This window comes from Ctenocephalides felis, unplaced genomic scaffold, assembly GCF_003426905.1.
Source record: "Ctenocephalides felis isolate EL2017-DRISC unplaced genomic scaffold, ASM342690v1 CF-g0.4_SCAFFOLD_03572, whole genome shotgun sequence".
Lineage (NCBI taxonomy): Eukaryota > Metazoa > Arthropoda > Insecta > Siphonaptera > Pulicidae > Ctenocephalides > Ctenocephalides felis.
This window is the reverse complement of record NW_020539726.1, coordinates 8,414,621-8,558,799: the sequence shown is the minus strand read 5'-3', so window position 1 is coordinate 8,558,799 and position 144,179 is coordinate 8,414,621. Positions and strand designations below refer to the sequence as shown.

General features: G+C 29.0%; 1 long non-coding RNA gene across 1 annotated transcript; it reads left to right on the top strand.

Moving 5' to 3' along the window:
* The first annotated feature begins 59,681 nt into the window (after positions 1–59,681).
* On the top strand, positions 59,682–134,610 carry LOC113388009. The gene is made up of 3 exons (XR_003368184.1): positions 59,682–59,702; positions 81,980–82,004; positions 134,502–134,610. It is a non-coding gene; the product is annotated as an uncharacterized LOC113388009 (long non-coding RNA).
* The last annotated feature ends 9,569 nt before the right edge of the window (positions 134,611–144,179 follow it).

Here is a 144,179-nt window from a genome sequence, read left to right as displayed (position 1 = left end):
TAAGAAAACGGTTGATTTCCTAAAATAACAAGTTTTTTTAAAATAACCATGTTAAATATTTTAAGTAATTATGCATTTTGCAACTAAAGTTTCGGCCTTTTTCATTTAGATTCGTCATAATTGGTAGTGATAGATTTTGATAAAAATTAGGTAAGTTTATCAAATTCAAAATATTGAAACTTCTATTTGCATGTTCATATATATTTGCACGCGTATAAATACGTCTTCTTGTATGCAGTTTAATCAGGATATAATCCGTAATATTTTTATCTGAAATTTTATCGATTTTTTTTCATATATTCAATGTAATTACTATTCTTCATTTTTTATTGTATTATTATCGTAATTATCTAATGAAGCTTTATGTTTTACTAATAGTTGCATAAAAATTGGAGATAAAAAAAAACATAATGTATATTTTTAATATTCGTAGAATTAGATAAAATGCTAATTTAGTTAGGTGAACCAAAAGATCATGTATTGAAAATATTTTTTTAATGAAATGTGTGATATGGTATATAAATATATATTTTTTCAAACATATGTATTAAAACTTGACGCATATGCAATATGTACAAAATGCATCCACAGACCACCATCAGCTTTCAATGATTTCCGAGAGCATTTTAAATTATAACTATTTCGTGACATTGCTGGCATATTCCAATTTAAATCTGCCAAAATTGTTTAAAACGAAATATAATTTCAATTATGAAATTTGCATATTTGAATGCATGATTCACGATGCTAGGATATGCAGTTTTGGTTTCGGATATCAAGCGGGTGATATTGCATATTCGTTGCATTTATGTCAAACCCTCGAAACTTTGTCTATTGACAGATTTAGAATGCAATTTAAAATAACTACATTGTATATTACATTTAATTGTTTGAAATATTTCAATAGTTTTGTTATATTACAATATCTAGGATAAACGCGTAGATATTTTGATTTTTGTTCATAATTAATATTCACATTAATATATGAATTAAAAAAATTCTAATATTACTATAAGAATTTACTTAATTAGTGATAGTAACATTTAAAATATAATTTATTACAAATACTTTTTTGTGGTAGATTTAACTACAATATGATATGATTTATTATTAAGTGGAATATACTTTTTATTTAAAATAAATTAAATGAAGTTGACTTTATTTTCATTTGTCAATTGATAAGCATCTTTTTGTATGCGATGCATATTATACACTCCCCTTTATTCTATTTTTCAAATGATTCATTACGTGTTGTTTTTTTCTTAGTGATTTTTTTTTTAAATATTATCCGTGTTCTGAGTTTTTGTTTTTGTCCAGACTTGGTGTGCTGAATAATGACACATATCAAGTGTCAAAACGTATAATAAATAATGTTTTTCTTTTAACATTTTTTTCAAATAAAGTAAAATCTAACTTACAAAGATTTCACCGAGAATTTATTGTTAACTTAGTCTAAAAAAATTGTTTTGTTATATATTACTATATTATATTCATAAGTTAAGTTTTTAATATTATGTTTTGTTTTGTTACTCATAATTGTGATAAATACTGTTTCAAACCATTTTGGTGATTATACCGTTTGTTTTTTTACCTATTTTTTAGCTTGTCACAACTGCCCTGGGTGTGTGATACTCATCATATTGGTAATTGCCTTTTGTTTTTTAACCTATTTTTCAACTTGTCACAACCGCCCTGGGTGTGTGACACTTGTTATTCTTTTGTATAATTTGATTTTATGACTAATCGTATTTAAAAACAGCATTTTTCTATTTCCACGTATACAAATGTTCAAATTACCATTTTATTGACTTCTCTCCCAAGTAACTGGTAAATTAACAAAATTATGGCTGATGAAAAAAGGCACGTACCCAGACTCCCCTATATCTTAGTTGCAAACAATTTCAAAAAGTGATATATCTCCTTTTGAATAATTCTAAACTAAATTGAAACAACATTAATCTTCACTTTGATTTTTTTGGTAATACTTATATATGAAAAAAAATTATAAGGATATGATAAAATATTATTATTATTATTTTTTTTTTTATTATTATTTATTTATTTATAGCAATCAAGATACAATTTATCTTATAAGCTATTGTGACACAAAGGAGAAAGAGAAAAAAAATATAATAAAAATAACAACAATAATAATAATGAATAAAATAAAATAAAAAATAATATTTATAAATATATTAAAGAAAAAATAATAATATTAATAAATAAATAAATAAATAAATAATAATAATAATAATTAACTAGAGTTCACTCCAATGAGTGAAGCCTAGTGTTTCATTTAAGGTCGCTTGGCCAACATCTTTTCAATCTTCTTAGTGATGAAGAGCCGATTAAAGAGGCAATGAGCTGGTTGTAGTGACACTCAATTTTTGAGAGGTAGATCGAGCTTCTGTCCTTGATGACATCTGTGACGTATGGAATATCTAAATCTTTATGAATAGCATGGTTAGTTATGTACCACGGTGCGTTGACTATATTTCTTAGTATTTTGTTTTGACATCTTTGCATCATTACTATATTGGATTTGCTTGCGCATCCCCATAACTCGATGCCGTAAGTCCAAACGGGTTTTATAATGCATTTGTATAGTAGTACTTTATTATACAGCGAGAGCTTCGAGTTTCTTCCTATAAGCCAGTTGATTTCTTGGGCTTTGAACTTGATTTGTTGAATTTTGGCTTTGATGTGTTGCTTCCAGGTTAGTCTGGAATCCAAGTGCATGCCCAGGTATTTGACTACATCGGTTTGTGGTATTGTACATTGGTTAAAGGAAACATGAGGGCAGGTATCTCTTCTCAGCGAAAAGGTAATATGCTTCGATTTGGCCTCGTTGATTTTTATTTTCTATTTTTTGGACCAGGTCACGATTTTGTTAAGATGACATTGCAGTTTCTGCGAGGCTTCTTTGGGATCAAGATCAGTGGTTAATATTGCGATATCATCGGCAAAAGTACAACAAGTAGAATCACCGTATTCTGGAAAATCACTTGTGTATAATAGATAAAGAAATGGACCTAAGACACTGCCTTGAGGAACACCTGCATTTACCAGTTTGGGCTCAGTTGTTTCTTGGCCGATTTTTACTTGAAACTTTCTTGAGCATAAGTAAGATTCGAAGAATTTTGTGTATGATGGTAAAAGATTTCTGATTTTATGTAGAAGACCAAAGTGCCAGACCATGTCAAACGCCTGGCTTACATCAAGGAACACGGCGGAACAGTACTTCTTGGCTTCGAAAGCTTTGTTGACAGTATCAACTATACGATGACACTGCTGTATAGTGGAGTGATAAAATATTGAATTTCAAAAGGCAATCACGGATATACCTTAAGAAACAAAATCATTGGTAGACATGGTTCCAAATATGAACCATAATATAATTTTAAATACTCATATTTAATTTAGTAAATTAATTAGGTATTTTATTTGTTACTATTTGAAACAAATTAAAATTTATTCGGACGGATTTGTTCAATTTATGAAGCAATATAAAATAATTTGTAAATAATATCTATAACCACAAGAAATTAATTTAATCTGAAAAGCAATTATAATAATACACCAATCGATATCAATTTCATGTTTTTCATTATAATATTTAATTTCATTACTACCATTATTTATGTTGCATTAAATATTAATGATAACTAAATACTATTATTGTGTATTTGTTTTCAACAAAATTGTTCGACGAATTGTTAGTGTAATTTGTAGAACAATTTTACTAAAGGCGCTTTATAAAAATGTATACATTTTTAATCTTCTTTAATAAAATTTTAGTTAGTTATTGAAATTTAATTCGACGTTAAATATGAATATGTGTCATATTTTGTTGAGTGTGTTACTAAAGTTGTGAAAGTTCAAATTTTATTCACGTTTAGTTACTGAAACTTTATAGACAAATATTGTAGTAGCCATATACTACTAATTTTTCAGATGCAATTTTAAACCTACCATTTTCTTTTTCAAAAATTTTAAATGCGTTTTATAGCGGTTAACTATTATTTTTCTATCGATTCATAAATTTTAACGAATTGTCAAAAGCATTTTTAAATTGTTTACTATCTTTCTTCTATCGAATTTTTAGCCTTTGATATTTTCAGTTGTATTTTTAAACAATGTACAATCTTAGATTTTTGTTTTAATTTTCTATATAAATTACAATCTGTTATAGTCAGACGTTGATTAATTAGTTTATTATTATTAATTAGTTATAGTCGATATAAAAGGAAACCCAAAAGTTTTTTTATTTGTTTACTATAAATGGATTTTTTTTGTTAGTACAAAAATTACAATTCTAACATTATACACATACTATACATATAAAAACACACACTAAAATATATTATCAAATTGATAAATTAAATGCTTCTTTTAGTCGTCAATCATGCGTGGTGTTTAACAAATTTCAAACCGAGGAAATATTTTTAGATACACTTTTTACACCCATATAGTTGTAGCTAATATTTTAATCGGTTAAATTGATAAATAGTGGATAAACTGTATACTGAAACTAAGAACATCTAAATTTAATTTTCCAATGTTCTAGTTTTATTAATCCAATAAATCCTTTTATACGATTTTGATATTTAAATGAATATTTTAGCACAGTTTCACACAATATTACTTCTATGCTTCACGTCATAATCATGCTTCAGTTCTTCTTATAGTAATTAATATAAAATACAAATTACTTGAATTATAGCAAATAATGTTTCATTTATTTGAAATTTATGTATTATCATCTGATGGAATATGTACCATATTTCAAATTGTCTACTTGAAATAATAATAATTAGGATAAGATATTAGGATTAGGAATAACTGAAATTATTAGGTACTGAATCTTGATATTAATAGTTTAAAATAAAAAATTGCACAGTTCTTGTTTTTACAATGCATAATTGTTTCGTATTTATATTTGTAGAATTTTCAAGCTTGGAAATATTCAGATGCATTTATAAATGCTTTACCATAATTTACCAATGCTACTCCTATAAAATTTTTACCTGATAAATTTTAAGATGCACTTATAAATAATTTATTGTCATTTTCCTATCGAATTTTCAAACTAGAAAATTGTCAAACGTATTTTCTGAGAGATTCAATTTGTTACAATTCATCAAGTATAGTTAAATTTATTTATGACATGAGTCAGTATTGCCACTTTAAAAAAAATTTAATGGTTACTACCATAATCATTATTCAACAGATTAGACACAAAATATTCAAAAATAAATATCCAAATTTTAAATTTAACTTATATCTATATTTTTTGTTTTTTGTTGAACAAGTAGTTTTTGTTTTTAGAAGATTTATGTTCTCTACTAATTGTTGAGAGAAGTGAAAACATTCGAATCTACATATATAAAATTTATTTATTTACTAATTAATATCTATCTATATTGTTATGAATTGCACAAAATGATGTGAAACATGATAATATCACGGTTATTTTGATGTTAGACTTTTTTATAAATGTTTAATTTTTATTTGTGAACTTCAATATTTCCACCAAATTTGCATATTTTTTCTGAAGATAATTATATATTGCATATATGATTGCTGAAAGATAAAGTATGTTTATTTGAACAAGTTTCCATTATTGCTTTCAATCACTGCTCTACATTAATATGATCCGTAGACGGAAATATTTTTAAAAAGCCAAAAGTTATTTTTTTGTTCGATTTCATTTAATAATAACTGTAACTTGTAAACAGATGTAAAATAAAAAATAAATGGTAAAACTTTGTTTGTTATTTTGCTGTTAAATGAACATCAGTAGTTAATTACCAGCAATTAGCTTAGTTTATATATATATATATATATATATATATATATATATATATATATGTTGTGACATGTGTCTTTTGTCTTCTTTGGGTGAAATTTAAACATATAAAGAAAAATCTAAATTAACTAAGACAAAATATGAGAAAAGGAAAGGAAAATTCAATACAAGAAAACAAACAATTTCATAACGATTTTTTTTAAATTCTATGTTATGGTATTAAATTAAGCTTTTATTTTATATAATAATTATTATTATACATGCGTTGAAATGATTATGTTGTGTTGTGTTACATGCTTTTGACAATAAAGGTCGTTATGAACCAATTTTATGTTTCTATCTATTATTTTTAACTTCCCGTAGTGCAAGTTATAGTAATCGCAAAAAAATCGAAAATGAAAATTTTTATATAAATTTACGTTTCAAAGGCTTCTGAACATTTTGGCATACCTTAGGAAAAATGGATGTATGTGTGTGTGTGTGTATGTATGTACGTGTTTGTATGTATGTGCGGATACATTCGGGAACACGGATCAACCGATTTGAATAATTCAAAAAACATTCGATTCGTATTGATAAGGAGACGTGCTGATTAGTTTTTGGCGAAGGCAGGTCTGGCCGTTCCGAAGATACGGGAAAAAAAGTGCCGAAAACGGTAACTCAGTTTTTAAGAGAACGGAGCGTCCGATTTAAATATTTCAAAAAACATTTCACTTGTGTTCACAAGATGAAGAATCGATAGAATTTTCATAAAGGTAGGTCTAGCGGTTTCGGAGATATGGAGGAAAAAGAAAAAAAATTAGCCATTTGGCGGTCAAAAATGATCATTAGACATATTATGCACATCAAATTATCAGATGTTTTATAAAGATTTTAACATTCCTATGGGTTCCGTACCAATGCTTATGCGTTAGACAGCGATGCGGCGCTTACGCGCTTTATATTTTGTCCCTATGCGGTTAAATCAGTACGATTGCTTTGGAAAAAAAGTTCAGATCTTCCACAATATGTCAAAATAAAAAAAAAAAAAAATTTTTTTAAAAAACTTTTTAGTTTCTCAAAAATCTTATTTTTTCAAAGTACATTTTTTTCAAAAATGTTAATCGTTTTTAAAAAATTAATAATTTTTTGTACAGGAAGTTCCAGCAATTTGCCTTAAGGCACGATGCCTTAATTGCCTTAAGACAGAATTCCACTTACAGCTAGTTCAATCTATTTTTATGTGTGTCACAAAAGTTTCTCGGGAGTCGCCAGTTGTGACTCTCGCCATTTTTTGTATAATTTGATTCTATGACTAGTCTATTGCATTTAAGAACAGTATTTTTATACAAATGTTCAAATTGCCATTTAATTAACTTCTCTCCCAGCTAACTTGTAAATTAACAAAATCATGGCTGATAAAAATGTGGCACAACAGTACACAGTATCCTCTACTATATAGCAGCCAGCTTCATATATTAGGTTGTCAAATATCTCCCTTCCGCTTTTTTGCTCTTGGTTTATAATACAAAAAGGCGGAAGGGAGATATTTGACAACCGCATAGTAATATTATAATTGAGGTAAGAACAAACATTGATAAGTATATTTTCACTGTTAGTTATTACGACTCGCCAGTCTAAATTCATTTACATAAACTGCAATATTTCCATTTTGCATACATAATTTTTGTGAATTACGCCATCTTTGCACATGCTCGAATTGAAATGCTCGGTTGACGTAGGTAACTGTTGGGTACATATCTAGAAACTCGGAGATATTGTTTCAATTTAATTTTCATATAAGGAAACGCTGGAAGTATATTTGAGTAGTGTAATGTGTAAGTTTTGTCTGTGCCTGTATATCTACTGTAACTTCATCAGGGGCGGCTGGTTTCCAACAAGAATGGTTCAAGACGGCTGCTTTGCACCACTTTATGAACAATGTTGAGAAACTAACATAACTACATGCGCATACTGTAAATGAATTATTTGCTGCAAAGGAGTTTAACAACTCGTTATTTTACAAGGAGCTATGTTTCACTTACCCTTTAATTAAGGGATGAATACTAGTACGACGCTTAAACTGCAAAATGCAAGATGGAGAGTTTTAAAAGCTATTATTTTTGCATCTGCAAGTACATTTTTTGGATAACTATGTTGACGCTGTTAAGCATCCTTACCCATCTCAGGTCAAATTTTTTTTTAATTTGAAAATTTGCTTTATTTGACTTAAATATATACATTGATTTTTACATAAAGATACAAATTGTATACACCTATTCTGGGAATATCATTATACTATCATAAAATAATATTGTTTACATATATATATTTGTTTCAGTTAACTTATATATAAGTATGGAAAGAGCTATTAAAAACATACTTCCATAAAAACATACTGCCATAATCTCAGGTCAAAAAAGGCGCTAGTTGTAATAGCTTTTGTTTTTAAACTAATATATCTTGGGATTCAATGATTACATTTTTACGAAATAAAGATGAATAGTTGCAGTAACTATTTCTCTACCGTAGTAAAAATAATTCTACAACTGTTATTCATTATTTTAAAATTTATTTTTATCTAGTTATAGTTTCTAGTTATACCTTCTACCAAGGCAAGTAATAAGGATAAAAGACTACAATAATAACTCTAATATTTTAATCCTTACTGATTTTTGAAAAAAAAAGTCTTATTACTTAGTAATTCTTTGCATAAATCAGCCCAAACTATAATTAACCCAAATAAAATATATTGCCTCCTTTAATATATTTTTATCATAAAGGGAACGTGAATTGCGATTAATATCATAATCCAAATAAAAGATATAGTGTCTTCTGTAACACACATTTTACATTTAATCACATCATATAAACTAAACATTTCATTCAATCTGCCTCATTCGAATCTGTATATTAGTTTGTATGTTTCAAGGTTTTGTTTCAACTAACCACAGATGTGATTACATTAACCAAGAAGTATAATTTAGCAATCGCAAACATTATTACACATTATCAACGATTGACAAATTTGAAATACCATAAAATATATAATATTTAAATTTACTCAATAATTATATGGCGAACCTAAATTTTATCATAGGTCAAGAATGACGGTCCTGCACAGTTCTGTTTATTTCATCGGCCTAGGGGAATAGTAGCTATGACAATATTACGAAGGATGGCCTACTTGTCTAATCAAGACAAAAAATATTTTAATATCATTAATGATTATTGAGAAACGCTTGTTTCTAGTTACCACTAGCCCCCTATTTTTCTAGCGCATAAAAAAATATTAATATACTTTGCTGTTTAGAATCTATAGAAAATATAGGAAAAGTGCAAATAATAAAAGTTTTTGGAAGAATGGAGCATCCTCCGATTTGAATGATTTAGAAAACATTCAGTTCGTACTGATGACAACATATCAAAAGAGTGAAAATTCTAAAGTTTCCTAATTGAGTTAAAATAAATAATTCCAACTTTCTTGTCATTTTTTAATTCAGTTTCAAAATGTTTATTTAATGAAAATAAGAAATATGTAAGCCAACTATTTATAAAATTTAGCAATTCCAAAAATTGATAAATTTGAAACGAAATAGGATCTATATAATTCAAAATTTGTCGATAACAACGCAAACCTAAATTTTATATTCGATCAATTTTCTAATACCTGTGAAAAATGACGCACCTGCACAATTATGTTTAATACGTCGGCCGGCGTACAGTATCTAAGACAATATTGTGGAGGACACTCTACATGGCCAATCTAAACAAAAAAATATTTTAATATCGTTACAGATGCTATTGAAAAATGCATTACTAGTAAAACGCATGTTCTAGACAAAGTGACAAAGTCATCAGATATACCTTTTTAATCCAGATTGTTAGAATTCCATGCATTCCATATATGTGTGAATACTTTTTTACATTAAAATTTTGCGCGGTTTTATTTCACGCTCGTTTCATATGTTAATTAGAGCGGAAGGAATGCTTAAAACGTGAATAATTCGAAAAGATAATTTTACTAAATTCGCATACCTCCACATTGTCCACGTTATAATTTTGCCTGAATCTGGCATTGATTATAATTTATTCTATTTAGAAAAGTCAAAATGAGATTCTTCTCTAATTGAGTAATATATTTATATAATATATACCAGTAAATAACATACTTCTTTTGTAAGAATTTTTTTTTTTTTATGTAATTAAAATTTTGCGTAATATGATTTGAATCAGTTTCAGTACTTATAATTTAGTGTAGTAGAACAACTTATACTGGTATGAACAATTATAACTTGACATGTTGTTTGGTACCAGATTATAATCAATTTATATACTAATCAAGAGCTATTAAAATTCTTTAATGTTTGTGAAATTAATATTAGATTTTTTAAAACTTAATATTTTAGGCCCTTTGATTTATTACTAGTTCAAAATCATTCTTTTAGTGAAAGTGATCTAAAAGAACTTTAAATTTTTGTGAAAAATAATAATTTTTATTATTTTAATAATGAACTAAAATTGTAATAAACTAGTTAGTTTTGAAATAAGATTTTTTCGTGAAATTGCTTTTTGTAAACATTTAATGTTGATGAATTCAGATTTTTATGATAGAATTTATTTGACCAGATTGATGATTTAAATTGTAATAAATAATAAATAAAATCATTTTGTTAATGTTAATTTTATTGAAAAAACAAAATGCATATTAGATTTTTATTTATTTTTGTTATATTCGAAGTGATTTCTACTAGTCTAAATTATAATTTTTAGTGAATGTGATCTTCACGTTGTTTAACATTGATAAAAAATGATTATGGTGAGAAATGTTTATTTGAAAATTGTTCGTAAGCAGTTAATTATAAACTAATATTGTTGTAATAAATTAATTTAAACATTTTGTCGGCGTTTGTTTTAAAGAAAGCATATGAATAACTCATTGAAACTCATTAAATGTTAAACATTAATGAAAACTTTAGAATTTTATTAACAAAATTTTCGTATTGTAATGAATCTGCCCTGTAGGTAATAACTAATAATGACATTATGTCAATGTTCTTTCAGTAAAAATATATTCAATATAGTTCGAATTTGTAAATAATGTGATATTTGAAGTAATTCGATTTTACTCTCTAGTCTAAATAATATTTTTTTCATGAAATAGTTATTTAAGAAACGTTTCATGAAACGAAAATTTTTAATTTTTATAAAAAATTAACTTTTTAATTCAATTATTTATATATAAAAGTAACAAGATAAAGTTCCTAAGATATTTCAAACAGTTTTTCCGTATTTCAAACGATAGGCTTTGCCTATCTATTTCATAATATATAAATAAAATGTGTTTTACTCAAATGATTGAAATGCAGCCTACGACATATAAATTGTCATGTAAGTGGGATCATTTATTTTGCTATTTATATCAAATATTCAATTCAATAACCATTTTTTTTAAATTACAATCAGTCACACTTAGGACATTCAGTAGTTGTTTTGATTTTCAATACCCAAAATAGCAATAATAAGCTCCTTGGCCAGGAGAAAAACAAACATCTAACAAAGCATAACATAGAGCTGCGCAAATTTTTGGTGAGATCCAAAACTTTAACATTTTTAATAATATCTTCTTATAAATGATCTAGTTATTTTTATAATAGCCTGGAATTTCAATTTAGTGAACGCTTTACCAAGTTGTTTCAAGAAAATTTTCATTGCATTTCATTGCGGAACCATAAATCATGTCTTAAGTAACGTGATAAATTGTATGGTCCTTAATAGTAGCACCTCTTTATGTTTGCACGATAGAACTCGTACTTACATATTGAATGGCATTGTCTGGTCTAGGTTTCTTCAACAATGACAATCCATCTGATATTTCTTACAATGTCATTAATTTTACTATTTGTCTTTCATCTATTCAGTATAATTTCTGCAGATTGCTGCGTTGATAGCATATGTTTCAACGACGACACTTACAAATTAATCAAATAAGAATTATCTTCTATTCTTAAATAAATTTTGTTCTATACAACCTGTAAAATCTTCATTTAAAAGTCAAGAATTATTTTTTTAACAGTCGGAAGTTTAGACAACATACCATGCTTTATTACATCTTTTTGATATATGATAGAGCCCGGCACAAAGGCCCAATTTTCTTTTGTCCAAACTGTCTCAACCAAACGGACTATATCACACCAGAGATGTATAAAAAAAAACAACTAAAGACCTGTGTTCAGTAAAACTCCTAATTAACTCCTATTTATAAAAATGTGTATTTTTTTTTATTTGTCTTTTATCCCTTTTTGTCTCATTGATGGGGTAAAAGGGACAGTTAGGGAAAAAACAGTTCTAATGACTTACTTATTCTTAGGTACATTTTTTGTAAAGATAACACTTTATATAACCTTGATCTGGTATTGTATCAGAAATACTCATCAGAAGAGTTAGAATAACTTTTCAGAATAACACATTTGATTTATCTCCTGCAAACTTGTTTTCATTTACTATTTCCATTGGTTAGACATTTGCCAGAATAAAAGTTTGGTTGTTTTTTTTTTACACCCGCATGTATGCTTTTATAGAGGTTATATATAAAACAAAAACTGTTAAATCTAACGTTAAATTAACAAAACACTCATAAAACAATTAAATAACGTATATATTTCCGTTTATTTCCCTATAGCGATGTCGTTAGAATCAAGGTTTGATGGCTGGTTATACTTTTTTTTTCTTCTGATTTCAAAAATTGTTGTTAATAAAATTACTAACATAACTTATATCTGAGATATCGATGGTGAAGCTTTATTCCCGCGGACCTTTAAACCCCGCCTTATAATCATAAATATTTCTACCAAAATTTTATTTTTGTAATTGATTTTGCATATAAATCATATGCTATCATACTAATATATACTATGTAAACTTATTTATAACAATTTTTAATCGCAACGGTTATTTAACGGAAATTACAAATTTAATAAAACTACCTAGTTTTATTTTATATTATCTAATTAAATTAAATTGGTTCGTCCAAATAAAAGTAACTGATAGTATATTCCTCCTTAAATTTTATCATTACAACATGGAGATATTCATTCTGTAATTTCATCATTTTACAGTTTATTTAATTAGACCTTTGGAAAAAAATTATGTTTGAATTTGTTAACTAGCCTTTAACAATAGTCCTTTACTCCCTCATAGAGGGTTTATACAAAAACCGACATTTTAGGAAACCGGTTTTTGAATAGTATGTTTTTTCCTTCAAACCGGATTTAATCGGTTTCGATTTTTTATAAATAAACTTTTCACTCAAATAATTCATTAATTTATTGGCTTCAGAAAGCTACATTTACTAAAAAAATTCGAATAAAAAAAATGTTAACATACCAGCGGACGAATTATCGCATCAAATTTAATTCACAATTTGATATAAACTTTGCGCATGTTATTTGAATCTGTCAGACTGTCTATAACTAGGCTTTTAAAGCTTTTAGGCAATGAAAAATGCGCAGATTCAGGGTTTACGCCTAAAATATATATTGCCAGTGACCTCGAAACTTGCTAAAAGCAGATAAAGGTACGTTTGTAGACTACTTTATTTTATGGGTCTATTTTCAAGAGGCTGCTTTTCAAGGTCACAACACAATTTATTAGATTAATAACAAATCATTGTAATAAAATATATGCATGAAATGCTTGCCTCAATTATAATAATGATATGATTTCATAACGATAATTATAAAGTTTAAGGAAAACTGGGTAAGGTTGTGCCATTTTTTTGTTACGATTTTGCCACACTTCAACCATAATTTGCTTAATTTATCTAGGAGAAAAGTAAGTTGAATGATAATTTGAACATTTGTCCACGTGGCAATGCTGAAATACTGTCTATAAATATGATGGATTTGTTATAAAATCAAATCATACGAGAAAATGCCAAGTACCATCACCATCCATCCCAGACAACACAAGACATCCTGGAAAACGTCCACAGGATATCCACGCGCGGACATTCATTGTCCCTGCGATAGCCTTACGGATATCCTGCTTATCCTGATCTTATCCGAAACATGTTAATATGTCGCACCTATGGGACGTTCTGTAGGATATCCCGCGCGGGATATTCCGGACATAAACCGGACATGAATAGGATATAATTATGGAATTGTTTTTTACTTTTTAGATGAAAAATAAATTTGGATTAAAAATAAAATAAAAGAACACAATTTCACAAAGTAAACTTTTATTACAAAATAACAAAATCCTGAGATAATTTTATAACAAAATTTAATATATACAACTTTAATTCAAAATAACTTATTTTACAATATTAGAAATATAATTAATTCGGCATTCAATCCTAGTTTATGGTTGATTTTCTCTCCTGAAATAGAAAACAAATGAATAAATGCATATATACGATATGTATATATATAAGTAAGTTATTTAAGAGCGATACATCAATCAAAATAGACAGAGATTTATAAAATAATCTCTAATTCCAAATATATCGACACAATTTGATGTCATTACGAGTGAATATTAAACTTGGTTTTTTACATCTAAAAATGTGTACACAGCACAAATTTTGCACTAACATTGATACAACTAACCAGTCAATAATCATGATTTTTTTGTAAATAGGAAAAACATATAATACACATCTCACAAAAATACCTTGTATAATATTTATTGGCACGTCGCAGCCAGCTTTTTGCAGCCTCTGAAACAGTGAACTATGTCTCATGCCGCAAATTTTTCAAAGCAATTCCTGGAATTAATTATATATTAGTTTAATTCATAATTTACAACACATCAAAAGTATAAGATATATAAATTACCTGTGACGACATCGCAAGGCACTAGATCACAAAATTTATTTTTGCTCTTTCCTCGTCCCTAGCAAAATTCTTTGGCCAAACCATGATCAAAAATGTATTTTCATAGCTGGACTCTGATGGCTAAATACAGAATCTAAAGAGAAAGTTTGTTTAGTATATGATAAAGTTAACAAATAAAAATAAATCTATATAAACTTTTGATTACCAATTGTGTTTTGATATCTTTGCTCAGAAATGTAGCCTCCACAAGTTGAAGCTTTTCCAACAAACATAGTGGAGAGCATTTCTTCTTTGTCAATCCTCTTTCAAACACAGCATTTGATACAAAATTAGGCATGGTTGCTGGATAAGCTGGCAGGGTAGAAATGTCAACATTAAATTAAAAATTCTATTTGTACTAGTAACATAGTATTTCAAATAACAGTATACAGAAAGCTTTAATTACCATCGTTTATATCTTTTATTACCATCAATATGTTGGCTGCAATATTTATAACACACGCGCACATATAATTATATAGAACACATAAAATTTCCACTATTATTACTCAATTTTAGAGTATTTTGATAAATAATATTAATTATTTATAACACACGCTCATATAATTATATAAAACAAATAAAATTTTCACTATTATTACTCAATTACTAAAAAACTATGATAATTCGACATATATTATAGCGTCTGTTTGATGACGCTTAACCTTAGGACGAAGGACGCTAAACCGACACGACGAAAGAGAAAGGGACAAACATATACGTTTAGAGGATTAGAGGTCTCAAGCCGTGCGCTTATGAGAGCGACATGTTCGTGAACCGTTCGTTATACCTGCTCGAGTCCTTTGGTTTTGAGACGTCCCGTTGCATATTCATAGGATATTCATAGGATATCGCGATATTAGGAGATTGTGAGGACAAGAGGGACATTCCCTGGCATGTCTTGTGCTGTCTGGGATACCTCAAGATCGATTGTGACAGGCATAAAAATTAGTTAAAAACAATAAGTATAAACACCAAAATGGTTTATAACGACTTTTATTGTCAGAAATATTGAATATAACACAACATAGCCATTTAAGGGGGTATTCTAGTGTAGAAATTCAAAAGAATCGATTTTTTTTTGTTTCATATTTTCAAAGTTTAACTATTTAAAAATATGGCTACGAGAAGGTTTTTGAAAATTTGAATTATTTTCGGAGATATAAGCATTTTATTGACCCGGTCCCCAAACTGGTTCGGCAGGGTCTAATCGGATAAAAGGCATTAGGAAGTTATTAGACCAATTCATGACAGTTTATCGTCAGATAAATTATTAATTCGATGTATAGGTTCAGAAACTCAGAACAATAATGAATCTCTAAACTCATTGATTTGGATTTTCGCGCCGAAACATATTCATTCCCGATCTCGGGTAATTGAAATAGCAACATTTATTGCTGTTTGCATATTCAATGAAGGTTTCTTTCCAATTTTAAAAATGATGACCCTTATGGTAATGCAAATTGGGCCCGGATTGAACGATTTGAAATACGTACATCCAACGCTTCGGAGGAGGCTAGAACTGCTTCATTCGAAGAGAAAAATGCAGAAAATGTTTTTTTTGAAGTAGAAGAAGGTCCGATGCATGCATGAAACAGGAATGGCAGATTAAATTAAAGAAGCATAACTTATCATTTTATGACTTTGACAGCAAAAAACTTCACGCAAAACTTTAAATGCATTTTTCTCAAAACAGACTTTTTCAGTACTGTTTACACGATTTCTCGAGTTCTGCTCGACCTGTTCACTTGAAATGTTCAGATAGTCTTATTTATAGACCTATCTGTAGCCCGAACTAGCATCATCTCCAAATTCCAATTACTATATTTAACTCAGAAAAAACAGTAAAAAAGACACTTATTTTCAAACAGTCGCCAATTTGTAAAAAAGAAAATTTTTCACTCATCGCTAGTTCGGGCGATTGCGACATCATTGTAGATTAATAATCTTTTTATTACTTTTATTTCGGATGGCGAGTAGAGCTGAAATCATGTCACGACTCAGGTGCCAATTTGAATTTTTCACTTTTTTTTATTGGATCTCTAAACCCGCTGGACTTGCTTGCCTAAATATTTAATCAGTTTTTCATTACAATACAATCACAAGTATTTATCAATGCAAGTAAAATATTTTTCGAATAATTCTAATCGGACGCTTCGTTCTCTCAAAAACTTAATTGCCATTTTTTAAACTTTTTGTCTCTTATTACAAAATCGCTCGACCTGCCGATGCCAGCTAACCATCACGTCTTCTCATATATAGGAATCGAATGCATTCTAAATCATTCAAATCGGTTGATCCGTGTTAACGAAATCGTAGACGAAAATTTGTATCCGCACATACATACATTCAAAATACATATACTACACACGCACACATATAAACTTATACACCCATTTTTCTGTAGGATACCATAATGTTCAGAAGGCTTTGAAACGTAAAGATTTGCAAACGCTTTGATTTTCGATTTTTTGCGCTTACTACTTACTCCATGGGAAGTTAAAAAAAGTAAAGGTAGAACAAAATTTGTTAAATAAAAATAGTAGACAGCATTTAGTATTTTGAATCCATGTTAAACAAAATGCTCCTGTAGAACAAAAAATATTTTTATATTTACTAAATGGAGATTTTTATATCGGCTATTTATTATTATTCCATAGACACTTAAATTGAAGATACTCATGCAAAGTTTTAAGTGTGTAGCACAAGCTTTCAGCTTCAGAATGCCCATAAAAGTACTTACTTTATGTGTGTATACAAAGTTTCAAGAACAAAAAGAATTTATAAGCAATGTACAAGATATAAATACTGTTTAACAAAATTATGTTTGTGAGTGAATATTGAAAAAATAACATTGTTAATATTGTAACAAAAGCAATGTAAATTGATTTAGTCATCTTTTTTTAGAAAATGTTGCAAATATTATTTTGGTTTTTCTTTCCAATATTTTGTCATAAAATACTTAAAATTTTTGTAGTAGGTTATGAGAAAGATTTGATCGTAATTAGTTACTTAAAATTATATGTTAAACTAAGCTCTTACAAATAATCTTTTGCCGACGAAGTCCATATGGAATTTTTGAATTTCATAATAAAGATATTCTTGTAAAGTTTGAATAGTGTAGCACACGCTTTTAAAAAAGTTTCAAGAACAAACAAAATTTATTTAATAAAAAATAATTAGTTTAATAATCATTGTGTCTTAATAAAAATCGTTGAAATTTGAAATTAAAATCGTATTTTAAACCATTAAAAAAAGGATTTTTTATTATTTTGAAAAGTTTGTTCTCTCATAAACCGAGCATCTTGTATAACATTCTCTAATTTTTGTTCCATATCTTCAAAATGGCTTGATTGGCCTTGCACAAAAATCTCACATCTCGCCGTTAGTGCGAACTGAATGTTTATTAAATCATCCTAAACGGATGGTCCGATCTCTCAAAAATTTCTATCCTTTATATTTTTTACTCTGTATCTCCGAAACGGTCTCTCCATTCAATAAGAATTGAATGGATTTCGAATCATTCAAGCCGGTGAACCGTGCTCTCGAAATTAGGAACGAAAAATTGTATCCGAACATATATATGCATACACACACAATTGCATTAATTTTTCTAAGGTATGTCAAAAATTTTGGTTTTGAAATAAAAAGCTATGCAAAGATTTTCTTCGAATTTTTGCTATTATTATTAGTTGCCAAAGTGGATAAATAATAAAAAATACTAGTTCCTTAGGCATTATGCCTAACACCCAATTTCTGAAACATCTCGTACACTCATAAACATTTGAAACTTAAAAATAATTCATCAATAATTAAAATTTATCAATGAGTAATAAAAAATGTTTCTATATTTTAAAATAATAATTATGAATACAGTAAATTTAAACCTTGTATTTTATAAAAATAAACTAAGTGACCATATTTGGGCAACGACTTTTAAATATGCACATTTAGCTACAAGAATGAAAACATAAACAGAGTTTTTTATGATTTTTTTGAAGGACCAGTTGTGCTTGCATAAACAAACACCGTCGATAAAATCAATAAACTTTTTGAATCACTCTAATCGGATGCGCCCTCCTTTCAAAAAATCTTTTGCATTTTTTGTTCCATATTTTCGAAGCACATAGACCTGCATTTGCCAAAAAATCAGCATAATTTCTCGTCAATACATATTATGCGAGATCCGTGCTCTCGAAAACGCGGACAAAATATTGTATCCAAACATACATACACGCACACACACATGTATCCATTTATTTTTCAAAATGTTCGGAAGGCTTTAAAGCGTGAAGATACATACACATTTTCATTTTCGATGTTTTTGTGATTACTATATCTTTCCCTATGTGAAGTTTATAACAAATATTATTATTGTAATAAAAACCACATTTGAATTGATTTCGTCATTTTCTTCCGCAAAAATCCTCGCGCGCAATAAGGCAATTACAGAATTTGCGATTTAAGGGCGAAGGGCAATAACTATGTCAGATGATAAACATCGCTAATATTACAGAATGATTTACGCATTTGTTCTCAGTTGACATATCTGTCATTTCCTACCACTGAATTTCATTTCACGCCATATATGTATGTTTACTACCCATGAAAAAACAACACTGATGTGAATATATGTACCCATATTGTCATAGAATTGCCTTATTACAGCGCTCGCTTTGGCTGGAAGGCATGCGTGTATATTCGGCGATGATGGGATGCTGAATAAGTTGTGATTTTCTAAGAGGCTTTATGTAAGAATACCTGACAATGTGTTTTTATCTTAAATGTTGTTTATGGTCTTATATTTTGTATATGCTCAACCGTGTATAATATATATAATGGGAATAAAGCATCGCGATGCGCTTTCTACCCATAAAGATATAGAAACAGGGTGATATTGAAAATTTTCAATCAATTGAAAATCGATTATACTTGAGTAGATGTTTTACCTTAAGGCAAGTTACTCAAACTTCCCGATATGTAAATAGTTGACTTATTCAATGAGAAGAGAGGAAAAATCTAATGATATATTTTAAGATAAAATCACTATTAAATTGTTACTGAACATCATAGGTAAAGTCTCTGAATAAGCCAAACTACTGAAATTTTTAAACTAATTTTATTAATGTTTTTTCGAAATTTATTTAATGCGATACTTAAATTCGGTGCATGCTGCACTTAGATTTTATATTAGTTTCAAACTTACTGAGCTTTAAACTCAAGTCTCTACATTGTGTTACTTCAAGACTATTTTATTTATTTATTTATTAACTTCTCGTAGGGTAGTTATAGTAATGGGCAAAAAAGCGAATATGAAAATTTTTGCATTTCTCGAAGTTTTGAAGGTTTCTAAACATTTCGGCATACCTCAGAAAAAATGGATATGTGTGTGTGTGTTTTGTATGTCCGCAAATTTTCGTCCACGTTTTCGGGCGCACGGATTGAACGATTTGAATGGTTCAAAAAATATTCAATTCCTATTAATAGGTAGATATGCTGATTAGTTTTTGGTCCAGCCGTTACGTTGTGATCGCAGTATACGGTTTGAATGATATAAAAAACATTCAATTCGTAATAATTGGAAGAAGAGGTGATTCGTTTTTAGCAAAGCCATTTCAAAGATATAGAGCTAAATGCGCAAAAATGGCAGTTTTTGAGAGAACTAAGCGTCCAATTTGAATGATTCGAAGAACTTTCTGCTTGTTTTAACAAAATAATTGCTTTTGGAAAAAAAAAATTTGTTTCAAATTTTTTTTTCCAATTTTTTTTTGTACTCGTATATTGAAAATAATTCTGACTTTAATTTTAATTCTGACTAAAGTTTTAATATACTTTAAACAAATAACTTCAACTTTGCAATTCAGTTTATATAATTCTTATAAATATTAGACAATATTACAGTATTTATAATAATCTATTTGAAAATATTTAATAGTCCTCGAACATTTTGTTACGGTGCGGAAAGTTCCAGCAATTTGCCTTGAGGCACGATTTGCCCACTAGTTTATTTATTTCTTTCAGCCTAACGGCCTAGAAACACAACAATATCTTATGCCACAATAATACCTTAAATCTACTTTAACTTAAACCAACCCCGCGGATTATATATATAAATAAAAACCTGATCAAGGATCTAATAACTTTATTGTTCTAGACTGCCCAAGTGACTTTTTCTTTATGCAGTCGATTGTCTTCAACTAGCCTAGACTTTTCTTGTCCTTCTTGCCCTTGAGAATGTCCTCTACAGAAATGCTTGTTCTCTCTAACTATTTTTTTTCTTATCTCTATCTATTTCTTTTTCATTAATAAATGATATTCTGTAGTTATCAAGTTGGCTTCCAAGTGCGCATTAGAGCGCACTTAGATCAGAGCAGCGTTGACTGAAAAAACACCAGAATGACATTTTCCAAACCAATTTTGATATAGCTTCGTTTATCCCTTTGCAGAAATAAAAATGTAGACAAAAATGGTTGTTTTAATTTTTCATCTTTCAGCGAACGAGTATAAAACTTACGTCATATTTTTTGAAAACTTCAAAACTTTGAGATATACAAACAATTTCTATTTCGATTTTGATTTTTGCATGATTGCAATAACTTACCTTATGGGACGTTAATAAAATTCGTTGAAAAAGTTTTTATTTTAAAAAATTGTAAAATGTGTACCGTGTAAAACGTATATCTTATATATAAAAATGGAGCTCTCTTTCAAATGTCCGAATAAAACTCGAAAACGGCTGAATCGATTTGGCCAGTCTAAGTCTTGAAAAATTCGTGCCAATCCAGAGAAAGTCCAAAAGGTGAGAAATTATTTCAAATCCGCGTAGAAACTTTACATTTTTAATTTGAAAATTTTTGTTGAAGTTTTTGACAGATGATGTTCAATTACGTTTAATAAGATGTTTTACGCGAATATTATTTAATTATGATAAATTTGTAGTAAGTAGTTTTGTTTGTAGTTTTATTTATATACAAAAATGTTAGTAAACGGGCAGCAAGTGTTACTAGAGACTCAAAATATTAACTTTTTTGAAATGTTAATATGAAAATGCACTATTTGGCATATTTTTCTCAAACACGGTGCTCTGAAAGATCTCATTTATATAATTATATACTCATTGGTATTTATAAAACATTTTCTAGGTTATATTATTTTTTATTTATCTTATTTAAATTCAGAACCTAAGTTTGGTATCGATCAAATGGACATTTTGTCGAATAACATTTTTCCAGTTATAATTTCCCAGAATTTATCGCAGAATAGATAGTAATATATGAAGGTCCGGGATTAAAAAGGTCCACCACCGATGTACCAAAAATCAGTAAAGTTAAGCATTGTTTAACAACAATATTTGAAAGTAGAGGAAAAAAGATGTATAACCAGCTATAACCTTGATTCTTATGACTCTGCTATCTGGAGATAAATTGTTATCTTTGAAAAGCATTACTTAAAAGTGTAATTATTCTGTAAAAGACCTTTAAAATTAAAATAAGGCATTAAACCTCTTTGACACCTGGCTGTTCCAAGTTACCCTGTCTATGTGGTAAAAAGGTCTAGATAACAATTTTTTGAAAGACAGCAAAAAATCACATTTCTACAATGATGAAGTAGCTGGCAGTTTTACTGAACGTAGTCAGATAATTATTCGTTTGAAATGTGTTATTTGTTTTGACATAATTGGTTTTTTTTTCATAATATAGTTTATATTTGCTCAAAGTCAAATTGGACCTTTGTGCCTCGCCCTGCTCTACATATATACTTTTTATTAAATTTACTTCAATTCTTGGAATGTTACTTGAAACTTTTCAAAACGCAGGTCAAAGAAGAAATACTTAATTCATTTTCTATCTCTCCTCTCTCCTCGCAGAAATTTGAAAATTTTGTATAAGCTCAGTAGTATTATTTGCCATTATACATAAAATCCTGAATCAAAAAAGAATCTGAAAAACTTGAAACGTAATCAATAAGTCGAAAGGCCAAAAATGACTTGGATTGGATTATACCATGTTTTCTATAGAAAGTGTATAAAACTTCCAGTTTGGTTGTATTGATAAAATATAGACAAACTAATGGTGTTTAAAGCATTCAAACAACTCATCCTTTACACTTAAAGTATTAATATTTTTGATTCTCTAGAAATTGTTTAGAATTAGCAAAACAACGTTTGCCGGGTCAGCTTATATATATATATATATATATATATATATATATATATATATAACAAAATATTTTATATCGATTTCATGCTAAAAAAATGGAAGGTAAACCACTGTTTGCACTTGCTCTCTAGAAACTTTGAGCCTGACTAAGTTTATACGTTCCTGTAGTTTTATCTCACGGATGAAATACATCGTTTGTTATTATATTTGCCGTGATTCGTGCGGAGTATATATGCAATTCAAACATCTCATACTATTGGTTCTTGGTGTATATACCTCGTATATTTTCAAAAGTTCTACCTGAATGATGGTTAGTGAAGTAAATCAGTTTCGTGATTTCAAAGACAAGAATCTTAATTGCAGGAGCGCTTTTTTGACTTATTTGCTATTTTGCTTGTATTGCGTAAATAAAATGTATAAATATATTGAAAACTAGAGAGGCGCATGGCATCGTGCCTTAAGGCAAATTGCTGGAACTTCCAGTACCAATTTTTTTTTTTAAGATTTATATTTTTGGAAAAAAATTACTCTAAAAAAAATAGATTTTTGAGAAACTATAAATTATTGACAAAAATTTACTTTTTTTAAAAAAAAACTTCTTGAAGAAAAAATTATTTTGAAATATTTTGGAATTTCTGAACTTTTTTTTCAAAGTAATCGTACTGCTTTAACTGCATAGAGACGAAATATCGAAGCGCAAAAGCGCCACGTCGAACAGATAAATATTGGTAAGGTACTTACGGAAAGGTAAAGAAAATCTGTGCTTATTAATAAAACCTTTACGAAGTATCTGTTAACTTAATGTGCATACGTTTCATGATCATTTTTGACTGCCAAATGGCATTTTTAACTTCCCGTAGGGTAAGTTATAGTAATCGCAAAAAAATCGAAAATGAAAATTTTTATATATCTTTACGTTTCAGAGGTTTCTGAATATTTTGGCATACCTTAGAAAAAATGGATGTATGTGTGTGTGTGTGTGTGTGTGTGTGTGTGTGTGTGCGTGTGTGTATGTATGTGCGGATACAAATTTTCGTCGACGATTTCGGGAACACGGATCAACCGATTTGAATAATTCAAAAAACATTCGATTCGTATTGATAAGGAGACGTGCTGATTAGTTTTTGGCAAAGGCAGGTCTAGCCGTTCCGGAGATACGGGGCAAAAAGTGCCGAAAACGGTAACTCAGTTTTTAAGAGAACGGAGCGTCCGATTTTAATAATTCAAAAAACATTTTACTTGTATTGACAAGATAAAGAATTGATCATATTTCATAAAGTCAGGTCTAGCGGTTTCGGAGATATATCGAAAAAAGTAAAAAAAAATGCCATTTGGCGGTCAAAAATGATCATTAGACATATGCACATCAAATTTTCAGATATTTTATAGAGATTTTAACAATAAGTATAAATTTTGTTTATTTTCCTATGGGTTCCGTATCAATGGTTACCCGTTAGACAGCGACGCCGCGCTTACGCGCTTTATATTTTGTCTCTATGCAGTTAAAGCAGTACGATTGCTCTGAAAAACTAGCTGTAAGTGGAATTCTGTCTTAAGGCAATTAGGGCATCGTGCCTTAAGGCAAATTGCTGGAACTTCCCGTACCAAAAATTATTATTTTTTTTAAAAACGATTAAAATTGAAAAATTGAAAAAAATTTACTTCGAAAAAATGAGATTTTTGAGAAACTATAAATTGGACAAAAAATTACTTTTTTTTGAAAAAAAAATTTTTTTTTAAAAAAATTTTTTTAAAAAATTTTTTTTTTTAATTTTTATTTTTTTTTTAAGAAAAATGTTTTCTTTATTTTGACATATTTCGGAAGATGTGAACTTGTTTTTCAGAGCAATCGTACTGCTTTAACTGCATAGAGACAAAATATAAAGCGCGTAAGCGCGGCGTCGCTGTCTAACGGGTAACCATTGATACGGAACCCATAGGAAAATAAACAAAATTTATACTTATTGTTAAAATCTCTATAAAATATCTGAAAATTTGATGTGCATATGTCTAATGATCATTTTTGACCGCCAAATGGCATTTTTTTTTACTTTTTTCGATATATCTCCGAAACCGCTAGACCTGACTTTATGAAAATATGATCAATTCTTTATCTTGTCAATACAAGTAAAATGTTTTTTGAATTATTAAAATCGGACGCTCCGTTCTCTTAAAAACTGAGTTACCGTTTTCGGCACTTTTTGCCCCGTATCTCCGGAACGGCTAGACCTGCCTTTGCCAAAAACTAATCAGCACGTCTCCTTATCAATACGAATCGAATGTTTTTTGAATTATTCAAATCGGTTGATCCGTGTTCCCGAAATCGTCGACGAAAATTTGTATCCGCACATACATACACACGCACACACACACACACACACACACACACACACACACACACACATACATCCATTTTTTCTAAGGTATGCCAAAATATTCAGAAACCTCTGAAACGTAAAGATATATAAAAATTTTCATTTTCGATTTTTTTGCGATTACTATAACTTACCCTACGGGAAGTTAACAAGTTCACATCTTCCGAAATATGTCAAAATAAAGAAAACATTTTTCTTAAAAAAAAAATAAAAATTAAAAAAAAAATTTTTTTAAAAAAATTTTTTTAAAAAAAAATTTTTTTTTTCAAAAAAAAGTAATTTTTTGTCCAATTTATAGTTTCTCAAAAATCTCATTTTTTCGAAGTAAATTTTTTTCAATTTTTCAATTTTAATCGTTTTTAAAAAAAATAATAATTTTTGGTACGGGAAGTTCCAGCAATTTGCCTTAAGGCACGATGCCCTAATTGCCTTAAGACAGAATTCCACTTACAGCTAGTTTTCTTTTTTTATTGGATCTCTGAAACCGATAAACCTGCCTTCCCGAAAATTTTATCAGTTCTTCACCTCGTTAATATAAATAAAATGTTTTTTGATACATTCAAATCGGACATCCCGTTACCTCAACAACTAAAAAACCCTTTTTGGCACTTTTTGTCCCGTATCTTCCCGTACCAGGTCGGACCTGCTTTTGCCAGAAACTAATCACCATGCACATCACCACATCAATACATCCATTATTTTTTTGAATTATTCAAATCGGTTGATACGTGTTCACGAAATCGTCGACGAAAATTTATATCCGAACACACACACACACACACCCATACATTCACTTTTTGAACTTTGAACTTTTGAATCTTTAGATAAGTCATCATATCGTGTACATTTTTTGCCGCTCAAATTGCCCTTTTTGCAACTGTATTTTGGGTATTAAAGTTTTTATTTTTGTTCACTTAAAAAAAAACACATTTGTTAAAAAAACACACACATATATCTTATCTATATAAATCTTCTGTACGTTCGTATGTCACTCTAACTGTTCCTAAACTGCTATTCGAATCTTTATTAATCACTTTAGACTTTATCGAGGGAATTAAATAATGGTATTGAACTAAAAAACTATAGTAATAATGTGGGAATAATTAAAAAAATCATTTATCTCTACATTGCGAATTATTCACCAGTTGGATCGTACATTGCATCTTAAAACTAAATGATTTTTTTCAATAATCGATGGTGTGTGTATTACAAGTATGACACTATGGCACATATACGAGTTTTTATTTCTACAATAATATTTTTCATGTCATTTTCTTTCCCAAAAAGTTAAAATAGTTGTTCAATACATTCAAATAAAAACTTGTTACAACGGTAATTCGAAGCTAACTATTATATATTATATATTATATATCGCAAAAAATAGAAAAGTCATAAATTTCCAATTTTTTCAAAAAATTATAAATCAATTTTTTTTCTAAGTATTCAAAAAATAATAATCTTTTTCCAAAAATTAAATAACTGTGCGGGAAATTTTATCAACTTGCCTTAAGGCATGATGCGATGCATCGTTGTTATTGTAGTTGTTAGTTTTTTTTATTTTATTAAATAATTCTCAAATTTTGTTTACAAAAATTTTATACTTACATTCACTAGAAAGTTATTCATAGAAATCTGGCTTTGTACATACCATATCTTTCTACTTAAATTAAATATTAAACTCTTTATAATTAAATTTAATACAAAAACTACCAATGTATATTCACATAAATGCTATTCAATCGGTGACACAGTTTTTGACTTCTGCGCAAGTTTCTAGTTTTTTTTTTTATAAAATGCTAATACAGAAATCTCAGAGCAACAAAAGTAAGGAAAATCAAAACAAAGTTTTTGTTTAAGTTTGGCTGGAATTCCATTTTATTTTACATAAACACGAACAGCGTTGTGTATCAACGATGTATGTACACATGCGCATACAGCAGGCGAGTGGTTTGCATACGCGTTTTTCTGTTTGGATAATCTGGCTTTATTTGCTTTCTCTTGATATTTTCGATTATTCTTATTTGTCTGATTTATTTCCTGTGAGATTTTGCATTTTGCTTAACAATAAAACAGAAAAAAATTATTTAATCTTTATAAAAGGGTTATATTCTATCCTAAAAATACGCATTATTGAATGTTTAATAGTAGTCACACAATTCAGAAATTTAATTGTAGTATTGAAATATAAGATGATTGTTATATAATTTTGCATATTAATATGTATATAGCAAAAGGTATACATTTAAGAATATGCATGTACAAACTAATAAATCATTTTATGAAGTCGATTCTTAAATTGTTATTCCAACTTCGCTGATGAATATTTTTTACAAAATACCAGATCTAAATTGAAAACAGTATTATTATTAGCAATTATTAGCAATTATTTTGTAACATCTCTTTAGAATCAAAAGTAAGTCATTGGATTTTCTTGCCCCTTGGCCGACTTATTTTACTTTCCCTACAGGATAAAAAGGTACAGGTGAAAAATTTGTGCTATTTTTTGTTATAATTATTTTGGATTTTGCAATGTAATTATACACTTTAATAATGTCAAATTAATTCATATAACTTTATATAAAATTCTTTAATCAATGTGCAATTAAAATTTTTTGACAAAACATGAAAATATAATTGTATCTTCATAATCCTCATTGTAATTTTAGTACTAGATACTTTATTAGTGTACGTTACATTTTCTATAAATATTTTAAATATTTTGCTAAACAAGCAACATATCAGTAGAATATATTAAAAATGAGTTTAGGGATTAATTTTTGTTTCGTTAATTCTTTTTTTGCATTCCGAATACGCGTTATTCCATTGTATGTCGAGTGCTAAAGGTTAAAATAATAATTTTTCTGAGATAATGATGTATTATTGCTTTTAATTCCTGTAATAATAAAAAAATGTTAATATGCAGAAACAATTTGAAAAATAAATATGATTGTCGTTGTTATACTTGATATTAATTTTAATCCTGTTTAGATTTTGATTAATACCGATTTTGTTACTGAATGATCATCAGGAATAAAGCAATGTTTGAAGTCGAATGAATAAATTTTGCAGTCTCTATTGCGTTTTTAAAATTTTATGTTTCTGTCAAAGCAGTTATAATATTTTTTTAAATAAAATGATTTTAAGCTTTATTTACACTTGGCTGTCTCGTGAAAATCAACATTTTAAACAACGATGGGTAATATGGCAATATGCCTTGGTGTGACCTTATTGTTGACAACGATCGCATTGTACATCATTTAATTCAAATCATTTTAGATTAGACTCTAATTTGCAGAACAAATATCTTTAGAACTGAAATAATCGATTAGGCATTATATATCGCTTTTTCAAATCATTTTTATCTTTCTTTAAAAATTAAACATACTATTTCTTTAAAATATAAAATATTTTAACAGAACGAGAAGGTAAGACTGGCTGTACTACCTTTTTATCAGCAAAAATAGTATTAAATTACCACTTACCCTGGAGAAAATTGAATTAAATCGTAACTTGAACATTTGTCTACGTGGAAATACTGAAATACTGTCCTTAAATACGACGCATTAGTCTTGAAATCAAATCATATAAGAAAAAAGCGGGTGTCACAACCGTCCACACACTGAGGACAGTTGTAATAGGTATAAAAAATGCTAAAAACAATAGCTACAATACCAAAATGGTTTGTAGCGACTTTTATTGTCAGAACTATGTAACACAACTCACCATAATCATTTAAACAAAGCTTATGAATATAATTGAACAACATATAAAAAAAAACAAATTACGCGGTTTACAGATAATGTTAATATAGGGCGCTGACTCAATAAGATACACAATAATATAAACTTGTTCGAAACAATATACTTCATCTTTCTCTCTTCGGACCCTATTACAAAATCAGTAAAGTTTAGCTGTTTGGACGACTGTCATCACCGTAATATAGCACAAATGTAACCAGTTGTCCTTCCTAAGATATTTCAAAAATAGATCGTTAATCAATGAAAATAATAATCAAATAAAAATGTTATCGAGGGATGCTTTTAATCAAATCTGGTCGATTCGTTATGAATAAAAGCACTATTATAATTACCAACTAATTTTCTAGAATTTATTCATTATCTTTTATTAGTTAATAATAAATAAATAGAAATCTTTGCTAGTTTCTCATTTATCTATTAGACATGAAAATTTGGTTGACCGCCGCGCCGATTCGCAGGAAGTTGCCGTGACCGCTGGCTGGTTAACGGACATGTGCGACGACCGCATCGCTGAAATTTTCGTCCTTTGTCAATTTTCTCCGGAACCAAAGCCTAAAGCTGTAGTTAGAGCATGATAAATATATTGATAGTCCCATAACTCCCATATGCAAAATAACCTCATACGACGTGGAAAGGGTAAATTTATGTACATTTAATTATTGAGAGATATGAGATTTTTTGATTTAAAAACACATGCGTAACTTGTTGAAAACAGCATTTTTTCTTAAAGAAAGTTTCAAAAACTTTCCGATTAATATAATAATTGACTTAATTATCCGAAATTGGGATTTAAAATCGTCAACTGGTCATTTCGGTAATAAACTTTTAGCTTTGCACCTGCTATAAGTAAATACTGGAATTATTACATACATCGTCATGTACGTAGTCCTTGATATTATTTAATCATTTAAAATTTATCCGAAATTGGGATTTAAAATCGTCAACTGGTCATTTCGGTAATAAACTTTTAGCTTTGCACCTGCTATAAGTAAATACTGGAATTATTACATACATCGTCATGTACGTAGTCCTTGATATTATTTAATCATTTAAAATAATGGTAAAAAGTTTTACACAACTAAAGAACTTTTGTAGACCGCTTATTCACTTTTTTGCTAATTTCAAAGCCATTTCTGATGGCTTGGTTGATGTTCTTGCGGCTGCCCGTCGACGAAAATTTGTATACGCACACACAGACACACACACACACACATACATCCATTTTTTCTAAGGTATGCCAAAATGTTCAGAAACCTCTGAAACGTAAAGATATATAAAAATTTTTATTTTCGATTTTTTCATAAATCAATGGGTTCATAAAAAACGAATTAAATATATTTTTATACTCGTATGTTATAGATTTCATTTTATAGTCATTTAATAGTGAGTCATGTTTTTCCGAAGTTTTCAATAGTCCACCAAGTAGAGGGGAAAAAATTTAACAAGCTATTGCTTAGAATCAGGCGACATCTTTAACAAAAATAGTTTTTATTTATTTTGGGCACTGTTGTTCACCGGATACCTGAATATATATTTTAGTATGTTATTTAATAATTTTGTAGGGTATATTGCATATGCGGTCAGGAAAAAAGAACCATCTAAACCTATACTTGAACAAGATGTAAATAATAAAAAATATGTAATAAAAAAATTAAAATACCTAAAAAAAACATGTCTGATCATAATAAGTAATATAGATATCCACAGAAACAAGATTCATAGTAGAAAAAGTTGATTAATACTCTTGTTTATTATGTATAACAATATATATATATATATATATATATATATATATATATATATATATATATATATATAATGATATATAAATACAATGGATTAGAAATCCATTTGTCACTGAGAAATATGATGATTTCCTGAAAAACAAGCTCAACCGTCGCATTAAATTCTATGATTTGTTTTCATTAAATTTAAAATTATTTTTTCTTATAATCAATAGTTATGTTTGTATGTACATTTTTCAAAATATCGTGTATTATTTGGCATAATTTCAGTTAAGTATATTTAAATTAAATTGTTAGAAAAATTAGGGGGGAGCAATATTTTTCTCTTTCGAAAGGGGGGCGCAAGGAAGAAAAGGTTGAAAAACACCGTGTTAAAGGCTCATTTAAGACTGATGTTACATAGTTTTATAATTTAATTAGATTTTTCTGATTGGTTACTTTTGAATCCAATCACTGGCTATTACATGGAATTGAACCGGGTGCAGAAGATCAGCGCAGAGAAAACTCTATGAATCGCTTGAATTCTATAAGTAAGGAAAGATATTACAAAGAATTAACATGTAAAAAATGTCACGGCCAGAGTTTTAGTATAGTATATTATTTTTTAATGGCGATATTAAAAAAAATATTACTTAATAACAAAGTATCTACAACACAATAATTTCCAACAAGAAGGATAGAAGCTGTTCTCACTTAATTCCTATATGATCCGATTCGAAGAATGCGGTTTTAGAACTGCAGGGAATTTCTTTTTCTAAAAGATAGATGTTACTATTAAGTTTTCTTGTAGCCGAGAATACCAACAATTAAGCAAATCTCTCGAAAGAAGATAACACCCGTTATCTACGCACCTTCTACAAGTTCCGCCGTCTTAGCAGCGGGAACTAAAAGTAAATTTCAATGCCGCGCTCAAATGTAATTACATCCGCGAATTCCTCCGAGAGATTTTCTATTAAAACCTTTATCCGTTTAAAGTTAGAGAAATTAAACTGTATAATACCGATGTTTAAAAGAATACATTGCGCGTGCCGGCTGGCTGCCCCGGGTAAGGCGCTATTTGAAAAATGGCGCCAGCAGAGAAAACTATATTTAAATATACTTTATGCTAGGAAAAATATTCAGTAAAACGCTCCTTTGATATAATATATCGCTATCCTGTGAAGAAGAACATTCTCTAACAAGGATGCGCTATGGAGGGCTCTTACTTTGTCGTACTGACTTCTTGTTTAAAGAACTTAGAAATTGCTTATTAGTTTGTGACATTCTCTTTTTTGTTACAAACTTATATTAAATATAATACTATTTATATATAAGTATTCGATATTAAAAGAATATGAAAATAAATTTTTAAGTATGAAATAATGCTGTATAGCAGAAGTTGAGACATTGCTCAAATGTGATATCGAAAGTTGACACAAGTTGACTTATGATATGGCGATTAGTGACTACAACGGAAAACATATGAGGACTTACAGGCCTAATTGTGTAATGTCTATGATACTATACTATCATTGATAACCTATTGGACAACATATTTACTCGATTAACAGCCCCTTCCTGTTTAGTGATCAGTTTAGAGGGACACATTAATTCAATTATCTATTGAAATATAAATTACAATAATATGCTGCTATTTCGGATCGGGAATTACTTATGGTTGGTAGTGTGTGAATAAGGTATCATATATAAATAGTTAATGCGGTAAGTTTACCACGCGTAGCTATTTTAATAGTACATATAGTGTATAACAACGTGTAGGTAGGATGAATAGTCTAAGAGCCAGTGAACTATTTGACTAACCTGTTTTTTCAAAGCCAGAAATTTTTTTAATGATATTTTATTATCGGCCCATTAAGAAAGTACCATTCTGGCAGTCATTCCGCGGTTGCTTCATCATCCCTTCAATTTGTGAAAATGTAAAAAAAAATTTTTTTTTAACTTGCTCGCACAAGGCTCAAATTTTGAGGGTGTCTTCATTTAACTGTTCAGAAAGCATATGTAAAAAGCCAGCCCATTCTGACGGTTGGTAGGGTCTGCCAGACTAGTACATAATAGTCACGACGCGCAAGGGTGTGGGCGCATTGACATACATAATTGACTAATACCCATGTATTTGAATAATTTATACGCCATTTTGAAGGTCATTTTGAAAACATCCGATATACCAAACTTCAACTTTGTATCTCACCTTATGGCCGAGATATCATTGAAAATATGCCAAAGTGGCCCCTTTTTCAAACTCAATTTTTGGCGTAACCATAAAATATATCGAAAAAAAAAATTACGTGATTCTACTCATATTGGCTTAAACCACATAATGTAAGGTAATATATGCTAAATAATCCTTTATTATTAGCTAAAAAGGATAAAATAATTTTTTAATTAATGTTTTCGGATAGTGCGTTTTATTTAATTACTTTATTATTAGCGTTATTTAAAAGCTAATTGTTTTTTTTAGTACTGCAAATATGGTTCAAATCAAATTTGTGGAACATATTAAAAAATTGAAGAAACCAGAACCAGTACACCCGCGCGTAACGCTATATATAGCGTTACGCGCGGGTGTACTGGTTCTGGTTTCTTCAATTTAGCTCGCATAGAATTCGTTCGGTCGGATGTGCGATGCGTCGGATGTGCGACGCGCGGTGTACTGGTTCTGGTTTCTTCAATTTTTCAATATGTTCCACAAATTTGATTTGAACCATATTTGCAGTAGTAAAAGAAAAAACAATTAGCTTTTAAATAACGCTAATAATAAAGTAATTAAATAAAACGCACTATCCGAAAACATTAATTGAAAAATTATTTTATCCTTTTTAGCTAATAGTAAAGGATTATTTAGCATATATTACCTTACATTATGTGGTTTAAGCCAATATGAGTAGAATCACGTAATTTTTTTTTGATATCTTTTATGGTTACGCCCTTGCAACCGTCAGAATGGGCTGGCTTTTTGCATATGCTTTTTGAACATTTAAAAGAAGACACCCTCAAAATTTGAGCCTTGTGCGAGCAAGTTAGAAAATTTTTTTTTTTACATTTTCACAAATTGAAGGGATGATGAAGCAATCGCGGAATGACTGCCAGAATGGTACTTTCTTAATGGGCCGATAATAAAATATCATTAAAAAAAAATCTGGCTTTGAAAAAACAGGTTAGTCAAATAGTTCACTGGCTCTTCTACTAGAAGATAGAGGAAACCGCTGCATAATTGACTAATATAAGTGAGTTGCGAACTAATTGTGTAGACTGTGCAAAATATAACTGACAGTCCTAGTTCATTTTGTATGTTATTAATGTTAACTAACTTTACGTGGGGCAAGTTATAGTAATCGCAAATAAATCGAAAATGAAATTTTTTATATATCTTTACGCTTCAATGTTTTCTGATCATTTTGGCATACCTTAGAAAAAATATATGTATATGTTTGTAAATGTGTGTGTGTCTGTGGCTGTGTATGGATACAAATTTTGCCGGACGATTTCGGGAACATGGATCAACCGATTTGAATAATACAAGAAAAACATTCGAATCGTGTTAATAAGGGGACGTGTGAATTAGTTTTTGGCGAAGGCAGGTCTAGCCATTCCAAAGATACGGGCCAAAAACGGTAACTCAGTTTTTAAGAGAACGGAGCGCCTGATTTCAATAATTCAAACAACATTTTATTTGTATGGACAAGATAAAAAAAACTGATTAATTTTTTGGGAAGGCAGATCTAGAGGTTCTCTCAATAAAAATAAGTTAAAAAATGCCTTTTGGCAGTCAAAAATGATCATTAGACATATGCACATCAAATTATAAGATATTTTATAGAGATCTTTATGTGTACACATTTTGTGTATATTTTAGTGGGTTCCCTACCAATATTTTTAATTTTGAAGTTTATTTATATGGTTCGAACAAATGTTCTCGACATATCCAACAGTATGAAATGACCAATTTAGATAATTTAAAAAACAATTGATTCGTATTGATAAGGAGACGTGATTAGTTTTTGGCGGAGGCAGGTCTAGCCATTCCAAAGATACGGGGCAAAAAGTGCCAAAAACAGTTTTTAAAAGAACGGGGCGTCTGATTTTAATAAATCAAAAAACATTTTACTTGTATTGACAAGATGAAGAACTGATTAAATTTTTAGGAAGGTCCAGCGGTTATGGACTCTCAATAAAAATAAGTTTGCAAACTGTCATTTGGCGGTCAAAAATGTTTATTGGACTTATGCACATCAAATTATCAGATATTTTATAGACATTTTCGTAATGTGTACACGTTTTGAGTAATTATTTTTTTGGGTTCCGTTCCAAGATTTTTAATTACGGTACGGAAAGTTCCAGCAATTTGCCTTAAGGAACGATGCCATGCACCCCACTAGTTTTTAGTTTAAATCACCACTAGTGATGCATTTTTTTTAAAAGGCATAGACATTTTTTGGAACGTTTCAAAACATTTTCTTGAAAATTTAAAAAAAAGACTTTTTTAAAAATTCCAAATATTTTTTATATCATGATTTTTTTTAACAGTTTAACCTTTTTTAAAGCAATCTCGCAGCATAGAGACGAAACGTTGTAGCGCGTAAGCGCCGCGCAGCGGTCTAACCAAATAATATTGGTGCAAAACTCATAGAAATTGAAACAAAATTTATATTTATTATTAACATCTTTACTGTAATTATCAGAAAATTTGATCAGAAATATTATCGGAATTTGCATTTATAAATCCTGTATCACAAATATTAGAACAAAATTAACATCAGCAAATTGTTCTTAATAAAAAATTTACCTTGTTTTTGTTAAGTTCTTTATAAGCACAATTATGACGTCACAAAAATGGTAACCAATCATGGCGCGTTTGCAGTCAAATTTATCTTATTTTCTTCTATCTGACTTATTTTCAAGTTTTATCAAATCTAAATCGTTTTTAATTAATTGAAATAATTATTAATGAAGTTTTAAGACGACTTTAACTTACATTAAAGTAAATAAGTAAAACTTACATTAAAGTAAATTTTTAAATTATATATTTTATTTATTCATTGTATGTAAATTATCATGATACTTTTTACATATTTTATAATTTTAGTTTGAATAATAATAAAAATTCAAAACGAATATTTTGAACTAAAATTAAAGAATGATTAAAAACTTCATCGACCGCCTTTCTCCATTGTGCCCTATAACCATTACAATTGTCAGCATTCCGGTGAATGTGTACATTCTGACTGCCATAAATTATTTGTAATTCGATATTATCTCGGAATACCATACAATAGCTTGTCGAAGTCCGAAGGTCTCGAAATACATTTCCGTTTGTGATTCAGTATGCACCCAACTCGTACAATATTCATTCTATATTTGTGATATGGCGGTGTCAGCAGGCGCGGTCGTATTATTTCAGTTTAAAGGACAGATATATAACCCTATGCAAAGTGCGATAGATTCGTCAAAAATTCAATGGTTTTGCAACTCTTGATATACTGTTTGAGGATATACTTATATTCAACAAACGTAGTAGGAATTATACGTAAATATTTCTCTGCATCGGATTTATTGAAACTTGAACGCTTGCTTGTTACAGTATGTTGAATTTAGGACTTGAAATTTTATTGGTACTTAACATCAGCGTCGTTGAGTAAGGTCAAGGTTTAGCGACCTTACTCTTGTAGGAGTCAAATCTTCCTCAATAAGTTTCAGTAAGGAGCATATTGTAACAGTTTTTTAATTAATATATATTGAGATCTACTGATTTTCTATGAGATGAAGATCAACGATGCTATAAGTATTCTTCTACCAAATTCAATAAAAATATTTCCATAACTATTATACATTATTTTACAATTAATCGTTTTCTAGAAAAAGTTGCGGTGTTACAACTTGTTTGGGTCTAATTTCAAGTATTAAGCTAAATTCTTTTATAAAATGTTGTATTAGGATACAACGGCTAGAAAGCCGAAACGTATGGATTTTAAATAAATTTCTAAAAAACTCTCATACTATTTTCATTGACGTAATGCCTTTTTTTACTATTTTCATTGACGTAACGCTTTTAATACAAGACATATTTATTAAATCTGTGTATTTTTATTTTTTAAATTTATAAATTTTGGTTAATATATGCCCAAATTCTATTATCAACATAATCAAGAATGACTAATCTACCATAGAAATTTGAATAAATCTCAACTTTTGTTATATATAGTCCAGTCATTTGGTCGTCTTGCCGGTACAGTACTCCGGGAATTCTGAAAATTGGTAATCTTATAGATTTCGAGGTGCTCTTTATGGAAATCAACTTTGTCACCTCAAATTTGAACGGCAAGTTGCCGCCATATTAAAAAAATGGCGTCAAAAAACAGCTTTTTTAAAATATCTACTTTCTGGCTCAATCTACGATAAAAGTATCTATGTACGAATTAAACTAGAGAAAATTTTCTACAATTCCTTAGAAAACCGTTTTTTTGTAAAATTGATAGTTTGAGAGTACGGCCGCCTCAAAGTCTTTGCTGCTCTCGCCGTAGTATCAAATCTGTCCATATATGACAGCACTTCGTACTTGACCACATTCTCTCTAATAATTAATATTTTCAATATTAAATTGAGCGAATAAGATCTAGAAATAAAATAATTCAAATATTTTTCTGTTTTTTTGCTGTTTTTTTAACGCTTCAAGCTACTTGAAGCTATAAGGTGCTACTCAAGCTATAAGTATATTTACAGCTACTTTGCCATTGAAGTGTTAAAAAATTAGCAAAAAAAAACGAAAAATATTTGAATTAGATCGCTTAAGATCTTATTCGCTTAATTTAACATTGAAAATATTAATTATTAGAGAGAATGTGGTCAAGTTCGAAGTGCTGTCATATATGGACAGATTTGATACTACGGCGAGAGCAGCAAAGACTTTGAGGCGGCCGTACTCTCAAACTATCAATTTTACAAAAAAACGGTTTTCTAAGGAATTGTATGAAATTTTCTCTAGTTTAATTCGTACATAGATACTTTTATCGTAGATTGAGCCAGAAAGAAGATATTTTAAAACAGCCATTTTTTTCAATATGGCGGCAACTTGCCGTTCAAATTTGAGGTGGCAAAGTTGATTTTCGTAAAGAGCACTTCGAAATCTATAAGATTACCAATTTTCAGAATTCCCGGAGTACTGTACCGGCAACAGCCTTTTTTTGCACCAAATGACTGGACTATATAAGCTTGTGTAACTATTTTGTATTTTATTTTGCAATATTTTTCAAATGCTAGTCAATATACCAAGTGTAACAGTATTTTTGGTTTTCGACAGTTCACTTATTTTAAAAAATAAATTAATTTTCATGTCTTTGGATCCAAACTCTGTTTCAGAAGCTTTTAATACAAAACACATTTATAAATTTTGAGTAATATACTAAATTCTTTTACCAATATATTCGAGAATGACAAATCTACCTTAGAAATTTGAATAAATCTTTACTTTTTTTTCATAATTTTCACCTAGTCAAGTTTAAGTTTTTGCACTGATTGTAATAGTATTTTTAGTTTCTGACATTTCACTTATTTTTATGAATATTGAATGTCTTTCATTCAGACAAGTTCCAATCGATGTAATTTGGATCGCAATTGTTATTCATTAGTTTATTCTTCTAAACAAAAAGTCTTCTGTTTTTCCAAAAATTGTAAATTTATTTTTATATTTTCGACGTTTTCGTGATTGCGTCTTTTTCGAGTATCTGGTGTCAATTTTTTTGGAAAACTTGTTCAAACACACTGAAAATCAAATTGTGTACATTTCTAAAAAAAAAACAATAACTCGTGACAAGTTTGTTTACTGCTGCTAGTTCGAATTAAAATTATAATCTTGAATCAAAGGTCTGACACATCATTAAATTAAGGGTTAAAACTTATTAATTAAAATATCAAAATACACCAATCCCGATGAATTGTTATTAATATTTTGCTGCTCCACATTAATATATATTAAACTTTAGTATTTTAAACCTAAACAAATACATACCTAAACATTTTGGCTTAAAATTAGCAATTTCATACCTGTGATATTCGATTGTTGAATGCTTCAATATTTTTGTATATTGCTATCATTAATATTGTATTATGTTATAATATCAGATTGACATTTCGTCATTGTACTTGAAAATACCCTTGTGACCTTTGTCACAAAATATGTCAGCTTTAAAAAGGTTACAAAACCATTGGCATCTTACAATATATTTCAGCGACTTGTAAGAATAGTTTTCTTTTTCGGTCAAATCTTTATGCCTATATATATATATATATATATATATATATATATATATATATATATAAAGCCTAGTAATTGGGCATAACATCAATACATGAATTGAAAAATATTCGTCATTTACATCATAACTTTGGCTTCATGTTACTATTTAACTATAATTCCAATTAACTTCTAAAAAACTAGACTACCTGTTTTTTTTGCATAATACGTTAGATTCCTTTTTATTTAGTAATGTAAATACCCAGAATACTATAAATATAATAAATATATTGTGAATATTTTTCTTAGTTTGCATTATTTTATTAGATGTTTTGTTTAAAACATATATAAATAATAACATTATATTAAAAGTCGTATCTCATAAGTTTTCTTAAAAAAACTCTTCATGAACACATTACTTTTATTAATTTATAAAATATAAAAATAATGATTTTCTACTTTGCTTCAAAAGCGTTTATTGAGAGATATACATATGTTTTACAGTTTATTTGAAAAATCAAACATATTATTTGCATCTGTAATATTCAATTGCCCTTGTTTAAACGAATTACAAAATTACGTAATTCAATATAAACAAAATAACTGACAACAATTATCATACAATTATTTGCCAAATAAACACAAACGACTAACAATATTTTTCTAATTTGGATAATAATCACTTTTTGATGCATCTTTATTATTTTTTTTTTTAACTATCAAACTTTTCTTTTATCAAAATGTCTACAGATTTTTTTTCTCAATCAAAAAAGTAATGTTTTAGTATGAAGTATTATATTTCTTGTATTTTTTGTTGATATATATTTCTTGTATTTTTTGTTAATGTGAATTATCTCTATTGAATTCCAAAAATTACGAAATGTTTGCAGAAGTGTGTCATATTGTAACGTGTTTTAGGTTTTACTGCACTATTTTGTTTTTTTTTTAACTAATTAATATGAGAATATGCCTTATATATTAATTTTAAATAATTCATAAATATTATATTAACAATTCTTTAAACAATTATATAAACAATTCTAGAATCGATTCTTAATACATCAATACCACATTTTTTTTTTTTAAATCTAAATTTGATTTTTCTTTAAAATTATGCATGTTATTATATACTATTTTATAAATGTAGTATATTTTTTGTCAATCGAAGCTGGAAATTTTTTCAAGTATATTTACATATTATATTTTATTACAATAATAATATTTGTTGAATAATTATTTATAATAAATTTTGTAATGCAGCACACATAAATATTTGATAACCAATAAATATTTTCATGTATCTCGGTTAAAACCATTGTCTGGTGTTTAAGATCACCTTAGTAATATTGCTACGAATAGTTCATACTAGATGATTTTTTAATCTAATAACCAAAACTCAATCTTTTATATAGAAATTTTTGTGTGTATGACTTTTGCTAACTTTTATATAAATAGTTTCTTACATTCGGGAGACGTAACAAATAGTCAAAAATTTTATGAGTCCTTTTCATTTACTTATTTTTTCACTGATTTCTAAAATAAATTATAATATAAAAGGTGAATCCTTCATTTTTCTTTTCCTATATTTTTCTTGATCGTTTTTATTTTTTTGTTGTAATTTAATAGTTGTTCTGATTTTTGGAGTAAAAACCCGAAACTTGGTTCGAACGTACTACGAACATAAATTTTTGATAGTAAATGATAATAATTTTATTATTTATATTTATTTTGTGATTTGTGTATTATATGTATAAATCCAAAAAAATATTTTAATATTCTTTTACAATTTAAAATTTTCTGATCCTTATATAGGCAAAAGTTGGAAATATTCCAAGGCGCATTTGGTATGATAGGTAGAATTTTGTTTTTGACAAAAATGTTGCCGATGTGCTAACATTCATTCTCGTAGTCGCACAAAACTAATCAACTCGAGTATAGATTTTATTTACATAGATTTAAAGTTTTTGAAATCGGCAAATGTTGAGGAAAAGTCAAAGTTTGATCCACATACACACATAGCCATAAGCACAAACACGTAGTATCATTAATGTTGATGTGTGCGTTACGGCAAATAAGTTAAGATAAGAGTCGAGTGCCAATGATTCGTCATTCGCTCTCGATGATATACATTTATATAAGGGTCGATTGTGATTAGTAGTCACGTATGTGAATAGACATCTGTCGTTGTATGCGTATCGGCATCAACGTTGTATGCGTACCAGCGTAAACGTTGTACGCGTATCAACAAGGAAATCGGCATCAATAAATAAACATTGTAAAGTTACATCGTAGAACAAATCTTGATTTAATGAAAAATGCCTGAATCAGAAGAATATTTTTCCTCGTAAATAATTATAATGAAAATAATAAAAAAATGCAGCATTTGCGCCGTGTATGAGACATAAATTTATTGAAATAATTTCTATGTTATTCGTAGTTTCTATAAATCTTAAAAGTTATTGAAATAGAAATTATTTTTGTGGCAATACAGATATTAAAGCTGTTCAAAGAATGAGATTATATCGCCAGCAAAAAAGTTAATTTTAATTACATGAAGTTCTTTAAACCTAATAATTAAATGATGAGTGAAGTTGCAAAAACAATACTTGTTTAGACGTTGTTTAACATACTACACTGTGTGAACGAATATTATAGGTTCATTTCTAAATGCTAATTACAATGAAAAACCGATCATGTCATATTTGAAGTATGACTTTAATTACATTATTATTTTCAAAAATTATTTCTATATTATTCGTAGTTTCTATAAATCTTTGAAGTTAGTAAAATGGAAAATATTTTTTAGGGAAGACAGATATTACAGCTGTTCAAAAAATGAGATTATACCGCCAGCTAAAAAGTAAAAATGATACAAGCAGTAAATGCATGTATGTTAATTCTAATTGAACATGAAGTTCTTCAAACACAATTATCACATGATGAGTGAAGTTGTCAAAGCAATTTTTATTTAGGCATTGTTTAACATAATCCACTGTGTGATTCAATTATTATAAATATTCCCAATGCTAATATAAATATTTAATTTATAACTTATTATATAAATGTGTATAATGATTGACACTAATAAATATGTGCATCACGAGTGTTACCATATTACTAATAAACATTATTCAAAATTGTTATATGATGTACTTATTTTAACTTAAATGCCATCTTGTACAGTAGCAAATAAGTTTTACTTCAATCGCGTGTGAACCCTACGGGCACTCTTTTTTCTAAATGACGGGGGTATTAAAATTAAAGCATTGCTTTTTCCTTTCCTAGTAACGTAAACATACTACCCAACTTTTTACATAGTAAAAAGAACCCATGTTTTATCTTGGTTGCGCAATTCAGTTTTAATATGGTTTAAATACGATGTTTCCGGTATTCCAGATGAATTTTGATATAATGAAGTTGGGGCTGTCATTTATTGTTCAACATGCTTCATTCATTTTTTTTAGTAAATGATCCTAACATAACAGTTTCTGAATAAAATAAAAATCTCAAAAAAATCTATAATTTATTTCATGAATTCTGATATCCAAGTAGAATTGGCTGTCCTAAATTTTAATATAATCTGATAATGTATTTGCTATAGAATATCCACAATGTACGCATATGAATTGCGGTTTTATTGTATTCCGATGTTAACAGCAAATTTGATAATGATGCGGCATTTTAGCTTTCGAACAACAGGAAACGTATTTGTATAGTCCTTGCTGCTGTGGCTGATTTAATTGATAAATTTAAATTAAAAAAAATGGGGGCAACTCTGCCGTCGCACAATGTATAATCTATATGGTTTTGTAGGCATTTGGGTTGAGTGCTTTGTATTTTGCTTAAATAGTAAACAGTTTAAAAATCTATAACCAGTACAAGGTGCTTAAATGTGATTTATAATCAATAATCTGTAACTTCGGTGTATTCTGCAGGGCGGGGCAGAAAGGTCGAATTTGACTTTGGGGAATTATATTGTTAAATAAATCACAATTAATGACATATGAAAAAACAACGCTCTGACTATGCTCATTAAAACAAACTTCCAGTTAATTCATCACTGTAGAATGTTTACTTAGCTCTTATTTTTAAATTGTCACATTGTAAGACTTGATATATGGATAAGAAAATTGATTTATTATGATCGTTTATTGTTATATAATCAATTATTTATACATTTGGGGAAGTTCATGTAACTTGCCTCAAGGCAAAATACCAATACCAACTAGTTTTATTTTCTAATAAAAGTTTCAACATTTCGTGAAATGTAAAATTGTTGTAATGCGATTTCCAATAAATTGACTATGTTTTTTTATTATTTTCAGCTCATTCAATATTTCACAATATTTTTCACATTCTAGAAAACTTGACTTGCGACATTATTTTATAGTCCGACATTCTATAATAAAATTATTATTATATTCTATAATGATATTATTATATTGAGCATCCATGAAAAAAAGTAAAAAGTATCTATGAAAGAAGTTATAGTAATATGAAAAGAAAAACATTTATAATAAATTATTTTCCGCGCATATAATTTTATTGATAGGTTTTCAAATCAATAATATTTTTTAAAGTATTTGCCTTCCGCTTTTAAAGCATTTAGATATAAATAATATGATATATTTTTACATTCCAATAATTATGACTTGTGACTATTCTTTAAAGTTTAACATTTGATCAGATTATAATAAAATTCATTAAAAATTTAATATTATAGGAAAAAAAATCTATATAAAATTTTTCATCAATGTCTTTCATCTTCAAATTCTTTATAATATTTCTTAATTTTTCTTTTTCAATGATTGTCGTCGACTAGTCTTCATAATATTCCTTAATTTTTCTTTTGAAATTATTGTCGTAGACTAGTCATCTTTGTGTTGCTCGAAAATTAATTATAAATTTTTGTTGTGCAATATAAAACATATCTTGTTCAATGTGTTCAATGTGAAAATGTTTGAGGTTTCTTAGAGTTGCATAAAAGAGAGAATTTTTAATATCATCAAATGATTGTTCATATTCCGATTTCCAAATGATTGGAGTATAGTCTTTTATAATAGATTTTAAGTGAATATTTAATTTTACATGCATTTCAGTATAATTTGAGAACGAAAAGAAAATAGATACTTTATTTCTTTGCACATGCATTTTGAATCAATATAATAGGATTCTTTTGCGATTCTTTCATTATTTGCACTTTTTGCTCCGTATCCCCAAAACGGCTGAATCTGTCTTAGCAAAAATGTAACAAATTATTAGCTAAATCAATACAAATCGATTGTTTTTTAATCATTCTAACTAGATGACTCGTTCTCTCAAAAACTGGTTGTATTTGTGCTTTTTGGTCCGTATTTCCGGAAAGGCTGGACCTACATTTGTCAGAAAGTAAACAGCACATCGCCCCGTCAATACGAATCGAATGCCGCATTCAAATTGTTAAATTCAGCAATTTTTGCTCACAAATTTGTATTAATTAATTATAAATTAATTAACTGCAAATATTTATTTAAATTTATGAAACTGAAAGGGTCGGTACATAAATCTTGACCGCATTTAAGGCAACAACCCAAAAATATGAAAATTAGTATCACATGCAAAACTCATGAGGTAAAACAGGTGTTTGTACAGACATATCTGTAATGTTAATTACAAGAGATTAGATTACAAGAGAGAGATTAAGAGAGGGAAAAATACCCGCACGAAAGACATAAAACAAGCCGGAACCTCACCGCAAATAATATATACACATAATATGTAAATAAAACCCGAATTCTAACAGACTCGTATTATACACAGCATTGGGGCTTTAACGAATTTTCATTTAACACACTCTCACAGAGAGATAACTTAGGAATGCCAGCCGCACTTTTTTGTGGGGTTGTGAATAAAACTGACTGCCAAGAAAAATCTTTGTCGTAGTATTTTTTCGGAATTTCTGTTTTGAATCTATGAATATAGCCCGATTTTCAGTTGAAATCATTTTATAAAACTAGTGGGGTGTATGGCATCGTGCCTTAAGGCAAATTGCTGGAACTTCCCGTACCGTAACGGAATGTTCGAGGAATACTGAATGTTTTCAAATAGATTATTATAAATATTGTAACATTGCCGAATATTTATAAGAAGTATATAAACTAAATTGGAAAGTTGAAATAAACAAATAGTTTAAAGTATATTAGAACAGAATTAAAACTAGCTGTAAGTGGAATTCTGTCTTAAGGCAATTAAGGCATCGTGCCTTAAGGCAAATTGCTGGAACTTCCCGTACTAAAAATTATTTTTTTAAAAACGACTAGCATTTTTGAAAAAAATTTACTTCAAAAAAATAAGATTTTTGACAAACAATTAGACAAAAAATTACTTTTTTTTGAAAAAAAAAATTTTTTTATTTTTTTTTTAAAAAAAAAAAAATGTTTTCTTTATTTTGACATATTTTGAAAGATCTAAACTTTTTTTCAAAGCAATCGTACTGCTTTAACTGCATAAAGACGAAATATCAAACCGCGTAAGCTCCGCGTCGACGTCTAACGCGTAAACATTGGTACGGAACCCATAGGAATGTAAACCAAAATTATACTTATTGTTAAAATCTCTATAAAATATCTGATAATTTGATGTGCATATGTCTAATGATCATTTTTGACCGCCAAATGGCATTTTTTTTTACTTTTTTCATTAGATCTCCGAAACCGCTAGACCTGCCTTTATGAAAATTTGATCGGTATTTCACCTTGTCAATACAAGTAAAACGTTTTTTGAATTATTGAAATCGGACGCTCCGTTCTCTTAAAAACTGAGTTACCGTTTTCGGCACTTTTTGCCCCGTATCTTCGGAACGGCTAGACCTGACTTCGCCAAAAACTAATCAGCACGTCTCCTTATCAATACGAATCGAATGTTTTTTGAATTAATCAAATCGGTGGATCGGTGTTCCCGAAATCGTCGACGAAAATTTGTATCCGCACATACATACACACACGCACACACACACACACACACACACACACACACACACACACACATACATCCATTTTTTCTAAGGTATGCCAAAATATTCAGAAACCTTTGAAACGTCGAGAAATGCAAAAATTTTCATTTTCGATTTTTTTGCGATTACTATAACTTACCCTACGGGAAGTTAATAAAAATCTGAATTATTTTCGATATAAAAAAAAAAATTTGCCAAAAACTAATCATGCCTTCTCCCCGTCATTATAAATTGAATTATTTTGGGATCATTCAAATCGGATGATCCGATCTCTCAAAAACTCGATTTCTATTTTCTGCACTCTTTGCTCCGTATCTCCTAATCGGTTGGACCTGCTTTTGCCAAAAACCAATCAGCACATCTCCCTATCAATAGGAATCGAATGTTTTTTGAACCATTCAAATCGGTTGATCCGTGTGCCCAAAAACGTGGAAGAAAAATTGTATCCATACATACATACATACACACTCATACACACACACTCACACACATCCATTTTTTTTTAGGTGTGCCAAAATGTACAGAAACCTTCAAAACGTCGAGAAACGTAAAAATTTTCAATTTTGATTTTCGGCCCATTACAATAACATACCCTACGGGAAGTTAATAATATATATTGAGTTGAAACATATCGTTTTTTAACTTCCCGTAGGATAGTTATAGTAATGGGTCAAAAATCGAAAATGAAAATTTTTGCATATCTCCACGTTTTGAAGATTTCTGAATATTTTGGCATACCCCTCAAAAAATAGATAAAATACGTAAGCAAGATAAATGATTAACTAATTGTAAATCTGATATAATTCTCAATATTTAGCTTTTTCTGTAATTTCTTTCATACGTATACTTATTCATAATTTAGCTTTCTTTGTTTTTTTCATATTTTTTATGTTTTTCATACTTTGGGATATTATATTCAAATTTTATGCTACTAGATTTATCTTGATATTTTTTTATACGAGAACAAAAAATACTCTGTATATTATGCCAACAATATGATAATTTCAAAGTAGTTTTTCACATAATAATATAATTATTATTTTAAGGCCAATTTATTAGACTCCCTCAATACAAAAAATCTTACATCTACATTACGTATACTAAAATTATAAAAAGTAAGTTATGAATTCCACCAAGTTTACCTAACACTATACACTACAAAAACATCCGCAGAATCGATATCGAAAATTTTCCATCGCTAATTCCGTTCGAGGAGCAGGCGCTCGTTGATCGGGTGCTCCTCGGTTGATCGAGCTAAACGGAGGAAAAATGAGGCCTCTGCGGGAAAAACGGCCGGTCTGGCAATATATCAGATGCCTGACTGCCGGCCACTCGTACAATTCTCCCGACAGACCTAACCAGACGATATTCCGCTTACGACAGGGGATGGACAATACTTACCTACGTCGATGTTTCAATATTGAGATAAATGATGTAGAAAGTTTCGTATTATAAATTCGTATTATATAGATCATTTAATACAGGCTATAACATTTTTTTGTATTTATTTAAACGGAGTTTTTATTAGAAACAAGTTCCTTCCTAAATTATCTATATATATACATACATATATATATATATATATATATATATATATACAGGGCCGGATTTAGAAATTTGGCGCCCCGAGGCACTGACAAAAATGCCGCCCCATCCCTGAAATTTTACACTTTCGAACTTTTTTTAAAGCAATCGCGCTGCTTCAGCTGCGAGGGACAAAATATAGAAGCGCGTAAACGCCGCGTCGCTGTCTATCGGATAAACAATGTTACAGAACTTATATAAATGTAAACAAAATTTAAAAAAATTATTATAATATCTTTAAAATATCTGATAATTTAATGAGCATATGTCTTACGATCACTTTTGTCCGCCAAATGTTTCTTTTTCAAATTTTTTTTTGGATCATCGAAACCGCTAAACCTCCCCCCACAAATTTAAGGAGTTACTTTATTCTGTAAATATTTTTGAATGATATTGGACGCTTTTTTCTCAAAAACTGAATTATTATTTTTGGCATTTTGGCCCGAACCTTCAAAACAATTGGACCTGCCTTAGCCCATAACTAATCAGCACGTCTCGAGACGTGCTGATTACCTTTTGGTACAGGCAATTACGAAAAATGGTAATTGAGTTTCGATATTTCTTCTCTTCTTTGCAAAAAGTTCATAATTTTCGAAAAATTTCAAAATATATAAAATGCGTTTTAGAAGTCTTTTTTTTTCATTTTTCAATAAAATTTAAAGCTCTTTATAAAATGTATTTTTCAGTACGGGATGTTTTAGTAATTTGTCTTAAGGCACTGCCATGAGTTTAAATTTTTTTTCGACGCTATAAGTTTGGAAGTGCACAAATATGTCATTTTAAGAAAGCTCGAGAACTGAAGAACATATTTTTCTTAAACTTTCAGCTTGTTTATGAATCTTTATATTAGCCAAATTGCCAAATTTGATAACTTATTAACCATTTTGATAATTTACATTAGGAGAAGGAGGCAAGGCAAAAAAATAAATTTTAGTTATCGTTTATTTCAACCCAAATTTTTATGCATCGTATTATGTTTTGTTAATTATATTTCTTGAAATAAAAAATGTTGTTAGAAAAAGTTGATTATATTGTATAAAAATTTTTTCTCACTATCCAAATTTTGCCGCCCCCCAAAATTTGCCGCCCTGGGCAGTAGCCCCGATTGCCCCTACTGTAAATCCAGCACTGTATATAAATATATATATATATATATATATATATATACTAGCTGACGCGGCAAATGTTGTTTTCCCATAAAAAATATGTCTAGTATAAAAATAACTAATTGATTGCAAATTGGTATATAAGTGAAAGGGGCAGCTAACAAAAAACTTATGAGTAGTTTATCCTCATCCAAATGTTTGTGGATTAATAGTCTTTGCAAAAACCAACCTAATTTAAAACTGATTCTATGTATATCACTTAGCACATTTACAGTTTCAAGATTTTGATATATAATTACCGCGCTTTTGATTAATTCATTAATTTTTGATTTACGAAGTAAAACCCGACAATTCATTTCTAAATTATGTTGTTAATAAGTCGCATGCCCAGCGAATTGACTAATATTTATGCTTTAAATTCTTGTTTATAGTATATTTTTTATGATGTTTATGTTTACACATACCTATAGAAAGCAATTAATATAACTTCGATCCATTGGTATTTTATTTCGTACTATATTTCTTAGCAGCAATAATCTATATTTTAAATATTGTTTCATTTCCTGTGTTTGTTTAACGCCAGATCCAACTAATTTTATATTTTTATTATCGCTACTGCCCCTGACCATGAAACATATATTTATTAAATTGAAATTCAGTCAAACACATTTAATTTCATAAACAATACTATTAATATTTAACTTTTAATATACCCTATGTCCTAAATGGACTCTATATGCACACGGTGAGAAAAACAAATTTTAAATCGGTTCAGTATTTTAGGCGTCCATCGCGGACGTTGACTGTGACACTAAATTTATATATATTAAGATATAAAGTTCGTGTCACGATGTTGGTTTGCGATGGACGCCTAAATTACTGAACCAATATTAAATTTTATTAGCTCATCGTGTTCGTATATATCCTACTTAGGTGATAGGCTATATCAAAAATTACATTTAGTATTAGATATATATATTTTTTATAAATTTTAATAAATTTTGACAAATATTTACTGAAAACAAAAACACTGAAATGACAGTTGTATTTATGGAAACCGAGAAAAATCGATTTATTTGAAAAAAATTGTCAGTTCAAAAAATCTAATATTTTTGACTGATTAAAAAATGAATAGATATATTATAATATATCCAACATTTATATCCAAATTAGGCGAAATGCTATATTCAAAATCACACAAATATTTAATGTTTATAGATATAAATAAATTTTGATAATAACGAACTGAAAAAAAATTGACAGTAAAATGACAGTTCTAGATTAATACATTTATGAGTTAGGATACACAAACGACATCAAAACATTATAGATCACCATACAAAAGCAACGAATTACATTTAACATTAATCATAAAAAATTTTTTGACAGTTCAAAAAAAATTATATTTTTGACGTATTTAAAAAGGAACAATATATTTTGATATATCTAACTTGTGTTATGGACAATATTATAAATTCCATTTTAACGGTATACTTTGAGTATATTTATAATAAAATATAAATCAAATAATTCCATCATCATTTTTACGTATTTGAAAATTAATAAAAAGCTAAAAATTACTTAATGGCAGTAAGTTATTATTTTTCTATTTTTATAATAAATTCATTTTTAAATTTTTTGCAACTAAAATAATATTTTTTTCAACCATGTTACAACCAAATCTAACTACATATGTGTCATTTGATGAATGAATCTAAAGACTTTTACTATTAGATTTGATTTTGTTCATATATATAATATTTAATTCTAAATGTTGTTCAATTATAATATTTAATTCTAAATATGTGTTATTTTTCTGAATTTCGGATTCCATTTTTTGCTTAATTCAAGCAATAAAAATACTTATGGGCATATGTAAAAGGCAGTAAGTTCTTTCAGTTTTCATACATTGTAATAAATTGCATTCAGTGCATATCAATGAATTCATATTAATTCATCATAATCGAAATAATATTAGAAATATGAATTGATTTTTAAAATTATGGGATTCTTGTTTAGTAAAGGTTTTTATTCACACAATTTTTATAACTCTATTATTAACAGTTAATATTATGCTTCAATATTCAGCTAGTACAGTTTTAATAATCTATATTTGGATTTTTACATAAATAAAACTAATATAGTCTAATATCTAATAAAATTGATATAGCAGTGAAGACTGGGTATGGTTGTGCCATGTTACAATAGTCCATACGGTTTATAGATAGAAAGATGATGTATGATTGTTGGAAAAAGTTTCCATTACTCGTTTGGTAAATGCGCTATATTAGATGATCAGTAGACCGCATTGGTTTTAAAGAGTCAGAAGTAATATATGATATATATTGTTGTATACAGATATGACATTTTGTTTGTTAATTTGCTGTACGTTAAACATCCATAGATTAATACCAGAAATTAGTTTTTGCGTATATTATTTTTCTCCATCATGGCGATAAAGTTTTCAAATACAAAAAATATGTCTAAAACATATGTTTTGGTATATATTGTGTTAACTTCGTTCGTCTTTCATTACTCGTTTATTGTCACTAAGTACACTCTCTACAATATTCCTCTTTATATGTCACTATTTGTCTCTCACAATATATGAATTACTCAAACATATACATTACTATTTTCATATCATTTACTCTATTATTATTCTATTCATATGTCATGCTATTTACGTCAGCTGTTGTCATATTATAGTGTTGTATTACATATTTCTGACAATAGAAGACGTTTTAAATCATTTTGGTATTTATAACTATAGTTTTTTAAACTATGTTTATGCCTGCCACAACCTCGGGTGTGGACTAATGAACCACTCAGTCATTTTTATATGATTTGATCTTATGACTAATCCATCGTGTTTGAAGACAACATTTCAGTATTTGCATATAGATAAATGTTCAAATTACCGTTTATCTACTTTTCTCCCAGCTAACTTTAAAACTAACAAAATTGTTGCTGGCCAATTTGTACCCAGTCTCTCCTATATGCTACTAAAGTTTTAAATTTCTCTAAAATCTAATCTTTGTCCAACCCCGTCTTTTGTCCAAAACTGTCGTTCGTTCGGACAATACATTTGGAATCGGAAGGATCCAAATGGGAAAAATAGAACCCGTAAAAAACTATAGGTAACCTGTGCCTTTGTATATTTTTAGGCGTGGTTTACCGCGTAACGTATAGAGAATTTATTTACATGGCTTCGGGCGCATTATTCGGTGATACCCCCTCGGTAGAGTGCACAAAATGTAGGTCGTTTTTAGTTTTTGGTTTAAGTACTCATTTTTTAGAAAGTTTATGAAACCAAAATAAATTTAGCTAACTACATCTACCATGTCTTGTGGACCACTACGAGGTATACAATTCAGTTTTTGACTCATCAAATTATATGTTTACGGGTTACATGGGCAACATAAAGTTATAATAATAATACTTAAAGAGGTATTCTAATCTAAAAAACCGTAAAACAATGGGCATCTGACGTAATCTGAAGTAAAAAATATAGATATAAATATATTCCTAATCTAAACTATGGACAAGTTAAAAAAATATTTTTTCACAAAAAACGACTGCCTGGAAAAAATATTAACTTCCTTTTTGTATGTTATAGATTTTTTTTTAGTATTATTTTACTTTATATTTGTATTATTATACTTTTTTAGTATATATCAGTAAATATCGCAATTTAAGGTAGTCCAGTGTCAAGCATTGGAACAGAATGTTGGTGTTTTTGTTTTAAGAATTAAATATAATTTATAATAAAATATTGCATAATGTATTAGTATATATATTTTACTGTTTGAAATTACACCGAAGATGAAGCGTACCATGGTCTCAAAACGTCTGTAATTTATTAAAGTGTGTGTAAAAATCTGAGTGTTGTATATTTATATATGTGTATATATATATATATATATATATATATATATATATATATATATATATATATATATATATATATATATATCGATTTTGTCTATTAATTGTCACAAATAACAAATTCGACTGTAAACGATACGTATTTGGAAAATATGTCTCCTGCCCTATTTACATGCTTTCAATTACGTTAATTATTGTTTTAAGAGCTTTAAAATAATGATACTTGTCGTACAATAATTATATACCAATCAGTCAATTGATTACGTAATACTTCCATTGCAATTACACCATATAATCCTTATTTATTTGCTTCTTTTTCCATCGATTTTAAAAGCGGCTATAGTTGAAAAACATTCATACATTTCTTTTAAATTAATTTTGGATTTAATTAGTTTTATTAAAACAATTAGAAACAATATTTCTCTAACGATATTCTTCAATAAAGTATTCGCTCTGTGTAAAAATAATATTATTTTTCCCAATTTTTTTGCAATTTAGAATTCTTTTATACGCATGAACCACTTAGGTTAATGAACGTGTTTATTTCTCTGTCGCAATTTATGTATCGTTTACTGTGAAATATTTTAAAACTTTTTTGTAATTTTTTATAAAATTTGGCATTGGTAAAAAAAACTAGCTGTAAGTGGAATTCTGTCTTAAGGCAAATAAGGCATCGTGCCTTGAGGCAAATTGCTGGAACTTCCCGTACCAAAAATTATTATTTTTTTAAAAACGATTAACATTTTTGAAAAAATTTTATTTCGAAAAAATAAGATTTTTTAGAAATTTTAAATTGGACAAAAAATTACTTTTTTTGAAAATAAAATTTTTTTTTAAAAAAAAATTTTTAAACAATTTTTTTTATAAAAATTTTTTTTTGGAAAAAATTTTATCTTCATTTTGATATATTTTGGAAGATCTGAACTTTTTTTCAAAGCAATCGTACTGCTTTAACTGCATAGAGACAAAATATATAGCGCGTAAGCGCCGCGTCGCTGTCTAACAGAAAAACAATGGTACGGAACCCATAGGAATGTAAACAAAACTTATACTTATTGTAAAAATCTCAATAAAATATCTGATAATTTGATATGCATATGTCTAATGTCTAATGATTATTGTTGACCGCCAAATGTTGTTTTTTTTTAGTTTTTTTTACTAGATCTCCGAAACCGCTAGTCCTATCTTCATGAAAATTTGATCAAATCTTCATCTTGTTAATACAAGTAAAATGTTTTTTGAACTATACAAATCGAACGCTCCGTTCTCTTAAAAACTAAGTTACCGTTTTTGGCCCTTTTTGCCCCATATCTTCGGAACGGCTAGAATGTTTTTTGAATTATTCAAATTGCTTCATCCGTGTTCCCGAAATCGTCGACGAAAATTTGTATCCGAACACACACACATGCACGCACACACACACATACACACACACATACATCAATTTTCTCCAAGGTATGCCAACATATTCAGAAACCTCTGAAACGTGAAGATATATAAAAATTTTCATTTTCGATTTTTTTGCGATTACTTACCCTATGGAAAGTTAATTATAAATAAATCAATTTATGATCTCCAGAACATTAACAATCGTCATTTCATTTCGAATCAAATTCCAAAAAAAAATAGTTGCCAAATTTACACAAAATTGAAAAAGTGCTCCCGCATAGTCACAGTCTAAACGCATTTGCAAATAATTCTGTGCGACATTTTCACTTATACTGTGCTCAGTTTGGCGGCATTTTCACATTTTTCAATAATTTTCACAAAATTGGAAAAGTGCTCCAGTACACAAACAGTCTAAACGCACTTGCGTAAACATTTCTACCAGAGTGGCGCTTAGACTGTGCTTAGCTTGGGTGATTTTTTGAATTTTTAGTCCAAAATTACAAAAAAATTTTTTTGAAAAAAAATTAGAAACAAAAATTTTTTTTTCCAAAATCAATTGTTTTGTTGAAAAAAGCAGAAAGTTCTTTGAATCATTTAAATCGGACGCTTAGTTCTCTCAAAAACAGCCATTTTTTTTAAATTTAGCTCTGTAACTCCGAAACCTCTGGGCCTACCTTTGCCAAAAACTAATCAGCACATCTCCCTATCAATAGGAATCGAATGTTTTTTAAACCATTCAAATCGGTTGATCCGTTCTCTCAAAAATTCGCTTTCTATTTTTTGCACTCTTTGCTCCATATCTCCGTAACGGCTGGACCTGCCTTTGCCAAAAACTAATCAGCACATCTCCCTATCAATAGAAATCGAATGTTTTTTAAACCATTTAAATCGGTTGATCCGTGCGCCCGAAAACGTGGACGAAAAAACGCGGACATACAAAACACACACACACACACACACACACACACACATCCATTTTTTCTGAGGTATGCCAAAATGTTCAAAAACCTTCAAAACGTCGAGAAATGTAAAAATTTTTGATTCCGATTTTTGGACGATTACTATAACTTACCCTACGGGAAGTTAAAAATCAAATTGGTCATAAAAAGTTATTATAAAATAATGGTAAATCAAGATATTCTGGAATAATTTCGAATATTTTACAACTTACTTCAGATATCATTTCAGCTATTATATAATTATTATTCATTATCTCTATTTTGAGCCTGTCATATATATGAATTATTTATTAATTATTTGGTTTTATTTTCAAATGTCTATGATTCTAAATTGCATTGGCGGATGATTTAGAATTTATATTGATACGTATAGTTGCTGAACATTTTAAGCTTCATATAAGCAGCTTTTGCTGTAGTATATTAGAAAACAATTGAGAACAAAAATATAACTTACTATAAATTTTTACTGTCTATCTACTTGTAAAAATATAATTAAATAAACCTAAAAAATTATTAAATAAAATAAATGAAAATAATCTAATAAATATAAAAGTCCTTCCTATAGGATTAAATTTTATAAGTAATTTAAATTCATTATGAAGTGTTATAATAATTTTTAATCAAATTATATTGTATCGGGACGGAATTATATACTATAGCTTTTGCTGTAGTATATTAGAAAACAATTGAGAACAAAAATATAACTTACTATAAATTTTTACTGTCTATCTACTAAGTAAACGTATATTGTTCACGTAATTTCGCAAATAGATTTGCAAAATTTGATTAATTTGAATTTTATTTCCAAAAAAAATCTTCTCTCGTATTACTTCAAAACTTTAGTACTTCGGAATGATTTTAAATTCCGAGCAAGAAAACGCGTAAACAATTTTTTCCGTTCGGTGTCCTAGTTTCAAAAGTTCTTCCTCTTCAACACAAAACACAGACAATGAAACGGTTTTCCAATGTTTTTTTATTGAGATAACCTCCATTAGCCCACAGCTCTTCTATACCGTAAGTTATTTTAATTATATTCAACGGTGAATATTGGATATTTCATTTGAATGAAATTTAATTTAATTATAATTGAAGTTATACGAACTGTGTAATACGTTGTATTATTAGAAAATGGGTTCCGTGTGGTTCAAGAAATGTATCGTTATAAATTTATTTAATATTGCTGTTTCTGAAATAAATTAATATTTGAGCTATAAGGTTTGGCAAGTATTTAAAATAAATTAAGTTAAGAATTTTTTAACATCAATATTTGAAAGTAAAGGGCAAAAATGTATAACCAGCCTTTATCTTGATTCTTACAACGTAGCTATCAGGAGATAAATGGAAATGGTTGAAAATCCATAACAAAAGTATTTTAGTTTTACGAGTAATTTAGTTGTCGTTTAGTTAACGGGACCTTAATAATATTTTTAAATATACGTTATTTAATTGTTTTATAAGATGTATGGTTATTTTTAAGTTAAATTTATCGAAAAATAGTAAAAAACACGTTTTTATAATTAGGAATGAACCAGGAATTTCGCTGATCATAGTTTGTAGGATGTTTGTTCGATTCTTGTTATATCATGTAGACTAGTGATGTGCCAAGTCGAATCAAGTGATTTGAATCATTCGAATCAAGCCTTTAACGACTTGATTCGAATCAGATTTTACTTGATTCGAATCAACTCGTATCAAGCCGCGAAATATTTACTGTGTGCATGTATGAACACAAATTTTCATAAATATAAAAAAAAATGTTTTAATTTAATTCGATATCATAATAATATAAATAATAATAATAATAAATATAAAAAAATAATAATAATAAATATAAAAAATAAATCTTGAATTAAATCATGCGAGCCACCCGGCTTTAATACGCTTAAATGTATCACCCGACTCCAATTTATATGACTTTAACCGCATTCATTGTCTTCAAGCCGATATGAATTCATCCGAGTTCCTATGATTCAAACCGACTTATTTCGACTTCAAGTCGCTATGAATTTATCCGAGTTCCTAAGACTCAAACCGACTTATTTCGATTTCAAGTCGATATGAATTGATCCGAGTTCCTAAGACTCAAACCGACTCATCCCGACTTCAAGTCGTTATGAATTTATCCGAGTTCATATGACTCAAACTGAATCATACCGACTTGAGTTCGAAACATGTGTCCGTGTTTCAGCGTAACGACTTATCGAGATGCAGTGCGTATGGGTCTTGAGTGTTTATTTATTTTTGACTAAGCGCTGAGATCATTCAATAATTTTTCGAATATTTCATTAAAACGCAGGAAGTTCCAGCAATTTGCCTTAAGGCACGATACACCACTAGTTTTAGGCATTTAATTAATATAGTAAAACTAATAATGTCTAAAAATTGTAAACTCCGTGAGTTTACACATATAACTATAAAATAAATATTTTTGCATTCAGAATTTCTGAAGAATCGTTTCGGGCGCTTCGCGCACTGCTTTGCGTCCGAACGAACTCTACGCAATTGCAGGGTACTATTAGCGTTATGCGCGGGTGTACTGGCTGCGGTTTTTTCAATTTTCCAGTGTGTTCCACCAAATTGATTTGAACAATATTTGCAGTACTCAAAGAAAAAACAATGGGCTCTCGAATAACGCTAATTAGAAAGTGGTCCAAATAAATGCACTACCCGAAATAATCAATTGAAAAATTATTTTGTCTTTTTCAGCTAATAGTAAACGATTTTTTGGAATCGATTATTCTACATAATGTGGTCTGAGTCAATTTGAGTAGAATCACGTAAAAATTTTTTCGATATCTTTTATGGTTACGCGAAAAAGTGAGTTTGAAAGAAGGGGCCACTTTGGCATATTTTCAATGATATCTCGGCCATAAGATGAGGTACAAAGTTGAAAATTGGTATATCTGTTTTAACCATTTAGACCTATAAAATGGCGTATAAATTATTTAAATACCAGGGTGGGGCCGATTCTGTATGGCAATGCGCCCATAGCCTTTGTTCATGAAATATCAAAAACTCATTTAGCTAATAAATACGCGATTTAGATTTTAATCATTACCAAAATAAACTACACAACGAGTTTTATACACATACAAAATTATCATATTTTAATTATGCAAGTAATGGCAAATTCACACAAATGAAATAATATCAATCTTTACAGTAGTGGATTGAATTTTAAGTCATTCGTAAGACGTTAGATTCAGCCCCCTGTTTAGATTAGATCTAAACAATCAATAATATACACATGCATTCGTTCAACGTAAGATTAGGAATATTGTTTTATATGCTTTAGTGATAGAGAAGTGTTTGGTTATATTTTACTGTAAATTCACTTGAAATATTAGTTATATTTGTAGCTAGTTTATTATTATATATATAATATAAATGTATTCATCCCTGCACTTTTTGGAATTAATTGCTTACTAAATTAATTATTTCACTTATAAAATTATTAAAATGATATTATTTCTTCTCTTAAATTATAATTGTTTATATATGAACTTGATTCGAATTGATTCGAATCATGATTCGAATCAGGTTTTTTTCTGATTTGAATCATTCGAATCAGGAAATTTTCGAGTCGGCACATCACTAATGTAGACAGTATTATTACTTCATTAATAATAAGTATTAATTTGATAAAAATTCTGAAGGTGTTTAATATCTTATTCAAAATAATAAATACTATAATAATAACTACAAATTCTTTCAAATATTAACTGACAGTTAATTTCAAATTTTGCAATATGATTTACTCGTGCATATTATTAACTATTCAACAATTATTATGCATGTGAATACAAACCATCATTATGAACTCATTACACAAATTAATTCAAATTCCATATGAATTTTACATGTTAATAACACAATTTATCATATATTTCGATACTTGGTTATCTAAATAATACAATACAATATCATTTAAAAATGGAAATGATTATTTTGATGCAACATTAGACCATAATGATGCATTAGTGTTTTAATCACTTGGAAAATATAATATATTGCCCCCAAGTACTATTAAACGGAAATTTTGTAAACTTTTTATTTAAAATCAATACGATTTGGTGGAAATCCTAGAACTCAGTTAGTAATCGTAACTTAATTTTTTTATAATCGAACCAAAACGCATGTTAGATATTTGTTAGAAGTAAATAAAGACTTATATACAATTTTATTTGCAATGTTATATATAGTAATATAATTTATAAAAACATATGTATATCAATAAAACTGATCATTTACATTTTGAGTCACTTCATTTTCATCTTATTTTTTTAGAGATACGCGGATAAAAATGAGTAAAATTTAACATAGTAAATATTTTTTTAAATCAATTATTTTATTACATTCATGGTATTATTTATTTATTCATAGACAAATATAGTTTATAGTTCTCAAATTAAAAGTAAGAAAACAAATTCAAGTTAGATTCTCAATTTATGAGTTATTATCTATCAATTACTATATTTTTGACTCCGCTAGATCAATTATCCACGTCTTTTTTTAAATTTTATTATTGATATAATCATATGAATATTGATATTATCCTAGGATTGAATTTCATAGCATTGTTTTTAACTGTATGTACATACTCGTATTTGCTATATTCATTACATGTCAAAGTACATCTGTTAAGCATATTTGTTTTTCTTCAGTCGAGCTTTACAAAATAAACATTAATTACAATAGATATTTATTAGAATCATATACTTTTACTAAACTAATGTTATTATATTTTTTAGAGACAACAAGTGAGGTATTCGTAAACTAATCAACTCAGAATCGAGTACCAACGAGTATATTCGTCTTTCACTAAATGTGATGTTAAAAGATTGGGCAAAACAGGTTAGTTTTATTTTAAAAATTCAAATATTTTATTAGTAATTTTTGTCACTAATATAAGCATAATATAAAAATATAATAAATTGTATTAAATTTTATACAAATAAGAGAAAGAATTTAATTGTTTGTGATGGTGTTATATTTCGGAACTAGGTGTTTATAGACAATAGTAATTCGCAAATCTAACATTTGTACGGAAACAGTGTTGCCAATGGGTACCATAGTGTTACCAATCCTTTGCTGTTAGCATATGTTGGTCTCTAATACTGGATGATGCCGAGAAATTACATAAAAACAGGTTAAAGAACAATAGTTATAAACTCTATAAAGCTAAACAAATTTTTCTTTTATCTGTTTAATCTTAACCTAAAAATGACAAGTGTCACAACCGTACACAACGCACATTTTTGGAGACAAATCATCATTATGATTGAGCTAAATTATCTACGAAAAAACTAATTGCTAATGATTACCAACTAATGCTCAACTTGTAGAAAATATCAATCAAAGTAATCCAACAAGTACCAGTTATTATTAAAAAGAAATCTAAATGAATACATGACTCGAAGCAATATTGGAAACTTGTTCGAACAAACATACTCCATCTTTTTATTTTTGGAACCTCTCTCAAAATCAGTACTCTATAGCTGCAATGACAATTATTGCTTATAGTGCACTAATATTTTTTCTATTATTTGCTTGTATCGGTAAATTATGTTTTCGTATTCCATTGTATAAAATGGGCTCGCGCGTAGGTAAGCGGTTAAGAGCGACGGGACTTGTTTCAAGGGTCCCGGGTTCGATACCTACTTCGAGCAGCCTGTTGTCAGACAGCAGTGACAACGATTTTCACTTGGAAATATAGATAGCAATATGTTTCCAAGTGAAAACAGCCCTTACCCGGCATTGTTGCACCATACTTGCCCTATTACATAGATTGTAATAAAAATTTATCATACAGAGATGTGACAACTGTTTGGGTTTCCATCTGTAATAAAACAAACGTAGTTTGTAAGATCTTAATCACAACAGCTCATAGAACCCATAGTTCTGATCGCTGTTCAAATAAAATTATAAAAAAAAATTGCACAAAATAAGTACCTAAACCCACTAAAGTTGATAAAAGCATGCTATGTCGGATTATTTGCTACTTCTCTCTCAACTCTACTAGCTGTGGGAAAATTCCGACGATTTGAACTGAATTAATTGAAAATAGATTACGCTACTTTCCGCTAACAATGGGATTCCGAATTGAAAGTTTCTAAGCACATGTTACTGGTGTCACGGTTTGTAGAAATTTACCCATGATTAGATAGAAAATTCTAAAAATATTACCCTTTTTTAAACGGGCCTTAAAGGTCCTCAGGTATAAAGGTCCATCTACAATATCGTAATAATAAGCAATGTTAGAAATTTTCTAACACAAATATTTGTTACTTGCTAATGCCTTAAATCGGACAACTTGGCTACCACGAGATAAATAACCGCCAAAATGTACCCATAGGATACTTATTTCTGTATTTTAGTTATTTGTAATGATGGTATTTTATTAATGAGTCTGATTACAATAAATTAAACAGAAATACCTACTGAAGCAAGATTCATGGTAGGTGTGAGTGTCGATTAGTGAATTGTTTATATTTAGATTATTATTTTTACTATTGTTGTATATCCTAGTAATTAAACTGCATCGCGTTGACTAAATATAGTATAGCTATATATTGTTTTGCGAAATCATTTATAATTAAAAAAATAAAAAAGTGAATCTATTTGCTACCAGGCTTTGCCTTCCTACCTCGAAATTGGGGAAAAAAAAATAAGGTGCCAATTTTTTTTTGAAATAGCAAAAAACGTAGTTTTATAATTACGAATTAGCTGAGTATTTTCCTGAACCACAAATAGATAAACAGTGGTTTGTTTATTACATCTCATTTGTATTGATTCTGTTGTTTGGTTCTTACAGTATTATTGACAAAAATCATAAGAATATATAAGTATATAATATAAATATTTATGAAATGATTTCTAGAGAATGTTCAAAATCATATGAAATACCTCTTGATTTTCCCTCTTTTGCGAATTCTTTACAACTATTTGAAAAACTTATATTTGATCTATGATTCAATCTTAATATTGAACGTTTTATTGCTTTGCATAATTTTAACCGTGAATTTTGTACTTGTTTTATTCAATAATCCGAATGACCATTTTTTATGAAAGCATATTGCTATATTCTAAATAAAAACTGTTGTTATCAAATTGTTCGTAGTGCGTAGACCGAACTTGAAACTACGGGTTGAAATCTCATAGCTATAATCACTAATACACGGGTAGCCTATAATATGCAATTAAATTTGTGGTTGTAAGAAAAATAAACTGTATGAAATAGTAATTAATTTTTATAATTAAACCTCTTATCCCAGATCCTTAATATCTAAGGATGTGTGTATAGAGAATGCCGCTACTATATTATGTGAATGTAGAACGATATTTCTCAACTAAGAAACAGCCCGCCTGATCTTTATAAAAACTAATCAACACTTTTGAATGGTTTTAATAGTTTTAAAATTGGTTCATGTTTTTTGGCTAAAACGTTTGGTTTGCACTCTTCTGCCAATTTTAAATGACCGACCTCCTCTTTGGGTATATTATTTTGCTATTATAAAATTTGAGCAATTGTGTTAGTCTTTTGAATAAATAAGCTCACATTTTTAATATGGAATCAATAAAGATGAACTATATTTTAAATATAACGTTTTGAAATCGTTTTTTTCCAAACCGGCAGGCAAACATTAATCTGAGCTGGAAATAAGTAGTTTTAGAATTTAGGAAATTCTGAAGATATTCAAAAAAAATATTTGTTTTTTGTTATTTTTTATTGCTTTTGAAGATTAAGGCTTGAATGTGTAAATTTTACTTTTATTCGCCTGATAGGACAACTTAGTTTACACTTTTATAATTCTTGACGAAAGCTTTTCATTTACTATTAAACAATTTGTCTTGCAATTTTTACTTTCAAGGCAATTAAACAATTGTCATTCAATTTTACTGAATGAATAGGATTTGTTTTTCTTATTATATGTTTATAGCATACATTTAATATAATCTGAGAAAAAAATTATCAAATTTTCTCATAAAATTTTTGCAGCTGTGATTAGTTTTTTAGTATATTAGATTCATATATTTTTTAAAATGCACTAATAGAATTGGTACTTGAGTAATTTCACTGCATGTAATACTGGTTGCATTACATGGTTGGTATTTTGCAACAATATAAAATGTTATTTTAATAATTTTTAGTTAAATAATCTCAGAAATGTTTGGAATGTCATTTAAACAATCTACAACATAAACAAGTCTTTTATTTGCTGAATATTCTAAAACTAGTAATTAAACATAATTATGACTTGTTTAATTTGGGCATTTCTGTACTAAGTGCGTTCTTTCTGTCGATGTTAGTTTCTCAAAATAAATGATAAATTTTCGGTCCATTAGGAATGTTTTCGACAAAAATATTATTTTGACTGCAAAATGTGACAGTTTATAACATAAGTCTGCTATTACTGCTTAACATAAGTCTGACTCTTATATAAAACTTTGTGAAGTAACTATAATATATAAAGTATTTTTTCTGGTAAAATATAAAATAAAATAATGTTATATGTATATCTCTCAATAAAAAATATATGCTTCAATATATTACTGTGTAAAGCCGATTGGCGTATAAATAAATACATATCCCACACAAATATCATGAACACATCTGGATACATCTACAACTCCTTTTATAGCATTATATTTAATTTTAACGATTTGCAAATTATTTCTAGAGCTGACACGTTTTTTAACATTTCTTATTTGACGGAAAATTTTATATTTATATTTTACTACTTACTTGGTCTGTCTAATTCGTGAATTAGATCTTCTAGTCCAGTGCTTCCTACAACACTGAGAATTGTTGCAAAAATCGCTAAACGCAGAATTTTCAACATGGTAATTTGTCCCATGGCTAAAGACAGTTCTTATCTGAAATTCAAAAATATAATTAGTACAATAAATATAATAATTTTTTATTTTTATTATTACTAAAAACCAAAAATCGAAAAGATGAGCAGTTTAAAATTATCCATTTTCTTTAATAGATCTTTATTAATAATTTATATATTAATATATATAATATTATATACATTTTTAATCACTGTTTTATTAAATATTGTTGCATGAAATAAAAAGTATTATAATCAGTGTTGTGCAATGTATGTATGTATAATATATCATATTATTCGTAAATTTAATTTTAATCATTATGATGTGACTTCGAATTACTCAACATTGATGTGACATTTCATTATACTGAAATGATAGAACGCTCATGATTATTTTTCTACAAAATTATCAATGTATATTGTACTTGTATAGAACCAATGACAATAAAAGAGACATTATTTCTTTGTGAACATATTAAATATTCAATGTTTTGGCATATGATCAATATATCATTTTTATTCCTAAATTTAATTTTAATCATTATGATGTGACTTCGAATTACTCAACATTGATGTGACATTTCATTATACTGAAATCATAAAACGCTCATTATTATTTTTCTACAAAATTATCAATGTGTATTGTACTTTTATAGAACCAATGACAATAAAAGAGACATTTTTTCTTTGTGAACATAATAAATATTCAATGTTTTGGCATATGATCAATATATCATTTTTATTCCTAAATTAATTAATTAAATGTAGAACTAAATTTAATACAATTCTATTATAAGTTGCGTAATAACATTTATGTTTATAAATGTATTTATTAATTTTTGTATTAAAAGGCTTATGGGATTGAACGTAGTAGAAATAAATTAATCATATTTATATTATGAACATATGTCCAATAATCCCGAAACAAAATTACTTTTACTGAATATGGTAGTATATAATTGCTTTTGAATTAATTAATAAATTGAATTAATGTAATTGGAAATACAGAAAAACAATAATATTGATTATTCATTGGAAAATTAATTATACAATAAATAAATTGTTATTAATAATTAAATTTTGTACCTGTATTGCTATGTAAATTAATGATTCTTTATATTTTATTCAAAAAAATTACATATGGTTTTTTAGCAAGAATTAACACGTTTCACAACTTGGAATTTTCTAAATAATATTTCAAAAGTAACAACCAGGAATGTATTTGCATTATATTCATTTTTACGCTAAAACTTTAAAAAAGTAATTTAACGTCTTTAAGTGAAATTATATAGTTTCACTCAGGAAATATAATTGTTTTCAATTATACAACCACCAAATATAATAATAACTAACAAATAATTTTATATAACATGTACGGTTTCCTATGATAAATAGTCTTTTTTAAATAGTTTATTTATTATATTGCTTTTTGCCTTATGTTAAATGAAATACCTCACCACGTTACTACTACGTTTTTATGAATATTTTTCAAAATTAAAATTATAAAAAAATGATAACACTTATCATTTCAAGAATCATTTGCTTTTGTTTTTCATATTTTCAGATAGTTCATTTAGTTAAATTTAATATCATTGAACTATAATATCAATTCAAATAAAACCTATATCATATCTGAAAAATGATCAAATGAATACATGCAGTGTGAATCAAATTTTGCAAGTTATAACAGTTAGGTTATTTTCGATCAATTTTGAGTTAAAATATTTTTTTTGTAACTCTATGTAATTAATATTTTTTAAAAAAAAATTATGTCTCTTATTCAATTTGTGAACATTTTGTATTTACTTCTCATAAACAAACTACTAAAATGATTTATATCGACTTTTATTGACAGAAATATGTAATATAACACAACATAATCATATGCACAATATAAATATAATAAGCGAATATATAGAAAAACATAATTTTCTTAAACAAGAAATTGGTTTTCTTGTATTGAATTTTCATTTCCTTTTTTTTCGTATTTTGTCTTATGTGCTCATTACTAATGTTCAACTTACAGCAAAATAACAAAGTGATCTATACAAGTAATAGTTGCTATTGAAAGAAATCGAACAAAAAAGTTTACGTAGTGTGCCGTTACGTAGGGAAACTTGTTCAAAAAACATACTTAATTTTTCTCCATGGACCATATCTCAAAATAGTTTCAGTATAGTTTAGCAGTTATGACAAACAATAACTACCATATAACCTGGCACAACCGACTTATATAACAAAATTTTTATAGGCTTACAATGGTCCATAATTCACCTCATATCATTGGTAAACGCAACACGAGTATTTTATCATATAAGTAACCAACGAAATAGTTTCTGTTTGGCATTTCATGTCCACTTTGTAATACGATAGTGCCCACCACAAAATTCGCAAAGGCAGCCGACCTGGCCCAGGGTCAACTGCTATTAATAAAGGATGTTTTGTGTTTTTCCATCTCGTATAACTAGGATGGGTCTTGATGGATCGGCTTATTCAATATATGTTACCATCAGAGGCGACTCTCGACATAACACAGCATTGCACTATATAGAAAAGAAGGGGGCCCAAGGTATTGGGGTTACTCGACTATCAAATATGAGCTCCTGTATAATACGCAAAGGTATACGTGTAACCAAAAAGAATGTAGGTAAAGATAAATATATTCATTTATTCCTATCTGCACCGCTGGAATATACATATTGCAAATATACATTTTCATTTTGTATTTACATGAATATATATTCCTTGATATAAATAAATTGCTGCTTTATACTTCTGTACTTTTAATAATTCTTCAGAAAGTCATATTCTGTGTCATTTGAAAAATTAGGAATAATTCATTTGTTATATACTAACTTCTAGGAGCAGAAGTTTGTTTTCGCCAAATAATCTGATTCGTTAATTTTATGTTTCTCGAAGCCATTCTGAATCAAATCAAACCTAATTTTAAGCTACAATTTTAAGACACACAAGCGCGTGTATGTGCATTATATTTACAGATAATTTAAATGTATTTCAGAGATATCAATTGGAAATCGTAATGTTTAGATTTAATTGAACCCTAAAACCTTCAAAATTAATTAATAACACTTTTTAATAAATTTATAAGTATTTTATATTATAAGAACGTTTTTTTAAACGAATTGATAAGTAAATTTTTTAATATTTTTATCATATAAGCATTTTGTTTAACAATGATACGTATGAGTGTTGTTACAATAAAAGTATGTTGTTTAACAAATTAATAAGTATTTTATAAAGAAGTGTATAATAGGAGCAATCAGAATTTAACGAGTTTTTTTAGATATTAGTGTGATGAATACAAATGTAATATGAATGAAATGAAATATGAATTTGTGATGTGCACAAATTTATATTGCATTTGACTTTATTTCCATGTTTTCATTACAAACTTTTTGGGTTCAATTTGTTTCCTAGTTACAAAGTTATTTGTTTTCTTTAATTTAGACAACTGACACAATTACTCGAAGTAAATCTATTGCTAATTCATAATTTAGTTGGATATTAGATATTTGAATAAATTGTTGTCTTTGGGTGAAAGTTTAATTGATTTGTAAATTTTTATAAAACTATGAAATTATATTAAAAAAAAAAATTGTACACCAGTGATATCTATCAAGCAAACATTTAATTTAAAAACAGTTAAATTACAAATTACATTGCATTTTTCGTATTTTAGTTTTTTGTGGATTGCTCGTTGATATTATATTTTTTATTGCACTTATTATTATAGAGCAAATATCAAAAACTATAAAACATATCACCATATTTTTAACGTCAATTCCGCTAAATGAAAAAAAGTTTAGTCTATTTTTTTTATATATTGATGATAAGATATGGACACTGAAATCTAAATTTACAATTTGTAAATTGGCAGACATGTGAAACGGGTTGATAGGTTGACAGGTAAATTGGTAAGTCAGTAAAATGGTAGATTGATTAACAAGTTTATAGGTAAATTCGTAGACAAATTGTTGAATAGGTAAGTTGTTGAATAGATAGTAGTAACGTTAAACTAATATAACAAATACACATCTTTGTTAAACTTTTTAATTTAAACTCAATCACGGTAAAGCGTGAACGGGTACAGCTAGTGTGTAATAAATCCACTCGGAATACTTTCAATCACTCATAAATTATTTTATTTTTTATTGATTAAGTCGATTATTTACGCATATCGGGAAGTTCATGTAACTTGCCTAAAGGCAAAATACCAATACCATAGTCGCAAACAAAAAACATAGTAAAAATTAAGTTGATTTTGCACCGCTTTTCAAATATTGATTTAAAATTTCTTTTCAATATTCCAATAGATCAATAGTTCAATTTATTATAGTATATGTATCATAGTTAATTTTTTTACTTCTAAATTTATTAAAAATAAAATTTTAAATCGCTTTTCAAATATTAAATTAAAACCTTATTTTATAATTCTAATATCTATAGTTCAATCGTTTAGAGAATTAGAGACCTTTAAACGAAATTTTAATATTGTTAATATTTGTGCTTAAGTGAAAATTATATATTGTATTGTTTTTCACGTAAGCTTGATAATTAAATTTAAGTTTTATATTTAAATATTATGCGTTCAAAATTTTATACACTAAAATAATTCTTTTGTAATGACACTTTGAACCATTAAAGCAAATTGATTCTGAGAATTGTCCACAGCCCCCGGGTCACGGTTGTGACAGGCATTAGAATATGTTAAGAACAATAGGTAGAACATCAAAATAATTTTTATTGTCAACGACGATTTTATTGTCGGTGATGATGATTTTGTCAGAAATATGTAACACAACACAACAATCATTTAAACAAAGCTTGTGAATATCAATTATCATTATATAACAAAACATATTTTTTTAAACAAAGGTAATGAGAAATATTTGTGAAACCTTTTTTAGCAATTATTATGAAAGGAAATCGAACGAAAAAAAATACTTTTGACTTTATTGGAGCCGACTGAAAGCTTATAATGAGTTACGGGATCCATCCCGCTGACATAGCTTATATCTAGCCACAAGATCCTCCTTGCTGATAAAGCATATTTTTAACTATATAAGTAGCAAGATCTCTACATTCGATGAGGATAATCTTTGCCAGTATTTACACCAGTCCAGTTATATAATTATAATTCATTATATCATTATATTGTAAAATTCAGTTATTTTATTGTAATTTTAAGAAATAAAGTTTTTTTATTTTATTCTCGAATAACGAGTATAAAATTGGCGCAGTCGGTAGGATCAATTCAGGATCATCTATCGCAGATATCCGTTGATCTCAATCATTTAGAATTCGGAACCAATAATTAGTAAAAGTGATAGAAAAATCAATAGGATTGAATTCGGAAAGGCCTATCGCAGGATTTCCAATCAATTCAAAGGTGATTGTAATTCATAGTGTGCAAAAGAGCAACATAGTAATTAATATTCAAGTGAAAAAAATATATTGTGTGAAAAAGGTGCGAAGAAGAAATTCGCCGAAACATTTGGAACTGGTGAGTGGAAAGTTGTAATTGATAGTAAAATTGCCATCCTCCCTTATCCTCCAATCGCTGGAGATAAGAAAAGCAATTTTTACCGTTTAAATTTTCTTAATTAATTAATTGATTAAAAATATATATACAAGTTTATCTTATTTTTGCATTCCATTAAAATAATTCCACGTACGCGAATTAGTTCATGGAAATTGGTATTGATTTTATAGAGAACTTAGCAAACTCATTAGCAAATATGTCCCTTCAAAACATCCCCAAATTTGATCATATATTGATCGACACTATTCCAAGTTTTGGCGGTAACCCCGCAGAACTAAATTCATTTATTTCAAGAGTTAGGGAAATCAAGAATAGATATCATGACAGTAGTAATCCGACATGTATACAAAACGAAATTATTAGGAGCGCAGTTTTTTCGAAACTATATGACAATGCTAAATATGCTATAGAAATTGCCAATGCTAGAGAAATAGATGATATAGTTAGGGTACTAATATCAAAATTTTCAGACCGTAGAGATGACATATCTTTAACTTTTGATCTCCATCATATGAGACAATTACCAAATGAAACCGTTTATCAGTTCTATGAAAGATTTCAAAATTTGATTACAATTTATAATAATTATATATACTTACACCTTACAAACAAAGAAATCATCCTAGATAGATGCAACAACTTCCAAAAAAGTGCCTTGGCCGTATTCATAGCACACGTTAAACAGCCATACAGTTCACTTCTCAGAAATCGTAACGTTTCATCATTAGAAGAAGCTTTAATGATTATAGAAAAGGACGACTATGTTAGTAGTGTTAGAGATGACTCAGACCACTTTAGATATAATAGTAAAAGAAATAGTAAACCACAAAGTTATCAGAAAAACGGCTCCAATTTTGCACTTCCTAGAAATTCAAATACGGCAATTCCAAATTATAAGAGACAACATCATTTCCAACCACATTTTTATAATCCACAAATGTCCCAACCAAATAATTTCCAAACAAATAACTTCCAACCAAATAGCTTCCAATCAAATAACTTTCAAGCAAACCAAATGACTCAACAACCATTAAGACCCAACCAACAAAATTCCCCATTTCCAAATCAAACGAACAATACAACAAAAGGTTCTGACTGGACACCTATGAGTGGTGTATCAACTATTAATTCCGCAAATAACAAACAACGACATAACAGACTCTACAATTTAGAAAACATTGATTCAGAACAAGATTCATACTCTGACGAACCACATGTGGATTTTCAAACGGACGAACAACTACAAAATCAAACATAGTTGAATTTCACAGTTTCCAAAATTATTCTCTTCCTTATATTCAAATAAGTAATCCAGACCTAAAAATTTTAATTGATTCAGGTTCAACGAAATCATTTATTTGCCGAGAGATTGCTAATAGATATTTCAAAAGTTTCATTTATTCTGACCCCTGTACAATAAAAACAGCTCTATCAACCCAAACAGAAAATTTTGCATGCAACATCCCAAGCTTCAATGAATTCCAAAATAATGAAAATCTTTCATTCCATCTGTTCAAATTTCACGAAACTTTCGATGGACTGTTAGGAATTGATAATCTAAAAAAATTGAAGGCGCTCATTGACTTAAATAATGAATTGCTAGTATTACCTAATACTAATTTAAATTTACATTATTTGAAAAGTCCAAAAAAAATACTTTTTAGTCAACAGATACCAGAAAGATGCATTCAAAAATGTAAAGTCCCAGTTAACATTAAAGAAAGTGAAATTCTAATTACAAAGCAAAATTTTCCTAATTGTTTCATTCCAGATACCGTAACATTAGCAAAAAATAATGAAGCCATAGTTGAAATTCATAACCTAACAGAAAATGAAATTAACTTAACATACACTAAACCTTTAGAAACTGAATCTTATAATTTTTCCACGAACAAACCTGATTCACACGTAGATTTCCCACATACTGAAAATTTAATACAGACAGACTACACAAATTTTGAAGAGAAAAATGCCACTATACCTGTCCACACCAAATTTTATAGATACCCAAACATTTACCGTCAAAAAGTAAAGTACAAGTCAGATCGAATAGTGCCTAAATGCAATACATTATTTTCACCGAATGTTGTTTCTCCAAATAAATCGCATAATATGATTTCAAATTTCAGAAATTATAAGTATAGGAAAAAATGATTCATTGAATTTTCACCGGTAGGAATAAATTGATGACTCTCGAATCACGCCTAAGGTTTCACGATACAATAAAAACTGACAAACTTTAGTTAATTTTAATAGTACTTTGAATGAATTTGAAAATATTATATTTTATTACGTTAATTAATACAAATAAATTAAATAATTTTTAATATTGCGTAATGAATTAGATAACGAAGTCAATGAACATGATTACGTTGCTATTCATCCATTACATTTATTATTATATTTTGATATTATATTTTGAATCTTGAATATTTAATATTGTTATAAAACATAAATTATTATGATAATGGAATTATAAGATTACTTGTCAATTTTGATCTCAAACTTAAGCTACAAAAATATTTAATATCATTTTAACATAAATTTGATTAATTATATTTTTATCATATATAAATATCAATTGAATGTTTTATTATCGCAAATTGAGAGAAATTGGTATCAAGGCATATGGTATCCAATTAACTCAAACAATATGTTTAATTATTAAAATATAGTAGGTAATAGCAATTGTTACCATAATATAGAGAATAAATTAATGAAAATATTTTAAACAATTTAGTACTAGTAATAAGTCTTTTAAGTTGTATGTCAACGATAGGGAATATATTGCTGACATTACAAACATTTTAACTTCTATTTCCACTTATTCAACATTTAAATCAGATATATGTAAAGATTTTAAAAAAAAGATATCATTGATGTAAATAAACAAAATTAATAGTAAAAACAATTCACGAAGATTGTTCTAATCATCAAATCTTCAGCCTTACAAGAATATTTGAAAATGCATAAAATTAATATCCACTACATAACTCCTTTACATCCAAATTCAAATGGACCTATTGAACGATTTCATTCTACTATTCTAGAACATATACGTATTCTCAAACGCGAAAATAATAATCTTAGCATTCTTGACATTATCCCTTATGCTATTAACGGTTATAATAGTTCTATACATTCAGTAACAAAATTAAAACCATATGACATTATTTCAGGTCATCTCTCTACGAGATCTCCTTTTGACAGAGACATAGAAACAGAAATTCTTACAAATTATTTAGAAAACCACAAACAACGAACAAAGTTGATGTATGAAAAAATTTTCGAAAACAATTACAACAACTAGCTGTAAGTGGAATTCTGTCTTAAGGCAATTAAGGCATCGTGCCTTGAGGCAAATTGCTGGAACTTCCCGTACCAAAAATTATTATTTTTTTAAAAACGATTAACATTTTTGAAAAAATTTTATTTCGAAAAAATAAGATTTTTTAGAAATTTTAAATTGGACAAAAAATTACTTTTTTTGAAAATAAATTTTTTTTTAAAAAAAAATTTTTAAACAATTTTTTTTATAAAAATTTTTTTTTGAAAAAAATTTTATCTTCATTTTGATATATTTTGGAAGATCTGAACTTTTTTTCAAAGCAATCGTACTGCTTTAACTGCATAGAGACAAAATATAAAGCGCGTAAGCGCCGCGTCGCTGTCTAACAGAAAAACAATGGTACGGAACCCATAGGAATGTAAACAAAACTTATACTTATTGTAAAAATCTCAATAAAATATCTGATAATTTGATATGCATATGTCTAATGTCTAATGATTATTGTTGACCGCCAAATGTTGTTTTTTTTTAGTTTTTTTACTAGATCTCCGAAACCGCTAGTCCTATCTTCATGAAAATTTGATCAAATCTTCATCTTGTTAATACAAGTAAAATGTTTTTTGAACTATACAAATCGAACGCTCCGTTCTCTTAAAAACTAAGTTACCGTTTTTGGCCCTTTTTGCCCCATATCTTCGGAACGGCTAGAATGTTTTTTGAATTATTCAAATTGCTTTATCCGTGTTCCCGAAATCGTCGACGAAAATTTGTATCCGAACACACACACATGCACGCACATACACACATACACACACACATACATCAATTTTCTCCAAGGTATGCCAACATATTCAGAAACCTCTGAAACGTGAAGATATATAAAAATTTTCATTTTCGATTTTTTTGCGATTACTTACCCTATGGAAAGTTAATTATAAATAAATCAATTTATGATCTCCAGAACATTAACAATCGTCATTTCATTTCGAATCAAATTCCAAAAAAAAATAGTTGCCAAATTTACACAAAATTGAAAAAGTGCTCCCGCATAGTCACAGTCTAAACGCATTTGCAAATAATTCTGTGCGACATTTTCACTTATACTGTGCTCAGTTTGGCGGCATTTTCACATTTTTCAATAATTTTCACAAAATTGGAAAAATGCTCCAGTACACAAACAGTCTAAACGCACTTGCGTAAACATTTCTACCAGAGTGGCGCTTAGACTGTGCTTAGCTTGGGTGATTTTTTGAATTTTTAGTCCAAAATTACAAAAAAATTTTTTTGAAAAAAAATTAGAAACAAAAATTTTTTTTTCCAAAATCAATTGTTTTGTTGAAAAAAGCAGAAAGTTCTTTGAATCATTTAAATCGGACGCTTAGTTCTCTCAAAAACAGCCATTTTTTTTAAATTTAGCTCTGTAACTCCGAAACCTCTGGGCCTACCTTTGCCAAAAACTAATCAGCACATCTCCCTATCAATAGGAATCGAATGTTTTTTAAACCATTCAAATCGGTTGATCCGTTCTCTCAAAAATTCGCTTTCTATTTTTTGCACTCTTTGCTCCATATCTCCGTAACGGCTGGACCTGCCTTTGCCAAAAACTAATCAGCACATCTCCCTATCAATAGAAATCGAATGTTTTTTAAACCATTTAAATCGGTTGATCCGTGCGCCCGAAAACGTGGACGAAAAAACGCGGACATACAAAACACACACACACACACACACACACACATCCATTTTTTCTGAGGTATGCCAAAATGTTCAAAAACCTTCAAAACGTCGAGAAATGTAAAAATTTTTGATTCCGATTTTTGGACGATTACTATAACTTACCCTACGGGAAGTTAATAAAGAAAAAACAATATCGAAACATAACGAAACAAGACAAGATCCATTACATTACAACGAAAATACACGTGCATATTTAAAATCAAATCCGCGAGATAAAACAGCCTCACGTTTCAAACCGATACAAGTGCAAAAAGACCTAGGAAACACAATACTTACTGACAAGAACATTACATTACATAAACAAGAACTCAGACGATCAAAAACTAACACTCAGCACATCCCACGTGAACAAGATGTTGTTGTTTCAACTAATGATATTACACCTAGTACTAGCAGCAAACAGTGATCAAATTTTTCTTCAAGAATTAAATACAACTGGAATCTTACCTTTTGAATTAGGAAATGCAAAGTTAATCGAAAAATAACATATTTTTTTTCATTACGTTAATACAGATTTGATTAAACAACAGATTACTAATTTGGTTACAGACTTTGATACACTTTTATCTATTTTAAATAATAAACATAACGATTATTTGAGAAGATTAGATTCATACATTTCTTTGACAAATACTATGATTAATGTTATTAAAGATAAATATAATATTATTAGACCGGTTAGAAGAATTAAAAAAGGACTTATTAACGGACTAGGTAGCATAATTAAGGAAATTACAGGGAATTTATATGCACAAGATGCCCAAAAGTACGATAACGCTATACGTATATTAGAAACTAACGATGAATTTTATGCAAAAACATTGAATAAACAAATGACATTAAATAATAAGTTAATTGAATATTTTAATGAAACAATTATTAATATTAGAGAAAATGATGTAATATTAAATAAGAAATTGAAGTCTTTTAGACTTGAGAGTTTTAGTCATAATGAATATTTTATAGCTAAAGATAGTTTAGAACAAATTAATTACAGTTTAGTTATTTTAACAAATATTTTAAACGATTTAGAAATATCATTAGATTTAGCTAAGATGAATTTAGTTCATAACTCAGTAATTAAATTAGATGATTTGAATTTTATGATTAATACTGTAAAAAATTTATACAATGTAGAATCATTACCATTTCCCATAGACGATAGTAATCTTCATAAATAATATAATTTACTTAATATTCAATATTATTACACAGACGAAAAAATTGTTTTTCTTATCAAATTTCCAATCACTTTACCTGAAACCTTTAAACACTATAAATTATACCCAATTCCAAATACAGAAAATAGAGTCATTATTCCACCAAAACCTTTCCTTACATTTGGCAACAATAACTATCAATTTGACGATACAAATTGCAAAGAAGTTTCAGAAAAATATTTTTGCAATATTAGACACATATTATCAAACGACGAAGAATGTATCATAAAATTATTACAACTAGATAACACTCACATCAAAACATGCAATGAAATTCAAGTCAACATTACACACAATATTATAGAGAAAATAAATAACGCACACTATATTCTTTTACTAAGCACACAATCAAGAATCGATATGATTTGCAATCATCAAGAAGAAACTAAGTTTATTAAAGGAATTTTTCTTTTAAAACTCCCACACTTATGTAAATTCAGCATTGATAAGAAAAACTATTACAATCAAGAGTCGTCTATAGAAGGAAAAGCAATTATTTTACCAAAATTTAATTTCAACTACAACATTTCAAAATCATCCGAACCAATTGCAATCAAGTCAATTCAAGTAAATGAGCTATCTAAAATTAAAGAAGATCAAGAACAAATTCATAAACTCTATGCAAGGAAGACTGGAATTAACAACAACAGCATCGTGTCAATTATCATGTATATAATATTTATAACTATTATTATTATTTATATCCTGTTCAAGTATTGCAGACAAAGATACAACAAAAAGAAATTACAAATTACTCCAGAAGTAGAGACACCCCAAGAACAAGAGAGCCACAACCAACCACAACCACCAACCTGCACCCCGAGGTTTTTCATCTAGGGCCGGAGGAGTTACGGGATCCATCCCGCTGACATAGCTTATATCTAGCCACAAGATCCTCCTTGCTGATAAAGCATATTTTTAACTATATAAGTAGCAAGATCTCTACATTCGAGGAGGATAATCTTTGCCAGTATTTACACCAGTCCAGTTATATAATTATAATTCATTATATCATTATATTGTAAAATTCAGTTATTTTATTGTAATTTTAAGAAATAAAGTTTTTTTATTTTATTCTCGAATAACGAGTATAAAATTAATGTGAACTTTTTAAACAATCCTACTACATTCTTAATGCTATGAGCTAAAAAAAAAATTTTTGACTCTATTGGAGCCGACTAAAAGCTTATAATGGGAACTTGGTTAAACAACTCTTTAATGCTTGGAACCCTATGTCAAAATCAGTATAGTTCAGCTGTTATGACGAGTGTCACTACTGTACCCGGTCACATTCTCCTAAAAATATTTTTTTTATTAAGTTCCGGTAGGGCAAGTTATAGTAATCGAAAAAAAATTGAAAATGAAAATTTTTATATGTCTTTACGTTTCAAAGGTTTCAGAACATTTTGGCATACCTTAGAAAAAATGGATGTATGTTTTATATGTGTGTGTGTGTGCGAATACAAATTTTCGTCGACGATTTCGGGAACACCGATCAACCCATTTGAATGATTCAAAAAACATTAGATTCGTATTGATAATTCGTCTAACCGTTCTGAAGGTACGGGGCAGAAAGTACCAAAAACGGTAACTCAGTTTTTAAGAGAACTGAGCGTCCAATTTAAATAATTCAAAAAACATTTTACTTGAAATTTTTATTTTCGATTTTTTGCGATTACTATAACTTGCCCTACAAGAAGTTAAAAATGTCATTTGGGGGTCAAAAATGTTTATTGGACATATGTACATCATATAATCAGATATTTTATTGAGATTTTAATGATGTGTACACATTTTGTGTAAATATTTTTGGGTTCAGTACCAAGATTTTCAATTACGGTACGAAAAGTTCAAGCAATTTGCCTTAAGGCACGATGCCATGCACCACACTAGTCTTAATAAGAATTTTATTCTTAAATATAATGAACTAATAATAATGCAATGTATAAGACTTAACAAATTTTCTGTAAACAGGTAGGATGAAAACTATTTCTGTTCATACTCATAACTCCATTATCACGCAATTTCTGTAAAATCTTGTTAGACACTATTGTAAGAAAATCTTATATGCTCAATACCTTATACATTGCCAATTATAAAACTTAATACTTTCCATGATCAAAATGTAAATTAAAATACGCCAATTAATATTATGTATGCATAAATTTCACCAGTATATATGTATATACACAAATGTAATTTTGCAAGGTTTACTATTGAATTTTCATGGCTTAAATGCTGAGTGCTTTGGGTGGAAACTGTGTCACCTTCTATACATTCTCGTTTATATAAAATATATTTTCAATATGATAGGTGAAGATGGGCCATAAATCCCTCAGCTAATGCTTCTATCTTATCAGCGTCGTTGCCATAACGGCGACACCTTCAAGTAATTTATATATTTTTTATATCAACAAAGTTTTATTTGTTTCGAAATATATTCAAAAGCTGTTTTCGTAATGCGCATCTTGGGTTGGAGAAACGGGAGCTTGGACGATTATCTTGCTGTATTGTTAATCCAAAATGAATGGAATATATTTATTAAAAAAGGTAACATATATATATATATATATATATATATATATATTTTTCTGTCCAACTGCGTATTTGCTTAAATTTTGGTTCTTCCACATCGCCCGGAATCCTTTAATAATTCTAATAATATAATAATAACAATAATAAAGTGATTTTTTTTAAAATAACAATTGGTTCTTAAAGTTTTTACACAAGGCATACAATTTATATTTAGTACACTACTATGCTTTGTCTTCAGAGCAGGAAGTAATTGTATTATTTTCAAAATATCATATAAAAAATTTCGAAGTATATTTGGTGCCGAAATCCCTTTATGCACAACTGTCAAATAGTAAATTCAATGTGCCCAACGTAGATGATGAAATTAACTCTTTGAAACTTTAAAAAATTTTATACGTCGTATTTGACATGTCGGCCATATAGAATAAGTATAACTTTGCCATTTTTATAATATTCAATTATGCTCAATGAGTTAACAAGACATGGTCTTCTTCATCTTCTCTTATTAACTTCCCGAAGGAGAAGTTTATGTTTTCTCGACGTTTCAAGCCATTCTGAATCGATTTTTTTTTTGTTTATGTTAGATTTGCATGAGCAACCCCATAGTTCGATTCCATAAGTCCAAATGGGCACTATGATAGTTTTGTACAGAAGTACCTTGTTATCTAGAGAGATTTCAGATTTCCTCCCAAAAAGCCAGAAAAAATCTTTTATTTTCAGTTGGATTTGTTTCTTTTTATATTCAATGTGCGTTCTCCATGTCAATTTCGAATCAATGTGCATGCCTAAATATTTAACAGAATTGCATAGTGGAATTATTGAATTGTTCATGATGATAGGTGGACTGTTGTGATGTATTAGAGAAACAATTATGTGCTGAAATTTTTCGATATTGATTTTAATATTCCATTCTAAAAACCATTGTTCGAGACTAGATAAATAATTTTGTAACTGACAAGTTGCTGTTCTAATATCGGAATCGCATGAAATAATTGCTATGTCTTCGGCGTAAGTGCATATGGTTAGAAGATAATCTGTGGGCATATCGTTTGTAAAAAGAAGATGAAGTACAGGGCTTAGCACACTGCCCTGTGGTACCCCGCGTTCTATATTTCTGATGCTCGAAGTCACATCTTTAATTTTGATCCTAAATTTTCTATTAAGCAAATATGAGCTTAAGATATTGAAGTAGTTTGGAAAAGTTGTTTTGATTTTATATAGGAGATTTGAGTGCCAAACCTTATCAAAAGCCTGGCTGACATCTAAGAATACGGCTACGCAGTGTTCCTTTCTATTCATGGCTTCAAGAATATGAGACACCGTTCTGTTGCATTGTTGAATTGTAGAGTGATTTTTTCTGAAGCCAAACTGGTGGTGAGAAATCCAACTATCATTCGGATGATCTTCTGACAATCTCTGCAACAAAAGTCTCTCTAAAATTTTCGATAATATCGATAAAAGACTGATAGGACGGTATGAACTAGCAGTGTGATGGTTTTTGTTTGGTTTAGCGATCATAATAATTTCTGCAGTCTTCCACGCTGTGGGCCAATAATTATATTGAAGAATGGCGTTGAAAATATTTGTTATATATAAAATACCTTTTGTAGGCAACTCTTTTAACATTTTTGGAGTAATCTTGTCCATACCCGGCGAAGATCTATTTTTCATCCTTTTAATTTCACATAAGACATCATTTGGTGAAAAATGTCCTAACGGTGTAGAATGAATGGGTTGTTTTACGAAATTGTTAATTAAATTATTCTAGGAAATATTTCGAGCGCTAAAAATGCTACTTAGATGATCAGCAAATGCCTCCGCTTTTTCTTCGTTGCTTTTTGCCCAAATGAAACCGTTTTGGTTAGTTGTTTTCAGAGGAGGGTTTTGTAGTAGGGGTTTACTTTCGTTCTTGACAGGTTTCCATATGGAATTATCGTACTTATTTAGCTGCAATAAATACGACCTGAATGTACAATTCTTCCATTCTTTCATTTTTTTCCTCAGCGTGTTATTGAGATGATTAAGGGATGTCTTATCCGTTGGTAGATGAGAATGTTGCCAGGTACGTCTTGCTCTTCGTTTCTGTGCAATTAGCTTCTTAATCCCTTGCGGAATTATTAGATTATCATTTCTTGGAATAATATTCGGGGTTATCTGCTTGGTTATTTCACGTCTCAGAGTCAATCTCAGAAAAATATTCTATTTTAATCTCTATATCAATTACGCTTGTAGGCCTAGATTTTGGAAATAATTTTGAATCAAGTATGGATTTAAATTGAGTCCAGTTAGAAAGTTTGTTGTGTAGAATATGATTGTTGATAGCTGGAGTAGGAAATGTGCTAAACGTCACAAGTATTGGAGAATGATCTGAAGAGAGATCGTAACTAGATTCAATATTAAGATTTGAATGATCGATACCTTTTACAATAAAAAAAATCTAAAAGGTCTGGAACTTTAGTAGGGTCAGAATGCCAATATGTTGGACTGCAAGTTAAAATAAAGGAGAGGTTATTTTGCCCCATGGCTGCATGAAGTATCTTACTTTTGGCTGTAGTCAGTCTAGAACCATTGTGAATAGAATGAGACAAAATTTGGAAAAAGTAGACGCACAGATTTTTTGCCGTAAATCGCCGTTTTCTCAAAAACGAAGAAAAAATGTTTAAATTTTTAAAAAAAAAAAAAACAATTTTGTATATAGAAAATAATTCTGATTTTAATTGTAACTTGAGTTCTAATATACTTTCAACAAATATTTTCAACTTTGCAATTCAGTTTATATAATTTATTCTTATAAATATTAGATAATGTAACAGTATTTATTTATAAAAATCTATTTGAAAACATTTAATATTCCTCGAACATTTCGTTACGGTACGGGAAGTTCCAGCAATTTTCCTTAAGGCAAGATGCCATACACACCACTAGTTTAAATTATACAATCACTGAAATTATCTTAAACGCTGGAAAAATTTTATCATGTAAAATAACTTTGCTTCGAGAATACGTTAATTCTGAGTTTACTTTAATCTATTAATACTAAATGAAGTTATGATAAATATATGAAGGTGTCCAGTACTATAAGAGTTCTCTATTCTATTTTTTTTTAATAAAAAACAGACTCAACACTTTATTATCGGCCTGTAAAGTAAAATTTTCTAGTTAATTTTTTAGTTAAATATAGTTTTATTTTATAATTTTCTCTCGTGTAACCATCATTTGAGTTTTTAAAGTCTTTAAATGCTTGTAGTTTGTGAAAGTCAAAGTTTGATTCGCTTTTTATAATTAGTTTCAAGTTGTACTATAGTGCATTTAAAAAATATTTATATATTGCAAAATGCACTATAGTACAACTTGAAACTAATTATAAAAAGCGAATCAAACTTTGACTTTCACAAACTACAAGCATTTAAAGACACAAGTTTGATTCGCTTTTTATAATTAGTTTCAAGTTGTACTATAGTGCATTTAAAAAATATTTATATATTGCAAGCAACTTGATTCTTTTAAAATAATAAGAAATTTTTGCCATACAAAACAAATGTCAGAATAGAATATCATAATAAATTATGAAAATGTATTTATTTATGTATAATATAATATAACAATAATAAAATAGGTTATAAAAATAATGGAAAATCTATAAATAGCTTATCTTTGTTAAATGATACTCTAGAAAATTAATTTTTTGATCATCAAACAATATCTTTTACCTGCAGACGATGGAAGAGATATTCAACAAAATTAATATTAGTTTTTCCGCAAGAGAAGTAATTATTTTTCTAGAAAACTGTAGATTGTGACTTTATTATTTAACCATAATGGAAATTGCCAATCTAATTTTCTTTAATGGTAACTTTTGTAATTTGAAACTATATTGCTTCGAAAAGATAGGGACTATGATGATAAATTTGCCAAAGTTGGATTTAATTTAATGTTATTTATCTTTTCAGATTTTGATAATAGTGCCGATAAACGGTGAGTAATAATTTGTTATTTGGAAATCATTTGCGTCATTTTTTATAAAAAAAATATTTCGTTATATGCAATTTGTAAAATCCCATTGGTATTGGTATTATTAATAACCAGAAGATTGTAATCTATCATCACCAGCTCCTAAAACAATTTATGAAATGCACTACCCATTTTTTATTGGTATTAAAAAGTAGTTGATCGACTATATTTTGATATGTTATTCGTTTACTGCAATATAATTCTCTCTTAATTTTTATATACTTTTATGAAACTCACACAGAAATTATTCGATTTGCTTCGATTAAATATGCAAAAACTATTTAAACTATGCCAACATTTCAGGAGTATTGAATAAATAACGAAGAACAAGTACCTATTTTTATACAATTTATATTCCTTTATTCATATTTTCATTAACCTAGATGATTTTAAAGAAATTTCTGTTTCTGACATTTCACTTTGCTTTCTGGATCAGTACTTGTCAATACACGGCTGGCTTATTATTTCTTGTTATTAGAATCTTTTATTTATTTATGAGTAAAAAGTATTGAAATATTAATGACTTCTATTTGAGAAAGGAATAAAAATTCATTTATCCATAATAATGGAATGATTTATTGAATGAAAGGTTTCTATTAAATTTAAATAAATGTTTTAATCCTTACCACTCGGATGCAGCCGCTCCGGCGGCAAAATACGAATTAATTCTGCATTTAGCGAATGGAAAGGGTTAACAATAATAAACAATAATTTATAAAATTATTCTAATTGCGTGAACTGCATTGTATGTTTTTTTATATAACTTTTAGAATCATACATCAGATGAACAATCCGAAAAATAATCAATTACTAATTTTATTTATTTACTACTACATTTTTTCAGTTCTTTTTCATAAAGTGTGACTTTACGTGTGATTACGTGTGATCATAAAAATAATTTTTAATTTTATTTTTAACGCATTTTTTTTTATTTTTAATAGGATTTATTTTAAAATAATTAAAATTATATTATAAACAAATGGGTATTATTTCAATTTGAAATCAATTCGCACTTTTTTTTAATTTTTTTTAAGTCTGTTTTATTCAGCAATCAGAAATACATAAGGATTCCTATAAGCTAAATTGACAATATTTGAGAGCGATGTCTAAGAAGAACTCCCGTGAGATCTTAGTTTAACAATTGATAAGATAATGTTATATTGAAGCTAATCTAAGAATGAATCTGAAGGCCATTGACGTTACAATCTTCTTACGCCAAATGGTTGGGCAATGTCGCCTATTGATTGGTTTGAATGTGATTTCTGTTTACGTTTTTATTTTTCCATTACCTCTTTGAACGTTAATTGCATCGATTTTATGTTGAGGTCGCTGTGAATGGTTTTATTTGTTATTATTGTGCATTGAAAGTTCCTAGATAATAGTATTGCTTTTTATTATATTTAGGGGTTTTGAATGTTCAATATCTATGAAATAAGTTTTTAGTGAGTGCTTAAACGTGCATTCACATTCACAATATTTCTAATTTATGAATTACTAATCACTAACTTTGAACGTTTGGAATAAATGTAATACTTCAAACATTTGAATATTACTAATGTCATTACTAAGTTAAGCTCTGCTAGTTAGAATAGTTGATGTATATATCCAATGTATAGATCCATAATACAAATATTTTTTTAATTATAGTTTATCGACGTTATGGAACTATATCTATCTACGTTCCAGGACATTTTCAAAAACACGATCTTGTTTGGAAGACAAACAAATAAATCTAATATAATTAAAATTATAAATATATTATATAAAGACATATTACAATGAAAAACACAAGTTTTTTTAATGAGAAAGTTCAAAAAGAATGTGAGAAGACAAAGTTTATGATGACTTCTTCCAATAGCGTTTACAAAAGCTCCGCCCCACTAAAGTATAAACTTTGTTTACATTCCTATGGTTAAAGTTAAAGCAGTACGATTGCTTTGAAAAAAAGTTCAGAATTTCCAAAATATTTAAAAATAAATGACTTAAGATAGAATGATTAAATATGGTTCGAAATTTTATTACAAGTTTCAAATCATTGATCAACTTTTATTCATTATTATTGATTATTTTTAATTACTTCAATTTTAAATTGAGGTACGGGAAGTTTCAGCAATTTGCCTTAAGGCACGATGCCTTAATTCTCTTAAGACAGATTTCCACTTACAGTTAGTTTAGTTTATAATTTGAAATGTAAAAATATTGAATATGTCATTTAGTACATAGTGCGTACTGAATGCGGCCCTGCATTTATGTAATCATATAGAGCAGCACGTACCGCAATCGAGACGCTGTCTAGTGTCCAGCATGTCCAAATTTTCTTATGCGTAATAAATTTTCCAATATAAAAAGCTTCATGTCTCGCTTCTCTCTGACATCAGGGTGATTTAATTCGCCAACAATACTTGTTGGCATATGGCCGGACAAACGCCAACTGTGGTCATGCCTTGTTGTCGTACCCCGGGGCCCGGGATCAAAGTCACAAAGATTTCACTTCTTTATTTCGGTGCCCGACGAACGGGAGACGAGCCCTGAATTACAATTACGCCGGGAAGGCTCGCACCATGAATGTGTAAAGACGATGTAGAATGGGGCCTACGTATATAGAATAACGCACCGCAGCATAAGATTATAGCGGGAGCGTCGGTATAAAAAAATATTAAGGTCTTATTGCCGGAATCATTAGCTGGTATTCAATGGGAATTTTAATTCGGAATGTTTTCGAGCCTGATAGATTTTGTAGGCATAAAAAATATTTTAATGGTATAAACAAACTTCTTATAGTGTGGAAATTAATTAAACTCTTTCGAACTGAATAAAAATATTTAGAAATTTTACAATTTAAAATTTGGTTGGCGTCAATAATTAAATTGTTGTATTGTGATTATTGGTCTGCGCTTGTTTGCAATTTTCGTTTCATGGTCATCAATGTGGAAATGTATTAATTTATGATAAACCATTTCCAAATGAATAACAATATTTTGAAATGTTATTGTTTACAAAAATTTAAAATGTCATGACCTATTGTTTTTTTCTCATCATAAAGCTGACTTGATTGCCACAATTCTTGTAATCAGTTCGGTTTCATTATATAAAATGGATATTACATAAAGGTGGATTGGCTCATAAGTTGTCTACCTTCGGTATTATATTTTTGCATTATTAGAAATTCGGTATTATATTTTTACATTATTAGAAATTATGCGTCAGTACAACAACAAAAAAATCAGTATATAATATTCATGTAATTAAAAAAGAAAGGTTTTTTCAAAAAAATTACAAAAACATATTTTCATTGATAGTGTGTTTCAATTTTTGCTGTGAGTTCATCAGGATATATTTTGGCATGGCGTGTTTCCCATACCAAACTATTTCCCTCATAAATTAACCAAGTGCTTAGATGTTATTATTCTGTAATCCCTACATTTGACGCAAAATTCTCAAAGCTTCTTTACACAGTAAAAAACTGTTAGTTGCTTTTTACGCTAGGTTTGTGCCTGAACTTTAACTTGATAATTAATTTTCTAAATATATAATATTTATAAATATTACGAAAAAACGATACAGAACATGTTTAATTTTATATATGTATAATATTATAGATTTAGAGATATTCAAAAGGTACAGATTCCAATGATCGTCGAAATATTTTATGGAATAATATTCTATGCTTATAATTGTAATGAGTTTTGTGATTCAGGTGAATATTTAATATTTTTAAACAAAACTTATCCTGTTGAATAAAGTTTCTTTTTCTTCGGATATTTGTCTTCTTACAGATGATTATTTTTTAGCTTGGTTTATCCCGGAACTTTAATTTAAAATATTTTTTTTTGTACATATATAATATTTATATTGAGAAAAAAGAAACGATCAATGAAGTTCTAGAACATTTATAATTCAATATGTGCCTGCTCTTATAGATTTAGATATTATATCTACATCAAAAGATATAGATTTCGGTTATCATAAAAATATTTTAATTATATACACAAACAATTTATGCTTATAATTTTAGTGATTTTCTGTGATTTAGGTAAATCTATGATATTTTTAAGCAAAATTTGTCCTGCTGATTAAAATTTTCGTCCCTTCAGACATTTTTGAAATGTCTGCAACAAATGCTGATATAATATACTTTTGCACATGCTTCTCCTGATACTATTTCTCATTATAATTTTCATAACAGATTTTTATTGAGATAGCATCGTTTGTTCTATTGATAATATTTTACTGCAATGTATATAAAACTTTTTGTAAAAGGGTATGGGCGTGTTTCCATACAGAATTGGCCCCACCCTGGTATTTAAATAATTTTGATGCCATTTTATAGGTATTTTTGAGAAAATCCGATATACCAAATTTCAAATCCGTAGCTCATCATTTGGCCGAGATATCATTGAAAATGTGTGAAAGTGGCCCCTTTTTTCAAAGTCGTTCTTTGTCGCAACTATGAAAGATATTAACAAACAAATAACGGGACTCTATTCACATCAGTGTGTACTATATTATTGATAACAAATATTGTTTAATAATTATTTTTTAGTGCATGAAAAAGTGAAAATAATTTTTTGTTTTGAATTTTCCGGTAGTGCGGTTGTTTGGACTAATTTTTAATTAGCATCATTAGAAAGGCTATTGAATTTCCTTTTAGTGTGCAAAATTTTGTTTCATTTCATGTGGTAGAACACATTCAAAAATAGGAAAAACCTGAGCAAGTACACGCTCGCGCTCATATAGAACCCGTGTAAGTCGTCTCTCATTCGCAATGACTAGCATTGCTCGCCGCGCATCGTGATAAATTAAAACATTTCTAATAAAACACAAGATATTGTATATGTATAATAACTATATTTTTATTTAATTAAATATATATTATTTATGTATTGCACAAGTATATTATATTATTTAATCATCTTTAATAATTAATTAATTAAATATTACCTATTAATTAATTATTAATTATTAATTCATTATTAATTATTAATTAATATTAATCATTAATTATCACTAAATAAATAAAAAACAGATTGATAAAAAATATACATAATAATAGTATATCGGTATATGATTTCTATTCATGCTACAGCAATGTATAGAAATGCAAGTATACTAAGTTAGTCTGAAAATATTTTAAATAATATCTTGCAGTTTTTTTTTTAAATTAAATAATATATAAAAATATATTGAATAGAATATCTCTACCTATAAATATTCATAATAATTGTTATAAACTACTGTACTATTGTGCATAATCCTTAATTAAAACGAAATTTGAAATTTCGCGGCAAAAACCACACATAAGATAAAATGCAAACAGCATAAAATTAATATAATTTTGGAATTCAACTAATCACGAAGTTTTCGATAATTATTAAATAATTAATGATTTTTTTTTAAATTTTTGTGTGGTGTTTGGGAACTTTACACTTTTGTACCAGATTTTGATTTTGCACTTTTCTTATATTTTAGTGGCAATTTAATTTGATTAGTGTATAATTTAGTTATTATATATTTATAATACAATTAATAATGCCGCAAAATCGTTTTAATTAAGGATAATACACAATAGTACAGTAGTTTAAAACAATTATTATGAGTATTTATAGGTAGAGATATTCTATTCAATATATTTTTATATATTATTTAATTTAAAAAAAAAACTGCAAGATATTATTTAAAATATTTTCAGACTAACTTAGTATACTTGCATTTCTATACATTGCTGTAGCATGAATAGAAATCATATACCGATATACTATTATTATGTATATTTTTTATTAATCTGTTTTTTATTTATTTAGTGATAATTAATGATTAATATTAATTAATAATTAATAATGAATTAATAATTAATAATTAATTAATAGGTAATATTTAATTAATTAATTATTAAAGATGATTAAATAATATAATATACTTGTGCAATACATAAATAATATATATTTAATTAAATAAAAATATAGTTATTATACATATACAATATCTTGTGTTTTATTAGAAATGTTTTAATTTATTACGATGCGCGGCGAGCAATGCTGTTGCTAGTCATTGCGAATGAGAGACGACTTACACGGGTTCTATATGAGCGCGAGCGTGTACTTGCTCAGGTTTTTCCTATTTTTGAATGTGTTCTACCACATGAAATAAAACAAAATTTTGCACACTAGAAGGAAATTCAATAGCCTTTCTAATGATGCTAATTAAAAATTAGTCCAAACAACCGCACTACCGGAAAATTCAAAACAAAAAATTATTTTCACTTTTTCATGCACTAAAAAATAATTATTAAACAATATTTGTTATCAATAATATAGTACGCACTGATGTGAATAGAGTCCCGTTATTTGTTTGTTAATATCTTTCATAGTTGCGACAAAAAACGACTTTGAAAAAAGGGGCCACTTTCACACATTTTCAATGATATCTCGGCCAAATGATGAGCTACGGATTTGAAATTTGGTATATCGGATTTTCTCAAAAATACCTATAAAATGGCATCAAAATTATTTAAATACCAGGGTGGGGCCAATTCTGTATGGAAACACGCCCATACCCTTTAGTAATTTTCCTTCAAAACATTTATTGTTTTCCGTTTAAACTCGACGACGTATCCTCAAATATATTTAATTTAATTTTTTTTTTTTTTTTTTTTTTAATTTTATTGGCCTCCGCTTTACAGCATTTTTAGCCACATACATTATTCATTTTATTCTTCATCATACTCTATACAATTCTTACATATATATTTCTTATACATTCATCATATATATACTATCTCTTCTTAAATCCTCATCTTCCATTCAATTTTCATTCTTCTTCTTGTTTCTCAATATGTTCTTCTCATCTTCTAAACTTCTTCTTTTCCTATTTACTTCTATTTTTTCTTGTATTCTACAAATTAACAATTATTTGGAAGCGCCAGGAGTCGAACCATCGATCTCCGGCATGTGAGTCGGACATGCTACCTCTGAGCTACGTCCGCCACTAATTTAAATTTGATTGACTGTAATTTGATTTTAATCTATTTATTCATTAAAATTCTACTAAGGAAAAATAAAAACGTTAAGAAAAAGTTTTAGAACATTAATAATTAATGAATGAAACACTATTACACATGTTTCTCTCGTCTCTCGTTTGATTCCAAAACCGCAGCCTTCTCATACATTTAACAAGTCGTTTTCATTTCGTCTATATAAGTAAAATGTTTTATAATCATTCAATCGGACGCTATATTGTTTTAAGAACTGATTTACTATTTTAGGCACTTTTTGCTGCGTATGTTCCAAACGGCTGCACCTGCCTTAGGCAAAAACTAATCAGTACGTCTTCCTATCGTCACATACGTAATTTTTTCTGATGTACCTATTGCAAAATGTTTAGAAGGCTCTGAAAAGTAGTCATTTTCGACTTTTTTGCGATGATTATAACTTTAATATACGGAAAGTGAATAATAAATACATTGTACATAATTGTTCCTAACATACAACTATCATTAACTATGGAATTACTGATAATACGCTAGTAATAACTTTTAGCACTAAGAATGTGAGACTCATCCGACGCGACATGACTCCGGAATTAAAATTCATAATAATGTAAAAGTAAAGTTTCAATTTTAGTTATATAAAAAAACTCTTTTTATATTAAAAAAGGAAAAATATAATCTTGACTCAATCTTCCTGCAGAGAAACGATTTGTTGAAGTCACAGAAAATATAATTTTTCCTCCGGTCGTACCAGCGCGTTATTACAACTCATGGAAGACGTTCCGGGCTTCAATGACGTGAACAAAAAGCGAACACTTATCATAATAATGGAATGCCGACAATCGAGGGCTTTTAACAACAATGAACATCGAAGCAAACATTTTGTGATCCATTAATCGCTGTGATTTTGTTAGCTCGGCAGCTGTGTACATCGGTGATTGCTTCCGACCGTTTGGGAACCAACAATTGGTACCTGCCGCTGATGATGAATTTTGTTTTCAATTTAAATTTAAATTGCCTGTTTCACATTGTTTTCACAGTATGATTAGAATATTTGCATACGATATGAGAATTTCAATCTTAAAAATGTTGACAGTTTTTGAAACAGAAATTCGTGATGCGGTGTGCCGCGTACTAATTCAGGGCGCGAGCAGACATGTGACTTAATGTTTAATACGTCGGAAGGCCATTTCCTATTTAGTTTTCTTAATGAACTATGGATTGCTTGTATTGTTCGATTTTGATGTTGCATTAATTTGTTGTTGAAGGATGAACTTACAATTTTGATCATTTTGTTGACTGTTGCGATTTTCCGTAATTCTCAGCGCTTCGTAAAATAAATAAACACGCAAGAACGACGACGCATTGTATCGCCCATACGGTTAACTCACATCGCTCGAACTCATATCGCTTGAACGGCTTGAAGTCGGGATGATTCGAATCGGAATTCAAGTCGGAACAACTCATATCGCCGCTTGATTCGGTTTGAGTCATATGGAAGTCGGATGATATAGTTAGTTAAAGTCAAGTCGGTTAAAGTCACACAAAGACGATTGAAGTCGGCTGATACATTTAAGCATATTAAAGTCGGGTGGCTGGCATGATTTAATTCATTATTTATTTTTTATATTTATGATATTTATTTTTTATATTATTATAATATTGAATTAAATTAAAAAATTGTTTTTATATTTATATTTATGAAAAATTTTATATTTATGAAAAATTTGTGTTAATACATATTTTATCACAGTAAATATTTCGCGGCTTGATGCGAGTTGATTCGAATCAAGTAAAATCTGATTCGAATCAAGTCGTTAAAGGCTTGATTCGAATGATTCGAATCACTTCATTTGACTTGGCACATCACTACTTTGTAGCATTTTCAAGTTCTTTGAAGCCTATTTTATTATAATTTTACAAATTATATGATACATCAGCAGGTACAGAAAATTCACCAATCATAGGTATACAATGTTTACTAATTTTTTTTTTTAAATGGCAGCTCCTAATGATCGAAACAGGCTAACGTTGACCTCTATATGCAACGAGATTTGAAAGCAATTTTTTTAACTTATGAAGAATTGGAAATAAAACATCTGTTTCCAAAAATAATAAACCTTCAAAGATTTTTTATAAAAAACTCCATAATTTTATTTTCAAATGTAAACTTTCTTCCATTTATCATTTTTATATGTATCTCTCAATTGACATTTTATGAATTTCCTTGCCCTCAAAAATAATGTTGAAGAAATATAGTAGAATTTTTCAGCACGTTCAATGCTCTGTTGAAATTTATCTCTTAAATTTTAGCGTGTTTGTTTTCTTATCCATTTTTTGACCTTGCAATCTGGCACAATGACCATTTTTTTTATTTTTTTTTGCAAACTATACAATAAGTACAGTCACAGACAATTTAATATGATGGTGTGTGACGGATAGCTATCCTGTGATAGCATTTTCTGTCATTATAGCACTGAATTTTTAGGTAATAATAAAAATGCTAATAATTCATTACAGCTACTTTTTTCAAGTCGCTTGGGTGGTAAATGTTTGAGCAGGTCGCACGCCAGTTCATTTGGATGTTGACTTTAAGTTTTACATAAATAATTAATACAATTATACTTTGCCAGATCATTAACATTATTAATAATATTTAAATGTGAAACGTATGTTCAAAAATAAACAAACTTCCTCTTAGGATTCGTTGGAAATGTACCTATTACTATTACAAATTCAAAGAGGCTTATTTTAATTGAGTTAATAAAAATTTTCCGTCTGAATGAGATGAGAAAAGCCACAATTACGATGTGCATTTATAGAATTATGTAATAAGTTTAGTAGTTCGGAACTTGTAGAAAAACGAATATTCAAAGACCATATTGGCATAATTGAATTAAGGCAACTCACCAATGCAAACTTTTCAATGAACGACTTTTCGGTTTTACTTCTTGTAATGAATATAAAGTCATATAAATTGCTTCTTAAATATTAATTGAATTTATTATTATACTGTAGAATGATGTGAAGTTGCGATGGGTATTAGAAAAAATACACATACATATTATAAAAATATTAGCATTATTAAATGGTAATCTTTAAATATTAATAAATATTTCTTAAAAATTTTTTGCATTTCTCTTTATTTCGTGAAATTTTTTTTAAGGTTCCCAAAGAAATTTACCAATACAAGCTATGCCCACGATTAACATGTTATGCTAGTTTTTAAAAAATATCATAGAAAATATAGAACTTTATACAACTAACCACAGGACAAATTATTATTTTAGAAGAAACCAATATCAATAGAGTTGGTACTAATACTGCTAATTAGATTTGAAATAATATTTGGAATTGGGAAAATCTTTTTTAATCAACACCTATTTTTAAAGTATAGTTTTTTGTTTAGTCTTTCTTTTTTAAAAATTAACTACTTTTCATAGGACTATAATATTTTATAATAGTTTATTAAGACCAGGCATTCTATTGCCGTAAGAAGATTAATTAAAATTATCGAACTTTTTTTTAACAATCAGCTTTTACAAAACTGCTGCCGGGTCGATCTATGCCAAGACGCAATCAGCATGATTTTCAAATGTGATCTTTTAAATAGTTTTTAAATATTTAAAATCGATTCAGGAGCTCCTGCTCAAACGTATACGAACAATTGTGCACTTTTCTGCTCGTTCTAAAAAGTGAATCAGCCGATCTTATCAAAAAACTAACAAACGAAAGTCCTTATGAAGTTACATCAAATGGAAATTCTCACACATTAAATTAAATTTTAATAGAAATTCTCATACACATTAAATTTTAATAGACTGGAAATCTTCGGAAAGAGGAATAGCGAATGGCAATAATTAGAAGAAAAGTACATATAATTTAGAGAAGATAATCATAGTATTCTAGTTCCTCCCTCCATGAAGTATTGCCTAACGGCGTTTTCCGTGGACACAAGAAGAAATAAGCGGAGATTTTATTCGGTATTATACCGAAGCGGCATTGAGCCCGACATACCCAGACAAAAGATCCAGTCTGGAATGCGTAAACGCATTTTTCCTTCGCCATAGAATTAAGAAAAAAAAGGCACACACACGCTCTTTGGTGTCTATTTGGTCCCATTCAATACAGAATGACCTGAAACGTCGAGAACACCTACAATTAGCAAATTGAATTTTCTCGCGAAAACATAAACCGCTCCTTCTAGAAGTTAAAAATATATCTATTAATAACAATAACCAGTTTATAAATTTTTCTAGTTTTTGTTTGTTCTTATTACTAATTTTGTACTTGCGAATTTACATATTTATTAAATAATGCGTTAGTAAATATAAAACAATAAACATCTAAACGTAATTGAAAATCGAATCAAACCATTACCATTCAACAAAATGTACGAATATCCATCCGAATTAAATTATAGACCCTCGAACTCAAGTCTTGATCAATTTCATGTTTAAAAATACATTTCAATGCTTGAATATATTTGGTCAGAATACTAAACGAAAAAGTCACATTGTATATGTACTACTCGGTATCGTATTGGGCTCATGATATTATCGTAAATTAGAAAATACTATTTTCTCTTGGCTGAGAACGTCAAGACAAGTGGAGCATATCGCGAATATATTTACTTTCATATCGCAAACGGAATGCACAAATATATACATTCGTTTAAATAAATTCCCAAAATTGGTTTAAGAATTGACACATTTACATGTATATGGTTTATGTAATATAGAATCAATACTTTTTCTGGTATTCGTATATTGAATAAATAATAATAGTTCAGAGTTCCCTTTCTCCACTTTTCAGCTGAAGTTCGCTTTATGTAAACTTTGTTAGAATATTGTATATTTTCGGAAAACGAAATGTTGTAGGCTTCGATGCGCGTATTTTTTCATGAAATATAGGGAACGCGTGGGATATCAGTATTACATTCGTATTAATAATTGGTAGTACTGCTGAATGGCAGATCTGTTAGCTGAGTTGAACTATAACTCAATTTAGGATGAGATATTTCCCATTAACATTTTTATATATCTTTACGTTTCAGAGGTTTTTGAACATATTGGCATGCCTTAGAAAAATGGATGTATGTGTGTGTGTGTGATATTTTATAGAGATTTTAACAGTAAGTATAAATTTTGTTCACATTCCTATGGGTCCCGTACTAATGTTTATCCGATAGCCGCCGACGCAGCGCTTACGCGCTTTGACATATCGTCTCTATGCAGTTAAAGCAGTACGATTGCTTTGAAAAAAGTTCAGAATTTTCAAAATATGTCAAAATAAAGAAAACATTTTTTTTCAAAATTAAGTAATTTTTTGTCAAATTTATAGTTTCTCAAAAATCTAATTTCTTCGAAGTATTTTTTTTTCAAAAATGTTAATCGTTTTTGAAAAAATAATAATGTTTGGTACGGGAAGTTCCAGAAATTTCATAATATTGGCAAATATTGGCCAGAAATTTGATAATTTGACAGTAATATAATAACGATAGATTTCGTAGTCTGATATAACATACTAAAATATCATAGGCCTAAGATATGCGTTTAAATTATAAAAAGTCATTAAAGCTTAGATTTTCGCTGCGTGCTTGAGTGATTCTAATCAAAATTTATGCCGAAGTATCTGTACCTTCTGTGGTGTTTCGTAGACAGCTACTGATTACAGTTTACGTCCTCACTCAATTAAAATACATTTTTAGAATCTGAAATGAATAAAACAAATTCTGAAGTTAAACAAATTCATGTAGTTTTACAATTATATATATTAGTATATTTAAAAGATAACAATTGAAAATCGTTTTTGTACTCGAAATAAAAGCAGTTGAACATTTTATCTAAATAACTATTTTTAATTCTTGTTGATTAGGTCGATTATTAAGACGTATCGCCGGCAAGTTTATGCAACTTGCCTTAAGGCCACCTATAATAACAAGTTTTGATATTTTTTTATGAGTTTCGAGGCACATTTAGACAGATGGTTGATTTTCTACGGCATTGACTTTTTTAGTACTTTTATATGAAAATTGCAATATTTTTTACTTACCGTTGTCACCTTTGATTTCGAATTGAGCATAGCATTGATATTATATGAGAAATGTGCTATCTAATAGATAAAATTCTCCTATTTAACTTTCCCTATTATTGAAAAGCGGTATCCGGCTTTAACAAATTATATACACATTTTCTTATTAATTTCATGTATATATTAATTACAAACATTTAATTATAATTGATAGAATAATTTACATTTTGCATCCTAAATTCAAAACGATTGAGTCGTCTCGACTTTAGTGTAACTTTTATAATATTCGAATATGTTCTATATATTAACTTTATATTTTTTGTTTGATTTTGCCGCCTTGATACTTTAATCTAATGTATTCAACTTCAGTATGATGTTGTAGAAGACAATGCCATTATTTGTCATCAGACAACACTATAAACAAATTAAATATTCGTAGGACAGTTCCCAATTCGGGCGCGTCTAGTTATCAATGGGAGCACGTTTCTTTTCTGTATATCATGTTTAATACCGGTCATTTTGTGAACTCTGTCTTATGGTGTGGGTGATATTATTAATTATATAGTGTTTCAGTTTGTTTACAGTAACATTTATCTTTATTTAGTGTTTAGAATAATTTTGTGTTAAGTAATTAAGTGATTTCTTCTAATTATTGAATAGTTTGCCGATAGCAGATGCGCGAGCTCTTGTAAACTAAGGTAAGCCTTAGCAGCGACCATTTTTAAAATACTTTTGTCAATATGCGTTTTGTTTGAGCTTTAGGTGATGATTTCCTAATTAGGCAAAATAAGACAAGTTACACTATGATAATGTACTAAACTAAATTATTTTACGTGCATACTACTCAATTTTGTGGCGAGAAATTTTGCATCTCTTTGCCTTAGATACTAATTACGAGTTTGTTTGCTTGCTTATATGTAATATGAAAAACATTATTTTAACTAGCTCGTTTTTCATACTTCAATTTATTCTGAAGTCAATATATAATAGTTTGTTTGCTTGCTTATATGTAATATGAAAAACATTATTTTAACTAGCTCGTTTTTCATACTTCAATTTATTCTGAAGTCAATATATAATTTCCTAATTAAGCAAAATAAGACAAGTTACACTATGATAATGTACTAAACTAAATTATTTTACGTGCATACTACTAAATTTTGTGGCGAGAAATTTTGCATCTCTTTGCCTTAGATACTAATTACGAGTTTGTTTGCTTGCTTATATGTAATATGAAAAACATTATATTAACTAGCTCGTTTTTCATACTTCAATTTATTCTGAAGTCAATATATAATAGGTTACTGCTATACTGTAGTATTATAGATTCGTATCGCTGACGTTTTGAAAAATAAACTGTCGTCGACTTTTTAAATTTTTTTTTCAAAAAATTATGGATTTTAAAAAATGTCAGAGCAATATTAATATTGTAGTATTCTTAGTTGTCTGTATAAATCTTTGGCGTTCGTACTTCAATTGATTTCTAATGTATGCTAGTTTTTTCCCCTGAAATGAGAACAAATAGTTACAATAAACTCTCCTATAACGCGATGAGTGCGTACCAGGTTTTATTAATAGATTATCATCTTAATTTATTTTATGATCCCATTACTAGTATAAAATTATTTTTATCAGTATTATTCATATCTAATTATATAAAAAATCAAAAATAATTTATGGTAATATTATCAATATACCACGTATAATTACTAGGTGCAACAGGCATTTTTTAGGCAGGTATAGCATATTTTATATAAAACTTTTGACCGTTCGTTTAAAAAAAAAACGCTTTATCTTGAAACAATTTTATAAATCAAATTTTTCTCATATAAAATTCTGTTTTATATAATTTTCTGATATTTTTAATATTAATCACTCTATCGCGTCATTAAGTTTTATTAAAAATATCAAAAGGATTCAATATCAAAACTAATCCACCCAATTAATTTCTACAAGTGATATTTTACCATTTGTTTTAAAATTTAGAGTATCAGTTCAGGATTTCCAGCTCAAATTTGAACTAAAATTGTTGAGTATCATTGGTCCTCCTACTTATGATAGTTATTTTAAGAATTTCTTCTGCTATTAAAAAACAAATCACTATCAAAACTATTTTTAATAAAATTTAATTGAATTGAATTTTGTGATACTAGAAAAAATAGCTATTCAATTGCGAAACTTGCAGCGCTGTAATAATCCGTATTCTGTATTATTTAGCAATATCCTATTTTACATGCAACATATTGCAGCTATTTACAACAGTTTGATGGAATCGAATGCTTTGCTATTATTCTCTTCATTTTACAAATAGTCGTATTTTATTATTTGCGTTTTGACAATGTTTGCTTTTGAAATATTGATCTCGATTTAAACAAAATGCTTTACAATATTGCAATGCAATATTGTTATTTATTCATGGAAAATAATTCTATTTTGATTAATGAACTATATTGAGAATAAACTAAAATAATTTTAATAAATATTTGCATCCATAGTATACTATGATATAATACCATATTAATGATGGAATGCATACTCGTAACACAATTTTAAATTCAGAAAAAAAAAACTTTTAACAGTAAGCTGTAAAATATTTTCTTTTATTTACATTTTACGACAAACTTGTTTATTATATTAATCAAAGGGCCGACCGTGGTCCCGTGGTAAGAACGTGGGCTAGCAAATCCTAGGTCCCGGGTTCGAATCCAACCTCGGTCGGTTCGGTATCAAAGCAGCTTGATACCAGATTTTCACTTGAAATCATAGATTTCAAATACGATTTCAAGTGAAAATGGCCTTTCGTGGGCATAGCTGTAGTGGTACATGCCACTTGAAAGTAAAGTTATCACTATTACAACAATTGTAATAATAAAAAAAAATTCAGCACATAGAGGTAAGACAACTGTTTGGGTTGCCATCTATAATAAAAACAAACGTAGTTTGCAAGAGATTCATCACAACAGCTCATAGAACCCATAAGTTCTGATCGCTGTTCAAATAAATTAAAAAAAAATATTAATCAAATATAACGGTCATGCCATGACCATATCTACTATTCATTTTAATTTAATTATACATTATTAAGATAATTTTCTAGGCATGGCCAAAAAAGGAAATTACCCATGTACCTTATCTTGATTATATATACATCATTATTAATAAATGTCTAGTCAAATTCTTAAAAAAAATATCAGGATGAATATCGAGCCTAGTAGCTAATAATTGATACTTTTCCTTTTCGTTATTGATATTAGCTGATGCAAAAGCCTTCTCTCTTAAGGCAAACCAAAGTTCTGGGTGATTCAAGGTTTTTTGTTTTGTTTTTATAAGATTTTTTATTACATTTAATATGAACAAATATACACAATCTATACATTTACAAAATGAATTTTTTACAAATCTATCTTCATTTGAAGATAACAAAACAATTATTTAAACTATAATGAATTCGCTTAATTATAACTTTAATCTAAATAATATTTATAATGTGGCAAAAATATCACAAAAACCACAAACAATGAGTGATTCAAGGTCGGGAATATGTAGCCTATGACAATGTGCAAGTCCTTTTTGCCTCGACGTGGTTTTGCGTTATTTTTGTTCCAATGTCAATGGTCACCACTTTAGTCTGATATAAATTACTAAGTTTTTGACTAATCTTTTCACATGCTGACTTTTTCTTACACATAAAACCAAGCTCCAAATTTTATTTTTTTTACGGCTTACTGGCCAATTCTATTTTCCTGTCCTGAACTGTCCAACTCTCACCTCTCACTAATTAATATATAATTTTCTTTGATTATTGATTATTTTTATTCTTCGTATGTTCAATTATGCTGCAATTAGACTAAAGGCACGATACTATGCACCACTAGTTAACTATTTTCTCTGTATTTCTGAAATCGGTAGACATTTCTTTCCAGAAATATAATCAGTTAGTTATTGCGTCATTGCAAATGGAAATTTTATTTGAGTCATTTTAATCGGATGCTACTGTGCAAAAACTAAATTAGCTTTTTTGCACTTTTTGCCACGTATCTTTAAAACGACTGGATCTGCCTTTGCCAAAAACTAACCAGTACATCTCACCATCAATAGGATTCGAATGTCTTTGAATCACTCAAACCAGCTAATTTATGCTCTCGCGAACGTCGGCGAAAATTCAACTTCATTGGAATTTTCATACAGATTATAAGATGATATAAGTTTTCACTTACGCCTAATTGGCTAAAATCTAATGATTATAATTTTTTTTGCTTATAAAAGTGAATCTTTGAGCTTTGAGCACCAGTACAAAAAAATCTAGCCTCTTGGTCATCCAATAGAACATGAATTGAATTGTAATGCATTTATTTATACAGTTTATGAGATATTAATCTTCCAATCATATAATAAATGATTTTTCCAAAATATTAAATATAATCATATATCTAATATGTTTAAGTTTGTTATATAATATTTGCTACTGTATAATATTATCCTCTGATAGTTACATATTTATCTTTAATTAAAAACTTTGAATTCCATCAGCCTTCGTAAAACGAGTGGAGAATTTAGAATTGCTCAAATGTTATTCCATATTATTATAATACGGTTTTTGTTGATCAGGCAAGGTATAAATTGTAACTTTCTGATAATAAAAGGGTTGAAATCTAAATGAAATTGCTATGGCTTGTTTTAATCCAGAATATTTATCCAATAAAGCATTGTATTAAGCAAACGCTGCGCGTTTCTCTCGCTTAAACACAAATAATGAGTTCGTTGCCGACACATGAAAATTAGACAGCAAGTCTGTACAATAGCTTTTAACACAATTTGATATTGAAAGATAAAACTAGTTACTTTATATATATATATATATATATATATATATATATATATATATATAGTAACTAAATTGTCGCAAAATATACCTAAAAATTTTTTTTTTATTTTCAAACTTTTTTCCATGCTATTTCCATACGAAGGTTGATTGAATTGCGCACTATCTAAAAGTAAATATTAAGAGCTAAAAGTTTCAGAGAATTGTTTTTTTATTAATTTGGAACCATTTGAGCTCTTGGAAGCAAGGAAATTCCAAAATGTCCATATTAAGGACCATCCTAATATACATATATATACATTTGTGTGGGTGTGTGCAGTATTCACTTTCTATTAATTTTTAAATACTTTCATATAGTGCTTAGTATTTTTCATTTAGAAAATAAAATTTCGTAAAATTTGTGAAATTAAACTTGAAAATTTAATTCTGATTTAACCGAATTATAAATGAATTTGATTCATGTAGCTATCCAGTTAAACATTTTTTATCTGTTATTTAGTGCTCAAATAACTGTGTTCAAATATCTATATTCTAAAATAATTAAAACTTTGTTGCAGTTCTTGTATAAAATTTCATGGTAAATTGTTGTTTTTTCAATATAATTTAACTAAGAAAAGAATTGTTAATATTGATACATTTTTTAATTTGACGAACTGGTTTCTATTCATATATACAATAAATATGATATATAAGCATTTTTATTTTTGTTGATCTCGTGCAATTTATCTTTTTGCATATTGTTTTCAAATACTTTTGAATAGAAAAATAGAGTTAAAACTAGTTGGTATTGGTATTTTGCCTTGAGGCAAGTTACATGAACTTCCCGATATGTGTAAATAATCGACTTCGAATAAAATCAATAAAAAATAAAATAATTTATGAGTGATTAACAGTATTCCGAATGGATTTATTACACATGATTGAAAACGAACGAACGAACTCGGAGTATTTTCTAAAAGCAAATTATCAAAAATAACCAATTTTTATAATTGAACCAGTTTAATGGTTTAGTATGTTGATTAAAACTATACGATAGGTACTCTGTCGTCATACTAAGTAAATCGTCTAATTTTATTGTTAACAAATGTCAAGAAAACTACTCATTTTCTCAAACTCTCTACCTCTACCTCTACCAAAAACTAATCAGCACGATTCCCAACGGCAACCCAATTCCTTCGAACGGTTATTGAATTTTCAAAATCGATTAAGAATTGCGGGCTAAAACGTGGACGAAAAACTTTTCACTTTTCTGCGATTTACAAAGAATCGGCTCGGCCGATCGTCACACAAAACGCTAGTCCTCATCGAAATACATCGAATGGCTTTTGAATTTTTGAAATCGGTCCAACCGTTTTTGAGAAAACGTCGATTTACGGCAAAAAATCTGTTCACACACAAGCACACACACACACATACTTTTTCCAAATTGGTCTCATTCGGTTCAGAATGGCTTGAAACGTCGAGAAAACATAAAATTAGCGAATCGGATTTTTTGATGAAAACATAAACTTCTCCTTCGGGAAGTTAATAAACAGGAGTAAAATGTGTAAAAATGAAATTGGGGTATAACTATTCTGTTGCAACATTTTTATCTATGTTATTAGTACCTTATTCGATAGTTATTATACCTACTCGATATTGCAAATGGTACTTAATTATTAGTATTGTAATAATTTTATAAATTATTTCAGGGCTTTATTAAATAATCAAGTGGTTCACATGTATTTTACCGTAAATTAAATTCCATGGCAGTTTATTTCGGCTATTATAGCATTTTAATATAAATTAACTATTTGTGTATATATACATATATTTGTTTATACATTTTAATTTTTTATATACACAAAATATTAATTGAAGATGTATGAGATATAAATCAAAATATTAATTTGATGCATTTGAAATCTTCAATAGATTCCTCAACTTCTTGATTAACATAATACACATTTCTTATGCAAATATAGCTGCTTATTGCTGCGGTTTCCAATCTGTGCATCACGCCCGCGGGGGAACGGTGCAAAAATGGTTGGAAATCACTGACTTATTGTGTAGCAGCTCTTATATTGTATAGGTGATTAAAGGTGCGCGGTAAAAAGGTCCATCACTGATATATCGAAAACAAGTAAACTGAAGAACTTTTCAACAACAGTATTTGAAAATAGAAGGAAAAAGATGTATAACTAGCTATCACCTCGATTCTCACGACATTGCTACCGGGAGAGAAACGTCTATGTTTGAATATACATAACAGAAGTATTTTCTTTCGTTTTTAGTTATTTTGGTTGTTAGCACTGTTACTTAGTTTACGAGACCTTAATATATTTATTAAGTATGCGTTAATTATTTGTTTTGTAAGATGTATTGTTGATTTTAATATAATAAAATATATAAAATATAGATAAAAAAGCTAATAAAGCTTACACGTGAGTGAGGTAAAACGGACCAACTGAGGTTTCACCCTAGCAAATGTGTAAGCAACAAAAAATCGTAAATAAAAAAATAATTAAATGAATATTTATTCCAACTCTGGATAAATATTTCTGACAATATACTGGATCAAGGTTATATACAGTGTTATCTCTGTAAAAAATGTGCCCAGAAAATTTATATTTTGCATTGATTGCATAATGTAGCTAAAAAAACTGTAGATAAATCTGATGCTGGTGCCCTCTGGCCGTCATATTTTATATTGTCTATGGAGTGAAAAGGACCAAGCGACAGATTTTTGAAAAACATAAAAAACACATTTTTACAATGACGATTCAACTTAAAGTTTCACTGACCATAGTCAGATAGCTGTTTGTTTGATATGTGTTATTTGTAATGATATAAATGGATTGGTATTCACAATATAACTGCTCAAAGTGAAATTGGAACTTTATACCCCGCCCTACACTATGTAGAAAACTATGTTTCAACTATGTTTGGATGTACGTCGATTTTTTTTGAAAAAATAAATAACCAGCTGCCTGTCTATTTTCGAATGTTTGGAAAGGGACTAGAGAATCGTTATAACCAAATCAAGTGCATGAAGCGATAATCGTGCTTGCATGACTGCTTTTCCCAAACGATGCTATTTTTATCTCCCCACATAGTTGTAATGTTTATTGTTCTTCGGCTTATTTTATACTAAGAAGAGGGTCTGTTCGCAATCGCGAATAGATTTGTTGTTTTTCTCTAGAAAGGAGCTCAAATTATAAAATATACAATCATAAGTCCGTACTTGTATAGAGCAGTTTCAATTACTATTCTCGTCATGTTTGAAATGAAATATTTTCTGCTGTATTTGGAGTGCAAATATAATTAGTATCGAACAAGTTTTCTTACGGGTGATATATTCTCCAGCTGCACATAGGAACAACTTTTGTTTTTTCAGAGTCAGCTAAAATAAATATTGAGAACAAACAAGAATGTTTTTTTAGCATATAAAACAATGTAAATCTTTTTTTTATTTAATATACCAGGATTAACGTCTAGAATGAAAAAAGTAACATTATCATTTATCGCAGCAGGAAATTTTGCTTTAAGAAATTACACATTTTGAAAGACTGATTTTCTACATTTTTGCTATTTTTGTTCGAGCATTATCAATTAAAATTTAATTAAAATCTTTTTTTTATATTTATGTTCAATCTGGTTGCTTAATGAACCAACGGTCATCCAAAATTATGTCTAACGTTTCAATGAAATATTCATTGTTTTCCAATTGGGATCGTTATTTATTTTCTTGTGAATTTTGTTTTTCAGTTGAACATACTATAAATGATGAAATAAGTTATAATGCAACTTGTCCACAAACAAAATGTAAGTTTCTTAAGTCGTTTTTATAAGAAAAAGTATATTCGTTTCTTGTGATTTCCCGCTAGTTTGCGCTATTGTGTTCCACTTGAAATTACATAATATTCCAGCATTTTTACTTTACTTATTTTTTTAGAAATATGTTTCTTTATAGATGCAACTGGATTTCTATTATTTTTCTTACCGATTTTGCTTCATCTTGACTGAATATATTTTTATGATATAAATTTTTGTACGGAAATACTGAATTCATGCTTGGAATAGAATTGTATTAAAACTCTCAGTTTAGTTTTCACTTTCCACAAACGTCAGGCATGGAAACTAACTCAAATTTTTTGATATGCTATATTTTGATTTGCTAAATTTCTGTTCTCTGCGTTAGAGTATTAGCAATTTTCTGCCTCTTAGATACATATAATGAATAGGATGTGTAATCTAATTATTCTTCTGTTTCCAACTGTTCAAAAATTCTGTAGATGAATTTGATGTTTTCAATGGCAGTTTCATCCTGAACAAAAACGTATAAGGAGAGCCTTCTTTACAATCAATGCCCTAAAATAATTGCAAGTGGCTGCTTGACGTGAACCTGATTTCTTATAAATCGAATTGGCATAATTGAACATTATAGACAAATCCAGTAATACAGTGAGATTTCAAAAACTCGTGCAAAATTGTACAGATTTGCCAAAGGCATATAAGGTACCTACTTTCCACTCAAAAACTGTTCATTTCAATTGCTATATTTTTTGCTAAAATTGCCTTTTCTGCACTCCGCCCACGAACTGAATATGCTGTTTGTGCACATCCGAAAATACGAATCGATTATTATGCAAGAATCGATCGATAATTTGTCGTTTCTTGTTTTATCGATTGTAATCTTTTCTTTGCCTATATTAAGAAGTTGTTTTAAAACTGTTTTAGAGGATAGAGCGAATAAAATTTAGTTTTTCAAAGAGCTCAAGGTCTTGATCCAAATTCAGTGAAAAACGTTCACCATAAAGACGAAAATTGATCAGTTATCGATCTATATGACAAATGATTTTACTACTAAACTGACTGTTATAAAATAAGTGATTGAGGTTTGAGGATGAAAATTAAGGGTCTTGCGTGTTTTTTAAACCCAAAAATATCAAAACAAAATTCAAAAAGTAGTCCAAAACTCAAAAAAAGTCTTGATTGGGCAACTTTTACCAATTAGTATATATATATATATATATATATATATATATATATATATGTTTAATATTTTATTTCATTTAAAAATAATAAAAAATATTTTATGCAATCTGTTCACAAGCAAGAATCAAAGATTCTCGAGTCGTTTTTATAAGACAAAAGTAAACCTATTTTTCTTGATCGATTTATGAAAAAACGATCATAATTTGTTCTAGTCCCCAAATAGAACACTCACGTATAATCCTCTGGGAAGGGCTAGGAATTTTCAGTCGGCCTATTGCCCGCGATCTCCGCATTTGGTGCACGCGGATCCGATGTTTTTGGGGATTTCGAATACGTGCCCTATTTGTTAATAAGTCTCGGATGACGTCTTGTTTGTCAAACATTCGAACGATTATATCGCTCGCAGCTGAAATACGTGTCGATTCTGAAGAATTCCAATTAATAAAGAGATCGATTGAAAGTTTAGAATTATTATTATTAAATGTATTTTAATTTAAAAAAATAACACATCTAACGTAGGAATTATAACACATAAAAAAACATAAAATTAGAATAAGATTTAATTTATGTCAACCACTATACTAATTTGTAAAACAATTCTGTGATATTTCAAATATGATATAATTGGTTCGAGATATCTGAATCGAGAGGCATTAGTATAATTCACAGGTTGTCTAAATTTCTTAAGAAAGTTGCATCAATAGTAGTGCCATATCTCGTAGAATTATTCTTTGTTAAATTTGATTTATAGTCTAAATGTCAATCAATGTTTGAGATTCTTCCTAATATAACTTGACAAACAAAATCTTCAACAAGAAGTAATGGTATCTCATTGTACCCACTTAGAGAAATTAGGTTAATGCTGATGAATAAATGTTGTGATAGTTGATAATGTTCTATATTAATGTTACTCACATTAAGTAACACAGTAATGACTAATTATCATTTCATTCAATAAATATCCAAATGTACAACTTTGTAATACTTTATCTGTGATAGTTGAATAACCGGGAAATATACTCAGAAAGAACATATTTGTTGTCAAGTCTTTTATTGTTTGTTTTTTGAAAATAGTAAACATTCCAATAATACTAGTTACTAAAACTAATGAAACATATAAAAGGATCTTAATTAGTATTAAGTTTTATTGCATTCATATATTACCTCAAAGATATTTACTACTGATTTGTGTATTGTATGTGCACGAGCCACTAGAGAAGTTTTTTTGTTTTGTTTTTCTTCTTAAATAAATAAAGTTTTATTTCTATTCGTCGGTTTTGTCTTATTCTACATATACTAACTTTTCAATTCAAACGTGAACTTTTTCATCACTTACGTTGACATTAACTTCCCCTTCTGTATCAGTAACTGCCTTTTTCTGGAATTGCTGGCGTACATATTCTTCTTCATGAGTTGAATGGGTATCTATCTATCTATATATTATATTTATTTTATTCCGGGTATTTGGAAAATTGTATTGTAACACACTCTTTGATTTGATTATAAATATTTAGATTAGCTTTTACTTACAAAATATTTTATTATTGTGAAAATAATCAATTATATTGATTTCTGCCATCATTATTTTATAAAGGTTAATATTTTAAGAGTATAATTAGAGTAAGCCACTAATTATTAAATTGAATTTATAGAGTGATCAAAACATTTTTTGCAAAAAAAATCAAATTTTTAAAGCATTTTTTTAGACCATTGATTTTCAACATTTTATTGAAAATAATTTTTATTCACGCTAACTGTTTGTTATATAGTACTATATCTCATGATTTTTTATGTAGAAGAAACTAATTTAGAACATTTACACATTTTACAAACCTACCAGATATTGGAAAAATGTCATTACTATTAATTATTGCAATTATAAGCAATAAATATCATTATAGCATAATTTAATCACATTTGTTCTAATGAAAATTCTATAGAGAATAAAATTTTTGTTATAAAAACATTTTTTTATTGAAATCGTTTTATTGTAAATAATTTCTATTCATACTGATTAACTGTTTGCTATGATGTACTAATAATGCATATATGATCTCTTCTTATGCAGGAAACGAACTTAGTTCATTCACATATTTTAAAAACCCCATCGAATATTGAAAAAATGTCAATTTTGATAAATTTATTAGGCACGATTATTTTTCGTATTCATAAGCAATAATTTTTAAATCATCGTTTACTAAAATTATTATTATGTCATATTTATCCCAAAAATAGTTCAAGTAGAACTATGACTCTTTATTATACTCCTTTATCTTGCCGGCTTTGGTATAGTTACTTATCAGGGCAATTCATTTCCAATTTTCTTAATTTGCATTCGAAATCTTTGAGTTTGAAATTTTTTAGTTTGTTGTTATGTAATAATATTGTTTTTTTATTACATATACTTGTTTGAAGTTTATTTGTAATGAATTGATTTTTACGCTATTATATTCACTCATTTTTAAATGTATGCTATAAAAATTATATTTACTTTATTTCTTGTTAAGACCCTTATTATAAGCCTTAATGGTAGTCAAAATTTTTCCTACATATTCGTATTCATTAAAAACAATGAAGGTCGAAAATAGGACAGAAAAGTCTTCAGTTTGATATTATATTATTATAAGTCATTTTAATATTGTATATTATTGATACAATTTTTTTTTAAATATTGAATTTGTCAATAGGTTTTATTTCTAAAGCTAAAATAATAAAACATTAATCAAATAACTTTCATTTAACAAAATGTTGTTTTAGAAAAAATGATTATTTATTCTATATTTTCAGGAAATAGTATAATAGACATGTTTATTTCTCCCAAACCTCTATCTTTCCGCCATATAATGTTTAAACTGACGGTGAATAGTTTTCGAGATATTTCGATTGCTCAACTTGCCCCTATGCTCAACTAGCCTCACTCTACCCTACCTATGTAAATCATAATTTAGAATATGCTTTCCACTTTAAAATATCTACTTTTATTTTCCAATGTAAAAGTTTTGTAATTTCTTTTAAAATGCTTATTCCAACTATATAGGCAGACTATGAATATGTTTTATATGTTAACTCGATAGATTTTTTTTTTTTTTTTTTTTTTTAACTCGTTTTATTTAGCAATCAGAAATACATAAAGATTTCTATGAGCTAAAATGACAGTGTAAGAGCGATGCCTAAGAAGAGCTCCAATGAGATCTTCTCAGTTTAACAATTAATATATTAATATTATATTAGACCTAATCTAAGACCAAGTCTAAAGGCCATTGTCGTTTCAACTCGATAGAATGAGTCAGTATTAAATATTGAATAATGAAGTTCTGAATATGCGCAATTAAAACTCCAAATTTCTATTATAATATTCATAGAGATACATTTCAAAATATAATATGAAAATACAAAATTGTCAAATTTAATTATGAAAGGATATCGGCAGTGTAAATGTGTAAAATGTGAAATTAATTTGAATATAGTATTTTGGCTTCATAGTAATTTAAGAAAAAAGAACTTTGTTACAGTAGTCATAAAAAGTAAATAAATCACATAATTTATTATTATGAATACCAATAATGCTGATTAAATATTTTTTATTGTAGATTTTTTTATTACAAATATTTAATAATAATTATTATCATTAATAATTATTGATGTTTGAGACTTCAGCCAATGAATATATTTTTTTCTACAATTATTTTATAGTAAAAATAATATTATGCGTCAGTTATTAAAGTTGATCGTGCACAAAAGTCGACTTATGGAACTATTAAATGTGTCTTTTGCAATTTATATTTCTTGAAGGGTAGGTCGGGGCACAAAGGTCCAATTAGACATTGAGCAATTATATTGTGAAAACCACACCAATTATATCATAACAAATAACATATCAAACAAACAAATATTTGTCTATTTTCAGTAAAACTCCCCACAATTTAATTATTGTAGAAATGTTTTTTTTTGCTGGTTTCCAAAAATTTGTTACGTGGTCCTTTTCACCTCAGACGGGTTAAAATAGAATAGTCAGAAGGGCAAACAGATACAACGTTTTTACACAGAGTATTTTACGAGATAATACCTACATTATTCAACCATTTTTTACCGAAATAACATTGTATATAATCTTGATCTGGTATTTTGTCATAAATAATCATCAGCAGAATTGAAATATTTATTGAACTTATTTCTTATAAAATTATGTTTTTATTATTTATTATTATTTACTTTTTCATGCATTTTCTTTTATTATTTATTATTATTTTTTTGTTATTCTTTGCAAGGGTAAAGGTTCAGTAGGTCGTTTTTACTCAAACCACTTGTAAACTGTTTTAAAGGTTATACAGAAAAACTGTTAAATCTAATTTAAAATTAACATTATATCTTATGAAAGGATTAAATAACGTTGATGAAATAATGAGTATAATTAAAAGTTATATTCAGTTTTAGTAAACTAAACAACAGTGCTCAAAGACAAAAAAAACTAACTACACGTTAATTGCAATGTCAGTCAAAGACGAGTGACATAAAAAGAAATTTGCAAAAAAAAACTTCCTTGATACATTTAGTTTTCTTTATATATATATATATATATATATATATATATAAGATCTTCATACATTTTTAACTGAATTAGCTATAAAGTTACTAAGGTTACGTTTGTTTGATATATATAGGAAAAGAGTTTGAACTCTTTCAAATATGTCATTTAAAAAAGGTCTTTTACTGAAACAATAATACATAATATTGCATTTTTGTCAAAACTGAAAGTAATATTGCATTTTTGTCAGTAAGAAAGTTGTATGTCAAAAATTAATTTTGTAGGGATGAAATATTATTGTAAATACAAAGTTTACAAGTAGACTTCCGAAGTAAACACAATTTCACAACTTACATTGTTGTTTTACATTTCCGCAAACATACCTATCCTCCGGCTATAGACAGCCAACATTTAGGAAGCACATTAAATATTTATATGCACGAAATAGGACCGACCTACTGAAGTTAGGCATCTTTTGCCGGGGAAACAAAAGTTTTATTAAATATATAATATATAGGCACTTATCAAACTTTGCTGGTGGCCCACGGTCCCGTCTTTATTATGCCTTATAAATATAAATAGCACAAATGAAATTACCCTTTTTAGTTATAGATTTGGCTATACGAGTAGATGTGTATTAAAGCTCAAATGCCTTTCATTCGGTACTTTTTACGTATAATCGCATTTAGATCTTTTCCGTATTTTTTAAGAAAAAATATTCTTTTTCGTGTTGAATGACATTTCATTTCTTTCTCTGGATATAAATAAACACATGCATATTGAAGTATAGATATATATATTTAAGGTCATCATTTTATTTATAGTAATTGCATAAAAACAATACTTCTAAAAAGCTTGAATACATGTCTCCTAATTTATACAAAAAAGTGTAAAAATAACTTTTTGCCAATGGTTGCTATTAAAATAAATTGTAAAAATTTGAAACTATTAATGATTATACTAGAGAAAAAGTTTTGTTAGAATAATTCTTCTAAACATCAGGAATATTGCATATTTCTTAAGCAGGCTGTACTTTACTATTGATATTATCAAATATATAATATGTACATATGTAATAAAAAATGTGTTGTAAAAATAATACGTAATCGAGAGAGAAAACATACATATTTATGTATGCATATTGTCGTGGGAATTTTGCTTCATATTTCACAAAGGTTAAAATTAAATTTTTCTTGGCGGCCGACTTGAAGTAATTTGAAACATTTTCAAAAGAGTATTTATATAAAGTTTGGTACATGTTTTCAAAATAAATATTTATATATACTGCATTTGAAGTACTAAAAATCTCAGAATCCTTCGAAAACACGCGTTGCTCGGGGCTTTTTTTTCTAAAACAAAAAGAGCTTTATTTAAACTGATACATCATACAAGTATGTTGATGTCGGTGTATCATCGGTTCAGAAATACATTAAAAAAGAGTAAAAACAATGCCTTTTGCGGTCATATCATTGGACAGATGTATAAAAAAAATCGCACAAAACACGTACTACACACACGCAGATACATCCATGTTTTATAAGCTATGCCAAAGTGTTTAGAAACCTTTGAAATATAAAGATATGGGAAAGTTTTCATTTTCGATTTTTGGACGATTACTATAACATAACCTTAAGGGATTTAATTATCGACATTTCAATAATAATAACTTTTTCTCATTTCCTTGTGCTCCACATCAAGATTTTCAACATCTTACCGTTATCGGCGCGGCGCTATCGCGCATGTTCTCCAAGTCGTCAGCATCGTTAGCTATGCTTATTCATTTCATTTTAGTACGAGTTTGTCGGAGAAAATGATTAGTTTTCAGGGAAGGCACGGTCGGTCCAGTGGTTAATTAATTTCAAATGTTCAAAATTTTCAAAAAATGATATAAAAAATCAATTTTGAAAGTTTGAAAGTATCGTACGGTAAGTTTCAGCAATTAGTCTTATGGCACTATGCAATGCACTTACTATTCAAAACAAAAAATTCCACAAAAAATTGTCAATATTTTTTGTAAATTTTTGTCGCTGTTATTATTACATGTCTCATCTGTTACTTGAATCAGATGTGTCTGTCGCCGTCCTTAGATAGGGTTCGTGAAATGATTTTGTGTTTATACGGGACCGACGGCATCCCGTTGACATATGGAAAGCAAGAGCGCGTAAGGCACGTCATCAGAAACACCGCAGCGATTCAAAACAATCCCGAGATTGCGACTGATTATTTTTCTTACATCACGACTGGCAACAGCCGATGTTTCTTTTATCTCACTACACAGTGTGTTGAATTTCGAGACGGTTTTTTTTGCTACGAGAGATTGCAGAAACCCTGGGAGTACATGGCCTGTGAGAGCATCATGATATTAATATAAAGAAAAGTAACGTTAATGAAAGACAGCAAAGAGAATGTATATACATGTGCTTTCATGCTTGCTTACACGGCAGACACGAGAAGCGCAGAAACGACGCAACGCCGCCATCTAATATTTTATCACAATAAGAGAACGTCTTGTAAAGCAACGGAGGAAATTATTAATATGATGCCCTATAATAGAATATAGAATGCACAGTGTATGTTATTTAGCTCATGTTTGTATATCTTTAAAAATGCGTTCGTAAAATGTAAAAAAACTGTATTATTTTTGTGATATTTAAATAAACGACAATTTACCAAATCGACAGTTATGTACAAACACATTTCCATTCGGTACAGAATTTATTTTTCAAAATTCTGGATATAGAAATATGATATAAAGAATAATATTTATTAAATTCCCATAGATTAAGTTGTAGTAATCGCAAAAAAATCAAAAACATTTTTTTTTCAAAGATTTCTGAACATTTTGGCATACTTGAGAAAAATTGATGTATGTGGGTATGTTTAAAGTGTATTCGGAAACAATTTTTCATCCACGATTTCTAGAGCACGGATCAACCGATTTGAACGATTAAGAAAACATTCGAATCCTATAAGTCAGCCGTTTCGGAAATATGGGGCAAAAGGTGCCAAAAATGATAATTAAACTTTTGAATTATAGTATATAATTGAAATATATGAGTTTATTACCCGATGGTCTTATACTCTAACAATGTTTATAAATATTATCATACATTTTATCTCAACCATCAGTATATATAATGTATAAAAAAAATGAAAAAGAGATAGATTTTTGAAGTAGTACATTGTTTGGTGAAAATGTGGCAGACCAGATGGCCAAGAAATGTAACATGAAGTCGAAGATTTGTAAGTGTCTCTTTAGGTATATTTCAACCTTTTCGTACTAAGCGGTATAAATGCGTAAATTGTGTATAGAGAGACGATGAGTAAAAGCATTTTTAGGCACGATTTTCTGTTTTAGTTAATTTTTTAACTCGGCGATGCATATTAAAAATTTCAAGAAAATCAAGTTTTCATCAACAATGTCCATAAGTTCGGCTTTATGTGATCGAAAAACTAGTCAAATAAAATCTCTATATGTGCATGATTTTGTCATACTTACCAATTCAAGTACACGAACTGATCCTAAACAATTTCAATTCCTTATTCCCGGTATATATGTCCAGCAAAAGTTTGTTTGGTCAAGCAATTAAATGTGCAATGCTGTTCGTCCGAATTTTCGCATTTGATAAGTTTTCCGAAAAGTCGAGTTCTCGCAGTTGCTGCGACTGAAACACATGTGCGGCCCGATTGTTCTCAGGGAACATCAGTGGCGGATCCAGGGGGGGTCACGGGGGTCATGACCCCCCCCCCTGAGCCTGTTTTAGGACTTAGATAAAACACTAATTCAACAACAAAATTACTTCATAATAATATTATTTATGTATTTTGTTACCAAACACATTTTATAACTTGAATATTTAACTGATTGTAGACGAATGACGGAGTCAAAAGCCCTAAAATTTAAGGATTTTCTAATCGTATTGCGAATATGTTTTATTACAGTTTAGGAATAAGATTTCATTCAATAATCAAAAAATTGAACTGATTGTGAGTGGTTCTTATGCATGAACTTTCAGTAATCCTAACACCTGGCTTGGAGGTATGCCAAAGTGTTCAGACCATCAAAACGTCGAGAAATGCAAAAAAAAATCATTTTAGATTTTCGGCCCATTATTATAACTACGTTAATAGACGTTAATAATGACTGATTTAGAGAAGTATACCTAATCGCTGTAAACCATTTCGAAGTGGGAAACTATTGCAAATTAATTTTTTTTTTCAGATATAGTAGTTATTTTTAATTTCCCGAAAGAGAAGTTAATGTTTTCATCAAAAAATCCGATTCGCTGATATTATGTTTTCTCGACGTTTCAAGCCATTCTGAATCGAATGAGACCAAATTTGGAAAAAGTATGTGTGTGTGTGCGTGTGTGTGTGTGTGTGAACAGATTTTTTGACGAAAAACGGCGTTTTCTCAAAAACGGCTGGACCGATTTCAAAAATTTAAAAGCCATTCGATGTATCGCGATGAGGACTAGCGTTTATCAATTTTGCGCGACGATCAGCCAAGTCGTTTCTTTGTAAATAGCAGAAAAGTGAAAAAAAAATTCGTCCACGTTTTAGCCCGCAGTTCTGAATCGATTTTGAAAATTCAAAAACCGTTCGAAAGATATTAATTGGGAATCGTGCTGATGAGTTGTTGGTAGAGATCGGCCTGGCCGTTTTCTTGTAATAAAGTGTTGAAAAAATTTTTTGACGGTAGATCATAAGACGGTAGAAATTTGGAAAAAAGTTTTAAACTTTTCATCCACATTTAAGCACAAACTACCGAATCGATTTTAAAAAATCAAAATCTGTTCGAAAGATATTAGTTGGGAATGAAACTGATTAGTTTTAGGTGAAAATCTACCGAGCCGTTTACTTGTATTTCGTCGTTGATAAAAATATTTGAGCCGATTTCTGAGAAACTTTTTTTGATGATATATATCATGATCTTATACAACTTATTGAAATATTACGGCCTTACAACAAGTAGTTTAATTTTGAAAATTAAACTTTCTCAAAGTTTGAGAAAATGAGTATTTTCTTTGACGTTTGTTAAAATTAAAAGTAGACGATGTACTTGGTTTATCGATAGAGTACTTGGTCTTAATGAACATACTAAACCATTAAAATCCTACGGCAACTGGATTAATTATAAAAATTATTAAATTTTGAAAATTTGCCTTTAGAAAATACTCCGAGTATGACATTACGAGTATTACATTCACGTCTTCGATTTCAATTATGTGTGATATTGTAAATCCACTGGGAATACCTTGAATCCCTCATGAATCAATTTGTTGTTTACTGATTAAGTCGATTATTAACACATTTCGAGAAATTCATGTAACTTGCCTAAAGGCAAAATACCAATACAAACCAGTTAAAAAATGGTTTGAATATTACACATTGATGAAAAACGAACACATACGAAATACGAAGCCGAATACATACACACGGTGAATTTTTTAAAAGCGCGGCCTAATCATCCAAACTTTAATTATCATAAGTAAAACCACTTGTCGCAGGCCTTATTATAGTTTAGTACGTTCATTTAGAGTAGAAACTCTATCGCCATGCAAAGTTTCACTTAAGTCGCCAAAAAAATGACAATCTATTATGAAAAAGAAACGACTTGACCGATCTTCGACAGAAACTATTTATTTCCAAATGATATCAATCGAATAAAAAACGGTTAAGAATTTTTGACAAAAACATGAACGATAATTTTTGCACTTTTCTGCCAATAGTAAAGAAACGGATCGACCAATTGTCTCAAAAAACTAATCAACGCAAGCGCTTATTCAGTTTCATTTTATAGTTTTTAAATTTTAACATCGGTTCAGACGAGAAAACATCGAGGAAAGGTAAAATTTTGACTCACGTCAAAGACGCAGATTATTTTTTTAAAAATACACATATGTAAGGTAAGGCTAAGTAAATTTGAGCAATTATATTGTGAAAACTAAACGAAAAACATAACAACCAATAAGACACATTAAACAATAAACCATCTGACTATGTTTTAGTACAACCTCCAGCTAATTCATCACTGTAAAAATGTGTTTTTTTGTTGTTTTTAAAAAAATTGTCACTTGGTCTTTTTTTACCCCAAAGGCGTGGTAAAATCGGACGGCGAGAGGACAAACAATCCAATTTACTATTTTTAATTTTAAAGGGATTTAACGAAACAATAGCTACATTATTCAACCAATGAAAAATATGAATTTTATAGATACATTTTTTACAGAGATAACTCTGTATATGATCTTGATTTGATATTTTGTCCAAAATATTCACCAGCAGAGTTGAAATAAAGATTTATTTAATTTATCTTTTGTAAAAATGCTTTTTTTTAACGTCGTAAGAATCAGGGCGATAGATGCACATTTTTCCCTCTACTTTCAAATATTGTTGTTAAGAAATCCTTAACTTTACTTGTTTTTGAGATATCGGTGGTGGACCTTTTTACCTGCAAATCTTTAAGCCCCGCTCTATCTTATATATATAATATATTTGTTACATATTCATTGAGGACTATAAAAACTTTTGAATTATGACCCCCCCCCTGACGCCGAAGCTGGATCCGCCACTGGGGAACATTTCCACATAGCACCATAGTTCCGAGTCAACCGTCAACTTTAAATAAATAATATTCTCATGCGGGGATTATTCGTTTATTGTACGTATAGTAGGGAACGACATGTGATGTACGACTGGAAGGTGGTACGAGCTATGAATATCTGATTAATCAAAACCGGCGCTTATAAAGCAGAACTTCGGGCTTCGGGCTGCGACCAAGAACTGTTATTGTTGTAATGGCGTTGAATGTTAGTTTCGTGTATTCAATAGTTTAACATCATGTAGTGACTTTGAATAATACATATATCGAACATGTAATGAACTTGTAATTGCGTGTGTTCAGCGTTTAGGATATACATTGCACAAAGCTAGTGGCGTGCGGTATTATCTACTGGATTGATTTCACATTCGCACTATCTAAAGCTTAAGTTTTTCTATGCTATTTATTTTAGAAATAAAATAGTGATGCATTACATGGCGTCGTGCATTAAGGCAAATCGCTACAAAATTTTCAAAAAATCTTCAAATTTTTTTGAAAAATTGGAGAAAATTAGATTTTTGAGAACTTTGAACTTTTTGAAAAAAAAGTTTTATTTAAATTTGGAATATCCTTTTTTATTTTGCTATTTTTTGAAAATTTTGAACATTTTTTTTTTAAAACAAATCTCGCTGTGTTAGCTGCGTACAGACAAATAGTAGAAGCTCGTAATTAATTAAGCGCCGCGTCGCAGTCTAACGGATAAACATTGGTACGGAACCCATAGGAATGCAAACAATATTTGTATTAAAATTTCTATATACTAAAAGATTTTGTTTTACTTGTATTTCTTTAACCGCTAGACCCGCCTTTCCAAAAATTTAATCAGTTCTCCATTTCGTTAATTCGAATAAAATACTTTTTCAATCATTCAAACAGTTATCTCAAAAACTTGAATTATCTTCTTTGCCCCGTATATTCAAAACGGCCAAACCTGCTTTTCCAAAAACTAACCAGCAAGTTTTTCCATTAATATAAATCGAATGTTTTTTGAATTACTAAAATCGGTTGATCCGTGTTCACGAATTTGGCGATGAAAATTTGTATCCGCTGACACACACACAAACATACACACAGACCATTTTTTCTAAAGTACGGCAAAATATTCTGAAACCTTTGAAACGTAAAGATATACAAAAATATTCTTTTTAAATTTTTTGCGATAACTATACCTCACCCTGCGTTAACCCTCAGTTAACTAAATGTTATTTTAATTTATATAAACGTAATTCTTCATCTTTTTTATATTTTTACATTTGGCATCTTTTCACATTTAAAAGTTTTTTCGTGATTAATTTCGCAGGGCGCAATATATTGCGCATTTTGTTGATTTGACCATGCTTTGACTCTATTATAAATAAAATATTTTTTATCATGCAAGCACTTTTTAATATTTTTCTAAGTACAAATTAAGTAATTTTGCATTTTATCAAATAAATCAAAACAAAACTATTCATCAACTATTTATCATTGTTTCTTTTAAATGCTTTCAGAAAGTCATGCCGGCGATCAATTATCCCGCATTTGTTAAAACAATTTTATATTATTTTAAGTTAAAACTCTAATCTATAATCATTATATAATGAAATTACAGCGATGAGTACTCCTATTTTACTAGGCTTACATTATATCAAATGATTTTACACGCAACATATGTGATATCATACGAAATGACATGCAAACATGTCAGTATTTATCAGATTGGTAGCTTTGTAAATAGTGTAATCATTTCATCGTGTTTAACTTAAAATTATTGCTATATTTATAATTTTATGTAAACGCAACTAAAGCCGTAATTTTATCATTCTTCGAATATAATTCAATTTATGGAATTAATGGTGTTTTCATATATAAATATGTTTGCATAATCTACTTAATGTTTTAAACCAAGTCAACAAAAACTTTCTTCCTTTGTACTGAAATGTATTTTACCTTTCTCTTTCGAATTTTGTCTTAGTTAAGTTAGATTTTTTCCATCTATATATGTTAAATCCTCACCTGAAAAGGACAAAAAAATTGTTATAACCGTATCCACAAAATTTGTTACAACCACATTTTTGAACATCAGTCATCGTTATGACCGAGTTAAATTATCTACACAAAAACTAATTGCTAGTAATTAACTACATGCTAACTGTTCAAAAGTTACAGCAAAAGTGCTAACAAAGTGATCTATCTATAAACAACTAATAGATATTATCAAGAGAAATCGAATAAAAAACTCACTCTAGACTCTTCAAAAGCACTGTGCTTTTAAAGTTCATATTAATGCAGGGCGATAATGGAAACTTGTTCGAACAAGCATACTTCATATTTTTTTCTTCGAGCCCCATTTCAAAATCATCTAATTTGGCTGTCATGACGACAGTAACTAACTAACTACCATAATAGTCCAACCTACTATTTCATAACATAAAATATTAGTTTTTCACCGAGATTGTTATTCGACGAATTTTTCATGTCATGTAGTGAGCTACCTACAAAAGTTATATTTCTACATTGTGGGTACTGTTACTATTTATAAGAGTTGACTATATACTTTTACAATATATATATATATATATATATATATATATATATATATATATATAAGTAAAGGTATAGCTATAATACATCCGCGCTAACAAACAACCCTTATAACTAACTCTACTCCTCTACTTACGGCGAAGCAAAAAATAAGCTTTTAACACTAAGTGAACAACTTAAAGTGAAAAACATATTACTTGCGTCTAGTTTTTAAGCCATTATAATATACATGTGTATAACCCCATATATATATTTAATAGATATCAATATATTTTGCTTTATATTTTAAGTTTCATTACATTTTGTTTTTAACCTGTGAATTCATAAATCGGTTTTATCTGTAGCACTATTTTTGTCCTTTGTTTTTGAAATGTACAGTTTGTGAAGCAATAAATATCGGAGTAAGGGAAATCCATTAAAATTAATCTCTCGAATACTCATCGGCTATTTTAATTTATTCGGTCGAAAAATGACATGGAATATAAATTGATTGATTAAATGTTTAATATTTAACTTTCCGTATAGTGATAAATTAAAATGTTTTTGATCATATCATATTATATATATATATATATATATATATATATATATATATATATATTATAACATAAAAGCGATGGCCTACTTTATTGAAATTTGTTCATTTTTTTGTGTTTCATAATTTATATAATTCAACCCATTAATGTGATTACGTTTTTATCTATAATCATATTAATTAACTAATTGCATTTGTTTCTTTCTGAATTATATCCGTTCATATATATTAAAAAAAATGTGAATCAGTCGACCCCTTGTAACGAAACACTGAAAGTTTCTAAAAAAATATAAATTATGTAACTTATGTGCATGCAGTTTCATTAGGTTGGCGATTTAATCCATTATTAACATATTGATCACATCTTTTTTGTAAAAATTATTAGAACCTGGTTAGAATGTTTTGCTACATCGACTATATTTTCTTTGACCTTCTGATTTGTTTTTATTTTGATCTTCAGAAAACACCCTGAATGGTAAACAATCAAATGACTATAATGGTGTCAAATTGTACCAGATTCAGTTTTTTTTTACTAATAAAACTCATAGGATTTATAAAATTGGTATAGTGATGCTGCTTAAAAGATCACAAAAAGTGATTGATCAAAATAAATTTTGATATATTTAATTCATTTTCACTGGACTTCTATTCGGTTCGATTAGGACCAAAAATATGTTATGTATGTGGGAATCATCTAAATACGAGGTTGGACAACTGATGGCGCCACAAGTTTATGCCTCAACTGCAATTGTCACCGCTTGTGGGACCCGCCTACGTTGCACCAGATGTCACCACAATAAATCCTATAGACATCCCCACTCCTTGGCGCTCAGAGTATTTAACGCATAGCGCAACACTGAGAAATTCTCTTTCACCTCAACCATCAAGGAGTCAACAAGTACTGACTTGGGACCACGGACAAGTAACCAACCGGAAGAAGCAATATTAAGTTCTAATTTCAATGTAAATATTAGATATATAATAAATAATATTATATTTAATATTTGAATTATTTGAGTGGAATATATGTGGACGATACCCACATAATTGGTGACCCCGAAGTGATATTCTGATCTGAAGATGGAAAAATCAAGTAAGAATTCTGATAAAACGCCTTCCAAGACACCGAAGGGTTTGGCATCTGAACCTGCCTCAAATCATGTATCCACAAACGACACAATTAACCGGGTTGCAGTAAAAATACCACCGTTCTGGAACAATAGCCCGGACCTATGGTTTGCGCAAGTAGAGGCACAGTTCGAAATTGCTTCGATAACAAACGAAAACACAAAATTTTTTTATGTAGTCGCCCACTTGGAAGAGAAGCGCACACGCGAGGTGGAAGACGTGATTCGTGAGCCACCAGCAGAGAATCCCTATTCTCATCTAAAAGAAGTCCTCGTAAGCAGACTATGTGCATCAGAAGAGACTAGGATCAAGCAGCTACTTTCTGAGGAAGAATTAGGGGATCGCAGTCCATCACAATTTTTGAGACATCTTCGCTCCTTGGCCGGTCACACAAAAATAGGTGAAACAATATTCAAGTCCTTATGGATACAACGGCTGCCTGCATTCGTTCGCGGCATTTTACAAATCCAAAGTGACCTACCTTTAGATAAATTGGCAATCACGGCGGACAAAATTCTAGAAGCTCAACCGTTGGTCCCGCATGTAGACTCAACAAAACAGACGCACCACAATCAATCTACCGACATCCACTACAAAAACACCCTGGAGGAATTAACAAAACAGGTACAAAATTTGCAAGAACAAATTCGACGTTTAGGTAGATCAACATCGAGAAGCAGCGAACGACAAGAAACCACGAAATGCTGGTATCATCAGCAATTTGGAAAAAAAGCGAAAAAATGTCAAAAACCATGTACGTGGAAAACATATAGCAGAATACGCAGCACAAAAAACGAGGAAACCGATCAGTAGTGGCGACAACTGATCCGCTAAAGGTCGCCTTTTTGTTTTTGATAAGAACAATTACATTAAATTTCTTGTAGATACCGGTTCAGACGTTTCATGCTACCCCAGGAGAGCCTTCAGTAAATGCAACAAATCAGAGTATGAACTACAAGCTGCCAATGGTACCCCAATTCGAACGTACGGACCAAAGAATTTGCGTCTTAATCTCGGGCTGCGGAGACTATTTGACTGGAAATTCATTATCGCAGACGTGGACACACCAATAATAGGTTCGGATTTCTTAGCATTTTTTGGGCTTCTACCAGACTGCCGAAATAAACGCCTAGTCGATGGAAGAACCGGGTTACACACCGCGTGTGTAACTCATACATCACACCAAGAAAGCGTTAAAACACTCATACACAAGGATCCGACAATTCAGAAACTACTATCAGAATTTCCAAATCTAATCAAACCATCTGGCACACAGCGTCAACCACTCCACAGCACAAGACATTCTATTATTACAACGCCAGGCCCACCTGTAACATGCCGCCCACGTCGTCTAGCACCAGACCGATACCAGATTGCCAAGGATGAATTCGAATCAATGCTGCAAGAAGGCACAGCACGTCGATCAAAAAGTTCTTGGTCTTCCCCATTACACTTGGTTAAAAAGAAGGATGGAGGGTGGCGACCGTGTGGCGACTATCGCGCACTTAATGCGAGGACAGTGCCAGATAGATATCCAGTCCGTCACATTCACGACTTCTCAACAAATCTCCAGGGATGTAATACATTTTCTGTTATAGATTTAGTGAAGGCATACACGCAAATACCGGTAGAAGAAAAGGACGTACCAAAGACAGCAATATCAACGCCTTTTGGCCTGTTTGAGTTTCCATTTATGTCTTTCGGTCTCAGAAACGCTGGACAGACCTTTCAGCGCTTCATAGACGAAGTGTTGATAGGATTAAATTTTTGTTTTGCTTACATAGATGATATTTTAGTTTTTTCCAGAAATGAACAAGAGCATCGAGTGCATTTACGAGCAATATTTGAGCGCCTTCACCACCATGGGATTATAATAAATCAGACAAAAAGTACCTTTTGTGTCCCGCAAATTCAGTTCTTGGGATATGAAATTTCCGCAACAGGAACCAAACCACCATCTGAACGTATCGAAAATCTGAAGAATTTTCCTCGTCCAGAAACCGCAAAGTCCCTTAGACGGTTTTTAGGTATGCTCAATTATTATCGCCGTTTTATACCAAATGCAGCTTCGAACCAAGCAATACTTCATGATGCAATATCATCTATCAAAGGCAATAAATCTATCTCCTGGACTCCAGAACTGGAAAAAGCATTTCAATCCTGCAAAGACAAACTTGCGGAAGCAACGCTACTCCAACATCCAATTCATGGTGCCAAATTAGGATTATTTACAGATGCTTCCCAGCAGGCAGTAGGCGCCTGTTTGCAACAATTGGTCGAAAACAAATGGCAACCCCTAGCATACTTCTCTAAAAAGTTGACTCCACGTCAATCGACATGGCCAGCTTATTACAGGGAATTGCTAGCGGTATATCTTGCTGTGCAGCACTTCAGGCACATCCTTGAAGCACATCAATGCACAATATACACTGATCACAAACCATTGACTTTTGCATTCAACCAACGCCATGAAAAACTACCGCCAGTTCAATTAAACCATTTAAACTTTATTTCACAGTTTACAACAGACATAAAATACATCAGAGGCCAGGAAAATATTATAGCTGATACACTGTCACGCGTCGAAGCCATTACAAAAGACAATTTACTTAATTTTGAAATCCTAGCACAGCACCAGAAGGACGATGAGGAACTTAAACGCCTTTTAATGCAAGACACAAAACTACAATTAGAAGAAATTCCTGTACCAGGCACAAACATTAAGTTGTTTTGCGACACGGCGAAGGCTCAGCCACGACCTTATATCCCGGCACCATTGCGGAGACAAATATTTAACTCATTACATGGTTTGAGTCACCCTGGGATACGAGCAACTTCGCGTCTCATTACTGCACGGTACGTATGGCCATCTATACAGAAAAACTGCCACGATTGGGCTGGAGCTTGTCAAGATTGTCAAAGGTCCAAAATAACACGACATGTACATGCACTTCACGGAACATTTCCCTTGCACGAGTGTCCATCGATCGCGTCAAACCAGCCTACATCATCGCAGATCCAGTAGACCAACCCATCCTCACCAAAGCAGAGAACAGTTATTTCACTCGATCAGGCCGAAAAGTTCATTTTCGCATACCATGACCTCCAGTCTCCGCGGGGGGCTCCTGTGGGAACCATCTAAATACGAGGTTGGACAACTGATGGCGCCACAAGTTTATGCCTCAACTGCAATTGTCACCGCTTGTGGGACCCGCCTACGTTGCACCAGATGTCACCACAATAAATCCTATAGACATCCCCACTCCTTGGCGCTCAGAGTATTTAACGCATAGCGCAACACTGAGAAATTCTCTTTCACCTCAACCATCAAGGAGTCAACAAGTACTGACTTGGGACCACGGACAAGTAACCAACCGGAAGAAGCAATATTAAGTTCTAATTTCAATGTAAATATTAGATATATAATAAATAATATTATATTTAATATTTGAATTATTTGAGTGGAATATATGTGGACGATACCCACATGTACACAAAATAGATTAAAAAGATGTTAGATAAATAGAAGCTCGTGATCCACGGAGATGCTGCCGAACTCTATTAAATTATTACACTTTATTCATATTGAAGGACCAGATATACTTATTGGCTATATCAAATCGACATATTACAAGAAATATGATAATTTTAATTGGTGTGCATATATTTAGATAAAATAACACGTTGATATAAAGTTGAGTTAATGTTATTTGTTATAATGTTGATTTTAGACTTGTTACTTAGATGAAGTTTGAGGTATTGCTGATGATACATAGTTGAAATTTATGTTAATACTTATTACAAAAATTTGAGAATTTTACATAATTTTTCTGATTTGTGGATTTAAGCTACGTCTCATTACATTTTTGTCCAATAAGTTGTTGACCTGAGATTGGATTGTATCGAGTTCAAGAAAAAATGATTTCTTGGAAGAAATGATTAATATTTGAGGGTCTGCAAGGGGCCTGTAATGTATCCTACATTACAATGAAGGATTAGGTTATATGATGCTTATCCTCTTAAAAAGGTATTAAAATATATTTGAATAATTTAGAATAGGGTTGAGCTCTAGGCTTTAACACAATAAATTACAGAATAAAGTAATTTAGTTCCATAACATTTTTTTTTTTTTTAATTTTCTAACACAAATCCGCACTTACTCAGTTGCCAACCTAATAATTGATAACAACTCCGAAAATACTATTGGGATTTCTAATTTAATCCTTACATAGTTAATTTTGCTTTCAATTTGGGATTGTTTGCATATTAGGAGTACATAAATAACACTGTTTGTTAATGCCATGTTGACCTTTCTGTGGTTTAGATCCTCTCAGTAGTCCTATAAAGTCAAAATTGCTTTATATAGAAGTTCTGATGTATTTATTTCAATTTCCTCGAATAGGGGCTGTTATCTACAAACAAACGAATCGAGAAAGATATAGATTTTGAAATTACACAATAATTTCAGCACAGCTTTTTAACTTCCCGTAGGGTAAGTTATTGTAATGGGCCGAAAATCGGAATTGAAAATTTTTACATTTCTCGACGTTTTGAAGGTTTCTGAACGTTTTGGCATACCTCAGAAAAAATGGATGTGTGTGTGTGTGTGTGTGTGTGTGTGTGTGTATATGTATGTATGGATACAAATTTTCGTCCACGTTTTCGGGCGTACGGATCAACCGATTTGAATGGTTTAAAAAACATTCGATTCCTATTAAGGAGAAGAGCTGATTAGTTTTTGGCAAAGACAGGTCCAGCAGTTACGGAGATAAGGAGCAAAGAGTGCAAAAAATAGAAATCGAGTTTTTGAGAGAACGGAGCGGATGCATGCATAATTACAACACATAGTTTCACTGCAACTGTGATTAACTTGACAGTACAATGATATGATGTTAGGAGAATATTCCAGTTTATGACCTCGTAAAATGATTTTAAATTATAAGATCTTTTTATTTATTGCTCTCCCTGTATACTACAAAGCTTAGTATCCAATTGGTTATGAAGATACTGCAAACCAAAAAATAGGAGTTTATAATGTAGTATACAGATACTTTAGAACAAGTTTCAGATTTATACTTATTTAAAATTTGTAACGAATTTGTTTGATTTCTTTTCATAAATCAACCCCTATAGCTTTTGATATTTATTATTCTAATAAATACATCGTATTATATAAATGTGATTCATTAAATGCCTCTCTGACCAAACTATTATTTTATTTCAATCTAAATTATAATATTCATTATATTCATTGCATATTTCAATTTAAAGCTGAACATAGTAGATATGAATCAACAATTAAAAACACAGCTCAGAGTGAAAGACGGATTAAATAATATCGAGTATATAAATAAAAAGCACACAAAACACAAATAGAACGCAATTTAGAAGATATTATATAAAATTGTAAAATTAATTGAAACAATCAAATACCAAATCAAATAAATAACCACAAAAATGAAGAGTTCTAAAAAACGGACATTGAGTCAATTATTATTAACTTCCCGTAGGGCAAGCTATAGTAATCGCAAAAAAATCGAAAATGAAAATTTACGTTTCAAAGGTTTCTGAACATTTTGGCATACCTTAGAAAAAATGGATGTATGTGTGTGTGTGTGTGTATGTATGTATGTATGTATGTATGTATGTATGTATGTATGTATGTACGTGTGTGTATGTATGTGCGGATACAAATTTTCGTGGACGATTTCGGGAACACTATCAACCGATTTGAATAATTAAATAAACATTCGATTCGTATTAATAAGGAGACGTGCTGATTAGTTTTTGGCGCAGGGAGGTCTAGCCGTTCCGAAGATACGGGGCAAAAAATGCCGAAAACGGTAACTCAGTTTTAAAGAGAACGGAGCGTCCGATTTTAATAATTCAAAAAACATTTTACAACGGTGACAAGGTGAAAAACCGATCAAATTTTCATAAAGGCAGGTCTAGCGGTTTCGGAGATCTAATGAAAAAAGTAAAAAAAAAATGCCATTTGGCGATCAAAAATGATCATTAGATTTATGCACATCAAATTATCAGATATTTTATAGAGATTTTAACAATAAGTATACATTTTTTTTACATTTTTATGGGTTCCCTACCAATGTTTATGCGTTAGAAGGCGGCGCGCATGTCGTCTCTATGCAGTTCAAGCAGTGCGAATGCTTTGAAAAAAAGTTCAGAATTTCCAACATATGTCAAAATGAAGAAAACATTTTTTTTTTCAAAAAAATTTTATGTTTTCAAAAAAAAAAAAATTTTCTTAAAAAAAAAATTTTTTTTCAAATTAAAAAAATTTTTTTTTCAAAAAAAAGTAATTTTTTGTCAAATTTATAGTTTCTCAAAAATCTTTTTCAAAGTAAAATTTTTTCAAAAATGTTCTTCGTTTTTAAAAAAATAATAATTTTTGGTACGGAAAGTTCCAGCACGATGCCCTAATTGCCTTAAGACAGAATTCCACTTACAGCTAGTTATGCATTTTTTTCGTTGTTCAATTTTAATATGACTTAGCAGACATACATATTTTAGACTAAACTTTGTAATCGCAATACATAATTTATTCAAATTTGTCTAATAAAGCAAAGTGATAAAGTAAAAATACTATATAATTATAATTTTAATTCGATAATTTATTAAAATCCACTTCATTAAACTATATAGTGGTCCAACACATTTGGCTATCTTACTGAAAGCAGCGTATTTAAACTTACATAAAATTTTAGGCACATCTTTTTTGGCACATAAGCTATTTTATTATTTATTATTAACTTCCCGTACGGTAAGTTATAGTAATCGCAAAAAATCAAAAATAATTTTTTTCATATATCTTTACGTTTCAGAGGTTTCTGAACATTTTGGCATACCTTAGAAAAACTGGATGTATATGTGTGCGAGTGTGTGTGTGCAAATACAAATTTTCGTCGATGATTTCGGGAACACGGTTCAATCGATTTCAATTATTTAAAAAACATTCGATTTCTGTTGATAAGGAGACGTGCTGATTAGTTTTTGGCATAGGCAGGTCCAGCAGTTTCGAAAATACGGGGCAAAAAGTGCCACAAACGGTATCTTAGGTTTTAAGAGAACGGACTTTTCGATTTTAATAATTCAAACAATATTTTACTTTTATTGACAAGATGAACAACTGATTAAATTTTCGTGAAGGCATGTCTAGCGGTTTCGGATATCTAGTGAAAAAAGTAAAAAAAGCCATTTAGCGGTCAAAAATGATCATTAGACATATGCACATAAAATTATCAGATATTTTATAGAGATTTTAACGATAAGTATAAATTTTGTTAATATTCCTATGGGTTCCGTACCAATGTTTATTCGTTAGACGACGACGTCGCGCTTACGCGCTTCGATATTTCGTCTCTATTCAGTTAAAGCAGCACGATTGCTTTGAAAAAAAAGTTTAGAACTTCCAAAATATTTCAAATTTATTTTTTAAAAAAGTCTTTTCGAAAAAAATAAATTTTCATAAAAAATTTGAAGTTTTTCAAAAATCTATTTTTTTTTCAAAAATGTTAATCTTTTTTAAAAAATAATTTTTGGTACGGGAAGTTTCGGCAATTTGCCTCAATGCACGATGCTATTCGACCCACTAGTTATAATTTTAATTTGATAATTTATTTTAAATTCACTTTATTAAACTACATAGTGGTCCAACACATTTGACTATCTTACTGAAAGCAGCGTATTTAAACTCTCATAATTTTTTGGCACATAAGCTATTTGCTTCTATTTTATTATTTATTATTTGCTTGGCTTTCATCATGTTGCATGTGGTAAATTTACTGATTTATCGTCAATATGGTCAATATTGTATTATTTATGGATCTTGGTAGCAGTTTTTGCTTATAATTTTTGCATAAACAAATCACAGGCTAAAATTATATTTTAAGAAGAGGTCGCTTTTGATTTCCTCATCTGAGGTCAAAGTTTGAACCATCTAAACATTTTTGGAGTGACCAGAACATGGTGGGCGGGATAATGAATCTTATTTTAATTAACTTTCTTCCTTATTGCCGCAATAACATAGTTTTTCAACGTTAGGTCTTTTCTAATTATGCACATTACTAACCTTGAGCAAACATTGTTTAAATTAACCAAAACCAAATTTTTAATCATTGCAATCAATTAGCAATGAAGGATCTAATAAGTATAATTGATAATACAATGATAATTATATCTGTTTTTGCTGTTTGGAAAAGTGTATGTGCTTAATATAATTTTTGAACAAAAACGTGGTAGTAATATAATTCATAAAAGCCATCAAGGTGATTTTTATGAGTTATTAGAACTTGTATCTGGAAAATATGGTGGCTGCTGCATTGTATCCCTTTCAAACTCTAAAAGCTTTTACTTAATCACTTAACTTTCTTTTCTATTATATATTTCCAGAATATCATAGTAATTTGATTTTTGGTACTAAGCTAGTTTCTATAAATATGTATATAATTATATACATTACCAACTTTCAGCAAACCTCTTTTTATGTAAATCCTAATTGCATTCAAATTTACTCGTTACAATCAAACAATATTTAAAGATCTGATATAGTCAAATTATTAGTGATAATTATATCTGTTTTTTTGGAAATGAGTTTTAGTACTTAGTATAATTTTTAAACAAAAACGTGGTAGTAGTATAATTCAACTCATCAAAACGTGTTTTATTTTTTTTAGAGTCATCGGAACAAATATTAATCCGGTGGTGTCAGATCTGGAACATATGGTATCTGTTTCATTGTAGCCAATTCAAGTTCTAAAAGTTTCTAACCAACTTTCTTTCCTATTATATATATTGGAGCAATAACATAGTTTTTTATATTAAATTTTAACATTTTTAAAAAAATTATGTGAATTTGTACATTACCAACGATTAACAAACATCTTTCTAATAAACTCGAACCGAAACAAGTTTCATCATTATAATCAATTATAGTGTTAGCAAATATGCTACTTTGGTAAAAGGATAAAGGAAAAATAGTGTTACAGCTCAGTGTACTTATTAAACAAAAAAGTGATAGTAGTATAATTTTAAGCTTATAAGTTTTTGGTAAATATAGTGGATGGTATATTGTATACCAACCATTAGAATATATTTAAAATATTCCTAAACCGCATTTAAACTCAGTGGTCAATTCTCGGATAAAATAGAAATGTTTTTTTGTTAGAAATACTGCTTTTATTAAGAACTTTATTATTCGATTATATGTTATATTTTATCTTTTATTTTTTGATCTAAATGTTTCTTTGCTTTAAAACTTTGTTCAATTTTCTTCATAATTATCATAAAAAAATACGCCAGGCAGTCAAAAAGTTCATTGCCTCCATTCCTGTCGATTTTTATCAATTGAAAATAAAATTTTGAAATAATTAATGTGAGAAGTTATTTTTACATTTTGCTTATTCATAATCTATTGTTTCATATAAGCGTACTTGTTGTACGTTTAAAACCTTTTTAGATATTTGATAAGTAGTTGTAATTTTATTATTATGTAATTGCAAAAATTCGATATAAACCTATACTTTTCAAAAACCCCAGACAATCCATACTTAAAATCTGAATTAGGCACAAATATCTTGCTTAAAAGATATTAAAAACCCGGGACCCAAGGAGGAAATTAGGGACTGTATCTGCCATACAGCGACTTTGGGTTACTTTAGTTCTTTTTATTAATGAATTAATACAAACCATATTATTAGCTAATTGTTAATTTATAAAATTAAAATCAATACAATCCTGAGAAAAAATCACAATGAACTATAGTAGATTAGAAAAAAATATAATATATGATAATGAAAATTATAAAAAAAACATAATAATATAAAAAAACAAATATATATTAGGACATGTGAAAATCTAAGATGATGAGAATAGGCAAACTTACTTACTTAACTAAATAAAAAATAATAAATCATTTAACATAATATTTTATACATAATAATATTTTATTACTCAATTATGGAAGATGAAAGTTTTATTTGTTGTACCAAAACATATCTTCAGTTGCTTTACCAATTATTTTAACATCAAAATTGCTACTATCAGTGCAATTTACCAAAAAAATGTGTTTTCATAATATAATCTTTAATTTTTATGGTATTTGCTTTTTTGTGAATTATGTATAAAGCGCTTTTTTTGTTCAAGAATCAGTCTTAGCATTTTATTTTGAAAAGTTTCTAGTTTTTTCAAATTTTGGTGGATAGTTGCGCACCAAACAGGACATCCATTAGAAGTGAAAAACGTATTATAGCAATATAAATTGCTAGGTGGTAATCACGAACATTGAAAAAGCTATGTCTTGGATGTGCGATAAAGTGTTCCACACTTCTACTTCTAGAATCCAGTCTCCAAAAAGAATAGATGGGAAATAACAATTTTATTATAAGATCAACTCACTGTTGTCATATTAATGTAGATATTCTGTATTGTGTACTTTTACCTAACATTTCTATTTTGTCCGAGAATTGCCCCTCAATAGTTACAATCAATCGTTATTTGATTCAGTCCAACTACTAATAATAATTATATTTGATTTTTTTAAAGAACTGTGTTAGTGATCACTGTAATTATTAGACAAAAAGTAACTAGTGGTGCAAACCAAACTGCTGGAACTTACCGTACAGAGATCAAATATTCTAAGAATATTGTTTTCCAATTTATTATTATAAGCGGTGAAACTTTCATTATTATTATTTAATAGACAAAATATTAGATCTTATAAATTGGATGGTGATTTGTATATAATTTTACATTCAAAGTAAATCAATAAAATTTAGTATAGAGAAGAAAATATGAAGGTTCATATTTCATATTTCTAAGAATTATATAAACTAAATTGCAAAGTTTAAATTATTTATTTAAAGTATGTAAGTAAGCTTCAGAATTAAAATTAAATACCGAATTATTTTCGATATTAAAAAAACAGTTTTTGAAAATTAAAAAACAATGAAATAAAATTTTTGTTTGGCTTTTCTCAAAAACAATCGTTTCATCAATACATTCAAAAAGCTTTTTGAATAATTTAAATTGGATGCTTTGTTCCCTAAAAACTGTCATTTTTGGTCATATCTGTTCTTTCAAAAAACTAATTACCACACTCCCCAGTATTACAAATTAAGTCTTTTTTTAATCCTTCAAGTCAGATGGTCTGTTCTGTCAAAAACTTATTATTATTTATATTTTTCTCATTCATTGCTCCGTATCTCCGAAACGGCTGGACCTGTATTCGCCAAAACTAATCAGCACGTTCCCCATCAGTAGAATCCGAATGTTTTAAATAGTTTAATACGAGTGCCCGAAATCGTGGACGAAAAATTGTATCCACACAAAACATACTTATATCAATTTTTTTATGAGGTATGCCAAAATGAAAAAACGAAACGAAAACATATGCAAAAATTTTCTTTTTGGATGATTGCTATAACTTAACCTACGAGAAGTTAAAAAGTAGTTATTGCAATAGACTTGTATGTGTAGGTTAGGTGCGTAGTGGCAACTATATAAAGTTTGTGTTCTACATGAAGGAATGCAAAACAAAATTTTAAAACTCCTATTCCAAAATAAATACTGAAAAACTCGCAAGCTATTTTAATAAGTTGTAAGCTATTTTATCTGAAGTTTTGACAAAATAATTTAATTACGTGTTGACGGTTTAGTATCATAAGCAATTTAAAATTAATCAAAAATATAATGATCTGTTATCAAAAAAAATTCTACGGGAACAATTTTCTGTGAACAAGTTCGTTCGCGTGTGTGGTACTAATCGATTTGATCAGTCCCTTTCATACATACTCAACGGGCGACACTTGGTGACCCGGCGTGGCGTGTGAAGGAAAAACCAGAATGCAAACGTGACATAACATTGTTCGACATTAATTTAAAATATCGATTTAGATTGTGCGAAAATAAAACAAAATGGTAAACCGCCACCACATACATCGACGGTCGATATTTAGAAAAAAATCAAATTAGTGAGGGCTTGAAAAAAGAATTGACTAACGAATTTTATTCTGTCATTTTTACGAGGTGACGAATTTTATTACGTTTGTTTGCACTAAATTGATTATTTTTGTCTTTGTTTTTTAAATCAGTGCGTACAAAACCACATGTGTGCTCCAAAATTGAAAATTGTTTTCCATTTTTGCAAGACAAGTATTTGAAAATTAATTTATTTTAATAAAAGTAATTATTTATGGTTGAGATACAGCGGGGCTTAAAGTCCCGCGGGTGAAAAGGTCTACCAAAAACAAGTAAAGTTAAGAATTTTTTAACAATAATATTTGAAAGCCCAGGAAAAAAGCGTTGTTAGTTTTTTGGTTGTGAGAACTGTGTAACGAGACTTTAATATATTTTTTTAGCATAAGTTATATAATTGCTTCATAAGATGTATCGTTTATATCAATTTAGATCCAATAGTTTTGTTTATATAATCTATAAAAAAAGATTACACATGGGTTGGGTAAAAATTACCAACTTCACCTTGGCTAAGGTTTGAACAATAAAAAATAGTGAATAAAAAAGTAAATTAAGTGATTAATAGTTATTCCAATTCTGCCGATGATTATTTTTGACGAAATGCCAGATCAATATTATATACAGTGTTATCTCTCTAAAATACTTCATGAAATTTATATTTTGCATTGGTTGAATAATGTAGCTATTATTTCGTAAAGTTTCTCTAAAATTAGAAAAAAAAACATTGGACCCATTTGCCTCCTGGCTGTCTCATTTTACCCCGCCTATAAAATAAAAAGGGGCTATAACAATTTTTTGATAAACAGCAAATTCTACAATGACGAATTAGCAAGGGAGTTTTACTAAACATAGTCAGATGATTGTTTGTTTGATGTGTGATATTGGTTTGATTTTCACAATATTATTCAAATAGGTCGAAGTCAAATTGGACCTATCCTATTTGTATCTTATTTAACATTTGTATGGTTTGAACAGTGTTTTATTATGATACTCACAATCCTAAAGTATAATTTAATTATTAATTATTGTAAAAACTTCAATAATCACTTATTAAATATTTCAATTACTATCCCGTTACACATTTTTATATAAAAAGTCGGCGCTAATATAGTCACATGTATAATTTTGTAAATACTTAATTTTATTATAATATTAATATTGAATTTTTAACTTCCCATTATTCTCGTGACTATTATCCCACACAATGTAACAAAAATAAAAATAATTTTGTATTTTACAGTTTTGTATAAATAAATATATTGTAAAACTTGCGATTACCGTGCCGGGTCATGCCCGTAATGCGTAATATTTGCTTCTGGACCGATTATCGTACGCGGACTATACCCGTAATATTTACGTTTGGTTATCGTATTTGGGCTTTGTTCGTCATTGTAAGTTAAGGGGTTAATTTACGATAAACTTAATTATAATATAAGCAACTAGTAAATAATTTATTCAGATTACAAATCCATTGTTCTTATGGTCTGCTCTTATTCTGAACTGGTACTCCTCCATAACTCGATATTCGAACGTTGTTGACATGTTGGAGTTGAAAATATATTACCTTTTCCGATAGAATTCTTTCTAATATTCGAAAACAAAAAAGAACGTGTGATAAGAAGGCGAGCTTCTTGTGGATTTTTCTCATAACTTATTCTGTGTTGCAAACATATATCTTATTCGCGTCACTTGTTATGTATTACGCGTTACATAAAACATTCGTCGCACACGGATGCACGCGATATGGCACACAAGCAACAAGTTACGAACTTAATGTTAAGGATGTGTTATTCTAACAGATGGTTTACTCTCCAAAGGATTTCCTGAAGAAATATTGTGGAAATAAAGACAACAAATTGTTTATCCTGAACTAGTTTATACCGGTTGCACTCGTATCAATCTCAAATGCAGAAGTTTATTACAAAATATGACGTTAGTGCAGCGATAAGGTCTCTTTGCGAATACAGATTATGTTGCTTTTTTACTTCAAAAGTCTTATGCAAATATGAAGACTTAGCATAAGAACAAATGCGGTTTAGCTTCTATACTTTGTATAGTGAATATGTAAATGAGTTACCATGCAAAGCAAATTGGAATACAATTCAATATATTATACAATAAATACTTATTACCGAGTTTTTTCATTGTTTATAAAATTTACACCTGTCCAATTAAGTAAATTTTATAACTAATTTTACAAAATAAGTAGCTGTCTGTAAATGATTTGTTGAATTCTTGGAAGAGTGCACAGTTCCATTCTTCCCAAAATTAACAATAATAGATTTAAGTTGGCATGATTTTATGCCCTAGTTAAATCTATATATGTCTTTCTTTTTAGTCTTCTGGTGGTTCTCCAGGCGATTTTTGTATTCATTGGCGTATCTTGTGATACAGTATGCGGGCCCGTGTCCTGAAGGAGCACCCAGGTCAGTACATATTTTGGGGCGTTCAGAATGATTCTTAGAATATCATTTTGGAATTTTTGAATGACGTTTATAGTGCTCTTACATGCAATCCACCAAAGTGTTATTCCGCAAGTCCATATATGTGTCAGAATAACTTTAAAAATCAATAGTTTATTGTATGTCGATAGTTCAGAATTTCTTCCAATAAGCAATAAAGACTCCTGAATCTTTCTTTCAATTGTCTTCTTTTTACTGAATGTGTGTTTTCCAATTAGGGTAATTTCCAAGGTTACACCCAGGTATTGCTTGTGGTATATATATACCATAAGCAATACCAACATACGTTCTCTGTTAATATAATGCATAATTTGTTTTTAAATCATATTTGCGGGCTTCCAGTAAGAACATCACTATTAAATTAAATGTTATGATATACTTTTTTCATGAATGATTATTTATTTTATATTTTTAGATCCATATGTTTTATTCTTTTGAATCTTGCATAAAATTCTGTTTTATACTTTTCATAACTAATTTGTAAAATATGCACTAGTGCCAAGTAATCAAAAGTTAGTTTCCATAATGTTTGCTAACTTGTGTGATATTGAAAATAAAAGTAAGAATTTATTAATGTGAGATGCTGTTTTAACTTGCCTTTGGAATTTTATATTTGGGTTGGGTATACAGGGTTTTACTGTATATATCATTTTCATATATTCGATGGATAGACCAAATTTTATTAGCAAGTAATTGCAAACAAAAAGTTGCGGAATAATCCGCAACAAAACATCCAAGTCCGGGGCAAATATTGCTTTTAATAAAACCCGGGACACAGGGTGAAATCGGGGACTGTCCAGACTAAACCGAGACGTATGGTCACTTTATACATGAGCCATGTCAAACATTATTAATTTTTCTTTGATATATTAAGTTACCTTGATTCATTTTTAACCCAATTACCCATTAAAGTTACCATAGTCCATATTTTTTCTGATATTATCGTGGCGATTAAGGTGTTGAATTGAAATACTAAATTCTAATACATTTATACATATTCAATTACGAACAATTTAACCAAGAGCTTTGAACTTTAATATTATTAAGGTTTATAAATAATCAAGAAATTATATTATAAACAGAATTTTTTGTAAACTGAATTTCAAAGAGATTTTCATGCAACTTTCATCTATGATCCGCATCAATCTGCAAGCATTCTTTCTCTTTTATACATAAAATTAAGTTCTATAATCACACTTTTCAAAGGGTTTATTCAATATGATACATACAGTTTTTGACTGAATATTTATTATTATTTTCGAGTAAAAGAGAATATTGTTAATAACAAAATGTCGTGTCTATAAATTTACTATAAAAATTCATTTTTACCCTTAGACTACCATGTTAAATTAAACTTTCAAAATACATTTATAAATGATAAAAAGATTATATAATTATTTTTAATCGTTCACTTTTCACTTTTATCACGTAAAAATCTAATCATCATGTATTACATTTTAGTTTTACTTCTTAATGCTTGATACATATTTTATTTTATTTTTATTAGGGGCTAAATATGTGATAAAAAATCAAACTACTTTTGATTTGGTGTAATTAACTTGGTCAGTACAATTTAATGACCCTATATTACTCTATATAAAGAAGTCTATATTATCATAATAAAAATCACTACTGATTGATATCAAGCTGGGTTTGATCACGTTCTTATCATGACAAGTTTAGATATACATTATTTTGATTTTGCAAAAACATTTTGTACATGAATTGCAAGCAAATCTATTGTTCAGGTTTTATTTTAATCTTCATAAACTTTGCTTTTTATATAAATTTTCATATATAATAAACAGCAAATAAAAACTTCACATTTCCGCTTGGAGTATTTTGTTTTGTTAATTATCTTCACATTTCATTCTAAATGTATATTATCTTATACAGAAGAAAGCGCTTATGGTTTATATCTTATCAATTTGACTTTTTACACTCAAATCTGCAATTTACCCTCATCATTTTGGAAGCTCATTAACGATCTCAAACATTCAGTGAAAATCTCTTTTATCTTGCTTTCATCCGATTTACTTTTTGCCGGAGTTCCTGGGTGTGCATCTTTCGGATGGTAGTCCGATGGGTAGGTGGTAGATATCTACCTTCTGAAAGAGCGGTCGCAATAAATTCAATCAATCCTTCGGCCCCGTCACGCCAATTCGTTATTTCAATTAAATAATTGTACTCGCGCAGCGTCTACTAATCCGTAGAAATCCCCGCTCGCCGCGACCGAATATCTGGCAGCGCGATAGAAATGAAATGAATACTCGGATCGGACCGCCCAATGAATGTATGCATGCCAGTGGCGCATAACTACCACTTCGCTATAGGGATTAACATATTTATGTGGACAAATTAAAACAGTCCAATGTTGAAAGTATACTACCAGTGGCGCTGAGCCTAAGTACAAATCACTCTATTATAAACAGACGTTGCTTCAATAAAACTAGTGGTGTATGGTTTCGTGTTTTAAAAGAAAATTGTTTTAATTTTTATTTTTATGTCACCGCCTTTCTAACTCACACAGTAAAAGCAACATTTCAGGTCTTAACAGTACTTGTTTACATTGTTGAACAGCAGTCAAAAATGTTATTTAGCTATTTTGGCTAAAGTATCAATTTTAAGCCAATCGTCACTTGAATTTAAAAAGTGAGCATTGAGGATCACTACCTTAATGATAAATACTGAATTTAAATCACTCTTCAATTACGAACAAACATTGCATCAATAAAATAATAAATACGTCTATGCTTACTATGCTCGTCATAACATAATTCGTTAAACTAAATACTTATGTTGCACTTCTAAATTACTATTATTATTATTATTATTTCTTTGTTTTTTTTTTTAATTTTATATGATTATTATTGTTAAAATACTTTTAATACTTTACATTAGTTAATTTAAAACTTATAATTTAAAAAAAATACTAAAAAATTGAGATACAAAATATTGACTTTTTTTTTATAATTATTATCTTCATATGACTGTTATTGTTAAAATACTTAATAATTAGTTAACTAAAAACTTATAATTTAAAACACCTAAAATTGTGAAACAAAATTTAAATTTTTTTATATGACTGTTATTGTTAAAATGCTTAATAATTAGTTAACCAAAAACTTATATTTTAAAAACTCTTAAAAAATTGTGAAAAAAATACTTTCATCAAAATACCTAAAAATTTGTAAAAAAAAAACTTATATTGTAAAAATATTTAACAATAATAATGAAAATGATAGTGATATAATAATAATATGACACTTAAATTTGTTAAAATATCATAAAATGACCTAAAATTTGTTAAACAAAATAATTATATTGTAAAAGTATTGTAAAGCTTATTGAAATACTTATTAAATTTTTAAAAAAAATACTTGCAACAAACAAACTAGTTATATTTATAAATAATTAAAATGAACTAAATATAAATAAGTTTATAGTAAATAAATTAAATAATAAATAAGTAACAAAATAGCTAATAATGAATTATATTATATTAAACCTATAAAACATTGACTTAAGCCTTATTATAATATTATTATACTGACGGCTTGTAAAATTAATAAATAAATAAATAAATAAAAAAATAAATTAAAGTGTTAAAATACTAAACTAGTGGTGTATGGTATCGTGCCTTGTGGGAAATTGTTGAAACTTCACGTATCATAATTAAATATTCGAGGAAAAACAACAGTGATCAATAAATATTGTTCAATTATTAATAACAATTGTTTTAAGCATGTTCAAATAGATAATATGATAAATCACTTTATATTTTAGGAAAAAGTCCCGTAACGCCGGACGTCACCTAGCGCCAGACACTCTATTTGACACGTATTATTTAAGCGAGTATAATTCTTTTCATTTCAAAATACAAATGAAAGGGGCACGAAGGACACACAGGTACAATATCACGCGCCAAGCCTCGCCTGTGACGCTCACGAGCACGGCGGGAGCAACCGTTTGCCGTTTAAGGCGCAAAATCACGGCGTCAATCAATAGCAATGGAAGTAATTCTAGTCTATTTATGCATTTCAAAATAAAAAGTAGTACTTGATTGTTATCCGTAAAATGGTAGAATATTATTAGATATTCTGAACAATTTTAGTAGGTACCACCAAATGAACGAACATGTCTGTCCCTTAGCACCGGACACTAAGTCGTCCCTTAGCGCCGGACAGTAAACATATTGATATTTTTTTGAGAATGTAATTTATTCTAGTTATTTGATTTTATTCTGTATGAGTGCTAACGGTCACTACATACCCCCATTTTTCGTATTTCCTAGTCAAAGATTGAAAATCTTATGATGAATGCTCCAGCTGAGAGCATCGGCGTCGCTCAGCCAAAAGGGTGGATAAATAGTGATTTTTTATTTGCAATAAATAAGAATATTCGTCAAACACATATGCAGACAGTCCAGAGTGCAGAGATGGCTACATATGTGTTCAATGCAGGTTATTTTGAAATGTGCGGTACTGGGTGTCAGTTTCTAAAATCATATTTTTTTGTTACCAAAGTTTGATTGATAGTATTAATTTTTTTTAGCAAAGATTGCGTTTTTGTTAATTTAGTCAGATTTCTAACTTTGTTATCTAACATAAGTCATAATTTAATAAATATTTTGTAAAATACTTTTTGATTTATTCATAAATAACCTTACAATTAGTTGTCCGGCACTCCGGGGACTTCGCCCTATCGTTCGTAAAATATATAGTGTAGTGACTATCTTATGGCTCAAAACACTTGAGAAAGTTTACATTAGCTAGAGGTGCCGAATAAATCCACCTGAGAAAATATTTATGCAAAAAAAGCTAAATTTTTATCATTTTATGGTTGGTCATATAAGTAGGATCTGTACAAAGTATTATTAATATTTCATATCCAAATAGAGTGATGGGTAGATAGGTATACAGGCATACAGTTAGACAGATAAGCAGGTAGCAAAGTAGAAAAAAGAAAAGTAGCCAAGTTAGCAGGTTGGCATAACTTGTAGACAGATAGTCACCCACAGAATAAGAAGGGTAAACAGGTAGAGAAGTAAAGCGGAAGACAAATCTAAATACAGAGAGGTAGACAGGGAGACAGGCAGACTGGTAAAACATATATATAAACATATTGTTGATTAAATCGATTATATCAGAAGGCAAAATTCAACTTACAACTAATTTCAATTTTATTTAATTTATTTATAAACTGTTATTAATTAAATATGCCAAACAAAAACTTGAAGCCGCGGCATGCTGTGCTGCCGCTGGCACCAGCCATGTCCGCCGCACTTCGCGTATTCGTTGCAGATTATGCCGGGGTTTATAAGCCGAATAGAGTCCTTAAACTTTTACATAATTTACATTTAGGATTTACTGCGTTACAAATAGCTTGTCCGAAAGGATTTTCACGTGTGCGCCTAGCTTTCATTGCATACAACAAGAATTATTTTACCTCAAATTTTTTTTTTTTTTATACAAACATAATGAATATACATTAAGAATAAATACATAACATCTTATTACTAAATTAAAATTATATAACTAATTTAGATTTTACAATAAATTCATATAATATTTTATAATTTCTTTCATTTCTTATTATGCAAATCCATGCAATTGCTTTTATTATACTTTTGTCGTCATAATATTTGTCCAGCATTTCTTCTCGTTGTTTTATATACCTGCTACATTTCATAATAATATGTTCTATATTTCCGTCTTCTTCTCCACATTCACAGATAGCTGAAGACCTAATACCAATTTTATATAAGTGACTTGGAAAATTGCCATGGTTTAATCTGATTCTACTTAACGTAGTTACAAATTTTCTATCTTCATTTTTAAGACTTTTAAACCAAGTTTTTTTTCTAATTTTATTCTCTATAGTCTTATATGTTTTTCCCTTTACCGTGTCATCCCAAATTTTTTGCCATTCCTCTTCTACATTTCTTTTACTTATGTTTTCCACATCACTTTTCAGCATAATGTCCATTTTTTCTCCTTGTTTCGTTGCTATTTTTGCTAATTTATCCACCTTTTCATTTCCCTCTATTCCATTATGTCCTCTGATCCACGTAATTTTTATCTCATTTCCTATCAATTTTATATTTTCTAACACGCTTCGAATTTCTGTATAAATTGCTTCCTCAAAAAGATTTTTTTTGTTTATGCTTATTAATTTTTCTACACAACTTTTACAATCGGTATATACAATTGCTCTTCTTATGTTCAAGTTTTTAATATATTTTACCGCTTCTCCTATTGTTTGCGCCGCACCTGTGTAGGTTGTCGGACCTGTAAAAGGTTTGTTTTTCTACTTGGACAACACGTTTCAAATTTAGGCAATCGGGCAATTCTGACTCATAATAAGGCCGATGCAGGCAATAGTTTTTGGCATTCAAATCAATTCATTCCGCGCCTTTCATTCGTTCAGTTACTTTCAGTTCCTTACAGTGTTCGAGTTGATTTATTCCGTGGTTTTCATTCATTTTGGTTTAATTCATTCATTCAGTTACTTGCAATCAATACATTCAGTTCCTTTCAGTGTTTGTTATCAGTTCAATATTATCAGTGGATTAAATTTCTATTGTGTGTCAAGTCAACAGTTATTTTATTTGTCAGTGTATTCGAATTTCTTTTCAACCTATCCAACCGACTACGCTGATGTTTCCAGATCCAACCAAATAGCTGCCGCGGCTTGGACTTCCAAAACAGATAACATTTTCATACAATATTAATTAGTGTTCATTTTTGTTTTTCATTTATATAAAATTTATATAGAATATATTTTAGTTTATTATTGATTACGGAGTAAGAAGAATTTTATTTTTAATTTATATTTGTTTACCATTGGTTTTTGTTTTCTGAATACATTTAATTTTTTTATTTTTCCTCGAAGTATAAAATACTTCGAAAGGGGTTGAGAAACCCCCCAACATCAACATTTGGTCCTTCGAGCCGGATCCTAATTATTATTAGGATTAATTGGGTGTATACAGAAAACAAAAATATATAATGGCGCCTAAAATCGATATTGTGCAGAAATTGCACGTCAACCGCCAAGAGAGAGATGTACTTTTCAATTGTGCAAGAAACGTACGATCTATCGCAACAGATTGATGTATCTTCAAATAAGACACAATTTCTTGAAAATTTATATATTACTGAAAATGCTCGTGAACAATTTATTCAATTGTGCGATGAAATAAACAAATTAAAATATTTAGATAATCCTAGTTTCATTCCGGAATATTCCGCAATAAAGGCCCTTGAAACGATGTATGCCAAAATAAAACACGCTGAAAATTACTAGATAATAAAAATGCGCATAGTTCTTCAATTAAAGACATTGTACCCCAGCAACATTTACCGTCCATTGAAGTACCTAAATTCTCAGGTGATATTCAACAATGGCCATTATTCTATGAAACATTTAATTCACTAATTCATGAAAATACAGAGTTAGATAATGTATCAAAATTTCATTTTTTAAAAGGAGCGTTACAGGGTCCGGTTTTAAAAATATTTCATTCTATACTACCGACCGCAAATAATTATCAAATTCTTTGGGAAGCGCTCATAAAAAATACCAAATAAACGGTACTTAGCCACAATTATTCTCAAACAACTATTGTCATTCAAAACCATTTCATCTGGACAAATAAATTCATTCCTTGAAAAATTCGATACCGCGGTGCAAGCGCTCTCCCAATTGAATATTCCCGACGCCTATGATTTCCTTATTACGTCACTGGCATTCTCGAAACTCGATCCGTTGTTACAAGAAAAATTCGAGCATTTTTATCAAGGTGAGTTTCCCAAATACCAAGACCTCCTGCATTTTCTTCAAAAGTCACAACAGGCAAAAAATCAAGTATATGGTATGACCAACAATTTCACTAATGACAAACCCAATTACAAAAACACTAAAATTAGCCGGTCATTTTTGTTAAAAAATAAATATGATAACAAATGCTTTGTGTGTCGGGAACAACACAGAGTGTTTACTTGTTCGAAATTTCTTCATTGAGTATACCTGATAGGCGATCCCTTATTCAAAAATTAAACTTATGCGACAATTGTTTGGGTCATAAGATAACGACTACGTGTCGATCGAATAAAACCTGTTTATTATGTAACGAACGACATCACTCGCTATTGCATACTGGTAGCAATTTTGCGAGTACGGATCAAAATAATCTTTCTAATTCCAAATCAGTAGTACGGTTTTATGCGCATTTAATCAAAACAAAATCGCACATCATATTACCATATTGCCGACAGCAGTAGTAAAAGTTACTACTAGAAAAGAAAACATTTTATTACGTACAATTATTGATTCGGGAAGCGATAGAAATTTTGTGACATTAACTTGGTGCAAAAAGGCTGATTTACAAATTCTTCCAATATCAACCCAAGTGATCGGGTTAGGCAATTCGTCACATAAAGTTATTGGATTAGTTAATTTCACTTTGAAATCTTTAATTGATTCTTATCAGTTATCGGTCTGTGCATACGTAGTACACGAGATAGTGGGAAAGCAACCACAAATTACCATTCCGATTTCATCCATCAAAACATTTCTGAATTATCCTTTAGCGGATCCTAACTTTCATACACCCCAGGAGGTCGACGGAATTTTGGGTTGCGATGTTTTCGGCGAAATTCTTGGCACTCATCAGGTTAAAAATGATAAAGGATTACCTGTGGCCCTAGAAACCCGGTTGGGTTATCTAATATTAGGTTCCATTCCTGATTTATTTGAAAATACCGGCACTTCTACTAATTTATGTAATGTTTCAGATTCAGATTTCATTTACAAATGAATAAATTCTTACAATTAGAAGACATTCCCGAAATAATCCTCTCTTCTAACGATGATTTATGCGAAAACCATTTTACTACAACTACTACGCGATCTCCAGATGGACGATATGTAGTAGCGCTGCCTTTTAAAAGTGAAGGCAGAAATTTATACAAATCATTTCATTTAGCCTTAAAGCGATACCACATGCTTGAAAATAAATTTTTGAAAATCCCGAATTTCATAAAAAATATGCCGCCGTTATAGAAGATTACCTGACTCAAAACCAATTATCCTTTGTCGATTATTGTCCGGTAGATCATGAAGTCGATGATTTTATTAAAATAAAAAATGGATATTATATTCCACATTTCGCAGTCGAAAAAGAAAGTTCCTCCACGCCTTTACGCGTTGTTGATTGATGCATCTGCGAAAAATTCAGAATTCACTTCCTTGAACGAAATTTTGCATGTTGGTCCTAAATTACAAACCGACATTTGTTCAATCCTTCTAAATTTTCGTTTCGGGCCTATAGCATTAACAGCTGATATCAAACAAATGTATCGTAATATTTGGGTTCGTAAACAAGATAGAAAATATCAAAAAATCTTATGGAGACCGTTTCCCGATGCACCCATTGGCATCTATGAATTAAATACCGTAACTTTTGGTCTATCATCATCTCCCTTTCAAGCTATCAGAACCATCAAACAACTATCCCGAGACGAATGTTCCAAATATTCTCAATCTATTTC